Source organism: Athene noctua, unplaced genomic scaffold (assembly GCF_965140245.1).
Source record: "Athene noctua unplaced genomic scaffold, bAthNoc1.hap1.1 HAP1_HAP1_scaffold_50, whole genome shotgun sequence".
In the NCBI taxonomy this organism is placed as follows: domain Eukaryota; kingdom Metazoa; phylum Chordata; class Aves; order Strigiformes; family Strigidae; genus Athene; species Athene noctua.
The window spans coordinates 50312-194490 of NW_027437544.1; the positions used below are offsets into that span (position 1 = coordinate 50312).

General features: G+C 50.2%; 1 protein-coding gene across 1 annotated transcript; it reads right to left on the reverse strand.

Annotated features, from left to right (window-relative positions):
• Positions 1 to 15599: 15599 nt before the first annotated feature.
• Positions 15600 to 112544, reverse strand: LOC141954990 (hydrocephalus-inducing protein homolog). The gene is given in 50 exon segments (XM_074895067.1): positions 15600 to 15745; positions 15966 to 16150; positions 16330 to 16544; positions 16951 to 17154; positions 17631 to 18245; positions 18996 to 19155; positions 20131 to 20272; positions 20751 to 20934; positions 21230 to 21368; positions 21815 to 22040; positions 23168 to 23341; positions 23967 to 24137; positions 24798 to 24835; positions 24837 to 25002; positions 25141 to 25303; positions 25522 to 25761; positions 26846 to 26995; positions 27388 to 27579; positions 27692 to 27819; positions 28645 to 28781; positions 29793 to 29926; positions 30594 to 30724; positions 31233 to 31410; positions 33094 to 33231; positions 34089 to 34298; positions 34985 to 35080; positions 36990 to 37182; positions 38622 to 38935; positions 39780 to 39923; positions 41656 to 41799; positions 43664 to 43919; positions 46045 to 46283; positions 53945 to 54097; positions 56352 to 56516; positions 57017 to 57152; positions 58404 to 58504; positions 59313 to 59548; positions 61502 to 61569; positions 65797 to 66020; positions 67985 to 68103; positions 72529 to 72628; positions 77087 to 77258; positions 79949 to 80150; positions 89183 to 89307; positions 95133 to 95332; positions 100579 to 100713; positions 104694 to 104813; positions 105729 to 105854; positions 107613 to 107744; positions 112407 to 112544. Coding segments are annotated over 50 exon segments (8604 nt in total).
• Positions 112545 to 144179: the final 31635 nt, after the last annotated feature.

The following is a 144179-nucleotide window of genomic DNA, read 5'->3' on the forward strand; positions in this document are numbered from 1 at the left end:
GATCTAATCTAAATCTCCCCTCTCTCAGTTTAAAACCATTACCCTTATCCTATCCCTACCCCCTGACCAAGAGTCCCTCCCCCCTTCCCTGCAGCCCCTTTCAGCCCTGGGAGGCCGCTCTAGGGTCTCCCCGGAGCCTTCTCTTCTCCAGCTGAACCCCCCCTCTCTCAGCCTGTCCTCACAGGGGGGTGCTCCAGCCCCCTGAGCATCTTTGAGGCCTCCTCTGGACCCTCTTGAGCTGCGGGACCCCTTCTGGGGGCCCAGAGCGGGACACAGCACTGCAGGGGGGTCTCGCCAGAGCTGAGCAGGGGAGAGAATCCCCTCCCTTGACCTGCTGGCCACAATTCTCTTGATGCAGCTCAGGACACGGTTGGCTTTCTGGGCTGCAAGTGCACCGTGCTGGCTCATAGTCACTGTCTATGACAAGCTCAGTTTCTTACATGAAATGTGTCTTTAAGTCATTTCATCTTTCTATAGTCATTTCCCCATAAAAAACCTTACTGTCCTTTATAAAGTGCTTTGAATTCTATGGATGAGAAGGACTGTATGAAAAGAGTCAGATTTTAACCACGATTGTTACTATTAACCTAACATGATGATTTGTCAAATTATGAGTTTAATGACACATACTTTTCAAAAGTAAGTAGTGATGCTGGCAGAAAAGCCCTATATACTACTTTCTACAGTTGGTCATATTGACAAAGACAAGGCTTGTTTAATACAGAAATGTTCCTGATAAATTCCGGAACTTCCTGACAGAGCAAAAGCTGTGTATAATCCCTTCATGAGGAGCAGAAGAGCAACCCAGGACGGACTCTACCCAATTTAAAAGCTGATACGATTCAGGGGTCACCCATCACGAGCGTGGAAACACGTCTGACACGTTTTCCCTGCAGGAGCTCCATGAGCACAGACGGCACCAAGAACCTCTTCCACTGCTTTCAGCACGTGGAGAAAGAAACACCCAGATTCGGATAAACCCCATCAGCAGCCCGGCTGTTCAGGAAAAGCCCGGCGGCTAAACTTGATGTCAAGAGAAACAATGGGCTGAGGCAGCCAGAGGGTGAGTGTGGACGTTAAAAACTGCTGCTATGAACCGCTCCGGTGTGAAATCCAGTCGATGGACAGCCTGGGACTGGTTTCATCACGCTGTGCTTGTGCCACGTCGAAGAAAGTAGCTGAGACTTGGTAAAACCAAGGGAGGAGGTGTTGCTGTCACAGTTAAGTTGCTGAATTTGGTAAGATACATGGACCTTCGGTCCCCTTAATACGCGAGCAGAGCAAATTTTTACACTTACTGAATCAAACTGTACACACCACAGTGCTTTATCCCTCGAGCTCAGTTTCTGACTAAGTCATGTTCACCACGAAGTGCAGCCCACTTTTTCATTCACATTTGCAGTGGGATATAGCAAATATGAATTCTGGCCACACTTGGTTGCCCTTTTCATGTCTAAAACCTCACTGAAATGCACAGCATGACTGCAAGGTGTTCTGCTTTTAACAATGTATATTTTGTTGTACGAAAATTGAATCACAGAGGTAGACAACATTTGGGAAAAAAATGGAGTACACGATCAACGCTGTAGAAAAAAATTCAGAAGAGCTGTAAAAGTCAAAAGCGACAACATCTTCCTCTTTCTGGTAAGGATATTTAATTATTAATCCACATAACAAATAAAAATAGTGAATGTTAAAGAGCCTTCTGCTTTGGCAAACTTTAGTTTATACTTGGTTAAAATCCCTATTTCTCACTCCTGTAATATTTCCTTTGAGAGGTTCTCGAGCGACCTCATAACATGCCTGTGAAATACATCACTTCTCTCCCTTACAGATGAGAAAATCAAGCAAAGCGTAATTAATTCATCCTTCTAAAGCTGCAGTCATCCCTAACACAGAGATCAAAGATTCTGGGAGCGAGGGAGCGAAACAGAAGCGATGTTAACCCCGGTCTCCAAATCTCCTGGTGAATCAGGGATAAACCTCCTTGCAGGGTGCTAAGGAACCGATTTGAGATTAATCTCTCAAACACGGCCACCCCTCGCCAGGCTGCAGGCAGAAGGATGTGCCACCAAGACAGACGAGGCGCTGCCGTCCGACGGTGTCACTGGCCCTGCCACTTGCAATCCACTGACAAAATGGGACTGAACTGCTGACCTAAGTCTGCAGAGAGGGAACGGAGATTGTATGGGGCAGAGCTGGGACTGAGAATAAGATCGGATCACAGTGTGAAAAATCTGTTCCTTCCCAATTACTGAGCTTCTCCGATAAGCTGGAGGTTAAAAACAATCCTGCCAAATCACTGATGATTTCATCAAATATACAGAGAACTCGAGGCTGAAGTGTCTATTTTGCTTGACAAGCAAAGCAGACACGCTGAGAGGGAGGGAGTAAAATACATTAATTACAGCCTGAGTGAGAGGGCATCAGAAAACATTCTGATTTTTCAGAAAACCTTCTTTATGATCCCCTAAGTGTATGCAAGGCAGTTAGGGGGAATCTTTGGAATTATGGGGAATCTTTGGCTGGCTTCTCTTGCCAAAAACAACTGGGGGTTGACAAAAAGTCAGCCCTATGGTGGGCCTGCCCCATCAGCACACACACAAACGTTTATTACCCCAAGGAAACAAGTCCCCCGCCCTCAGAAACCTGAAGGATGTGGGTTTAGCAGCCACTACATCCAAAGGCTGTGGTTAGGAACTGTAACCGAGGCATAGCCAAGACACCAACCAAATGCAATAAAATCACAGAGCAGTAAAAATTCAGCTTTGGTCTAGAAAAAAGCCCACCACTATTCTGCATGGTATCACTAACGTTCAAAATAATGTCTGAAGGCTTCACCAGATGCCAGATTTCTTTACCATCACGCACGATGCACAACACTTCCCATCTTAAAAGCCCACACCGACGTGAAGGGATGTTGCCTGCAGGAAATGCGACCAGGGACCCAGCACATTGCCTGCAACGCCAAAAAGCAGCAGTAACACGGGATGGGAACAGCTGGCCCAGGAGCAGCCCTGCAGGAACAGCCTGGGAGCTGCAGGGAATCAGAAGCTGGATGCACACCCTGTCTCATTAAATGACAGCAAAGGTCCCCGGGGCGTCCGAGCCGGAGCAGAGCCTCCGAGGCACGAGCGGCCGCCCCTCCGCTCTGCCCAGCACCGAGGAGGCTGCTGGGCACTCGGCTCCACGGGGGCCAGCTCACGGGCTGATCCACCAGCAACCGAGAAAGTGCGATGGGCACTTAGGAGAAGTTTGGAGCCAACGGAGCCGTCCGGTCTTGGGAGGAGCTGGGGTCTGCATTTCTGCAGCAGAGGACCAAAGCGGCGGAACACAGCACAAAGCCGGGAAGCTGAGGAGCAGCAGCTCTGCTGAACGTCGGCCCTGAGCAAGGTGGGAAACAGCAGATTCCAACAGCAGCAGGGATGCTCCAGGTTAGAGCTCAGAGAAAACTGTCCAGTGTAAAGGCTGATAAAGCGCTGGCAGAGGGTGCTTACAGGAGAGGTGGGGACTTTTTAAGAAGATTGAACAAACACCTTGTAAGAAGAACACGAGCAGATCTGACCCTGCCTGAGGCCAGGAGGCCAGACGAGGCGAGAGCCCACGGCCCCGGCCGAGCCCACGGAGCTGCGCGTGTCAGCCCTGAGCCTCCCCACGGGGCCCTGCAGAGACACTGCACAAGGACAGAGCTCACCCCGCTGCCCTGGGACAGTACGGCAGACACACGCCCAGGAGACCTCCGTGTACAAGGACAAAATTCTACAGCCACTGAACAAATCTTAAAACTGAATGAATTGTTTGTCTCCCTCTCCCTTCAGAATTCCTACACACACACACAGAGTTTTAATATAACTCCAGGAATTTGAAATATGGGTAAAAATATCTTCTCACAGCTATTATCTCCATACTACAGGTTTGACAGTGAACTCTGTACAGTGCCTTAAAAGCCCAGAATAACTTGTCATCAGCTCCATCCACATTTCTCCTCTTATGAGCCTTCCCCACCCTGCTCCTACTTCCTTATTTTCTTTCTTCTGCTTTTTTTTTTTTTTTTTTTCCTACACTATGGAATTATCGCAAAAAGCAAGATGAACAAAGATGATTAGATGAAGGTCACAAGCTGAAGTATGCAAGATTTGGTATCAGCAGAGTTAAATACATCAGGGAGGAATGAGATATATTGACAGCTGAAAGGTTTGTTCATTTGCAAATTTTCTGCTAGATCCACTTTTGAGAAAGTCAGAATGTAATAAACAGTCATTCTCTGCAGGGTTATGGATGAGAAAAAAGAAGAGTTCTAAGTAGTATTGATTTGGGGTGAAGTGGCAGAACGTGACAATCAATAGAGTTTAGTCAGATATAAAATAGGAATCACACCAGTCACGACAGGATTGTTACAGGAGTCAAAATCTGGTATTAGCTGGACCTGTACTGCAGTTTTGTGTTCTTAAATAATTAACCATCAAAACAGGAAGGCAACTTTAGCCGATCTGTATATCCCTAGTAATACAAATAGGTACCAAATACCGGGTACCAGTACTTTAGCTTCTTAGAAAGAACAGTGAGAGTCTAGACAGTCTGAAGTGCAAGTTTACTTAAGTGAAAACAGTCATCTGACAAAGAAACAACAAAACAGTCAGCAGCACAGTCCTTGGAATAGCTTCCTTTGTGGAAGCCCCAGCACTGTGTTCAGATATCTACCATACTTAGCCATGAAAGTACCAAAATACTCCATGTGTTACGTAGGCTATATTGAGTAAAAATAGTAGTAGAAATGTCACCTGAAAGCAGTTTCTAAGATTTTGTGTGATTTAGGAGCCCTGTGACAGAAAGGAAAAAAAAAAGAAAAGAAAAAAAAAAAAAAAAAAAACAAAAGAAAAAGGTGTTAATTGCCAGAATTTGCTTTAAGATAGTCTTGAAAATGCTGCAATATTTTAGGAAATGTTTATTACAGTTGAAAACTTGCTGAGGTTCCACATGCTCACTGAACTGTATCGGCATGCCACTCATCATGTCACGAATCAGACACGCAGCCACTGATACAGTTAACAAACAATCCATACTTCAAAGTGCCCCATGAGCAGGGGCAATTCAAAGGCGGCTGTGGAATTTATGGGCAAGTAGAAAGGCTCACGCTTCCCCCACCGCTAGAACACCACCAGCCCCGCGAACACAGCCGCTCCTGAGGGTGGGGAAGGCCAAGGAAACCCTTTAGATTACCACACAGCAATTTCTTCATCCATTTACCTCGAAGAACATACTACGAGGCGAGTTATGCGTTTTTGAAGGCCCGTCCGCTGTTACAGCACACATTCCTCATTCCCAAACATTCACCTCTCTCCCCGTTGTTTCTGCAATGTTTGCAGCTGAAGGATCAGAAAGCCAATCGGCCTGGTTCATTGTCAGTGCTGGAACAGCAGTGCCGTTCTTTCTTATCCCCACATGTAGGTATTCACTTGGTCTATGATGCTAGCAGCACCTGTCCTCTCATTTCAGGGCAGCATTACAACACGAGGAGAGGCTGCCATCCAACCAGAAACAGAGGGTGCAGTGACAAGACAGCACTAAGCAGACATATCTAAATCACCCCCCCAAACAAGGCCATGCTTATAAGCACAACGCAGGGGCGTCCAGAATCTCTACGCTGTTGCCTGAAATCTCTGCAGCAATTCCTGCAGTAATACGCCCAAAGTTTGCATGCAGAGCCACATAAATTCAGGGGGTTTGGCTTGCAAATGCTTCAGTGGGTACCAGGATGCTGCTGCACTGTTAGTTCAAGATGCTGTGTAGCTCATCGGTCTGCAGGGAGAGGCGCTCGGAAGACCTCGCGATGTACGGGAATAGGGAACCAATCAACATGCCAAAGAAGAATGCTACCAAAACACAGCCATGCTTAAGGTGGATGCCTTTAAGGAGCATATATAAAGCAATTGCGCAGCTAATCAGTTGAACAAGTAGTCAACCCACATATTGGCGTCTGTGCTTTTGTTCCCGCGAAGGTTTTAACCTCCCGCAAGGGTTAGCGGTGATCTGAGCGCCACGTGTCTGTGGATTGGCAGGTAGAAAAAGACAGCTGATGCCTTACCACAACAAATGGTGACCCCGACGTGATGGCAGTGGTGATTTCGGTGTGCGGACCGGTGGCGGTCGGCGGCACACGGCAGGAGGTGACGGAGCTCCACGCAGGACGGGAGACTCCACGGCGCGCCATGGAGGCCACAATCAAGGTACTTAAAACATGGGGAATGCAATATAAGACTTCCATGAAGTCGAGCGCTTTAAGAGCTATGCTACAAAGGTTATTAAAGCTCGGCATTTTGGCCGAGCCGATGGATTGCATGAAGTCAGAGCTCTGGCCTCTGATAAAAGCTGATTTAACAGAGCAGGCAAAATTGGGAAATCCAGAGCACTTGGTGACTTGGGATAAGCAAATGCATTGATGAAAGCCACCCAAGCCGAACAACGTGCATCTAAGGATGCACACAGGGGACTGCAACGCTTCTCAGAGGAGACTACTCAGTCGGAGGAGTCCGCGGGGTCCAGCAGCGGTCGGGGTGCGCAGTATGGAGATGGCAACGGCAGCCCGGGGCCCCCCCGAGCCCCCTGCGCCGCGGAGCGGCCGCCTGCGGCTGAGCCCGCCCCCCCCCTCCTCGCGACAAAAGCAACGAGTTTTTCACAGAGAAGGTGCTGACGCTGTCATGCAGCACAGGCTTTATATGTTCTTAATGGAGTCTTCGTATTTGTAATGTTTGTCATTCTCTGTTGTGTCAGTAAGGAGCGTGGGGGACTTCCTGGTGTGGTTGTGTGATTGTTCTGCGTGTGTGAGACGCAGCCCAGCTGCAGCTGCGGAGTCATCGGTGCTGCTGTCTGTTCGGGCTCAGTGTTCTCAGTGTTACAGGTAAAATACCTCCTCTAGCAGGAGGCAGTCATTCTGTGTTGGTTGTTGTCTTGAATTTAGGTGCGTGCTCTGCGGGGAGAGTGCACCTCTGAACCACCTGCCTAATGGAAATATTCTTGAAAGATCATCTACCACCTGACAGGGGTTGGTTTTTTTACCAGGGGTCGTAGATGCTGGTTATAAAGAGAAAAATCAAAACTATGGTCTGTACCCCTGTGCTCTGTAACAAAACGGTCAAAAATTGTTCAGCTTGTTAATTTTACTGTGGCTCCCCCTACTACTATGCCGAGAAGCCGCGATGACTCGGGATTTGGATCAGCAGGTACCCCTTAAATATTTCTGGACTCAGACAGTGACACAAGGTTGACTTCTGGTAAAATGTACTCTCGTTAAAGCTAAAAAATCTGTCGAGCTGACAGGCATTTTAGATACTGGCGCAGATGTGACCGTAATATCTGTGAGCAGACTGGCTGTTGGCTCCGGTAACTGAAATGCTTTTCAGGGTTGGTGTCATGCTGTAACAATTCAAACAAGGATCTCATTCATGTAAGAGGCCCAGAAAGCTGGGTAGCAAATATTCATCCATTTATATTGGAAACCCCTATTACGTTTTGGGGTTGTGACTGTGTGGCTCAATGGGGAACTCCAACTGGATCAAATTTGTCTTAATCACCACTGCAGCACAACCCACCCTGAAACCCACCCTGAAACTCACCTGGGAAATGGAGTCACCGGTGTGGGTGGGTCAGTGGCCCTTGCCAAGGAAAAAGTCATGCCACCTTAATGACTTAATTCAGGGATGATTAAGTTTCTTATTTTAAAGAAAAGTGGTAAATAGTGACTTTTACATGATCTCCAGCATATTAGTGATACCACACAGGATAAAAATACTTTACAACCATGAATGCCCTCCTCAACAACGATTACCTGAAACTGGCATCTTGTAGTAATTGATCTAAAGGATTGATTTCTTTTATCATTCCCTTGCATCCGAACGATGCACCTACAATTACCTTTTCTATTCCCACTATTGATGTTAGTGAACCTGCAAAACAATACCACTGCATTATTTTACCATAAGACATAAAAGTCCCACCAGGTCCCCCAAGCTGTTACATATCATTATATGGATGACATCCTTACAGCAGCAGTAACACAGGAGATCATGGAAAAGGCTCTGGCTTTAACCAAGCACTCACTATCTCAAATGGTGTTGCAAATAGCGCTTGAAAAGGTACAGATATCATCACCAGGCAGTACCTGGGCTGAAGGATTTGTGAACAGACTATTGTCCTGCAACAGCTTAAACTTAAAACTGATGTTAAGACTTTAAAAAAGATTTACAGAAACTGTTAGGAACCATAAATTGGATACAGCCGTGTGGGCCTAACTCATGATGATCTGCATAGCTTGTTTGATATTTTGTGTAAAGATCCTTCACTGACATCACCCAGAGTACTTACAGAGAAAGCAAAACAAGATCTCCACCGTATAGCTAACGCCATCTCAAACAGACAAGCATCGCAGGTACACTGCATTCCCCCACGGGACAAGCCACCGTAGAAAGAGCACGCCAAACCTTGAAAGCACTTTTGCAAAAACAAAAAGGGAGAGAGATCTTGGCTCCAGGTCAGCCATATGCTCCGCTGTTTCAGTGGGATGAAAAACACATGCCTTTTTTCCACCAGAATGCCAGAGCAAAATCAAAACCAGTTTTCTTTGTCAAGGCATCAGGCTAAAGACATCACTGCAACTTGCCCTGAATACCAGACAGACTCCATCTCCTCAGCAGGGAAGTGGTGTCGACCCTTGGGGACTCACCTCCTCAGAATTATGCCAATCTGATGTCACTCATTCCGCTGCATTTGAAATGTTAAAATATGTACATGTGTCTGCTGATGCCTGTTCTGGAGCACTGTTTGCATCCTGCCATACAGTGGGGGGTCAAGCACCTGACCAGCATTCCCCACTCACCGACCGGTCAGGCCACGGTGGAGCATACATCTAGCAAGCTAAAGCGTCTGTTACAACAACAACAACAACAAAAGGGGGAAGATGCAAGATACCAGATCAACAAGAGGTCCAGAGCAAGTCTCAAGTGTTAACAAAAAACTTAGAAAGTAGTAACTGAGGAGGACCATATCTTTTAATAACCTGGGGAAGAGGTTATGCTTGTGTCTCCACAGGTCTCGTCTCCAATGGTCACCAGCAAGGTGTGTGCAACCACACCTGAGGGTGAGAGGCAGCCAGCACTCAGGATCCAGCTGTGGGTGCTGTGGGTGCCCCTGTGCTGACAGTTTGTGGTCTCTTCGACTGATCATTTAAGCAGAATGTCTGGGTAATGTTTGCTACTGCAGCAGAACAAACTACACTACAGTTGCCAATTCTTTTAAGAGAAGATGCTAACAGTAATTGCAACTCCTTAATGAAATATCTAGGTTTACTAGTCACTAGTGAAAGATGTAGTTTAGATGAAATGCAGTTATTAATAAGGATGAAATGCTGTAAGAATGTGTGTATTCAACTTTCTTTGTTTAGCAATATTAAGAATTAAGAGCTCAAGTGTTTAACCTTATTAGAAACTCCCTTGGTTTCCCCCTGGAGTGCTGGCCAGGCTATGGGTGGAACCCAACGGGAGGATGAAATCAGATGTTCCCGCTCAAAGAAAAGTGCCAGTTATTTTGGCCTGTTGATTTAAAGGCCGGACCTGCTTGCAGCGATGTTGGATGCCTCACCTACGGATGGACCCATCGCATAGAACTTCCAGTTTGTGAGGAAGGGCACTCTGAATTCTCGCTGCACCCAGGGTTCCCCAGCGATTGCAGATCTGAATGTTAGTACTTCTATTAAGTGTGCTATTCCGTACTTTCCTTACTGTTTATTTTGTAGTATTTAGTCATATCTCTTATTTATCAGTACTGAAATTAGCCTACTCTTTTAACTAGTAATTGTAACTGCTGTACTGTTTCAGCCTTCTGTGGAACTATTGTAAGTATGCTGTGTTTTTGAAGTTTGTCTAACCTTTAGTTGATACAGCTCTCAAACAAGTCTTGCAGGTGCCGTTGCAAAAACCGAGAAAGGGGAGATCTGGGAGGCATCGGCCTTACACAGCCTCTGACAAACAGCTAGGCTTTGATGAAGAGCAGGCCTCAGAAGATAGATAAGAAACTGCTGAGCTGTGCCAAGGTGGCAGGGAAAAATCAATCAGGACAGCAGGCATTTTGCCTGGGCTTAGCAACTGCTGCCGACCCATCTCAGACCTGTTTGGTTGGAGTTAGAGCTGAGAGGCTCTCTTCCCCCAGTAGCTGGGAATAGCATGCGAGGTCAGGCCTGGGGATGTATATAGTTTGGTGGACAAAAAGCCGATCTGACACATGGTTGGTATCATCAGACAGTCTGGCTGGGATGGCAAACCCGTGCCTTTAGCCTGGGCTTGTCAAAATACCAACAAGGCCGCCTTTGTTACCACAGTCGCTGTTGTAGCGGACCTCATAGGACGCCTACGCAACATGACCCTTCAACACTTTGGGAAGGAACCTGACACAATACTCATCCCCTGGAAGCAGCAAGTGTGGGACGACATGGTTACACGTTCGGAAGACTTACAACGTGCCATCTTTGACTTTCCAGGGTCCATGACAACTGGAAAGGGTCTACAATGGGTTACACACCTGAAGACACTTCAGCTACAACTTACACTACCTCTAGTCGTGCGCCCTCTTAACGGTACAACATACCTTACAGATGCCTCATCGCAATCACAAACAGCTGCAGTCGTATGGAAAGCTGAAGGACATTGGGAAAAGAGGTTGTGGACTCAGACTAATAAATCAGTACAATGGTTGGAAGCCAAAGCGGTCCAGACGGCACTCCAGCAGGAAACAGAGAATCCAATTAATATTGTTACAGACTCTCTCTATGTTTATAAACTTGTACACAAAATGGTAACCGTAGGATTTGTGCAGACGGAAGTATCGACTTTGCTTTATGACGCTCTACAACAACACGTAGGACAGGCCTTTCTTACACATGTGAACAGTCACCAATCCTTACCTGGTCCGATTATAGAAGGCAATCATAAGGCTGACTGGGCGGCACGGGGTGTATGGTCACTAGATGCTGCAAAGCATTTACACGCCTTTCTACACCTCAGAGCAAAAGCCTTAGCAAAAACATGTCACATTTCTCTGTCACAGGCAAAAAACATAGTGGCACTTTGTCCCTACTGTCAAAAGGGCCCACTGTGGGAAGCAGGGGTCAATCCAAGGGGTATCTCCCCCAATCAGATATGGCAAACTGACATAACAGAATTTGACCTATTAAAACCAAATAAATACCTCATAGTAACCATTCACACCTTGAGTTCTACAATATTAGCCACGATGGCTTGCAAACAAACAGCCAGACACATTATTGCTCATTGGGAGGGCGTCATCGCCTTATTAGGGAAGCCACAAGAGATTAAAACAGATAACGGCCCTTGTTTCATCGCGAGACGTACGAAAGAATGGTGTGCATTATGGGACGTCAAGTTAGTACACGGCCTTCCTTACAGCAGTCAAGAGCAAGCAATAGTGGAACGTGCGCATCGCGCCCTAAAATCCAAACTACAACAGCTTGGGGAGGGGGAAGGTCATAAGGGGACAATACCCATAGACCGGCAACAGACTTTATTGTCCCACGCCCTTTATGCTTTAAATCATTTTGTAGAGGCGACGAGTCCACACCTCCCCTGTGGAAACACTTTATGCCAACCCAGGAGACAAAAAATTATCCTTTGGTTCAGGTCAAGGAACCGGGAGCGATAGAGTGGGAATCAGGCTGGTCACTGAGAGTGTTTGGGCGTGGGTATGCAGCAGTGGAAAAAGATGGTTTAATTAAATGGATACCTGCCCGATGTATAAAACCTGAAATAACCATTTCTTCTTAAAGTTTTTGCAGATTTTCTGTGGCTTTTGGCTACTTGGATCTTCTGCTAGATGAACCATCTCGCCCAGACCCAACATATGGGCAAGCACTACAGAGAAGCATACAGCAGCTGTGGTTAATACAGAGAAAGAATGGAAAAAAAACCCAACACCAAAAAAACCAACACCGAAAAAACCAACACCGAAAAACCCACCCTTGCACATGAAGAAATAGAACAACAAGTCTTCAATTATTACAAATATAGCTATATAGCATGGGGAGGGGGAAGTGTAGGGAGAGGCGCTCGGAAGATCTCACGATGTACAGAAAGAATAGGGAAGTAAAGATCTCGCGATGTACGGGAAGGCATATATAAAGCAATTGTGCAGTTAATAAATCGAACAAGAAGCAACCACCATATTGGCGTCTGTGCTTTTGTTCCCGCGAAGGTCATAATCTCCTGCATGGATTAGCTGTGATCTGAGCGCCACACCTCTGCGGATTGGCAGATAGAAAAAGACAGCTAATACCCCTACCTCAACACAGGACTACTGCAGCTGGAATATTTTTGGATTGCAGAGAGACAAAGCTCCTGCTTAAGGAAAAAGATTAAAAAAAAAAAAAAAGAAAAGAAAAATAAAGGCAGGGTGTCATGGAATGCTGTTTTGACTGAATATCACCTAAGGCCCAAGCCCTCTACTCATGTTGTTGGATAAATGAGATTGTCTTTGTTATTTGATTTCTCTATCTCGATACTGAATTTCACACCTCCTATCTTATTTTATTGAATCTGATGGAGAACCAAAACTTGCTGGCTTTAACTTTGCTGGTATAGCTGCTGCTACGATTTGGGAATAATTTTTTGAGGGGTGATATTAATGCATATTAAAAGACAAACCTGTGCTGGATATTAGATGACTGAACTCCAGTAAGATTTAATTCCCATTTCTACCATTCTGCTACTTCTTATTAAACTTGAAATAGTTCTCAGATTTTATTTTTCTATTGAGTCTACCAACAGGAGAGTACAATCAGTACTATAAAAGTGTGTTCTGGAATGTAAGCATTCAGTTTCTGCCCGAACTACCACGACAGGTGATTTACCATTCCACTGAGAACATTCTTGTCTCACTACAGACAGGGCAGTTTGCAGAAACCGAGGCAGGAACAAGGGAGGCACAATCTTTCGTGGCAATATCCTGGGCTTAATTTAAATTACTTCAGCAGATAATGGTCAGTGCTGGCAGTTTTTTCTCAACTAAGTAATCCGACATCACCTCCGTGAATGGGAGGAGTGGGGCGTAGCCAATGCACAGCAGCCCTTTCATTTACCGAGGTATGACTTTGTTTGCAGAGAATATGCCCTGGGGTGGTGGCAGGAGGGAGGAAGAGGAGCCACTTCTAGGAGCTTGGGTCTTCTGCTTTGATTAGGTCACAGCTACAAATAGATTTAGGACTCAGCCATGCTCAGCATTTTGCTCCTACTCGTACACAATGCTTTTAGAAATAAAAAATTAAAAAATGGAATGTGGAATTAAGGTGGTTGATTTAAATGACAGCAGAAACCAAAAAATTACAGATCTCATAGTCCAGCAGCTCCTTAAAGGAGTCTTAAACATCAAAAAGCAAGAAAAACCCTTGCGGGACAACATCCCACCCAAGAGGAGGAAGATGGTGGAGCAACGGGTGGGAAAACACTCCAAAACCCCGCGGCAGGCGAAGCCGGACAGGCACAGCGTGGCGGCAGGCAGCAGCAGGCAGCAGCAAGCGGAGAGCATCCGATGCCGACCACGTGCCCGGCAAGCGAGCCAGAACCTGAGGGACACCACGGACAGAGTGCCGCCGCCCCCCGACCCCTTCCGACAGGCGGGCAGAGAAGACGTGGAGCCGGATCCCCGCCGCACGCAGCCTGCGCCCGACCGCCCCAGCCCCAGCCCTCTCCCATCTCTCTGTTTCTCACTTCATTAAAGGTTCGATGTGCGTTTCACAGCGCCTCTGCCTGGGCTCATCCCTGCAGCGGGAGGCGGGGGGCCAATGCAGCCCCTGACCCGTGTGTAGATCTGACCCTCCACCGCTTCACCCACTGCATGAGGAACCCCCCATGACTCTGGGTGGAGATGCTGAATCAGAACATCAGTTCCCAGACTCACGGTTAACGAACTAGAAAGAGCTCTCAAAAATCATCTGCTCCCATGGAAGCAGGAAAATTCTTCTTTAGCTTTGAGAGCAGGACAAAACCTTCTGGGACTCGATACGCTCACGCTGCACAAACCCCCTGTTACACCAGTGTTACAAATCTCGACAAATCGAACACCATGTCCCGAGCCATTTCCAACCATTTAAAAACGCTACATCAAATCGCCATAGCTCCTGGGGGATTTTCACTTTCTGGCCTGTTTAGGTGGACACCATCCTTAAATTTTGCCCTGGTTTGAGCCCAGAGGGCAACTGCGCACCACGCAGCCGCTCACTCACCCCTTCCCCGCAGTGCTGGGAAGGAGAAATGAAGCAAAGAGCTCAGGAATGGAGATAATGACAGAGAGGGGTGGCTCGAGCACCCATGAGTCAGGGCAAAAGACAGACTTGTTAGGGGAAGAAAACAGGAATAGCACCTGAATTCAAACACTAACAATGCTTAACAGACACAGTGGGACAGTGAAAAGCGTTATGTTACCACAGTTAAAAACCCCTCGCCCCACCCCCCCTCCCTGGATAACGTCCTTGGCTCCATGCCATGCAGCTGCCGCCACAGCCCGATCAGTTTTTAACTGTTTCAGGAATTCCTGTACCAGTCGCCATGCAGTTGAAGATGACACAGCGATGGTGTTCTTCCTTACGGCCGCCTCGAATAAGGCGCTCCCTGCCCCCTTCCATGTTTCCAGATCAAGAGCAGACCGTGCATCAGCAGGGACCCCATTCCTTTTGCACCAGATAAGCAAAGTGCGCAGGGCTTTCCCCTCGTCAGAGGGAGGTGGCAGCAGAGGGCTCCACGATGGGAGGTGGAGGGGGCACTGCCTGAGGGGCTTTCTGCTCATTCCGTCTTTGTGGAGGAAACAACTCATCTTGTGCTTCCTCATCGGAGTCCTCACACAATCCCCTCGCCCTCAACCGCGTCTACGTTTGGGACGGGCTCCCCCCGCTAGGTCCGTATCTTGACCTCTCGCCACCAGGACCCGGCCCGAGGACACCCCTGGATTATAAGGTGTTTCCCCTGAGCTTGCTTTCTCCGCCTTAAAGTCTTTTAAAGGCTCTTTTAAAAACCTCCAGGTTGTAAGGAGGTTGGTTGCATTCTTATGACCGCGAGAGGCACACTCCAGCAGTTTCTGTCCCAGTTCTTCCCATTTGCTCACACTAAATGCAGTGGCAGTGCCAGCTTCATACCCTTGCGCTTTGATTCACGACAACATTTTTTGGAGCGCTACATCATCCAATTTGACTCCCCTGCGCTGAAGCACCAACTTCCACATTGTCAGAATCATACCCTCCTCCTTAGAGAGGATGGCACCCATCGCTTTGTTCCCAGCCGCTCACCTGGACGGTGTCAAATTCCAAAAGGTTGTCGGGACTGTGCAGCTCTCCCCGCCGCTGCGCTTGGCTGGGCTCCATCTCCGCAGCTCTTCCTGCCGCCGTTATTTATTTCCTCGGTGTTGGGATCACATCGGGGCCACCATTTGTCGTTGAGATGGACACGACAAACACCGAATTGTGCAAAATGGCTCCTTTATTGTTCCAACAAGCCTTTTAATGACTTTATGCAGCGTTTGTGTCCATGTACGACTGGTTTTGGTGGAGACTAACAGTTCACGGCTGGATGCCCTCTTCTCTGTTGCAGCCTCGATGACCTTCCTCTCCTTGCGGTCAGGCAGTTCTGGTCTGGCAGTTCCTTGATCTTCTCAGCTCTTCTCGGGACTTTCACGTCTCTTAAGGGTACGTGGTTATCTGCTCAAAGTCAGTATCAAACTTACATTCTGATCCCTCAGACCAGCCCAGGTCTCCCATAGTACCAGTACTGGTTCCCAGCTCCAAGCACGGGAAGAGACACTGGGCGGCTCAGGCAGCATGCTCTGCCCGAGCCAGAAGGTCGCTGGGGCACAAGGGGCAGCCCTGGCTCTGAGTTCAGGGAGGAGCAGTGTGGGAGGCTCCCATGCCCCAGCCTTACCGTGGGGGTCCTGGCTGATGGTGGGATACAGGCAGGTACCCCTGCAGTGCACCTGGTACTGTCGGTTCGTCCCCAGCACCTCAAAATGCAGCGTCTGATCAAACTGCCCCGGCACCGTGGAGCTGAACTGGACCCTCAGTTCCACCTCGCCGTGGGCAGGCACTATCCACCGGCAGCTGCTCAGCCTGGCAATGAAAGAGGAGGCTTCAGACATTGCTAACGAGCAAACGAGAGAAGGAGGCGGCTCACGGACTCGCCATCCCGTGGAGGCCCCGGCAGAGGGTCCCTGTGGGGCTGGGGACGATGGACCCCGCTGGCAAGATGGATGTGAAGCAGAGGGATCGCCTCCTCCCTCACGGCTCACCTGACGGATCTCCCCGGGGATGGGGCCGTGTCCATGTCGCTTTGGCGTGCCCCGGGGCGCTGCGTGGGTGCTCCCGTGCCCGGCGCCTGGAGACCTCTCCTGCCTGGAGACCTCGCCCGGCTGGAGCTCCGCTTCCTCCTCACAGCCTCCGGCCTGCCCGCGGCTTTCTCCTTCCCCGACTGGCCCCTGCTTGGCGTGACCTGCTCCTCTGACACCTTCACACCGAGGCAGAGAGGAAAGGGAGAGAGGTGAGACCTGCCCTGAGACGCCCCCATCCCAGAGAGAAAGCTGCAGGTTTGTTAACAGACGGGAGAGAGAATAAACCACCAACCACCTCTGCCCATGGATCTGGTCTTCCTTATGGGACTTTGTTTTGCCTACAACACCCCTCCTTGCCCAGGACCCTCTCCTCAAGGGAAGTTGAAGGGTTTAGCTGATTTTTTTTTCCTCTCATCTTACAGAACTGCCCCATGTTTCAAGCAGAGCTGTCTCTTTCAGACAGACAGGAGGGATGCCTGCAGACATGGGGCCCTGTCATGTCTTCACTGCCCTTCCACAGTGATCCTTTTCCATTCCACCCGCCCCCCATGCCCCCACCCAGCCTGGACCCTGCCCTGGCACCTCCACTGCAGGCACATCCAAGAGACTTCTGGTGTTCTTCTTTTCTTCTTCTGCAGTGGCACCTTCAGGCACGACAAAGGCGAAGTGCTCGAGGGCTTCTCCTGCTGCAGGGACCATCCGCTTCTCCGGGTAGCGGATCACGGAGTAGAAAGCCGTAGGTGGAATGGGAGGCCCCGAGGGACCCAGTCCCAAGTCATCCAGGATCTAAAGCGTAAGAGAAAACCCTGTTTATGCTCCCGTCGCCTTCATCCTCACACTCCCTGAAAGACACTGAGCTTTTGGCAATGGTTTTTTTTTATGTAGATGGAGTACAGTGATTTTTTATGCCCAGCAGGGTGGGCAGGCTCCAGAGCAGTGCCAGGACCTACAAGTGGGACCTAGAGAGAAATCTGAGTGACTCGGCTGAAGGAAACAATGACCAGGAGCTGCCCTGCCCTGGGACCATTTTAAGTGATTTCCAGACTGGGAAACTCTCTGAACAGAGAGGATGAGAGCCCCCCGCTCTTCTGCCCGACCTGAGGGATGGCAAGAACTTCCCCAGCCACGTGGCTGCTGTGAAGCCATCGTGGAACATCATCAGTGGCCTGGACAAGGCTCTGTGCTGTTGTCACCTGGCGGGACACAATGCACCAGGGCCCAGACCACGGCAGGCTCAGCATCTGAGCCTCACAGGGCTTTACCTGCTCTGCCGCTGGCAGCTTGCCACTCTCCAGGATCGCCCTCGTCACATCTGCAGAGCTCAGCACCTGGATGTCCAGGCAGGGCACCCCAACGTCCTGGCCTCTGGATGACCCTTCTGCACCTTCCCCTTCCAGCCCAGGTAACTTGGAGTCCTCAAGAGCCTTCAGTTTTTCCAGACGCTCCTTCTCCAGCCTCTCCTGGTGCTCCTTCTCTCTGTCCTTTCGGCTCCTGCAACGGCGCTGGCCTTGGACTTGCTGCTGTACCACCTCCTGGTTCAGAGGGGACAGCAGGATACCCTGAGCCCTGTCCCAGGATGACAAAATATGTGTGACATCCTTCTGCGATGCCTCGTAGATCTTGAACCTCAGGGCCAAGTTCTCGCTGTCGCTCTGCGCCTCGGTTTTAGTTTCTCCCTGTTCCGGGTCCGCAGGTTGTACAACCTCTGCTGAGCAGACATCTGCCAGGGGAGCCTCGCTCTGCTTTTTCTTATCTTCCTTGTCATTTGCAAGAGAGTCCGGGTGCTCCTTTGCAGATCCCTTCCTCTCTCCCCCCTCGGTGACTTTGGACAGGTTGCCAATGGATGCTCTGGTGTTTCTGGTGGATGCGTTCGTATTCTGGGCAGGAGGAGCAGGAAAAAGCGGTGAGCATTTCCAAGCACCAACTCAAATGCTGTAGGACAGCTGCGATCTTTGCAATAGCACCCCATGTCTCATCTGAGGCTTGTGCTAGGTGCTCTACAAATCCCAATTCAGAGCGCAGCTGGTACCCAGTTGAGCTCAACTGAAACTAAACTCCCCAGCGTCAGACTGATGAGGAGTCCTGCAAACCAGCTGAGAAACAGAACAGCTTCCCCGACCCAAACTTAAGACACCTCCTTACTCCTGTGCAGTCCTCCGGGCACGTTTCTGGTGTGCTGAGCATCCATCCCTATGTCTGGCTGACACTTTGGGAAGTCTGGCTGCTAATGAATACCTAGAGGGCCTGGTGGTATCTCCTGCCAGACAGGTAGCAAAAGACACCACATCCCTGGCGGGTCAGGGCTCAGAGGTGTAAGTCACATGCAGAACGGGGAGAAATGCTGGACTAAAATTATCTAGGGCTCGGAGTTATGTGAAGCCATGACTCAAAGGCAGCATGACCCTAGAAGAGCAGCTCTACCCAACAAACCCAGCCAAAAATAGCCCTGGCGAAGCAGCAGCAGGATCAAACACTGGCTGCTGTTTCCCAGCACAGCCCCGTGTGTTACCGACGGCCAGGTGCTCATCCCCAGCACTGCGGGTGGCTGCTGGCTGCGCCAGGAATGGTTCGGCTCAGCAGGAGGGGCCCCAGGGCTTTTACTCATCTCTATAAACACAACCACCCACCTGCCCGACTCCAGGCTGGCTTTTCTTCCTTGCAGCATTATCTTTCCCAGGCTTTCTCTTGGCCCACTTAGATGACTTCTTCAGATCTTCTTCCTCCCTCAAGTGTTCTAGCTCCCACCGGTGCTTTTCCTCAAGCTCTTGAGCCAGCTGCTCCATCTCCCTTCAGCAAGACAAACAAAACATCCCCAAGAGTCACCGCCAGAAATCTGGGCTCGTTGCAATCCCAGCTGGTCCCGCACTTCATTCACTGACCCTGAGGCCAGGCACAACCGTTAGACCAGCTCTGTGGACTTCCCTCAACCTGGGGAGGCTGGGACATCCAAAGTGAGGGAAGGCGGGAGGGGACCTCCAGGGCCAGCCAAATCTAGGCTTTGCTGTCACAAGGTCTAAATTGCATTACTTCTCCAGTAAGGCCCACCTGGACACCTCCAGCAATGCTGCCAAAGACTGGCTGATCCAGGGGAACAAACTTCAGCTGGGGCTGAAAGAAGTGCTGACACACAGGCTCGCTTTAAGCAAGTCCCTCCCCAAGTTTCAGGCAGGAGTTAAGAGAGCCATAAGCTTATCCTGTGTATCCTCCTGAACAGGGCTGCTTTGCGGGATCAGAGCTTCCCCCAGGCTCACCTGCTGCTGCAGCTGAAGCTGAGCCTAGGAGAAACCAGCTTTATGGCTGGTGTCACTCAGTAAAGGAAAACCCTGGGAGCTCAGCAGTGCAAGGGCCTCACCTACACCAGGACTGGGATCTAAACCAAGCCAGCACAGCTGTGCCTCACACCAACCCACACCACAACCCCTCTGGTTTGGAGAAGAAGGGCGATGAAGAAGATGAGAATGAACATCATTAACTAGAGACACCTGTAAGCACAGTGGCAAGGCAAGCACAGAGCCCAGCTCCCTGCAGCCTGTGTCCAAGCCGAAGGGCTCACCACTAAAGCGGAGAGAGGATGTTCTCATCTCACCGGAGGAAGGTGCCTCCTCTGCTGGGAACCAGGGAGGTGGAACTGGCAGTCCTTGTGCTGCTGGTAATTAATGCTTTTGACCTTGGTAACCCCTCTGAGCTCAACCAAGGTCTCCGGAGCAGGGAAACCCTTCGGGGACGCTATCCTGGGGAGGCACCCATAGAAGGCTTACAGACCTCTTCTTCCTCTCACGCTTGACTTGCAGTATACTGTTATCAAACTGAATTTTCTCCTCCTCGGTGAGGGCATCATACTCGTCCTCGTCCATCTCCCAGAGGCGGGCTTTCTCCCTCCTGGCAGCTTCTTCCCGCTCCCGTCCTTCAGCACAGACCAGAGAAGAAACCGTCAGTGCCTGCAAGCAGAGCTTGCTGCTCTGGGTGAGCTGCCAGGATTCACAACTCTGTCCCGACCCAGCCTATCATCCTGCCAGGAGATACTGGCGAGCTCACATCCCCGCTTCAAAATTCAGACAAGCCCCCAAACTACCGCTGCTCAGTGAGTTCCCGTGCCTTGCCTGGCTCACACGCCCCAGCGCCGTGGACGGCTGGCCGGTGGTTAGTTATTGAGCCACAGCAGCTTACACTTGTGCCCAAGCTTTAATGTTAGAGACTGAGGTCAGCCTCAGCATTGCTGTATTTTAAGCAACTGTGAGCTGAGTGCTGGCTACACCGAGGCAGAAGGTGGAAGGATTAATAAAAACCCCTCTTACAAGTTCTGCTGGTAACCCAGATACACACGGGTAAGGTTGAAGGCTTGAGAGAGAACATGTCAGAGTTACGGAGACGAAGAGTCTCACCTTCCTGCTCTTTTGCGGCCATCTCCCTGGCTTTCCAAGAAGCATAATCCTGGAACAGGTTCACAAAATAGATGTAAGGCCGATTTCTGACAGCTTTGAGCAGGCAGAGGAGAGCAGACGCCGTGTTGCATGCAAAGAGGGTCTCCAGGCCATCAAACACCACTCCCTGGTAGCAGTCGCTCAGCTGCAGATAAAGCCAAAAAGGAAGAGAAAGTCAGCTGTCGCACGCATTGGGCTCTCAGCCAGTCACTAAAGCCTGTCGTCAGAGATCACCAGCCATCCCAGTTCCAAGTGCAGCAGCTCAGACAAGCTCTGATCTTCTCCCGCGCTCTGCCAGCTCATGGCATCTGCAGCTTCACCCACGGATCCCTGCACACAGCCCAGGACTCCTCCAAGAGCAGGCACAGCCCTCCTCCTCCTCTCTGAATTGTACCTCGCTGCCTGTCTCTCCCTAGCAAGAACGCCCCCACCCCACGTACCTGCAGCCTGTCAGAGAGGATGGCCACCAGCAGGTCCTCGGGCAGCACGCAGCTCCTAAAGCCCAGCTCTTCTGATGTGCTGCTACCGATGCTCAGCGATCGCTGCGCAGGAAAGCAGGGACGGGGAGAGAGGTGAGAACTTGATGAGCCTTGCAATGTTGAACGCCACCAGAAAAATCAACCGCTTTGGAAACCCCCAAACAATTCCAGCTGCTGAGCTTGGAGCTGGGGTTTCTCACTAGCAGGAGACTAGAACAAAACTGCAGGCCAGCAGCTCCGGGGGAGCACGCTGGAGGGTGCGTGCGTGGCCAGCAGAGACCCAAGCTCGCAAGCCCCCAGCGCAGCATCCCGCAGCTTTGCCCACGGCTGCAGCCACATTAGCCAGGACTGCACTTTGCCAACAAACGGCTGAGATGCCGTAGAGTGTTTCTGCCAGGGTTTCATTCCCAGCCCGAGCCATGCCCAGCCTGCCCAGCTGGCTCTCTGCACTACAGACCCCCGCACCAGGCTCTGGGTGACGCAGAGCCTCCACTGGAAGCGGCCCCTTCACTTCTCAGAGGCAACAGAAAGGTCCCAGGCATCAACCAGTGCAGGCCGTGCTTCACCTGGGAGCCTGTCAGATCCATCAGATGCTGCTTCTGGGATCGGGCTGTGGGGCCATCCCTCTTCTCGCCTGCCGCAGCGCTCACCTGGCCTTGGGAGCTGACGGACTGCCGGCTGACTTTGTCCACAGAGCTGGACCGGCTCGTCTCTAGGCTGCGCTTGGCCTTGGCGTGGAACTGCTCGCCGAGGGACTCATCTGCGTTGTGACCTGCGGAGGGGACAGACGCTCAGTGGGGAGCAAGCAGGCACCTTCCACCCCAACGGACACAGCCCTGCGCCCTGGCAGGGACACGGCCCTCGTCCCCCAGCCTGCCGGGCACTAGCAGCACCCATCTCCAGAAGCAGCTCCTGCCCTGCTTCTCTTTTTAGCATGGTAAAGCACACCACCTGATACTGGATTTTAAAGCCAGAGAGTTTTTAAGGCACAGCTCCGCATCCCTCCTCACAAATGTGCACGCAGGTGACGCCGCACAGTAGCTCTCCTACGGATCAAGCCAAGGCTCCATCCTCCAGGAGCATCATTTCTGTACCTTGCACCCATCCTGCACTCTCACGTGGAGACGGTAACATGCAGCCCTGCCCCAGCTGCATCCCCATCTCCACTGGAGCCAAATCCTCCGCATGGGCTAACCCCACCTGGGGCCCAGACCCTTCTTCCTTCCGCCAGCTCCCAACCCAACCAGATTCAAAGCTGAGCAATGCAAAACTTCCCCCACCAGAACCAGGGTCTGGCCTCACCCTGCAGAGCTCGGGGCACCAACTGCCCAACCAGGTTTTCTAAAAGTCTCTGGTCTCAGGTGCAGAACAGCACCACATGCACGAGCTGTGTGACCTGACAGCGTGTATAGGGAAACCTCTGGAGAAAAGAGTCTCATCTGAAACTCTGGGAGGTTATTCTTCCCTTCCTCTCACGTTTCTGAAGCCACACTCAAAGTCAGTTGTCTAGTGCTTCACGAGCAGCTTCAGAGGGCTTCTTCCTTGTTCAAGTGGGCATCAGTTCTGCCTGATGGCCACGAGGAGTCAGCTGGATTCAGCTTTGAGGAAATGTAAAAAAACCCTGAGAAAAATTCAGGTGTGCTTCACCACTCCTAGGAAAAGGAGTATGTGCTGAGAAGCCCAGAGGCAGTAAAAGTGCCCCTGTCTGAGCCCTTAAAACAGAGATTATTTTCTTTAATAACATGAAATGCTTTATGAAATGGCTTTGCATTTCTGCACGCTGCACCCATGTTCCCTAAGAGACCCAAGGGCTGTCAGACTCCCTCTCTGGAGCAAGCAGAAGCGGACGGTCAGGGTGGGTTTCTGAAGCGCTGCTCTGGGTCCAGCGTGTCTCCTTACCGGCACCCTCTGCCTCCTTGCAGCTCTGCTCGATGGCAGCCCCGATGCACAGCTCCCGGGCGCGCAGCCCTGCCGAGCTGCTCCTGTCCGAGATGGCTTCTGTCACCACGGCGTCGATGGACAAGCAGGCAGCGCCGTAGTATTTGGACAGGGCAACCGCTGCCGCTGTCTTTCCTTGAGAGAGAGGAAGACTGCTTGGTGACACTTGCACGTGAAGCATTTTCAGGGACAGGCTCTAGAAAGTCCCCAGACAGGATTTCAAAGTTTCAAGGACAGTGGGAAATCAAGTGCCCCTTTAGGGGAGACCACGAGGGAGGGAGCTGAGCACGGCTGGAAGCGTTGTCCTCTAGAGCCAGGCGGATCACCTCCACCTCACACCCAGCTGAGCGCTTTGTCCCTCGTGGGGACCTCAACCCTGGGCCAGGACGTTGTTTCGAGCCCGGTCCCGCCACCCCTGCGCTGGCCGGCGCTGCCTCAGGCAACGTCTGGGCCCGGGCTGGGGGTCAGTGTGGGCGAGGGACCGCGCCCATGAGGCAACCTGGGCACTAGGCACCGTGCTCCCACCAAGCAACGGGGACACGGCCACCCTGTGTGGGGGGAGGATAGCCTGGCTCTGTGGACACGGGGTGAGCCACAGCACTTGCCCCAGCTGGTGAAGGCCTGGGACCATTTCATGTACCAGCAGGGCTGTGGCTTACCTCGCTTCGCTTCAAGTGGTCAATCAAGCAGCACGGGCCACCAGGACGTGTCTCTCCTGCTCCCCCCGCCCTCCTTGCAGCCACGGGCTCGGCTCACCTACCTGTCAGGGGTGCCCCATGGACGATGACGACGATCCCTCTGCGGTCTCGGGCCGCGCGCCCCTCTGCAGAGATATCGATGCCAAGGTGGCGGGCGATGGCCCTATGCACAGGGCTGTCGGTCACTTCTCCCGCGGCCGCCCTGCTGCTGGTGACGCTCTGCCCATGCTCTGCTGTGCGGAACCAGATAGAAAAGTCAGCCTCCTGCCTACCTATGACCCTGATCATCCTCCCCATCCCCTCAGATCCTGGGAGAGAAGACTCTGCTGAAACCAACACCACACCGAGGTCTCACCATGCCCCTCCTTTAGGCTTGTGCAGATCAGGGTCTGCCCTAGATGGTGGTCAAGGTGCCTCTTCAGAGTATAGGAAATGGGCTGGCAGAAAGAGGAAAGAACAAGCCTTTGGCAATACCTAACAGGACTGGGCCAAATGTCCCGTCACCTGTCAACGTGGTCCCAGGTCCTGCTGAGTAAGGGGCGGACAGGCAGAACCAGGCATTTTACACTGTCCCAAGGGAGAGGCTCCATTTGCACATTGAGCGACTATCCAAAAGCTGGATGCTTTAGGAATATTACTCCAGGAGATGTAGCTGGGCTCTGAATTCATCATAACACATTTGCAAAGAGCTCCCACCTTTGCCCTTAGGAGGTCACCAAAAGCCATCTCGGCTTGCAGTGTCACGCAGGACAGAGAGCGCGCTGCCCTGCCTAGGAAAGGGAACAGCATCACCCTGATCGCAGCAGCTCCTGGGGCAAAAAGGTGCTCATTTGGCAAAACTGGGGAGAACCTCTCTGGCCTCTCACTTGTCCCTGTCCCGTCTGCAACAATACCCATCCCCTGTCTTTTCTCAACACCTTCCCTCTCCTCTGTGTTCAGATTTAGAGTCCACCTCGTTGGACTGGCTTTCATCAAACACGGAGGAGAAAACGGATGAGCTCTGGGATGAGACAGCGTGAATGATCCCAGCAGAGGACTTTCTTCCTTGATCTGACAGAGACTGGACATCTTCAAAGTTTGCGTGTTACAAGGCACAGACTTTCACGCTGGAATTCCTCCACCAAGCTGGGGAATGGGTGGCTGCTGAAAGCCTGGGCTTCCCGTGGAGAGCTCGGGGTGTGCGGGCTGGACTCCCCGCTGTGTCCACACTCAGGACAGCCAATGCCAAACCCTCACCGTTGTCCTGGCCTGCTGGTTCCCCAGTCTTGGACTCCTCATCCTGCAGCCTCTTCTGCTCCTGATAGTACTCCAGCACCTCTGGGGGCAGCTTCTCACCCGGGGCACGTGGAGGCAGCAATAAGGTGTTACGGCAGTCATAATCTTTAAGCATCTGCAGGGCCTGTGCATGTAGGGAAGAGAAGACATATGCAGGACGTGTTTCTAACAACACGGACTATCCAGGCCCCTCCACAGTCTGCCAGCAGAGCTGGCTAACCCTGAAATGCCACCAGGCTTTGCCCTGGGAACTGTCTCCATCTCCCTGGCACGAACCCGGGAACGCTGGAGCACTGTGAAGCTACGGGAGCGTGCACATGGGGACCAGAGCTTCCCTCTCACCTGCTCCTCAGCAAGGTACTGCTGGTCGAACTCCAGCGAGTAAAACTCGATGGGGAACTCGCATGGGTTCTTCACCACCACCGTCCCCTCTGCTCCACGGCTGTGCGGCAGCAACGGTCCCAGCTCGAGCACTGGGGGGCTGAACTCCAGCCGTGGCTCCAGCCCACTCCCCGAGACCTGCAGCTGGAGGTTCTGGCTGCTCTGGCAAACAGTAATCTTCATCTCACTTCTGTAGGACTTCTGAAAAGAGAGAGGCACAGAAAGCTCCTCCATGAAGTCCCAAGTGACAGGGCCTCAAATTCAACTCTTTCCCCAGGGCAGGGGTGTCACCAGTACCTCTAAGGGGAATGGAAAACAGATGTTTACTTCCAGCAGGGGCTACAGCATCTGCATGCTGGCTCTGAGGAACTGGGATGAATCCTAATGTGAAGTCTAACTGGCTATTTTGGTGTCAGATGAATCTAAAACGCACTATCAGATGTTTTCACCTAGTCACAAGGGAGTGTGATGCTCATGAGAAAGGTCCTCAGGGTTACGTTGCCCAGACACAGTCCTGGCACTGCTGCATCAGGCAAACATCAGCTCGATGAATGAGGCAGGTGAGCTCTCACTGGCTAGAAATAAGGGTCGACTTCTCTGCTCAGTGTTTGGCTCTGGTCAATGCCAGACACAAGATGGTTACACCTCTACAGCAATTAAAACATCCCTGGGACTGTTCCCAGGCACGGAAGCACCTGTGTCCATCCTGTTACCCACTGCCAGTTTCCAAGCCACGGTGGCCACAGGCAAACTGCCTTTGGGAACGCCCCGTCATTGCAGCTGACTCCCAGAGTGCCTGGGAACGCGCAGGCAGGCTGAGCCAGAGCCACAGGGACTGCTGGCAGCAGCCACTCCAGGCGACTGTCCTGCCGTGCCCAGGAAGGTGCCCGGTGGCTGTTTTGCCTGCTGGTACCAGCAGCAGGACTTGCCTAGACTGGCCCTTGCAGGGTTATCCCCTGTGAGCGCGCCAGCTGCTCTGCACCAGGGCGCTGCAGCCTCAAACAGGCGCCTGCAAGGGGGAGACGAGGGCAAACAGGCAGATTTGCCCCCATGCACCAAGAGGCAGCCAGCCCAGCGTGCCCTGATGCTCTCTGAGCAAGCTCCCCAGGGGGATTTCAAAGCCCCTCTCAGAAGAGTGTGCTGCAGGGGACACTGAGGCACAGTGGGTACAGGGCTTGCAGAAAGCTCTCTGTGGAGGCAGACGCCGTCTCCTCCTCCCCGTGCTGGGCTCTCGTTACCACACTGTCCTGCCAGATCTCCTGGGGGTGACACTCGCCCATCTCACCTCTTCGGTGGGCGAAAACCTCACTCGGACGTGGCATCGCTGTCCCGGAGCGAGGGTTCCAGCCGAGGGCAGCGCCTCGAAGACACATGGCTGGGCTTTCGACTTCTGGGGCACCTTCTGATGCAGCCCCGCTGGCCAATGCTTGTCCACCTGAGCCAGAAAACAATTGTGTGAGGTCTCCTCGGTCTGCGAGGACAGACCCTCGGTCCCCGCAGTGCTCTGAGACACCGTCACGGTGCTGAGGGCACCCACAGCCAAACCAGCCGAGGCCACCCCTGGCCTGAACTGGAGGGAAAACACGTCGGCAGGGCAGGCAGATGGGGAGGCACCGTCCTCAGAAGAGGAGGAGCGGGGGAAGGTGGCAGAGAAGTGAAGCACCAGCTAATGCCCAGGTCCAGGTGAGCCAGCCTTGCTCTGTACCTCCAAAGCTTCCTCAGACGAGCCGCAGCCCAAGTGCTCACGCAGCCACAGGGCAGAAAGGGCAAGAGAGGCAAAGACAACCCAACCGAGAAGGTACGTGTTACACATGGTCTGTGCTTTACCTTCTTAACAGGCTCATTTATAGTGATGAGCCAGTTACAGGGGACCTGGACCTGATTGTGGAGCTGGATGGTTTCCTCCTGGCACTGCCCACACTGCAGAGTGGAGAACTCCAGCCTGTCCCTGGAGACGCAGACGGCTGGCATGGCCACGCTGGCACGGAGGCGGACGTGGAACGTGGGGCCTCCTGCTACCTAGGGAAGGACAGAGCATCCAGCTGAGAGCCCCGGTGACATCTGCTGCTGTCCCCGACCTGCCCCGAGAGGTGCACGGGCACAGCGGGGCGAGGAAGCACGCCGCAGGTACCTTGATGGGCAGGAGCACGTCCACCTCTCCCAGCGGCAGGTTGGCACTCTGTGGGTCAAAGCACACTTCAAATGTCTTGCTCTCGCAGCAGGGCAGGTGCTTCACGCGGTCCAGCTCCACACTGAAACCTTGAACAGACGAAAATAAAGCAGCTGAGATACACAATCGACATGAACGTGTCACAAGCACGTTAAGGCCGTATGTCCTGGCTGGCAGCTCTGTGAAGTTCCCCTTTGTACCTGTGGAGAAGACTGCCACTCCTTCTCCCTTGTCACCGCACAAGGAGAAAGGGTTTTCACAGCCAGAATCCAAGACCCACATGGTAAAAAGGAAACATCTCAGTTGAGGAGCTCCAGCCATTCCTTCACTAGGGATCCCAGGGAAGGATGCACAGACCTCTCCAAAGGAGAATTTCCAACTAAGATTCCCCCATGCCATGGTGCTCTCTGAAAAACGATTTAGAGGAGGCACCTGATCACCCTTCAGACACGGCCAGGCACCGTCACGGCCTGTTTCGGAAGCCTGTTTTGATACAACAGAGGACCTCACAGGCTGTCTCCTCACTAAAGGCTGAACAGAAGTGCTATGGCATGATGAACTTTAAACAAAGCACTTCCAAACCACAAAGGGTCCATCTGTTTGCAACACAAGCTCACGGAGTGCCCATCAGACGATGCTCATGGTAGCCAAGAGCAGAAGATGCTGAGAGGTGACCAAGGTGATCAGCCCACCCAGCCCCTGCAGGGAAGCGTTAGGGCAGGCCCAGGCGGGCCGGGTCTCTGAGTGCTGCTGGCCTGGAGAACTCAGGCTCTAAAGCACCAGGCAGCAGGTCCCAAGGAGGAAAAAGTTATACATACAAGCACTCATAAAACCTCCCCATGTCCAGTGGCTTAAGCTAAACTGTCAGAGACAGCTCCTTCGAGCCCACGTGAAGGCTCTCCAGCACTGGTTACCTGTGTCACGCAGGACCTGTCTGTCAGCGCAGAAGGACACAGGGAACTGCCCGGTGTTGGTGATCCTCACGACGTGCGTGGGGGTGTTACCGAGAATCACGTACCCAAAGTCCAGGAGGTACTCGGGCAGCTCAGCTCTGAAAGGAGGAGTAAGGACAATCCTTAAACCACAGCCTGGCTGCATTTCCAAGAGCATGAAAGATGCAAATAAAATATTTCTGGATTCACTGTTGTAAAAACTCAACTCAAGACCATGAAATCCAAGGCCTGACCACCTGGTAATAAGACTTTGGTAAGTCACGAGGAGCATAGGACCTAGGTTTTATCAGCTACCAGTGGGGCCTTAAAATAAAATTAGTTTAAAATGAGTATCATTTATCACAGCTCCTCTGCTACGGGAAGCCACTGTAGGTAAGTCCAGTGGACCTCCACCGGTCTCAGTGAAACTGCTATGCCCCATGTGCAGCCCCAGCCTGAAAGTGCTTCAGGACCTTGTCATGGGATTCGCCTGCACAGGAAATCTTCACTGCTCTGCAACCACATCTGTCCCCAAAGCAGCACGGACAAATGCGGTAATCAACACCTGCAAGATTCATGGGAGGGGCCTTTCCCAGAGCAATCTCACTCGGGAAAGCACATACGTGATCTGTTTTGCAGAGCATCTTCCCGAACTGGAGCCTACCGTGCCCGTGCCTCCTCATGGAGGAGCAGAGGGAAGATACCGAGGTAAGCCCTGCAGTCCCACCAGCATGCGAGCCACCGGATTTGTCAAGGGTGTGTCAGCCTCTGCGGTTCCCTACTCTTTTTGCTCAGTGTGGTCTGTTAGCCGGAACAAAGATTTGAGTTGCCTCTTTCAGATCTGGTCAGCAGGGACGGTGCTGGTGCTCTCTGGAAGGGCCTGATGCTCTGCACTGGCCCCCTCAGCCCTAAGAGCAGGACCCAGCGCCTGTGGGGAGCTGAGCACCTCCAAAGCTCAGGGTGGCTCTGTGGCAGTGAGGACACTCAGCTGCTCACAGGGAGCACGGCAAAGCTACCAGGATCAGACCCTTTCTGGAGTCCCCACTACCCCCAGCTCTCAGGAGCAGGGGTGCACTGCTGGGTGCTACCCTCGGGGCACCTGGAGACAGGGTACGGGAGCCCCTACTAACTTGAGAAGCCTCTGACGAGCGCGCTGGTCAAAGGCAGTGGCCTCTGGGGGACCAGAGGTGAGAGCTTTCTGCTGCTCCAGGGCGTGTTCTTCCATCAGCAGCTGCTCCATCTGCATCTGCAGCCCAGGGTCCAGCTGAGGGAAGGAAAGGCAGCGGCTGGTTAGCAACGGTCCTTCCCAAGGCTCCCCCCTGCTCGTGTTGGAGGGGTGATGGGGTCCTTCTGTCTCGCTGCTCAGTGTCTGTGACACCTCCTGCTCTCTCAGGCAGGGCCTCATCTCAAGGGCAACGAACTCCAGCAACTTCGCCTGCCCAGTCACTGGTACAAAAGCTGATCTGGCCAGACAGACAGACAAGCCAGGAACCTTCCAGAGCTTCAAGTCTTTGCCTGCCCCCAGCCAGTGCCAAAGCAGCTCGGACAAGAGCTCTCTTGTAAAGGGAGTCATGATAAGGCTGCTGTCTCTGAGAGATCAGCACTGGCAGCACAGTCCCAGAGCACAGTCAGGCTGCTGCTATTAAGCTCTGTAAACCTGGCAGGGCTTGGGTTGTGAGCAGCAAATCCCCCAGTGATGACCTACATCCCATCACGAAGTGCCATAAATTTCATCACTTGAGCAGGGTCTTCAGGATCTCTCCCTGGGGCAGCCCCGGGGGCACTGCTGAGCTGTGCAGGATCATGGGCAGGTGTGGGCAGGGAGGTCCCAAGTGCCAGCAGGGCCCCGGGAAGCCTGCTGCGGGCTGCCAGGGACCCAGTGACACCGGGGGAGGGTGGCACGCGTCAAATGGGGCAGCAGCCATTCTCACCACGGCGTCCAAGGGATCTGGGGGTGGCTCCGCAGCCACAGCCGCCCCCAGAACTGCTGCTTCCTCTCTCTGGCCATCTTCCTCCATCTTTTCTATCACCTCCTTGAGGACCTTCTCATATTTTTCATTTCCTGAAGGAAGAAAACATCCACAAATAGAAGCGGGGCACAGAGCCATTCCCCTCAAAGCTGGGAAGCCCCACTCCCCTGACTCTGGCCTCTCCCAGAAACACCCTCCCCAAGCAATGTATGGAAAGTAGATGCTTCTCCTCTATCAACCCTGATGTTCATTCCCACCCATCTTCCTCCCCACATGGGAGCATCTCATCCCCTGCAATGTGCTGCAAATCCAACCCTGACAAAATCCCTGCCAGCCTGTGCTCAGCTTTCCAGAGCATTTCTGTCTAGCCATCACCTTCCCAGGACTCCGACCCGCTGGCAAGCTCTGCAGGATGGTTCCTGGGGCAAAGCCCACACGGGCTCATCTGCCAGAGCTTCAGGAAGCAACCGGGGTGTTGAGTGTTGGTCTGACAGCCCTGAAACCTCCAGGCTTGGTGGAGGCAGTTTGAGCTGCCCTACGGGCATCTGACATGGGGGAGAAACAGGGGCCCCTCCTGGGGAGCAGACAGGCCGTGCTCACCTTTGATGTTCCTGGGCAGGTCCAAGTAGATCCTGGGAAAGCTCCCCTCTCCCTTCAGGGAGATTTCTTCGGGCTCCAGGTGACCCACTTGGATCTGGAAAGTCCTGCGGAAGGCTCCAGGCACTCCTGGCAGGTAGTAGACTTTCAGGACTTGCTCCTTGCCAGGTCCAACGTAACCCTGCAGGGTGTGGGAGAAGAGGGAGGGAATGCACCAGAGAGGGTTTGGTGGAGGGACGGCTCAGACGACAGACATGCCGAGAAGAGAAGGCAGGTTCTCGTACATAACAAAGTATCAGACAGCATCGCCTTCTCGCTTTCACAGAATCACAGAAGCTGAGGTCTCCTACACCAGGTCCTTCGGAGGGCCCGTAGGGATGCATTCCCCCAGGACAGACCCACAGACCACCCCCTGCTCAGCATGAGCACAGCTCTGCCCCTAATGGTGTTTACCCTCTGCTAGCAAGAGCCAGACTGAAGAAATAAAAGCTCTTTTAGCAGCCCCTATACAAAATAAGGGAAGTGCCCACACTCTCAGCATGGCCAGCAGCTCCTGCCACAGCACACCAGCGGTTCCCAGGCTGGTGTTGAAGGGCCTGACCCCTTATAATGATCCCAACCAAACACCTCCTGCCTGTGCGGTTACACCGGGGTGCGTGAGCCTATTCGGACTCATGGTGACCTGCAAACATGCATCTCCGGAAAGGCAGGAGCAGAGACTAGGATGACATCTAGGCAAGGTGTTGCCAGGCAGGGCACCTCCTCTCCGGGCTTCCAGAAAGGCTGCCCCAGCCCCAGGCTAGGCTCACGCCAGCCAGGCTGAGAGCAAATGCAAGCGGACAGCAACACAGCCCTGGGTGACGGGACACAGCCGCAGCTTCCCTCGGCTCGCCCTCTGCACGCTGGGCTGGACCCTCGGCTCCCCGCTCCCCTTCACGCTGCAGGGAGAAGCTGCTGAGCGGGACAGATCCTGCCACTTGGTGCCCTGAGCCCCTGGTGCAGCGCAGAACACAGCTGCAGCGAAAGCCAGCCCTGCCAAGCTGCCAGCGCCGGCGGGGCTGTTACAGCGACCGACTGCGCGGGGCCAAGCAGAGCTGGGTCTTGGGAAGCTGGCAGGAAGAGGGCGTCAGTGTGCCACCCCTTGTAGGAGACAGGCATGAGGAAATGTGAACGCCGTTTGGCTCCCTCTTCCCACTGCAAAAAGGGACTAGACAGGAATGCTGCTCCAGCCCAAAGACAGCCACGCAGGACTGAGAAGTTCGGACGGTGGGATGCTGCAAACTCCTCTCCTCGCTGTTCCAGCCCTGCTCCTGCCTGGCCCCCTCACTGCCCCACAGAGCTCCTGCAGAGCAGCAAAGCTGGGGGAGTGGGGGACCGGCACAGGGGCTGCTACAGTTCTGCCAAAGCAGCTTCATGCCCAAGTGAGAGAGGATTTAAGTCCCGCTCAGTGCTGGCAGGGGCCTGGCAGGGTGTGCTACAGGCAGGGACAAGGGCTAAGCCCTGTCCGATCACACAGCCTGGGCACGGTGACCCCCAGGAGAGCCGGCACAGCGCGGCCCCGGTGCCCGCACAGCCGGAGCGCTCAGCAGTTGGGGTCCCCAGAGCCACCGAAGCGCTGGTGCCTCCGGCCAGTGGCTGCTGTGTGACGGCAGGGTCACCCGCCGGCAAAGGCCGTGAAGGGGGGCCGTTAGGACCGTGCTTGCTGGACCACCCCTGCCCCCCAGCAGCAGCTGCTTACAGCCCTGTCTCTCCCGTCTGCTTTTGTGGGTTGCTTTCTTTTTTTTAATTTTGTGTTTTTCCCCCACAACCCCCTCCTGGGCAGCCTGACCCACAGCCAGGGTCCAGGCGCCACCTCCGTACTCACCGTGCTGGGCAGGACCAGGGGCACGCCGGGCAGGGGGCTCTCTGCGGTCCCCACGCCGGGACTTAGCACCACGTAGTTGAAGCCCATCTTCCCTCTGTTCTGCAGGGTGACCTCTGCTTCGGTGACTTTGTTAAACAGCTGGAGAGAGGACAGAGGAGTGGCAAGATGAAGGCACAGGCCTGATACTGGGAACCTCCTTCTGCATTCACTGGGGTGTGAGCAAATGAACTCAACGCAGGAGAAAAGCAGAGGCAGAGGAGATACGGGTACTTGAGTCTCCCTGGTTAACCTGGGTAAGCCACCGCCACAGGGCACCCCTTAGCCCTACGCAGGAACAGACACTGATGGTGGCACGCAGAGGGGCAATGCCAACCACAGAGATCAGTCATAAGGAAAGCAAAGAGGAGACAAGCTCTCTGCACCTCATGGTGTGTCATCTCACACCCAGCTGGGACAAAGGAGGTGCCATCAAGACACTGCAGAAGAAAAAGCACCTGCAGTGACAGCAAAATGGGAGACAGGGCCAACAGCTGGAAATATCTGTGGGGTTTTTGACCGAAAAGAAGTGGGGATTATTCTAGGACATTCTCTCCAGCTACAGTGACTGGGAAGCTCAAGTTAACTTCCTCCCTGGTTTATTTTGCTGATTAATCAAGAACATTAAAAGAGAGCACCTCCTGGGACCTCAGGCTTTAGGAGCGGATCAGCAGATGGACGTCTTGGGGCACGTCCCTCTGGAGATCACCACTGGGACCCTGCCTGCCCCAGGAGGCGGCGTTAGTTACCTTGAGGAGGAGGAATTCCCAGATGGAGGGGGGCGGACATGGTTATTAAAAAACAGATTGGATGCAGAACATATCACTCCAAGGTTGTACTTCCAAGCCATAGAGCCAACAAAGTAGTTGGGAAGGGGAGAGAGCCCCAGCCCTAGGTGGCAGCAACACGCCGGTGATGGTTTCACGGCAAGGACCTCTGCCAAGAGAAGCGTGCGGTACCTGCAGCCCGCAGTCGATCTCCGTGACGTCTAGGAGGTAGTTGATGAGCGAAGCCTCCCCGCTCAGCGCGATCTCATAGGTCGGGCCTCCTTCCACCCTGCACAGCGCCGTGACGTGGGCGACGATATTTGTGTGGCCAAAGAAGGTGAACATGACCCGCTGGCTCTTGCCTGGCTGCAGCACACCGCAAAGCGGCAGGACATCGAAAACCTGGAGGTAGGCGAGGAGAGATCAAGATGTCAAGCATGGAAATTGATGCAGAAGAGCAGCCACGGCTTGGAGCAAAGTACAGACGTGGCTGGAGGGGGCTCTTCCTCAAACACAGGCAAAATCATCCTAATCTCATCCTGTACCCATTCCACTTACCAGTGGAGGGGCCACGGGGAAAACCTTCTCCCATGCTCCCTCATTAATTAATACACTACATATTAAAAGTAATTTGGGATGTCGCCTGGCAGCAAGAAATTCTCTCCACTGCAGAACTTGCCTTTAAAAGCACCTTTTACTGCCCTAAGCAAAACACCGTATTCAGAGGTGAAAGCTCTCAGAGCTGGGGGGAGGACTCCAGCCCAGCTCATCTGATGTTTTTCACTCTCTCCGATTCGCATGCTGCGCGCTCTCAAGATGCTACAGCAAAAGCTACCACAGAAATTTCCTGTTGACCACTTGATTAGCAACAAGATGAAGAATGCCCTCCATAGCTGCTGCACAGGTCAGCCCTACGACACGTCCTGCGTGGCCTCTCCAGTGACCGGTTGCTTCAGCAGCGCTGTGCGATGGGCTTGGAGGGACGCGAGGCCACTCTGCGAGCAGCATCGAGGGCCACCAGTGGGGAGGGGGGGCTACAGAACTGCTTGCCACACCGGAAACGTGGCACAAGATGGATTCCCACTTACCTCCTCCATTCCCAAGCTGACGGGCTCTGCCGCCACAGACTGCATCAGTCTGTTGATCCCCACCAGGCCCTGTGTCTCCACAGCCCCTTCCAGCTCCTCAGCAGGGGATGGCAGCACCTGCAAAACAAGCACCATGGGCTGCAGCGAGCACCTGGCTGGTCTGGGCGAGAGCACTCTGCTGCAGGCTCCGCCACCTCACCCAGCCAGGAGCAGCTGAGATGGGACCTGGGTGCAAATCAAGTACGGGTATGTCCGTGCCATCCGTTGAGTGGGTCCAAGCCCACCCACAGGTGAGACACGGGCTCCGCCTGCGCTTCCTACGCGCAAGCGTGCATGGGGAAGCTGAGTGCACCCAGCCCTCAGTCCTGGCAGAGACCTCAAGGGCATTTTGCACCCTTGTGCCAGACCAGCTTCGCTCACTCCTGCCCAGGGAACGTGCCCAGAACCCCATGCCTCGACAGGTTAGGTTCTTCAGGACAAAAGCAGGAGCACAGCTGCAAGCGAGAAGTATCAAACCAGGAAAATAAGGGCTTGGCACAAGTATCCCATTTCAGAGAGCGCTTAGGTTTCATCTCGCGCACCCATCAGTGCTGGAGAGCTGAGGATCTCCCCCAGGTCACTCTCTTGAATGACACCTTCCTGAAGAAGGCGGCAGAGATGTTCTTCTGTCTCCCAGCAGCTGAGAGCTGGTGTTTGACCTCAGCGGTGCCATCTTTCAAAAGGAACCTCATCCCCTATTTAATAAGCGAGGGCTTTGTGAGTGCTTTGGAAGTGTGGCAATACCTGCTTCTTCAGTAACGTGAAGAAGGGCTTTGTGCTGGGGCCTTGGCATCAGCAGAATCTGCAAGAATTTTTATGGGACATCTTTACACCTAATCAGAGGCTACATCTCCCCGGTAGATGAAGCTCAGAATCAGAAGATTCAATGCTCTTTCTCTCATCTCCACATTTTCAAGCCTAGCAAAGCTTTGCCAAGTGCCTATTCCAAAGATTCTAACCCGCACCTTTCCTAGGCCTATGGTCTCCCGCCTCCCCAGGGAGGTTATGTGGGTATTGCCTTGACACAGTCACACAAGCAGAAGGGGAAGCTGCAATCCAGGCGTATCCTTTGAAGCCTTTTGGATCCTACTTAGCCACATCTACTGGATTTTCTCTGGTTTGTTTCTGCATACATGGCAACAAAGCAGGAAATAAAGAAGATTCCACGCTTCTATCCAAAAACATTCAGCCACGCCATTCTTTACGTCTACGGGGTATCATTTCTCCTGATCCAGAAAAAATGTGCCCTTATAATGTTAAAATGACCGAAGTTTGGATGTGAGCAGGTGCAACCCCTCTCCTTGACCTTAATGTCAACGCCAGTGCTTTCAGAACTTCCCATGCTTTCTTGCATCCTCTTTTATTGCCCCAGGAGCAGCCTCTGTCCCACACGATGCAGAACAAGGCGCCAGTTCCCACTAGCACGGACATCAAGCTCCAAAGCACCGAGGTTCACCAGGAAGGTCAGCAGACCAAAGGCCATTTTTCATGCCAGGAGGAAGAGACAATGACCTTGAAAAGTCTCATTTTATCAAAGATGGCTCTGTGGCCATCCCTGCGATACTGCAGGTCTCGGGTGAAGGCAGAGACATAAAAACATGCAGCTCCAGCTGGGGGTGAGAAGGTGGTACCTGGAGATCACAGTACTTGGCACAGCTTGATACAGGAAGGAAACTGGAAGCCTTCACATCATGATGCAGATAAAAGGCTCATTTTACAGTGTAAAAACGAGCTAAAAACCCCCAAACTCAGCATAGGTCTGTAGGATCTCAGTGGGCTTCTCCAAGCAAAACTACCCGATTTCTCCCTCCCCAGAAGCCCCATGTCCAGCCGCTGGCCCTGCTGCCCAGCCCACCCTCAGGGCACATGACAGCAGGGCAGCAAAAAGGGGGACTGGCACAAGTACGGCTTTTCAGTGGCAAGATGGGGGAGGCAACGCAAGCGGTAGGTGTACAAGAAAATCTACCTTTGCTTCCAGGGAGTCATCTGCACCTGCTGGCTCTTGGGCAGGATCCCCTGCGGCTCCCAGGGCTTCAGCTGGCTCCTCCACACCTCCATCCCTGCAGCTGCTCCCTGCAGACACCGAGCGCTCTGACCAGGCTCCCTCCTTTTTTGGTGGTTGGGGTTTGGTGAAAAATTTCGGTACCGGAGGGCTGAACCTGGAAAATAACATGACTTTGATTGTGGACCTGCAGTGGGAGGGAGGGAAGCCTGCACGAGCAGCTCCTCGGCAGGATGCGGCCCCCGGCTGGGCACTGCGGGTGTGAATTCAGTAACGGGTCTGAGCCAGCAGCTCCCAAACCAGGATGGAGCAGGTCAGCATACGGGGCTGCCTAGGGATGACGCTGCTGTAGCGGCGGCACAGGCAGCTGGCAACTGGTTGCAAGGAGAAATGGAAGAGGACACGGGTGAAAACCTTGTAGGGAGGTAAAAATCACAGCAGGAAAGGAAGAGACACACAGACTGTGCAAAAAGGTGAGCCTGAGACACAAAGGGGCAGATCCGGAGAGCAACAAGCCAGTGCAGAGCCGCCAGTGCCCTCCTGAAAGCACCCACAGCTGCAGACTGGGCCTCCCCCACCCAGAGGGCCAAGGCGAGAACTTCTGCAGCTCCACCAGGTGCTAACCCGGAATATTTCCCCTGACACCACCCGCAGCTGCAGGTCAGCACAAGCAAGCAGCAACGCCCGAGGCTTTCTCCAAGCACGTAAGGCAGGAGCAGGGATAGAGCCCGGAGCCTGCTGCGCCCTAACCCCGACAGAGCCCAGCGCCGTGCGGGGCACCCACGGAGCCCGGCACGGGACACCCCACACACGCGGGGCAGCGTGGAAAGACCCGCTGAGCAACTCCGGCAGAGACACGGCTGAACAGCCCGTTGATCCCTGAGGAGCGCCGAAGCAGCAGCGATCGGTGCTCCGGGGAAGGGAGCTTGTAAACCACAGCCCAGCGCTGGCTGGCCCTGCTTCCCAGGACGTTCAGACAAGTGCTCCCACCAACGCCTACAGCTGCACCCACAGCTGCAGCAGAACCTGCCCTTTCCCTGTAAGACACTAAATGGCTGTTTGGGGGATGTGATGTGCAGTTCAACAGATGAAAACTCACTGCACCAGTGTGGTGTTCGCCTCAGGCCACAAAGGTCTGAGAAAGCAGCTTTCCAACCCCAGCCTTCCTTCCCAGGGGAACCAGTATGGGGGCTACAGTAAAGCAGCAGCAAGAGACTTGTAGGTTCTTAGTGTAAAATGACAACACATAGGGTTGGCAGGGAAGAAAAATCATATATCTGCTTGTCCCAGTGCCTAGGTATGGGTTTGTAGCTCCAGAAATAAAGCAGGACTCTAGGTTATGGACAATGCAGGAAGTGTTGGTAGCATCTCACAGCCCCAGCTTGGCTGGAGAACGTTGTTTCCTTCCCAGCGTCAAACTGGTGATCACTTATTCCCTGAGCACCTAAGCCCGACCACGGCTGGGAGGTGTTACTCCCCCAGGGAAAGTTGAAAGCAATTTGTCAGATCACAGGCAAACAGCCTTGGTCTTTGCAAAGCACAAACAGGACACGAGGAAGGAGAAGAGCTTCAAGGAGAGAGCAAAGGGGCACATACCTCATCTGGCTCACGCAGCTGTCCATCAGGAAGGACCAGTGGTACTGGACAAGAAGCGGGCTGCAGTTGGTCAGCTCGATGTAACGCACATCTTTGGTGTCATTCAAGATGCAGCCGAAGTCCAGGGCCGTGGGCTGGATACGGAGATTTGGGAAGTAGACTTCTCCCCGAATGGTGACCTGCTCCTCATGAGGATGCTCCAGAAACTGTATCTTTAGAACCTTCTCCACTACCCGGCTACACAAATCCTCTTTATAAGCAGGGTTAAATCTGATGGAGAGAAGAAGTTCCTCCCCTATCTCCAGCTTCATGGGCTGCAAGGAAATGGAGAGTATTAATCACCAGTGTGATGAAGTCCCAAGGTCTGGCAGCACGAAACGTGGAAATGTTCAACGTCTGACCCCAGCATAGGCTTCTCAGTTCATCCTGTGTTTTCTTCACAGTGTGTGCCTGACTGCAAGCCCCACCACGCTCTGTCTGAGACTATCTCAGGCTCATCTCACTGTGCTCTGCATCAATACACGAGGAAAATAAATATTCTGCTGCTGAATTCGGGACCCCCAGGAGCGATGTGCTAAATACACAACTAAATCAGCATTTGGCACACCAGGGCCTTTTGCCCCAGCTCTAGAGGAACTGCTTTGCCCTCCCAGCACAAGCAGCATGGCACTGCAGCCTCGCCCTTGCAGGGGCTAGTCACTGGCACAGCACAGAAGTGGTGGCCGTGCCTACAACGTTTAGCAGAGCCCATGTCCAGCCCCTTCCTCCAACAACAGGGCAGAGGCCAGGCAGCGGCTGGAGGAGCCTCCTCAGCCTTCCTGGAGGCAGGGCTGCCCCTGAGGAAAGCCAGCTGCTCTGGAGGGTGTCTGAGAATGGCTGCTGGAGAGCTCAGTGACTTCCAAGAGACACCGTTATACACGGCTTGCCCAGGCCTAGCTGCCTGCTCCCCTCTCCTCACGTCTTAGAGCCAGGATGTATCTCCCCAGTTCAGATGATATTTCGTTTCCTTCAGCAGCTTGCTTCAAATCTGACTTAGTTCAGGCCAGTCTACTGCTGAGTCTAAAGAATAAACTTCTCTGCTAGAGGACCTCCCAACAGAAACGTACCACCACACCCCCCTCTTCAAACCCCACAGCGGGAGGGCCCACGGCTGCTCACCTGAGCGTCTGCAGAGAGGGGCTGCCGCTCCGCGTCACAGATTAAGAAGGGCTGCTCTAAGGCCAGGACGACGCTGAGTGGCAGGGCCGAGGCGTTTCTTAAAGACAGAGGCTGGTGCTGCAGAGTTAGGACATCACCAGGTTGCTACAGAAACAGGACACAAGGGGAAAAAACAACATGAAGTAGCCACGGAAGTCCTTCCCTTTCTGATGCATTTCAAGTTTTTCAACCCCAGAAGTGCATACACCTCTATTTACTATTTTTGTTAGTTTCTATCCTTCTAGGTGGTTTTTCTCTAAGTATATCAGATCCTTCCATGTTTAGAAACCACAGCATCCCCCGGGGACAGGGAAACACTCTGGCACACAGAGGAGGGAATAGGACCCTGAGAGGAGGCAGCTGCATGAACAAGACCAATAGCAGAAAGTGAACCCAGAGCACTTGTCTCCATTTTCTATCCTCTCGAGAAGAATGGCACAAGATGATTTTCACTCACATAGTCATTTCTTACAACCTTGTCAGCTCTAGTAGCCTCATAAGAGCAGTGATGCTGGTCAGAGGAGAAAAGCGAGCAGGATTTGGCCCATAGCAGAGAGCCTGCAGCAGCCTAAGGTTGGCTTTGAGCATCTACAGGCACATACAGCCAGGAGAAACCTCAACAGTCGGGCTGCAACGGGTGTCCTGCTGCCCCTGCTCCAGTGACAAGCTGTCTGTAGCCTCAAAGCTCGGCTCTGCCTAAGCTATTTCTTCCTGTTTATGCATTGCTCTGGGCTTCCTGCATGGTTTATATAAACTAGACAGTGTTTGGGCAACTTGTTCTGGATGTATTGATATCAAACAGCTGCAGTGTCATAACACTCAATAAATCCGAGCACATGGCATCAAGCAGACCACAGGCAGACATCAGGGATAGCTGAAAAGCTTCTAATTAAACCTGAACTGCCTGCTCACAGGATTTTGTGCTTCTCTGGAAGCCTGGGAACCAGAGGAGAGGCCTGAAAACACAGAAACTAAATAATGAAGTATCTTCTCTTTTTCAGACACCTCAAGGGAGAGGGAAGGTGATGCAGGAGTCAGGATCCAGAGGCTAAGGGGCACCTGCTTTGCGCTGGCGTTATCATCACTGCAGCTGAAGGATGTCTGCGGGTCCTTTGAAGAAGGTGAAGCTTGGGGAATTGCAAAGGGCTACCATCCATGCCAAGAGCAGAGAAGGCAAACAGACAAAATGACAGGTTTTTCTCATCAGCCTGAAGAGCTGACAGGAATCTCAGTTCTTCTCAGCTTCCTTACAGGATCGGTGTTCAGACATCACCGTGCCTCGGAGGATCCCCAGAAGCCTCCCTTCACCCCGAGTACAGGAACTGGTGTCTCTCTAGAAGTAGCCATGATCCCCCTCGGCAGAGCAGCTGTTCTCTCTGTTTTACTTGGGTGAAGTTAAAAACCAGTCCCATCTCTGAAAACACCCTCGCTTACTTTACGAAGCCCCTCAGGAAGGGTGAGGAGGGGGTTTAGCATCGCTCAGCTGCAGCACTCTGCTCGCCCACCTCAGCCCCAGCACACGAGGTGGCTGTGCAAAGCCCACGCTGTTCTCGTGGGTCCCACACATCTCGCCCTGTGCCCTTGGCTCAGCAGCTCAACTCTGTCTCCACATCAAAAAGGCAGAATACAGCTGGTGGGACTGCTCCCGATCCCAGAGGGGCGAAATATTGATCTCAGTGTTAATGGCAAAATCTTGGTCCCGCTCAGCTCAATAGTCAAAGCCCCAGGGACTTGGAGAAGCCATTTAACTTCCTCCTTCGAACACAAGCACACGCCCCACCAGGCTTTCAGTCACCAGCCATGCTCTTCAGTGCCAGGATGAAATCCAGAGACTTACCTTCTCCACCCGGAAAGTGATTTCCCTGGAGGACATTTTCAGGACGGGAGCGATGAACTCGCAGGTGACATCCACTTCCATTATCGGAGCCTTCTCTGCCTTGCTCCCCACGACGGCGTGGCACAGCAGCCGCTCCTTCACCACCTGCACGGAGGAGTCACCCGTCACCCAGCGGGGCCCAGCAGGGCGTCCCCAAAACGCACTGTATTTGCTGCCCACCCAACCACAGACCCTGTTACCGCCATCAAGTTACAGCCACTGGGCTCCTCAACAGCCCCCTTTTCTTTTTATGCTGCATCCCATTTATTCTGCTCTCAAACGTCCGTAATGCCACACCCCACTATCCACAAAAAGCCCTCGTGAGTCATGTGCTGCCTACAATTGTAACAGTCCCTGCCCCAAATTATTACTGGTTTGATTTGTCCCACTGCCAGGCATAATACTTACAGAAAGCTGTAGGGACTTATTAAAAAAAAAATTTTTTAAATGAAACTATATTAAGGGAAACAGGTGACAGAAGGGCCAATGCTAGCAAACCCTCCCTTGGAAGCTTAGAGGACAGGATCCGTGGGAAAAACCCACATAGGCAGACTGCCTTCAGGTAAAGAGGGGGCCACCCATTCCTAGCAGGTACTGTGCCCTCCTAGAGCTGGTTTTAAAAGAAACCTCCCCAGGAAAGAGAGGTCTTGCAGTTTACATGAAAACCCTCTGCTTAAGCTGGATGCTCTTAAGACTTTTTCCTGATTTCTCATGGTTTCAGTTCCCCAAAATCCTCCCTTCATTTCTCACTCTTCCCTCTGCTACAACACCACAACTCCTCCTCAGAGCCTACAGACTCAAAACCATCTGTGCTGCATGTGCGATGCAGGGAGTTGGGCTTCTGACCGACATCAAGAGTATTAAGTTCTCAAGACCCGAGGAAGGTGGAAAGCCCACTCCCAGGGTCTTGGCTTTGACTGCAGGAGCCAGGTAGCCACAGCTCAGCTCACAGATCCTCTTTCAGCTTTCCCGGCAGGACAGCCTCTCCAGCACCCTGATCACTTTATTTCCTTTCTTTTCCCTGCTTCAACAAAACCTTTGGGCTCCGAACTGCACAGGGACAGTCCCATCGCAGTCAACTAGCTGAGTAATCAAGTATTCCTCAAGCTACCTACCAAGGCAGCCCTTTAAAACACCTTTCAAAACACAAGTATCAGCAGGAGCTTGATGCAGATTTATTCCACATTTGCCTAAACATCTGTGCCCAGCAGTCTTGGAGAGAGGGAATGCACACCAGGGTTAGCTGGAAGTTTCTCTGCAGAGTAGGATTTCCCCTGGAAATAAGAGTCCAGGGAGGAGAACACCCCGTGACCCTGCTGAAATCTCCCCCTGAGCTGCCATCCAAGGGTGCTGCGAGACCTGGCTGCCCTTGGGACCCTGGGACTGGCTGAGAGACTGAGGTGAGCCGTTATGGAAATACTGACAAAGTCAAGCTGTCAATTGTAACGATCCCTGCAAACAGTTTCCCACGTGGATGAACATCACCCGATCGCTACAGCTGACACACTGTGTTCATTTTTCTGCTCCAGGACTCAGTGCTAGACGAGCCCTCTGCCCATGCTTGTCTACGGGGGAAAAATGATGCTACTCCCAGACACTCCCTCCCTTCACAGGTGTTTTGTTTTACTCACTGCTTCCCCCAAATACATTACTTTGCACTTTGTTATTTACTTTCTGCCTGTGCTCCTAGTCTAAGCGTAACTTATTTTCTCTGCCCTTCCTTTCTGCCTCAGCACATGACACCTTGTAACCTGCCATTTGCCCCCGAAGGAGCAATATCTCCTTCAGTCCGTGTTTTGGTATCAGCAGGTTGGGTTTACAGTAGCCATGGAAACATGAAAAAGCCTTAGGAACTGACAGTGGCCAGCAAGGAAAGCTGGTGCTGCCATGGTAGCTCGTGCTGTTAGAACAGTTTCTTGAAAGCACTTGCTCCTGATGGGGAAGGCTCAGCCCTCGGGGGGGACCTCACCTGAGGAGTGCTGGAGAAGCATTCCAGCACCATCTCCGTAGTCTTGCCCGGCATCAGCTCCACCCTCAGTGGCTGAACCTTAAACCCAGGGCAGGCAGGTCTGGGGCTCTGGGAGGAACCTTGGCCCTCGGTGGTGCTGACAGCAGGGACACGATGACGCCGGCGAAACGAGCCAGAACCTGCTGTTGACCAGTAGAGCCAACGGGTGCGCCGTCCTTTGTTTGTTACCTTGAAGCGGTAACAGCAGGGATCCAGGCTGGAAGGGAAAAGAGATGGAAAAAGTCATGGGAGCTGCTATCTCCCAGTGGTCACCCGGCTTCAGCACCCTGATGGCGTTACCCGACTGCACACGCAGCAATAAAAGCACCTCCAAAAAGGCTGACCTAGCTCAAAGCTTCAGCAAAAGCCAGACCTTGGTTGCCCCTAAGTTTATCAGCATCCAGCAGCTGCTCTGTTTGCGTACAGCAAGGAAGAGCTGCATGAAGATCATCATCTCAGCTGCTGCAGACAGAGCATCACCAGCCTAGAGACCCTCCGGTGACCTGGGCACCCCCTGCCTCGCTGGCGGGGCCCCTGCCCTGGCACCCCCAGCCCCTTAGGGAGCATCCAACCTCATCACCCCCAACACATCGTCCTTTGCCTGAACAGTGCAGCTGGTGTTGTGGTTTAGGAAGATAATGCACTGTGAGAACACAGGATCAACAGAAGTTTCCCCAAATCAAACATGGCAGCAAGACCAGGTCTGGCTGCTGAGGGGATGGAGCAACGATGAGAGATGAGTAACTAGAGCTAGATATAAACCAAAATGAATACTCAAGGGAAATTGATTTCTTCATGTAAGGAAACACTAACTGCAGGCTCATCTGGAGTAATTATTTTACCCTCTATAAATCTGAGCATGACCAGGACGTGAATTGTTCCTGGAACAGTTACTGGTTTTTTGAAAAGGACAGAATACACGGCTTACAAAATGCATGCCTGCCCCAGGCAGCTAAATGCACAGACCTGAGCCAAGAATAGAACAAACCAGCCGCTGAAACAGACTGTTAAAACATGATGCGTACAAGCTTAGTGTGAAATGGTTTCTGTGGTGGACAGCACAGACGAAAGCTTGGAGAAGCTCTGGGTGGATGCAGAATTTGTGGCTCTGGGAAAGCCCAACTCATCTGAGATGTTACCTGGGTCCCGTCTCAGCTCACCTGGGGCAGCTCTGCAGCCGACAGCAAAGGCAACAACTCCAGAGTCTGCAGAGCAAGACGTGAAGGGGGGCAGAGGACCGTGACACAAACCACACTGACATCGCCCACTCCGTTGGGTAGCCAGTCTGTGGCTGCACAGAGCACAGGACACGCTGGACAAGCACCAACCCCCTGCAATGTCCCTGCGTATGTGGGTGGCTTGTGCATGCATATCTAACCCCCCAAAATCTATCCTAAAGAGTAGGATCAACCTGCTTTTTCTACCCCCAAATTTAGGGATTGGACCGCTGTGGACACTCTGCAGCCAGGGAAAGGAACAGGCACCTCAAAAAGACTGTTCTTCTCATCCTAAGAGGTGTCCAACACAAAGCAGGCAGCACTTTGAAAAGGCTTATTTTTCTCCCATTTACAGGAACAGGCCTGGTCAGATAGAGGCGTTAGGACCAGTGAACCCCCTCCTTTGAGCCAAGCTCTTTAATTAACACCTTCCATTTATCCTGCCAAACTCAGTGGACTTCTCCTCCTCTCCCTTCCAGAGCTGGTCCAGTGCCACCCTCGCCTGCCCGCGCCTCAGGCTCCGCTGCGGCGGTGACGCCGAGGAAAGCCGGTGGGAGAGACGAGGGAAGAGCGACTACGTCTGATGAAGAGCAGCCCGGCAGGGGAGACGGGGAAGGCGAGCAAATGAGGGATGACACGGGGCAAAGGAATTCTGCTGCTCCTCAGGACCGCTGGGCAGAGGGCATACAAAACAGCACCATTAATTTAGTCAAGGACCTGCTAACAAGCTACCACAAAGGCGTTCCGCTGTTGCGAGATGATACTCCACAGGGAAGGGAAAAACAATCAACATGATTGCAAAGGGAAATGTGTTTATACTTGTAATGTAGCATCTTCCACCCAGAGGCTTCCAGGACCTGCTGTTTTCCTCCAAATCTCTTTTTGTTCAAGTGAGGAAATAGATGTATTATAACTAAAGACAAGTCAGTGACAATTTAACAACTGGTTTCCATTTTGGTGGCTTTTGAGGGTATCTAACAACTTTCAAATGGCCACAGAAGGTTTCTAAAGGAAGCCCTGGGGCTTCAGGAAAACAGAGCCAGGACCTTGAGCGCTGAAGAACAACCAGCCTGAAGCAAAACTGCCCCTTGCTGAGCCCACGGCAGAAGCTGAGAGATACCCTACCTGAAGTGGGGTCCCAAGTTGAGCTCCGGCGCAAAGGGTTTGTCAGTGACAATCGTGGTGCCAGTGCCAACAGCCCGGACGGGGATCACGTAGGTGTGGCTGTTCTCGATGAACAGGTTCACCTCGTCCTTGAATTTCTCCGTGTCATCCAAGCTTGCTACGACAGCTACTGACACCTCTGTCTCAGGAGGAATCACTCCTTCACTGGGTTCAATCCTCCAGCACGAGCACTCACGAGCCTGTAAGACAAGCCGAACACTAACTTAGCATGGAAACCACGGACCCTGGGCTCTTGTGGGGTGCAGGAAAAGGACGGACTGAAGATACGAGGATAAAAACCAGAGAGGCTCCATTTCCTTAAATCCAAGCTGGAAACAACAACTATGCAGGAGCTTCTACAACCTGTATTTTACCTTCCTTTAACAGACTCACTTCATTAACCCAGTGTTGCCCAACCCAAGGGATGCTCATCCTCAGGAGGAGGTTATTCTTCCTCCAGTCTCTCTTTCGGAGCACACGCCAAGGGAAGCTACTTCACCTCTCCTGGCTTCCTGACAATGGTGGCTGGGCTGGCATAAAGGCTCAAGGCCAGAGGAAGCCAGGACTGCTCAAATCCCACTGCAGCAGCCACACGGCTGGGGGATACTGCTGAGAGCCTGAAGAGTAACTCTGCAAAACCGGCTGATCAAACCCCTGACACCAACGTCTTCTTTCCCAAGAGTTACTCAGTGCTTCTCAACAGCCCCCGAAGAACTGAAGCACTCGGTTCCCACTGATCACCAGCTGCAGTGAGGTGCCCCAGTGCCTTCTGCTTTGGAAAATTCTATAACTGTTCATAGCAGGGCACTAAAGCAATAAGCAGAAAGCAAACTGGAAGGCACGTGCCCTGTAGGCATGGCCCGAGCTTCCAAGCACTCTCTTCCCTCTGGTTTCTCATGGACCTCCCTCCACAGCTGCGGCAGTGAAGGTGCTGGACCCCAGCCCCTCTAAAACCACGTTCCCAGGGAGCAAGCCTGCAGAGAGGAAACACACACCGTGCTCCCTGGCCAGCGGGAAATGCACAGGGAGGCAGATGTACAGCTTCCAAGTGTCCATCACGGTGGTGGTGGTGCCTGCACCCCACACTTCAGTGCCGTGTTTGGGGTGACAGGCACTACTCACCCAAAACCCTGCAGTATTGTAAGAGAAGAGGTTTCCCCCCGCCTTTTTTATTTTTTAATGGAAAGCAACAGTGTGCTTGGAGGCCTGACACGATCCAAGCAAATGCTCGATCCAGATGAGGTTAGCTCGAGTTCCCATCCATCAGGCTGGCAGCACTCAGCTCTAACAGGACACCAGCCAGCCCAAGGGAGAAGAGTGTCAGAAAACCAAGCAGCACTTTGAAGTCTTGGGAAGCATTTTAAATAACCCCCCAAAGCGACCTCTGCTAGCAAGGGTAAGACTTTCTGCGGCCAGGGAAGCAAAAACTTGCTGACAGGCAGCGTCCCAGCAGCGTGTGTAGGATGCCCCAGCTAGGATAGCTCCTTAGGCTGGCTGTGCCCTGCATGGAGAGCAGGTCGGGTCTGCACGCCTGCGTCCCAGGTGGAGCATGCCAAAGGCATCAACATTATTCCAAGTGCTGGCAAAATCAATCAACTCTGCTCCATTTAATTTGTCCTCTAGAGCTGCAAAAGGAAGTCTTTAAAAAAGCAAGATGAGAATGGGATGAAGGAAGGTTGCTGGCACAGGGTAAACTCTGGGGCCTCACACAGGATCCCACCACCCCTCCTCTGCTGCCCCTGCATCCCGTGCGCAGCCCATCACTAGCCTCAGAGGATCCCCTGCGCTGCCACCAGCCGAGGGCTACCCAGCCAAGGCGTTCACACCAAGCCGGTGGCTGTTAGCTTTTCTTTGCCCTCTGATTCATGGTAGCTCACTGGAAAAGGAGACCTGATAGCTCCACCCCAGAGGTGAACCTGCATGTCTGCTATCTGGCAAAGCTCATTTATCAAAGCTTGGCAACAAGCCAGGCAGTAAATTGTACCCAAGAAACTATGACTGAGGAATAATGACAGGCTGTCTCGATGGAGCCAGACTTTGAATTTCCCAGGGTGAGCCAGGGCCAACAGCCCACTCCAGAGGAGCAGGAATGGCATCGGGTCCTCATTCTTTCCGTTAGCATTTGGTGTGGGTCCAAGGGGCAGCACGGGGCAGCACAGTGCACCACTGAACAGGAGACCTGCCGGGACCAAAAGGCTCTGCCGGGCCAGACTCACTCAGGCTTCCAGGTCAGCTTCTGCCTGCGTGGATCCAGGCTGCGTCCCAGAGACAAGGAATCTCTTGGAGCCACGCTAAAAATTCCCCCCACTTTGAAGACCACGATCTAACTTCTGATAACGTCCCTGCTACTCGCTTATCCTTGAATGCTCCAGAACACAACCCAGCAGCCCTGTGCACTGGATAGACAAAAACAGTGGCTATTTCTGTCCCTGCAGGAGCTTGCACAGAGTCCCTGAGTGCTGGGCAAGGGTGGGGATCAATCACTTACTCAAGAAGCTCAATGCTGAGATCATTAGCTTCTCCCAGGACACATTTCCACTGCGAATAAGAGCTGCCAGAATTTGGATATAAGACACCACTGTGCATCTAAGAGATGGATGGATGGATGGATGGATGGATGGATGGAATGGCATTGATGGCTGGGATGGGATGGATGCCCTAAGGGACGACTGAGGAGCCACCACACTCAGTTCTCTTGAAGCTGCATAAAGCTAGTTAATTAAGTGATCTGGTCATTCTGGCCTTGCACAAGTGAAAGAGGAAGCAGAACTCAGTATTAAAATGCAGCTGTACTTTACCAAGCCACAGCCCTAGCAAGGGAGCATTCACACCTTTGTCAGCCGACCCATCGCTCCTCACGGAGGCTGCACATGAAGGGGAAATAAAACCCCGTCCCACATCAGTTGTGCACAGAGCCTCCTCCCGGGTGTTTCAGCAGTCCTGAGGTGGGGGACCCTGCGTTCTTCATTTCAAAGCTACTCTTTATCCGCACAAACTGCCAGTGGCAGAAGAGAGCCCCAGACGGCCCCGAGCCCCAGCAGGAGGTGGAGGTCAGGGCACGAGGCTGGCTGGATGCTCCCACCAACCACCAGCCGCCTCCTGGCACCTCAGCACCAGCATCTCCTCGGCGAAAGCACGGATGGGGACCACTTTGGTTTAGCCTCTGCCCCAGAGCACCATCAAGGGGATGTTTTATGAAATCAAAAGGCAGAGCCTCTAAAAAAAAAAAGTAGTGTGGCACTCACTGCCACTGACAACAGAGCCTAACTTGTCAAGCTTGGTTCAGCCAATAGCAGACTGCTGAGCGAGCTAACTAAACTTGTCTCCATTTGTGTCCCTGGTCCAGAGCTCACCCCTCCAGATCCCATCTGCGCTTCCTCGCTGGGCTGGGGAGATCAGGGCCACCTGGTTTGATAACCAAACTCCTCCTGCTTTTCCTTTGGGAAAAGCACCCTCCTGAGTCACTCTTGCTTCTCGGAGCATAACTGCCTTGAAGAGTCTACCCTTCTTTAATTCATTTAGCCAACAGGTACAGCATGATACGACAAGTTTAATTTCCCTAGACAAGCAGGATAATAATTTCTTCCATTACTAAAAACAGCAATTCTGAAAGGGCATGAACTCATAGAAGATACCTTACGTGATAAAAACCAAACTGCCCCCTGTGGCCAGGTTTCAGGCACCTTTTCCAAGGTCTCCTCCACACCTCTGCTCCCCTTTCTAAGAGCCACATGCTCTGGACTTAAGCCTGCTGGGCCTAAGCCTGTGCGACACTGGGAGGGACGCAGCCTTCCACCTTCCTCAGGTTTTGGTACAACCTGTCACCAGGGCAAGACTGACGCTCCTGGCCATGACCCCTGCTCATGACTGATGCCGTGTGTTTCCAGGCACAGGTGGCTACAACGAATGGTTCCCTCCAGCTCTGGCAAGACCAAACTGGCTGGAAATCAGCAAATTGGTACTGCTGTATTAGCAAAACATGGCCTTTAAAACCTAAACTAAAAGGTGAGCTTTTGGAGCACCATGAGGCTCTGGTGAGACAGCTCTGGAAAGAGTTAAGCCTGTGCATCTGTTCCCGTGCTGGGCCTGGCTCATCCCCATCCCCCACTTTGCCAGCTGACATTCTGGTATATTTTGTTTTCTGTATCGGGGCGACTGACACTGGCACTGCCTGGCTCTCTGGCCCAGTCGCTGTGCTGGTGGAGGCGACTGACACTGGTTCTGCCTGTTCCCCCGGCCTGGATACTGTACCAGTAACTTCACTCTCAGGTTCTGTAGCCTTTTCTCCCCCCTGAGGGCAGTGGGTGGTATTAAAGAGGACACGGTAGGCATGGGCAAGTCCCCAACACATTGCAGCGATTTGTGTCTCCTGGGTTTTGCCAGTTTGGTAACACACCCTTTCTAAGCACTCCATCAGCTTCTCAGGGCTCTGCATTTGCTCAGGAGTGAAGTTCCGAAGCATTGGGGGTGCCCACCGACTCAGGCCTTCGCCCATCTTTTCCCACACCCCTTGCCACTCACTATCATCTGACCACAGAGCAGGTTTCCAGGCACTGCTATTGTTAGAGAAGCGCCGCATGGCCAAAACAAGACCTGGCAGGCATTCAGAAAGCATTGTGCTGCAATCACACTGCCCTGCAGGCTCCAAGGATAACTGAAACTCTCAAAAACCGAGAGGATCTCTTCCCCTGGCTCACCCACAGAGGGGGTGAGACCCCTAACAAAAGCCCAAACGGCAAACAGGTACTGGCCCGCCCCCCCCCCCCAGCGATACAAACACATTATAAGCAGTCAGGAGCCAGTACAGCAAAATAAGACCCTTTACACATTTTCCACTGATAACAAACACCAGCACTGGGAACACACAGTGGATATAAGGAATAATCCAGCTCCACCACGCAAGCAAGTGGGCCAGCATTGAAAACATTGTCTTATCAAACCGTACAAATACAAACAGAAAAATTGCACCCAACAGATTGCTCTAGCACACTCTGGTCAGGGTCTGTCCCTTTTTTGATTCTTATTTCAACCCTCTTGTGCCCCACGTTGGTGCGCCAAAAAGGCTGTGATGGTTTAGGCCCTGCCGGGACCGGAGACCACGTTGCTGTTGTCACTCCCCCACCCTCGGATACAAGTAGGGCACAAACCCCGGGTTGAGATAAGAAGAAATTTAATACAGCAGTGTAATAAACAATCTGAACAACAACAGTAGCTATGATAACAACAATAAACAGTAATAACAGTAAACAAGACAAAAGATATACAGAGAAATACCGCAATGGTTACAGACAGCCCCGTGCTCCCCGCCACCAAAGCCACAAAGGAAAAAGAATTCCCACGCTCCCGCGCCTGGACCTGAGGTCAGCATGGTATGAATAACCTGGCTGGAGATTCCTTCCCCCTCTCTGCTGGGGAAAACTTAACCCTATCCCACCTGAACCAGGACAGCATCTTATCTTCAAAAGTTCTGCTCACCTTGGAAGAGACCCCATATTCAGGGCCAGTGTTGCCCATATCCTGGAAAGTTAATTCAACACTCATTTCTAAATAGCATTACAGATATCATTTGAAGGGCACAGCACTGTTACCCACAAAAAAAGCATCTTGCCTTGCTCAGATAATGCTCTTTTCTCCCATAGAGCAAGAAGAAATCTTGACTTGACAGGAACAGCAATTTGCAGGTGATGGTTAATACCACCACCAAGGTGGCACCATGGCCATCTGCATTACAGCATTTTCCTTTCCTGTTTCGAACAAGATACTAAACTTATACTTGCCCTGTTGCTGTCCCTTTATTAATCTTGTTCGGTTTGTTGAGCTGCCAGTCAGCGTGCTGTAACATTGCTGATGCAATGCTGCTGTGAAAATTTCAATCACAGCTCCTTCCTTTGATCAGGGACCGTGATCTCTAAGCCCTAACTGCAAACAGCCACGGTTTTGAGATCAGCCATCAAACAGGAGACAGGGAAATCACAGCTCACCGTCCTGCAGCAATCTCCAGGCAGGAAATCAAAGCAGCAGCTTTTCTGTCTTAGAGAACACAAGACTTGGGCTCAGGGGCACAACTGGATGCAGGATGCCCAAGTCACCCACCAGCAAGGCTAAGGGACTGCCTCTGCTCTCAGAGGTACGTGTGCAGTTCACCCTGGCACCTGACTGCATCTCAGATCTTATCTCCAAAATTATTCAGTCCTCTCTTCTTCCCCTCAATAAACGGCCAGGCAGCCTAAGGCAGCAGCAAAGGGCAAAACTTCAACTGAGGCAGCAAAGCAGCACCAAAGGAGGCAGCTGCTGGGGGCAGGGAGCAGCTGGAGCACACCTCGCCTGCCGCAGTGCTGCTCCCCTGGAGCTCAGCATCGGGGGGATGAAGAGTCTGAAGAGCCCTTGCTGAAACGACTGATCGAGCAGGTTCTCAGGACCTGCTCCCTTGAACACCTCCGTGATAGCAGCAGCTGTCCTGAGAAGCCGAGATGCTCACCGTGGGGTAAGTCAAGCCTGTGGGGTCAGCAGGGGGGACTACGGAGCAGCAGAGCCCACCCTTACTGCAGGGCAAGAAACCATCCCTGACCCCCCTGCTATTATTGTTCTATTTATCGATTAGCCACAATATTTGCAGAGATGGCAGCGAAGCAGGATAGGACTCATTGCCCAGCCCCACGCCTTAGGGCCCTGAGGCAATGCAGAGGCAGAGACACCCTGCGAGCCCCCCGGGACACACAGGCTGCCCGGGGAGGGAGGGCAGGCGTGAGGCCGGACAGCAGTGCCGGAGCAGCTCTGCGGGTCAGGGCCTGCTATGAGCACGCAAACCCCGTCCTTCACACACCAGCACCACCCACCCCAGGTGGCTTGCTCTCTGCAGAGATGGAAAGCAGGTTTTCATTGTGGAATCAAAGCAAGCTGCCCTGGGAATCCCCCACTTTGAGGTTACCTTTATCCCCCAAACAGCTGGAAAAGCCGCGTGAGGGAAATTCAGCCCCGTCCTCGGCCCAGGAGGCTGAGCCTGTACTCTCACACACTGCCTGATGCTCCATCCACAACACCCAGTCCACAGTGCCAGGCCTGGGCTAACCAGCCCCAGGAGCCTGACCCACCTGGCACGGAGAAGAACAAACCCCCTCCGAACCCTGCTTTCAAGCCCCTCACAGATCCCCCCTCCAGTGGGGAGCACACCCCACCCGGCCTCAGCGCACGAGCCCGCGCTGGCTGCATCAGCCCTGCTCCCCCTGCCAGGAGCAACCCACCCCCCCTGGGCCGTGCAGCTTCTCACCCTACGCAGCCTCCAGGATTAAAGAGCCTTTCTCTGCAGCCAGTCTCCAGAGGTGCTCTGCAACGCGACGGACTCCACCGTAGGTACACCACCATTACACGTACGTTCTTGTGCAACAACCCAGCTGGTTTGACACCCAGCAGGTGTGAAACTCACCTCACTGCGAGCAGTTTGAGGCCAGACCTCACACCCTAGTCTCTGTCATTACCAGCAGTTCGGCACAAAGCAAATGCAGATCTAACAGGGAAACTGTGTGGAAACCCATGCCCTTTCAGGAGCAAAGGGCCACGGCGTTCTCTTGGTCTCAGAGCTCCAAACACATGAGTCTTAGAGCTAAATACCTTCCACAAAATAAAGGGAGAACTTGCAACACTGATCCAGACTCATTTCTGCTCAAGCATCTACGCAAATTTTCTGTTTTACTCAGGGGTCCCCCAGCTAAAACTGCCCCCAGACCAGGCTCCTCTTGCTGCATTGTGATGGAATACATTGCTTTCTCAATCATCTAGTGATATGCAAATGTTGCATATAATAATTAAGTCACAGGTTGCTCGTCAGTCATTTTTGTTGGAAAATAGCTCCACAGACACTTACCATCGTTGCCCTGAAGGATGCAGGGATGACACTCTGATTGGAGAGGTGGAGAGTTCGGGAGGCATCTTGCAGAACTTGGATACTGCCAAAATTTATTTTGCTTGGATGCACGTAGACAACTGGTCCTTCTCCAGTGCTCACTAGATGGATTTTCTGCTCCAGAAAGCAGGTAGGAAAGATCAAAAAAAAGAAGAGAGAAAGTTTAAAATGATTAAACGGCTCTAAGGGTACTCCTAGACTGGGGGATAATTACGGCTGTTTGAAGTTTTCAGTGTTGTAAAACTGAAACCAAAGGCCTGGAGCCAGTGTGGGACCTGGACTGATCCCATCTGAAAGACACAAGCTCCCTTTATCAGGGGATAAAGAAACCCTGTTTCCCATGCTTGCTTTTTCACACATCCTCCGCACTGGTAACTCTCCTTCCTCTACCTTGTGCCTGCTCCCACTCCTTCTACTGCTCAGTCTTGCCCCAGAGCACCCTCCCTGACTCCTGCTGCTGCACAGCACACTGGGACAGTGGCTTTAGTCCCAAAGCTACGCCTGTGAAAGCCAGCACCAGCCAGAGGCAAAGCAGGCCCTTCAGAGTAGAGATCACACAAGTTAGTTGCTCTGATCTGCACTTACGTCTATTCCTGGTATTATACGGATAATGGGCATTAATTATTAATAATACAAGCAGTATTTTTTCCTTTTGACAGTCTGAGACCCAAAAGTTCTGTTCTTGAAGAACTGTCACAGACTACTGGGGAAGGAATGTGGATCCCTTTGCTAAACCACCTCCTCACATCAGTAAAAACATTCAGGAGGCATTCAGGAGATTTAGCAGCATCATTTCCACTTGTTTCATTAAAAGTTTAAATCCCTGTAACTACTTCCAAAATGTCAGCCTTTCTTTCTGTTACAGAAAGCTTAAGGCTCACAGGAACCCTCTGACATCCTCTTTCATGCTCAGAGATGAGAAGACATTTTAAAACAGCTGCTTCAAAAGTTGATATCCTTTTAAATTAAAGCTTAATTAACTGTATTTGATCTTGATTTCAGCTAGATGAAGCCAGGACACTACAGACAACATTCTCTTGCCTACATTTTGTGGTCATTGCTGCTGTTGTGTATGCCTGACTGTGAACATCAGCCTTCAGGAAGCTTTAGTCCAGGAATGCTTTGCCTCATCCATTTCCAAGCTTGGCAGAAAAAAAAGTGTCTCTGTGCTCCAGGTGCAAGCGGCCTGGAGACTCATGAGTCTTTGGCTGGGGCCCTCAGCAAAGAGCTATGACGGGCGTTTCTCAGACGCGATGGGCCTGACTTTCAGCACGGCCTCTTACACAGCGCTTGCGTTAGCAGGATTCAGGGATGCCCCTGTGTGCTCCTGAACAAAAGGCCTAACGAAGCACCAGAGCTCTTCATCTAATCGCACAGCAGAGTACGAGACCCAGGGGTTGTTCTGGGCTTCAGACTGGCCTTCTTATCCTGTCTGACCTAGCTGTAATTAAATGCTGTGTCAGACACTTAGATTACCACCTGGGATGATACCATCCTTCCTCTTCTCTAGGTGAAGGGGAGTGGCTGCAAGTCTACTTGAGATTACAAGACCTCCTGACCTTGTTAATGGATAGGAACCAGTAAAGTAGGATGCTTAGTTTTAACGTTAACCATCACTTGTGTTTCACTAGCTTTTATTTTTCCTGTATTGTACTGCAATGTATACTATTTCATGTATACTCTTTTCCTAACTACCCTCTGACATCTCACCCACTTGTAAAACATCTTGAAACCTGTAAACCCTTGCCTAGTGGAGACAAAACAGGCCTTGGACAGCCTGGTAAACTCCCTGAGTACATCCCTGATAACAGGGACCTAAGAACGCAAGACAAGCACCTGAGAAGACGCCAGTGTCAGGAAAAGCGACTGGGAGCGGGTTTACACCAACCCCCTCGGAACAAACAGGAGCTGAAGGATGGTGAGGTCACTCCATGACCATGCATGGACATGGGAAACCTCAAGTTCAGCCAGCGGGCAGTGTGAGGAAGACGATGTGGACCACCAGGGGGGAGAAGACCCTCAGTCTATTTTTACAATGCACGCTCATTTACTACGTAAATGAATTCTGTATATTAGTCAGAGAGCTTTGCTAGTAGCTGCGGCACTTGTGGTGGAGCGATCCCCAGCGCTGCCCAGCGCTGCGAATAAAGAATCCCTGCTGAACCGTCATAATTCTGACTGTGAAGCTCTTTGTTTCACAGACATTAGCTGTTGCGTATGCCACAAACCCCTTCTTTCCTTGTCCGCACCAGCATATATTACAAGTTCTTGTTTTCCCGGGAAGGATCCCCGGAGTTAGCAACCCTGCCTGAGGCTTCACACCCCACCAAGAGGAGTCGCACCAAGGCCCACGTCCCCCAGAACTCACCAGAGGGGATCCGTCACTCCCAAACACTGCAACATGAGCAACAGTGTCCTGCTCTCCCGTCACCTGGGCCTCCAGCGTCAACGGGACCTCCAGGGAGCTGCGAGGCTGGACAATCCCCCACGGCACGGGGCTGGAGTACCACACAGAAGCGTCCTCCTTGTGCTTCTGTAAGGGACAGAGTCAAACGCAACACACAGGAGTGACCTTGGGGGAAACTTTGAACTCCTCAACATCTACCACAATGGCAATTCACACACATTTTCAAAAACCCCTAGGAGAAAGCAGAAAAGTACAAAGCAAGATACAAGACTTGTATGGGCTTAGCATCCTCAGAGGGTCCAAAACCTGCTGCACCCACAAACACCCACTCCTGTGCTGGCAGCCTCCTTGCAGAAGCTTTTCACAACCCTCTAAGTTCTCCTGCATGAAAGCACCCCAAAGACTAGAATATAAACTGCTTCCTAAAAAGTTTAAACTGCTTCCTGACGTTTATATTCAGGTAGGTTCCTGTTTAAGTGCTTCCTGAAGTTTATATTCAGGTAGCTTCCTTTTCTCAGCAACCTTTAGGTTTCAATATAAACCAGCAAGGCCTTATCCAAAACCCTTTTTTTCCCTAATAAACCCTTGGTAACGTCTGAGGGCAGGAGGCGGATGCAATGCCAAACCTGAGGAAGAACCCTGTAGCAGCCTGGGAGATCGCCGTCATTCACAAGGGTCAGCATCTGCTGGTAAGGGTATTTTAGAGAGCACCGTCCGAACATCATGACAGGGTTGAGCACTCGCAGCGCAGGAACCACGCATCTAGGCAAAGAGAGGACCAAAAGGGAATTAGAGATACGAGAGAATGTGGAGTTCGTTTACTCCCCAAGTAGCATGAAACAGAGCATAGCACATTTGTCAAATAGACACTTAATACCCCTACAGCGATAAATGGCCTTTAACTGCTTCTGACTCCACCACCGCCTGTAAAGCTGGGGCAAACCCCGGCACTCGGCCTCGCAGAGGCTGCCAGGTGCCCGGGCAGCGCACGGTGCCCTGTGCCAGAGCTCCCTGATCAGCTCTGCCCGCTCTTTGTCCCAGGAGGCTTGCAAGGACCCTCCCAACAGTCCCGGCAAGGCGTGAGCTCTGGGGCAGCCTTCCCCCCGAGTGCTCACCAAGGCTCAAAGGGCACAAGACCCCAGTGTCTCAGTGAGAACGACTGCCTCCTCTCCCACACCGCTGTTGCCCTGCCTGAGAACTCAGCCCTTTGCCCCGCGATGGAGGGCACAACCCACCCCCTGCCTCAGGCAGTGGGGGATCACCCTCTCCCAGCTCCTGCACCCCACGGCGCCGTGCACTCTCTGTCCCCATTTGCACTTGTTTTACAAAACTGCAGCCCAGGCACTGACTGGATGACTCTGCCTGGGAGAGGGAACAGCACAGTGAACTCATCCCTCTTGGAATTAAACCGACACCCACCGCAGCACAACAGGGCTGAATCTGGCGGCAGCAAGAACAACTTTTGGCTTAAGTCTGAGAACATTAATGCTCAAAAGAACCAGAGGGAAGCAGAGAAACCTGAGCTCACCTTCCACATCAAGGACTATTTTCCCCTTCATAAGATCTTGCTTTGAGCTTCCCCTCACCAGTCCTGCCATAAGCCCCTTTCCCCTTCCCATGCGCCTTCGTTAAGTGACCCAGACACCAGCTCTCAGCAGGCTGCTCGCTGCGGCCCAAATGGATGTTGTGTTTTGGCTGCAACCCAGCACAAGTCCGCCACTTGCAGGAAGGAGGAAAGATGGCCCTTTGGAAATTTGTTACACCTCAAGCACCAAAACCCAGGCCAATAATGAATAGAATGACTGTTCCCTTTAGAAAAAGGCTCAGGGCCACGCCTGTCCGTGGAGCGCAGGTGCTGCTTTCAGAACACTGCCCATCTCACATCTAGCTGGGCAGAACTACGTCATTAAGCAACACTTGTCACTGGGAGATGGAGCCAGCAAACCACGTGCAAGGCAGCGTGGTGCTGGATGCACGAGGAGAGACGACGAGCTGCAAGGAAAGCGCCGATACCTGGCTGTGAGGAGCAGCGCCGACACCGCCCTGCCAACACCGCACACGTCCACCACCAGAGCCAGCTCGTAGCTCTGCAGAGTGTTGGAGCACAGGGTGACCTGGTGGAAGAGAAGAGCATCGAACACTTCATCACTCCCAAAAGCCACCGTCCACCTGTGCTGTCCTCTGGTTCTCGTTCCACGGGCAGGAAAGGGAGGATTTTGCCCTAACTCTTCTGCTGGTCCACAGACAGAGCACAGTTGCTGGGAGTAACAAAAGTCTTCTGACATATCTGCGTTGTTAAATACACCTTGCGCTTACCAGGGCACATGTAACCACGATTAGATTAATGCTCTACTCCCCACTGTATTAAAATTAAAGGACTAATTTTTAATCTCAACTACAACAGCATAAATGCAGAGGCAATCTGTTGAATTCAACAGATTCAGCTTTACACTGGGAAGCTGAGGGCAAAATGCAGCCCAGCAGGTGCTGTCAGTTCATGGCTGCCAGAGATTTTTCCGTCCCCACTGGAGATCACAGCAGTGAATACAACTCATTCTGCTCATCAGGAGGGGACAAATAAGACCGGGAAGAAAAGCAAAGTGCTTTATACAATGACATCTCTCTTTTTAACAGCCACCTTCTGTCCTCACCCTTCCTTCGCCCACTTTAAATCAAAGAAACTGCTCCAAGCAGCTCTCAGAAACAGATGAATGGCTTCTGCACTTGACCATATGGGACATGATCTTCAGCTGACCATTCTGGGAACAAAGCAGTGGTCCTCCAGAAAAGCCCCAGAGTAACCCAGCTAACAAAAGCCCAACACCAGTGCAGATATCCCCCCCGCCTTACGCTCAGAGCTAGCGGTGCTAAAGCCCTCCCATCCCTCAGTGGAGCTCCAGCTCCACCCGCTTCTTCCCATACCTGGATATCCAGGAATCCCAGGGGGCGGATGGTCCCTCTGCGGGGCTTTATGCTGAATTCTCTTGGCCTGAGGTGACGGTGGGCTCCCTTTCTCTGGAGTAGGCGAGTGTTTTCTGTGATCTGAGCAAGACTGCTGACACTGGGCTCTCCCAAGCCGTCCCCAGGAATGCGAAGGTTGAAGGTGAGGGGCACCAAGGAGTTGTTGGTGAGGCGACATGACAAGGTGTGAGGAAAGCCTAGGAAAATAACACAAATATGAATTTATGCACCAACTGTCCCGTGATTCCTGATGTGAATAGCCTGTTACGATAAAACCGGGCTTGGAGTTTAGCTCTTTTCAATCTGAAGTACAGCTAACTGAGAAGTTACGCCAGGAATTAATTGTCACTTAAGCTCCCTTTTACGCTGATCGCAGAGATTGCTTCCTTGGAAATGGCCACTCTTGGCGATGCTGAACCCCAGAAGTTTCTCTCTCTCTAGCTGTGAGGAGCTCTCTCGCCTGCCCCCAAACCTGCACCAATTAGTTCTCACTTACAAGTGTCCATCCAGATAGACCATTTATTCTCAAAATTCAATGCCCTGTTGACTCTGGGAACACTCCCACAGTTTTCAGTATATAAAAGCAGGGTATTGTCATCGAGGAGAAGCTGCAGTAAAAGGAGGGAAGGATGAAACTGGGAACAACAGCATGACGCAAAGCACTCTAACGCAGTTTCTCGAGGCAGGACCCTTAAGGCATCTCCTGCCTGGGGCTACCAGACTGAGCACGTGACAACTCATGGCCCCGCACTGGAGGCAAACCTGATGCTTGCTCAGAAATCAGCAGGAGCCATGTTCCACCCCACCTAACAAACGGGACACGGCTTCCACACCGGACACTGCCCCGCACAGGTCGGCATCACTTGAGCTGTGATACTCGCCTTCCCTCATGGAAAAGCAGTGACACAGCCACACCTGGGGGGTGTTCTGCAGAGACAGGACATCAGCCCACAGCCTGCTCTGGCCTGGACATCTGGCTCGGCTGGCCAGCTCTGCGAGAAGGAGACATCTCCCGTGGCCTGCTCACCAAGCGTCGTTTGAATACAGACGGGGAGGAAAACCAACTGCAGCCACAGCGGGGGGGTTCTCCATGTCCAACCACAGTGACCACTGCCCACCTCCAGCAGTTACTCCAGCAGGGAGGCAGGAGGGGCACAAAAAGGACAAACACAGACTTCACAATCCCAAACGAGACCAAAGTCACCAGATGCAGGTCAACAGTCAGCAGCACAATACAATAGCTGCCTTCAGCTGAAAAGCCCTTATTAATGAAATTACATTAGGGAGGATGAATCTCCTGTTACATCTCCGCATTTCTGTCTGGTGTGTTTCTTCTTGTTTTATTCAAAAGGAAATAAAGAAGTAGCAGAGTGGTGATGGAGGGAGGGGAGAAGCAGCTCAGGAAAGGCAATGAGTCTTCTTAAAAAGTCCATGAACAGCATGAAAACACAGAGGCATCCTGGGCACAGAATGATAATGGCCCTTCAATCAATCCACAATGGATTTCACATTTAAACTGTCGATCATCTCAGTCAAAAGCCTTTTGTGAGCCTGAGATGGAGAACCAGAAGCTGCATTTCAACGGGGACGCTCTGGATGCTCAGCCCCAGGCTCTGTCAGCAGAGCTGGGCCTGTGGTGGGGAAGGAGGAGCCCGTGGTCCGAGGACATCAGTGCCTGATTCAGAGCTACTGCTTGGGCATGTTACCTGGTGGGTGACAACGAGGGGCCCTCACAGCGCTAATTAACATCTGGCACTAAAGGTCAGGGGGGTAAATGGTATCCCTGCCTTGCAACAGGAACATTGACCCAGAGCAGCTACAGGCCAGTATGTGCCTTAAACTCCCTTCTGCTGCAGTCCCGTCCCCTGGGCCCTCTGGGACAAGGACTTTCACAGTCATTCTGCTGTCAAGGATTGAGAGGTTGGGGCTGAACAGACTACAAGGACACCAAAAAATACTGACTTTCTATCCCTTTGGTCCTACTGATCTCACGATGGCACAGGACTGCCTCAGCAACCAGCAGCCCTGGCTTTAACACCCTGAAGGCTGCTATGGAGGAGCACAAGTGACAGATGGTCTTATGTTAAAATGCTCCATTTTGGTAATTCCCAGAGCTCTCAACCCGTGGACCAAGCCCAGGGCACACTCACCGAAGGAGACATCACCGAAGTGGAGGGCAGGGACGTCGAAATGAAAAGTCGGTCCGATGACGCAGCCCCTGCAAGGACAAAGACAGGCAGAGGAGATGTTGGCTCGGTTAGAGAGAATGGCAAAGCGCTCAGCTTTCCGTACCGCTCGGGTGGGTAAAAGCTGCTCTCAGAACCACGGTGGGTTTCAAATCAACCTGTCACCCCCGTGCTCAGCACAGCACCCATGTGGACAGCAGGCACCCAAAGCAAAGTGGTCAGCAGCCGACAGCTGCTGCTGAGGCTCAGGGCACCGCGGCAGGGGGTGCCCCCAGGCTGCCGCTGGCCCCAGGAAGGTCCCGGAACAAGCGATGGCTCTGTGCCTCGGTTTCCCCACCCGGCATGTGATGGACAGAGGTGTCCACACAAAAGGGGACTCACTGTAACGAGCCTTCCCAGCCACGGGTTCCCTGCTTTGGTATTTCTTAGCTGGAACTGGTGTTTCCACAGAGTATATGAACACCTTTCTCAGAAGACCTGATGCGCACAATCATTACACATGCAGGACACATGAATCGAGGGGAGCCCCAAACATCCATTGAGAAGAGCAGCAACAGTTCTACGCAGAGGACAGTTCGATCTTGGAGGGAAGTATCAGCTTGTCACCAGTGCACCAGCTGACACACCCAAGGGCACCACCTCGCCCGTCCCTCAACTCAGCAGACAGGCTCCAAACTCCAAAACTCACTCACATCCACTGAAATCCGTACTCGAAGCTGCACAACAAACATTAATTGACTTCATGGTTGATGACAATCAATGCCAGCTCTGCCTCAGTTAAAAATCAAGGGCCACAGTGAACAGTGCCTTCTCATTTTACTCACAGGACTGCCACTGTCATTATCCACAGGTTCTGCACATGAACAGACCCCAGCAGCCCGCGGGAGGGACCTGCGTCCATCCCTGCTGTCCCATTTCCAGCATCCCTTTCCAAACACCAAGGAAACAAGCATCCAGCACCTCCTAAGGTTGGTTTCCATGTAACGAGTAATCACCTATGGTCTTGACACCTTCTGACCGCATAGTCAAAGAGCACTCAAAAACTGACTTTCAGGAGTTTCAATCCAACGCTACTTCTAGATACTTGCAGTTGAATCAGCTCCTAAGAATAAGCCTGGTACCAAACCCCTGCTGATGGCGAAGTTCCCTCTCCAGGGACCTCACATAACCAGACTTGACCTCCCAAGCTCTAACAGCTTACTCCAGACGGAGCAAAGGGAGCAGATATGCTTTCCATCACAGCATTTGCCAGGAGACGATGGAAAAATACCTCCAAACCAGCCACGACTGGGGATGACATAAGGAAACTGCCAAGGATGAGCCTTGCCAGGCGAGTGGGGAAATGACTGCCCCTTCTCCTGAGTGCACCGAATCTGTGCTCTGGGAAGTTAAACTGGAATGACTGCCCAGAAGGCTCAGGCAAGGAGCCAGCCCAGAGCTGGTAACAGTACAGCTTGCAAGAGAAGGGGGGAATAGGCAGTGGTTTTGACAACAACTGTGTTTTACAGTAGCATTAGGTAACGCATGTGTGAAGGGAGATCAGGGTCCTGGCAGAGCAGGAAGAATAACAACACAAGGTGGGAATGGAACTGCTTGAACTCTCATCCCCGTTCCTTCCTTTGCATCCCAGTGTCCCACCAGCCAGCTTTCCTCTGTTCGAAAGAACCAGAAGCTTTTCTCCATGGAGGATGAAATCCAGTGCACAAAACCTTCCGAAGAGGGAGGCTCAGCTGGACCTGGTGGGTGGACATCTCAAGGGCATTTGAAAACAAACAGTTTGGGCTGTGGGGTTGGGGAATGACAGAAGGGCTGGAGAGGGATCCTTGAAAAGCAAGACAGAGCTCAAGGAGGCAGATGCCATCTCAGGGAGGAGAGGACTGCAATGGGAATTGCTGCTGAGAGACAGCTGCATGGGAGCAGGCGGGTGTGTTGGGCTGCCATCAGATGGGCTGCATGGGAGCCACCATCCAGGGAGGAGGAGTACAAGGATGGGGAAGAAATTAATAAAAAAGGACCAGCAATCCTCTTTCACTGAGACAGAAGGTCTACACCGAGCCCAGGGGAGTGCTGGCCAAACAGGGCAGAGAGTGGCCACAGAGAAGGGGAGGGCATGATGGGCACTGAGAGTCAGGGCATCACTGGGCAAAAAAGGACCACTTCATTTGGCTGTGGGGAAGCCAAAACACAACCGTCCCTCTGACAGCTCCTTCCTTCCTTCCCCAGGAGCAAGGCCACTGTGAGGCAGAGGCAGCGGGCGCTGTCCAGGCAGTATCCAAGGGATAAATGCATCCTTACCAGCAAAACCTGCCCTTGCTCAAGGAGAAAGCTGCTCATGCAATAACACCCTGTGACCAGTTTGGGGGAGGAACAGAGGAGAATAAATTATTTGATTGTGAAATGTTCCCTTTTGATTTCCAAAAAAAAGCAGCACTTTCCCTCCAAACACAAAGCCAATGTAATTCTTTCTCTACTGAGCTCAACAGACCTATTCACCACTCTTCTCTTGCAAAGTAATAACCTTTCTGTTCTTTTTTATCCATTTCCCTCATTTTATTGGTAAAGTCGACCGCAGAGTCCTCCCATTGCTTTACTGCCTTCGTCTAGAGCCTCCCAGCAGCGGCAGCCCAGGAGGCTGGTTGCCGAGGAGGCACAGCCAGCCCCACAGCTCCAGGGCTCCCAGCACCAGCTTTCCTGCCTACACCACGTCACCCCACCAGCCCGCGGTTAAAGACCAGCTGGGACAAGTTTGCATGCTGCTGCGGTCCTGACAAGTGAGCTTTGCCTCTCCTATCATCAGCTTTTTTCCCCCTTCTCCCTTTTGCTTGGTGAGGATTATCTCTTGCCCTGGCACCAGCCGCAGAGCTCCCCGTCTGCCCCGTCAGCACTGCTCTGGCTGCAGAGAGGAGGCACCACCACAGCGCTGGCTGCACAAGAGGACAGCCTGTCCCAACCCATGAGCATGAGAGGTGATGCTGAGGCTGCTGCTGCCCATTTGGGATGGATTATTAACAGAGGATTTTAAAAACACTGCCTCTGGCTGCAGCCACCCAGGCTGGCCCATCCCCAAAGCCCTGCTGGCCGTGCTGTGTGTTCAGGGGGGTGGCCCAGACCAGCTACTGCCCAAAGCTGATGCCATCCCGCTGTCTGACGTGGCCCAAGGGGAATGAGCTACCTGTAGGAAGGAGTCACTCCAGCTCCTGGGTACCCGGACTGGGCAGCAGGCATCTCCACACCTTTCCTGTACAGCCTCCAGGCAAACTGTTTTCCAGCACAGGTAGTCACTTAAAGCCCCGGGGCTCTCACACAGACACGTGTTGGAACCTGCTGCTGCCAAATTCTGTGCAAACAGCGTCCTGCAAAGTCACAGAGCCACCCGCCCAAACCATGAAGGCAAAGCTGCTTCCCAGAGGAACCCAAGACTTTGAAAGATAAACGGGCACAGGAGGCATGGTCACAGGTGGCAGCAGCTCGAGGGAGCTGATCCTGCCCCTCTGCTCCACTCTGGTGAGACCCCCCTGCAGGGCTGTGTCCAGCTCTGGGCTCCTCAGCACACGGAAGACATGGACCTGTTGGAGCGGGCCCAGAGGAAGCCACCAGAGGGATCAGAGGGATGGCACGCCTTTCCTGCGAGGACAGGCCCAGAGAGTTGGGGTTGTTCAGCCTGGAGAAGGCTCCGGGGAGACCTTACTGTGGCCTTCCAGTACTTCAGGGGGGCTGGTAAGAAAGATTTTGACTGGGTTTTTAGTAGGGCCTGTCACGATAGGACAAGGGGTAATGGTTTCAAACTTAAAGAGGGAAGATTCAGACTAGATACAAAGGAAAAAATTTTTTACAGTGAGGGTGGTAAGACACTGGCACAGGGTGCCCAGAGCAGTGGTAGATGCCCCATCCCTGGAAACATCCAAGGTCAGCCTGGACGGGGCTCTGAACAACCTGATCGAGATGATGATGTCCCTGCGCATTGCAGAGGCGTTGGACTAAATGATCTTTAAAGGTCCCTTCCAACACAAACTATTCTACAATTCTACGATTTCCTCTCGCAGATAATTACGCTTCATTTGCTGCTGCAACTGCAATGTTCAGACTGGAGTCAAGGTTAAAGAGCCTTGACTCTTAGCGTGAGGATGCTAGGATCCAAGCCAAGACTAAGACCTTAGACAACACCTTTTTTTCTCTGTTTCATCCTAAAATGAGGTAGGTGGGAGATGATTACCCAACAGCTACAGATGCATACACCAAGCTCCTATAACCCTCCTCACCTGATCGTCAAGGTCACAGGCTCAGGGGATCCAGTCACACTGAAGCTGAATTCTTCTGTGAACTTCCCCAGGACGGTGGAACTGAAGGAGATCCGGACGACCTGGAGCCCGTCTGGAGAAATGATGCCCTCCTGGGGGAGGAAGGTGAAGCAGGAGCCCAGAGCTGTAGCTGGAGGGACCAAGTTGAAGGCAGCGTCGATGGCTCCTTTGTTAAACAGGACCACCTGCAGCAGCAAGAAAGCAAAAGGGAAATACATAAGGAATCTTCCTTTCTTACAGAAGGCTGATTTGTTTTCTGATTAACCAATTAACATCTGTAAAATGCAGAAGATGCTGTGTCCTTCTGCTTGGCAGAAGCCAAACAAAATGCAACAGGACAAGCTCTGCCTTTGGGTTTTTCATGCAAAGCAGTGACAGCTTCATAGACACAGTCACTCGGGGTTTATTCCACTGACACAGAGCAGCCCACTTCGACTTGCAGCGCAGAGGAGCCGCTCAGCATCACCAAGCCGATTCAGACCTGTCCCTAAGAGCAACGAAGGGCACTTGCAGCTTTACTAGTGAATCATCACACAGCTGATTCTGCTCCCGACGAGTTCGATCCTGCCGAGGGCACAACACATTGCAGCCAACAAGTTTACTGCATGGAGAAGACACCTCAGGGCAGCACTATCACCAACTTCAGAAGCACTCCCCAGCTCTCCTACGGTATGTCATTTAGGATTCTTATTTTGTCTTTAATGGGAGACTTTCTTAGTCTTTGCTCAGACAGACGTGTCAGGAAAGGATGAGCGTGCGGTGCACAGCAGCTCCGTCTACTCCAAAGAATTTCTCTTTCCTAAACATTCACAGCCACCACCTAAGACTTTACCACTATCAGAATAAACTACAAATTTAAAACTAAGCCGTATTTTGTTGAACACTCGAGAGATCTACTGCCTCAAACAAGTGACATAATCCCGCAGCACTTGTTGAGATTCAGCTCTTCTCACGTTGGGCGAGCAATGCCCACAGCTGCTGCCAGTCACCAACACACCCACCCAAAGCAAAGCAGTAAAGTTTCTGATTGCTGCAGGGTCAAATCCTGCCATTTCCATGGAATTAACTATCTGCTTCGGATTTCTTTTCCCTAAGTTTTGTCCTTGTAAAACCTGGTAGAAAAATTGAGACAGAAGCATTTTTTAATTTTGCAGCTGCTGTTAAAGATATTCACGTATTCAAGCTCTGCAAGGGTAACCTGGAAACTACTCTCTCCTCTCACGTCTTTTACACCTCAGTTACAAATTGCACTCAGGGATCCTCTGCTGAGCTGAGGTTTACCTTCAGTCAGCACAGCACTAGCAGTATCATCTACTCAGTCACATTTTCTCAAGTAATGAAAATAATAAAAAGATAATCAATAAAGTATCACCATTAAAAATGCATAGAGAGCACAATATTTTGGTAAGAAAACACCTTAATGCATCCTTCCCTGCCCAGTCAAGCTTTTGAAAGTATTGCCTCATTTCCTACCTCTTTCAGTTGCCCTATCTCATTTTTTTGCAGAAGACACCATTGGCAGGGGAGGCAAATACGTAGAAAGTTCCTTTGCCTCATCTCCAGAAATGCTTTGCTCTTCATAGAGATGCAGCAAATCTTCATGAAGAGTGGCGAGAGACTGGTCAGCAAGGGGAAGCACCCCCAGTTCCGCGGCCAGACCCAGCTCTGAGCCAGAGGCTGGACAGATTTCCTCCAGCTCCCAGGACCGGCAGCACGCACTGACCCGAAAGCTGGCTGCAATGGCCTGGAGCTCAAACTCAGTACATTTGTTCCAGCTGCTTTTTAACAGCCCGAGTACAAAGGTGCATTGCATCCAGGGCTGAAACAAAAGCCTCTGAATATTTATCTTTTTGTCCCAGTGTTGCTTTCATCTGTCAAGGGGGTATTTTTTCACATGAAGCCTCCCAGCTGATCCCCAAGGAAGGTTGCCAAAAAGCACGGATTAAGACTTCACAAACAGCATAGGCACCTTTCAGATCCCATCAGAAGTATCCAGATTCTGGGAAAGCCCCCAGACTTGACGAGTATGTCAAACAGTCCCTGCTGACAATGACCCGAGTTGCCAGAAATCCCACAGGCCCACGAGGCTCACTGCTGCCCCGGGAGCCATCACGATCCCCCCCAGCCCCTCAGAATCCCGACTACTCACCTCATAGCTGTGGTTTAATCCAACAAACACCTTCCCAATGTCCAGCTGCTCACAGCTGAAGCGGAGCCGAGGCCCTACGCCTTCCCCTGTGATGCGCAGGGGCAGCCTGGTCTCGCGGCCTGCGGAGAGATTTCCACTTCAGTACAGTAATTGCCTCTGCTATCCCGGACTGTCCAGGCTGCCTCAGTGCTCCTCCCTGACTCTGGCCTGGATGGGAACAGCTCTAGGTGCTCCAGGAGGAGACACAGGACTCTTCCCTGCCCTCAGGAGATATGCCTTGGGGCTGGCTTCTAATTTCTAACCAACCCCTCGGGCTGGTTTCTCATTTAGCCATCAGTTAGCGATGCTGAGTTTAAAACACAATCTGAATTTCTTCCCGTGTTCTTAGATGAGCTCTGAAATCCATTCAGTGAAGGCACAAAGCTCATGAAACAGAACTGAAGATCTGCCATCTGTACTGATGCAATCGGAGACAAGAGCACAGGAGCCGACAAGTACGAGCCCAGGCAAGGCGAAGCTCCCTGCTAACGGCGCTGTGCACGTCTGAGAGCTGCCTAGAGCAGGCAGAGCATCCCAGCACTGACACACAGCTCCGTGCCCGGGGCTCCAGGGCTCACCTCCTGCAGCGGCACCTAAATACGACAGGGCTTTGTGATCTCCAGAGAGCAGCACTTGCCTGTGCCCACCGTGATACCGAGAGCTCAGCTTTGTAAAGACACCTTACCTGAGGCATGCTGAACAGGTATGGAAAACCTCACTGCTGAGGTCAGAGAAGCCATGAACATACTGCTGATACACACAGCCCTTGCTGCAAAGGGAACCGAGACGGCAAGGCTTATAGCTAAACTCCAAGATGATCATTTTCTTCCAAAAGAAGATGCTAAGATGACAGGGTGGGATCCTGCAGTCCGAAGGCTGTTCTGAACCACTGCAGCAGCCTCAAGTGCCTGAACCCTGGCTCCAGTTTGGGCTTGGGTCTCCCTGCCATCCCATCCTACTCTGCACAGAAAGCAAGTAGCACAAGGGGAAAAGAAAGGCCCAGAAGTTGTATCTAACCTTCAGTGTAGCTTTTGTGCAGAAATATTCCTCTCTCCTTTTGTGTAATGCTCACCATTCATTAAAAATTAGGGATTGAAGGTTGATTTTTTTTTTTTTTTTTTTAATCTGCTGCATAGTTGTTCCAGAATGTCCAAAACTACTTCCTATTGCAAAGAGCAGCCCAGGTGGGACAACACAGTGACTCGATCACAACTTGAAAAAACTCTCCCTGGGAACAGCCCTTTCAGTGATTGCTGACTTTCTGATCTTGCAACCATGGAATGAGGACCTTTGATAATGTCCAAGCCAGAAAGGAAGAGCGTGGGAGCTTTTGTCGAATTCAACATTTTTTAAGTGGTTCCAGACAAAGCCCAGCTGACAGCAGACGTGACAGGTTGCACAGCTCAGGCATTAATTGGAAGGCTGTGTATTTCTATTTCCCAGACACCATAAGAGAGGCAGTACTGTGTCCTACCTGTCAGAAGATCACTCCACCTTGCATCACATGTGGCTTAATTTTCATTAAAAACTCGAGGTCTAAATAAACAAAGCTCTTAGGTAATGGCAAAGATTTCCAAGTGACAAGCTTTTGTCCATGATCATGCTGAGACACACACTCCCTGGCCACTGCAATCAAAAAATCAGTGGCGGTTCTTCCCCTTCCGCAGTAGGCCCTCACCCTCTCCAGGTGGTCTCTGGAAACCATCCTTTCTTCTACCCCTACGCTGAACTTAAAACTTTAGGAAATCCCAGAAATGTTGCTCTTCCTCCTTCCAGGTGAACCGCAGAGCGGGCTTTTCCCAAAGGAGGAGGAGCAGACTCAACTGCAGGCAGCATTCAGGAGAGCTGAGAGGGAAAAAGAGAGAGTATGTCCTCCTGCTCCCTGGGGCTTCCAGGAGCATCCAGCCTTTGCCCAAGGCCTGGCTACAGCTGGGCTGTGGCCCTGGGACGCTCCCACCGGAACACGTCCCCGAGCACACAGTCAAGGGCATGGAGGGGCTACAGCCTTGTCCTCAGTCCCAAACCCACCCCTGGTGCTGTGGAGCGAGCACTGGGATCTCAGCAGGAATAACGCAGCGGCGGGTCACAGGGTGCACAGGGTGGCGCTGCTGCCTCGCTTCCAAATAAATAGGGGTCTAGGTGGCCCAACAGCACGGGGCTCTGCTGCCAAAGGCCTTAACTTCTGCTGCTTTCTGACACTCAGTTGCTTGCTCACAGACTGTCCCCGTCCCTTGTGACTGGTTTTGAACACGATTCTCATCTGACCACATCAACAGTGTTACATGATGCAGGACAGTTCTGTCACAAGCTAAGGGACTGATCATCACGTGGGATTCTGCTGCTCCCTGCAGGAGTGGCTTAAGAAAGGGTCTTGCAAGGTGTAACCCAGTTCAGTTCTGTGTGCAGACAAACCTAAAACTGAATTTTAGGTGTCTGAGCCCCCACCATGTGCTTCCTTCCAGCACTCAAGAGCCACAGCTTTATTTGCATGAATAACTAAGGAAGTTCATTTTGAGATTCAATATTTGACGAGGGCAAATTTCAAACCACTTCTTAACTGCCAGCTTGGCAAGTTGCACAGTGCTGATTAGTTCTGTAAATCACTGCATGCAGAAGCATCTGCTTGGCAATTCAAGGAGGCACCTGCAAAAAAGTGGAGGCCAGCAAAGCCCCTTTCCAGAGGGGCATGAGATCCAGCTGCACAACTCATGGGGCTGCACTGGGAAAAGCTCCCAAGCGTTCCCAGCAAGGGACACACACCCTCTGCAAACCATCCTCCAAAGGCGTTGTGACTGGCATGCCAGTGCATGAGGAAGGCAGTCACGCTTCTTAGAGGAATCAAGAAGCAAAGGTAACTGACTCTCTAGTTAAAGATCACTGTTCTCTTCTTTAAACTCTCCTTGCACTCAGGGACCTTGACTCTGGGACAGTTTTCACCCCGATAATACAGGGGGTCAGCTCTGGTTTGTAAGGGAGGGGGCTAGGTGCATCATTTCAATGACCTCCTTGAGGTTCTCTTCCAAGGAGCCAGTGGGGGAGTTCAGTTCTCCCAAGGGTCCATCAGGACCTTTTCAAGAGCAGGCTTCTCTTTCTAAACAGATCATTTGCTCATCTCTGTTTCCTGTAACTCTCAGACCAGCTCAAGGGTTGCATGTAAGTAGTCTTCCTATTTCTCTGCAACAAAAACGCTCTCCTGGCACAACCCCTGGAGATGCCTGCAGCAAAATGATGGACACCCCCATCACAAGAGCAAAAATCCCAGAGCCAGAAGCACAGCACTGAGCGAGGAATCCCTCAGGCGCAACTTTTTAAATCGATCCTTTCCTTCCACAGCTCTAGCAGCTGCAGCTGGGAGGCAGGAAGACACTTTGTGAACACAAGCCCTGGGTAATGACTGTAGGGGGCATTTGCCAAGTAAACCCTGCACAATTACAGTATAAATAAAAAGCTGTTTTGTGACATTTGTATCCCCCAGCTTAGGGCAGTAAGTAAAGCGACAAAGCAGCTGGGTTAGTGACTTCAGCACACTGCAGAACAGGCGCCTGGCTGCTGGAGGACCACGGGCCTCATGCCTCTTCCTCTCAGACGGGGAAAAACCATCACGTTCCCTGGATGGAAGCCTGACAGCGCTCTCCCAGTCTTGAAAAACACCTTAAGCAGCACCACGCAGAGACAGAGAGGAAGGATGAGGTGACCCGAACCCCGCAGCCTGCTGCAGGCACTCCCTGCCCCGTGCTAGCACAGCAAGGCCATCACCTCTCCCAGGGCACAGAAGGTGCAGCTCACGTGGGCCAGAGATAACTGCTCCCAGCAAAAGACGCGATGGCACTTCTGTCAGACAGGATGAGCATAAAGCTTGCCTAGCAGACTGCTCGGACTCTGATTTCCAGGGAGGGCGCTCACCCCGCTGAGCACAGCAAGCCCTGCGCAGCGTACCCGGAGGCACCACAGACTCAGAGCCACAAGGTGACAATTCTCACGTGCTGGCCAGAGGTGTCCTTCTGCAGACAGCCCGCGCTCAGCAGGGCTCAGCCACCCAAGGTCTGGCAGTGTCGGGGTAGTGAGAGGGGATCCAGGCTCTGGCAGCACATTTGTAACTCAGCTCCTACCGCCTCAGGAGTCTGATGATGCATCCGTGTAATAAAGACTCCTCCTGGAGGCAAATGGTCTACGGGGACGTGGTGCTCGCCCACTGAAGCTTAGCTCTGGAGCTCTTTGGCCTCTACAGGCACCTGGCAGCAGAGCAAATGCTGGCAAACTCACGGCATGAGAACTTATCCCTTCACTGCCTTGGTTGTTCTGGGATCAGTGATCCAGGCTTGTAGCCACACATCCTGAGGGCTGGCCTTGGACAGGAGACCGCCTGGAAACCGCAGGGGCAGTGGGCACGTGCCAGCACCCTGCTGACCACTGACCCTTCCTACCAACTAGACGAGAACCGAGGGGGCTGCAAGACTACTTGCGCCTCCACGGTGGGGAACAGAAGCAGGAGAAAGGAGCCGTACCTGAGATGTCGCAGTAGACCGTTTGTTGATAGACTCTGGCTTCTCGGGGTCTAAAGATCACGTTAACTTCAGCTGAAGAATTTGGCCAGATATCTCCCTCCTGAAACAGAAGAAGACAGCAAACCACTTAGCTTCAAATGTCACATTTCTTGTTTTCAACCACAGCCCTGTAGCCTTTATGTAGAGCATCAGTGAAGAGCAGGGAACAAGCAACACTTATCAACAAAATTTAGGGGGGTTTGGAAGCAGCTTCAAAAGAACTTTCTAAGTCTCTTACCTTTACTGGCATCTGGTAGAGGCATTTTGTTAAATTAGGGCTATAATGAAGCCACCAAACTGGCTCACGCTCCAGTGAATCCAGTAGGATTTCTCCAGAGATGCCAGCCAGTTTAAGAAAAAGGTCCCTCTCGCCTCCAAACCTTCCCATGTATCTCTGTAGCACTATGGCTACATGACGACTTTTACTCAGGTCAGGAGAGATTTAACAAATCAAAGAGAATTTCCCATTCTTAGTTACAAAGGTGCTGCCTCTTATACCCTTCACCTGTACACGCCCCTAAGTATTTAACGTACTGCGGTGAGTGGGGCACGCAGCACCAAGCAGAACGAGCCCTCCTGCCTGGGGATAGAAGAAGAACAGGCTCCTGCCCGCTGGTGGCTGCTTCTGCCCCGAGCCGTGAGCAGCCAGCCAGCACGCAGGCTCCTCCAGCTGACGGATGATCTGGGAAAGGAGTTGAGAGACAGATGCACCCTGTTTCTCTCTGCGAGGTGCACACGCTCCTGTGTCCCTGAACACAGGCTCAGAGAAGAAGAGATGGGATTTGCTTACAGCTCCACACCTCTTTCAACCAACAGGCTCTTTTCCGTGTCATGCTCTTGCTCAGGGATTTAAGTCTGGGCCATGCTACCAGTGTGTCTGCAGCTCTCTGCTGCTTCCTCGGGGTCTTCTCTCTCTGCTTCTCGCCCAGAGAGTCCTGGCACTGGCGCTCAGTCCCAGGGAGCCTTGTCGCACAGTTTTGGAGGCATGCCTGGGTTCTAAAGGCTCTCACTTCTTGCAAGTGAGACACCACTTACATCCCCTGAACCCCTAGCATTACCAATGTTCCTTGTGTGTTTGTTGACATAAATAGAGGCACCTCTGACAACTGTGATAACACTCGACAAAGGAAGGAAAATATCAGCTTATAGAAGGAGACGAACAGAGTTCTTTTTCTATCAGCAAAGCGAGGCTTTGATTCTGCATGCTGCTGGGTATCCTCGCTGCTTTGTCCAGAAGAGCCTTGAACGGAGTGGAGCCTCTGGCACTCCTGCAGCATAAATATTAAGTAACTATAATACTTCCCATCGAATTAGCCCTTATAGCTCAAAGGACAGCCCCCACAACAATGGAAGAGCTATGACATGGTGAGTTATTGGGCTGCAGCTGCAAAGAATTCCCTAAGGCACAGCCTGCTCAGAGTCAACAGAACAGAGGGAAGAACTGTGAAATAACTCACAGAAAATACTGTGAGTTATTTCTCCTGGGAAATTAAAATGGGCTGTTGAAGAGGTTCCTTGCATTCCTGCGACCCCACAGGGGAAAAAAGAACTGCTGCTTGGAAGGAAATGCTTCATTACCCACCCTTGCAGGCTACTGCTACACGCGTCCGAGCCTCGGGGCACCTCAGGAGCGAGCCCCGTGCCTGGGTGACGTGTTCTCTATAGGAGGGCAGCGGAGTCAGAGCATGGAGAGCCACCGTGGATGGTAACCAGGACAGATGTAAAACTATGCAGTGCTGTGAACATGGTATTGCAACACTTCTGGCTGAAACACTTCTGGCCTCAGACAGGCTGCAACTGGCAGGTGGCATAAAATACAGACGGTGGATGTACGATGGTACAGCACCACCACTCCAGCTGTCCTACCCTGGCTTTGCTACAGCATAAAGCACGGTGATACAGGAGGGGATGGCACACCGGGACTCACAGCTACACAAGTGATCTCTCTGCAAGAGCCCAACCGTAAATACATGGCAGATACTATCTCTCCTCCCTCAGCCCCTAATTAATGAGGATCTGCTAGATCTCCACCAGTCGGAGTCAGAAAAAGCTGGTCTTGAAAAGCCAGGCACCACCAACTGCTGGTCAAATCACCTGCTTTGCTTTGCAGAGGGGGAAGGCAATCCATGGAAGGAAATCACACTCAAAGCAGTCAAAGAAAAAAAAGACAGAGCTGGCAACAGAAGTACTAAAATGACACTCAAAGTGCATCCTCTCAGCTCAGGGCACTTAGGAGAAAGGCAGTGCCACAGCTAACATCTGCCTCTTTCCATAAATAACAGAGCCCACAGGGAACTGTGGGATGGACCACAGCTCCACTGGAGATGGTGCCTTCCGCCAAAAACCAAAGTGCTCTGCAGTAGCTTCTCATGTGGATGGGGACCAGCTTGGTTCCCCAGCTGAGGTGCAGGTTTGCAGCAACAAACACCACTGTCACCTCCTGGCCCAACCTCTAGATCAACAACAGTAGCACCTTCGTAACCTGAACATGTTGTCGACCACCTCCATCAGCCCAGAGTTCACACGTGACACTGAGGAGTCACTACCAGGCAAGGACAGGACAGTGAGGACTTGTCAAGGTCAGTGTAGCAGTAAGTCCTCGTCCTCCCTCTCCTCTGGTTGCCATTTCCAAGGAGTCAGCTCCCACGGGTCTCCATTGGGACTTACAGACAAGCTGGGGCAGGGAGGATGCAGCAAACAGCAAGGACTTTGTCCCTTGGGAGCCACCTGGGCCTCTACCACAGCTGCCCCTGCTGACACATCATGTGTAGATGCAAAAATAAACCAAATTTGAGATGTGCTCAGAAAGTCAGAGCTGCGTATCAGCTTGTTTCCCACAGGCTTGGGCAACTGCTCAGAATGTTCTCATCCACATGGTAATTCCAAAATCACACCTCCTCTTTTCTGTTATTTCCATCAGCGAGTAAACCCTATACAGACTGAAGCGACCTGCTGCAGCTTCTACAGACTGCAGCACCTGAAAATACTGGCAGCTAACGGTCCACTGACATAAGGTCCCATCTCTGGGGGGCCTCTCCAGCAGATTTACATGGCAGTGCACGAAGGGTGTCTGTCCAGGCTAAAAGTTACAGGGCTGTCACCGCAAAGAAGGTTGTGGAAGCCAGCAGCAGTAGAGTTTTAGATTCTACATTTAATAAAAGTAGAAAATGCTTACTACCATTTGATGTAAAGACACCCATATGCCAGGGGGAAAGATAGGCATGAGCAAAAGTGAATGTGAAATTGATTGTTCCATCAATAATGGGATTCATGGAAATCAAAAGGTTGGTAATGCTGGACAAAACAGAAGGGGAGAGACTCATGTGGTAGCCCACTTATAGTCAGTCCTAGAGCAACCTGTGTAACATTCCGTTCAGGAAAGGTTTCCCCTCGAGACTTGAGGCCAGGCTACACTTTATGTCCCTATGTCACTACATGGAGCGCCAGGACTCGGCGCTGTGGGCAGCCAGACTTCTGGACCTCACCTCAAAGCATTCAGGAGCTTAAGAGCAGGTTAAGCTACTTGTAGAGACAGTCTGACTGTAAAGCAGCAGGAGCCCTGCGGCACACTCCAAAATCAGCTCTGACACACCACAGGCTGGTCCTAATGCTCAGCTGATCAGCTCCCTCTCTCTACAACATTCCCACTGCTCTGACACAATCTCTTGGTCACATCATGCTGCTGTCAGCTACAGTGGTGTGAAACTGCCGCTGTGCCAACATTGGTGGCTCTCAGCCTTATATGGGATATAGGAACAACTAAGAAGAGGAGATGATCCCCTTCCTTGAACAAAAAAAAAAAAAAAAAAAAAAAGTTTAAAAGGAAGAAGAGGTTGAGATTATCCTAGGATTTACTCCAAGATGAAAAGGGATTTTACATTGCTCGGACAGTGGGCATTCTTCATCTCAGACCATGCAAATACTCAGAACCAGGGATCTGGCCGATTGCAGGATATGGGGTTTTGCTTGCATAAACAGAAGAGGCAATAAAATGTCTGTACCTATGCGCCATGAAACTCAGGAAGTCCGTTTAAACCTGCCAGCCTTGTGTCCAGGCTCACAGATGACACTGGAAGGGAGATTGAGCCGTGGTATCCATCCAGGTTATATGAAGAGATTGGTATCTCTCTGATCAAACTTGGGTTGAACTTGGCCTCCTTTCCACAGAGGACCATTTCATTCCTCAGGTCAATATGTGAACCGAGAGCGCTCTAATGTCCTTTGTTAATCCCCACACACTATGTGTAAGCTGTGCCCTCACTCATCGTTATCGATGGCTCTCAACAGTGTAAGGACACTTACCAAGCGCCCTTAATTTATAGCCCTTGCAGCAGAGCTCAGCTTTAGGCAGCCTCTCGCTCTGCCAGGAGCCCACAGAGATGCTTTTTCCAACAAGCTCTCGCAGCCTCCCTAGAAACCTGGTGTTATCTCTTGGCCCATCAAGCCAGCTGACACAGGGACCTGCCAAGTGACCTCAGCCAGGGAGGAGAAGGAAGGGAGGTTCTCAGCTATCACTTACCATTGGCTCAAGGCTGAACACATCGTCGGAGAAAAGCATGGAATCTCCTTGCACCTTTGCCCACTGGTTATGGAAGGGGCGGGAGAGAAGGGAAAGGCGTTCTCCAAGAGCAGAGTCCACCCTGCACTCCCTCAGACAACGGTCCATCTTGCCCCCTTTCCGCCTCTGCAGCCTGCAGCCACGGGGAAAGACAAACCAAGCAGATAATTTAATGAGCAACATATTTGCAGAGACTCGTGTGAGCGCAGGGGCAGCAAAGCGCTCGGGGAGGATCAGCAGCAGCTCAGCGAGGGGCTGACCCCAAGCCACGGGGTCCCCCATGGGTCAGATTATCACTTGCTGGCCGCCACCACGGCACGCAGGTTTACTCCACGCTTACAAGCTCAGAAGAGGTTTCTGAAAGCCAGCAGCCCTCGAGAGCCTCCTGGCTCAAATTCTCTGCCACAACTGATGGAGAATCCACCGACCACCCCAACTGGCTTTTCCTACCACAGAGCTGCCTGGGGGAGCCAGATCAGGATGCAGGAGCACCCACTGCAGGGCTTCACTGGCAGGGGGAGACGCAGCTGGGTTTCAGCTGCAGGCCACTGGCATCACTCCTTTTTCCTTCCCCTTTGGACCTGCAGGGGTAAGCAAGCTAAATGTGCTCTCTGTGCCCTATACCACTTCTCACCAGAGGATCCCAGAGCACTGTAAAAGCAAACCAATGAATTCAGGCATTGCATCGCTTCGGTGACACCAATGTCTATATGTGCATGGAAACAGAGGCCCTGAGAGGGGAAGGCACTTTTCCTGGCATCACCCACTAAAGAAGTCTGGACCAGCATCTCTGAATCCAAACCCTTGCGTCTGGCCTTGAACCACCTTATCTTTTTCCTCTTTTTGGCCATCTCTGTAGGGCTATGACGCAGTTCATCTCTCCCTTACTTGGCAGCTGTAGCGGAAATCATTCTAGAGTTTAAAGATCACAACCAAGAGATAAGGGAGCACTGCTACAGAGCAGTTGCTTCCTAGCTGGCATATCGCTGTCCCCTCTGCACACTCCAGTCCCCGGCCATGAAGAACCAGCAGGTGACCACTCTGGGGGGATGAGTGGAAGGCTCCATGTGTAGCAGCAGATCAAGGCAATGTAGTAAAACCAGGATAGCAACCATCACCCAGCTAAATTCAAATACAGTTCCAACGGAAATACGGTCACGGATGTTACTAGCTGTACACAGACAGAGCCTGGGGCAAAGGCTGGCACCAGCACCAAAAGCACTTGCTTTGGCTCGCCCCCCCTGGGGTGCAGTGGGGAATGTTTCTCCACGGCTGACCTACAGCTCTGCGCGTGAGGAGGGCTTCCCGCCTCCGATGAGCAACCCCCAGCTCAGCCTCCATCAGCGGACAATAATTCCACCATTACATCCCAGAAAGTCCTGCAGGAGGGAGACACAGCAAACCCCTGGATACACCACCTAAGGATCCAGGTCTTCTGGGGTCACAGCCCAGAGCAGGGTCCTGCACTGCCTCCTCTCATGGAAAAAGTCCTCTCTGCTCCGAGATCTCTAAGGCTTCTCTGGCAGCAGGACAGTGGCCCTGGAGCTATGACCATCCCTGGGATTGCAAGGAGGAAGAACAGAACGTCCTGGTCAGACTCAGGACATAAACTGGCATGAGATCAAATGTAATTGGAAATGAATCAGGTTGAAGTGAACTGTGGGGAAGCCCGGTTGCTTCTGAGGGGAAAGAGGATCACTCAGGGTCCAATCTGAGACAGGCAGGTGAGGAGAGAGCGGTAAAGGAATGGTCCAGGCAAGTACCCAGAGAAGGCAACGAGGTTTTCTTTCAACACATTCAGCTTGCATGGAAGTCACACACTGTGTAATTAAAAATAGAGAACAGTGGAAAACTAGTTTTGGCCTTCAAGGCATTTCTGACCTAATTATGTTGAACTTTATTGGCTCAGAAGCCTTTAAAAAGTGCTCCAGTTTAAGGCACTTTCCTGATCAGCTGTGAGCTAACTCCTACACACCTACATCCACGCAAGTCTGGAAAGTCCCACAAGGATTCCCTTAATCACCCAAACTTTTAAGTGTCATTGCCAGTTCATCCCCCCGGGCTATAAGTGTGTCTCTGCTGCCTGAAAGGGGAATGTCAAAGCTTCACCACAGACACCCTTGGAAGAACCTGCCCCATCTCTCAGCACCATGAAGACACAGGCTGCTGCAGCCCAAACGCGCTCTGTCCCGTGCTGCCCTGCCTTCCCTGCGGAACCCTTCACCTCCAAATTCTCCCCAGTCTCTGAGGAAGGGTAGAAATACCTCGTTGTGCTGGAAACCGGGACAGTGCAAGGCAATTCAACATCCTACAGCAGGACGGCCTCAACTTGCTGGGCCAACACAGCACCTGACCCTGCACATTCCTGGAGAAGGAGCCTGCCACCTTACCAAAGCTGGAGTGGAAGAAGCTGCAGTGAATATCACAACAGTTATGCTACCTGCAGCTATGTTAAGTGCTGCTACTCAGTGCAGTCCCAGGGAACGAGTGCTGACACTTTCCTCAGCCTCATGGACGCCCCATAACCCAGGGGTCTCTGGATATCAGTGGTTTGGGGCTCCCTAAAATGCAAATTTGCTCTCTGAGGGAATCCAGTCACTGCAATCAACCTTTCCTCCACAAAACGCCATCCTCAGCTGGACTATGGATGGAGCTGGAATGCGAGGCACTGAGCTCCATTACCCTAAAGCCCAGGGACACCTAACCTGATGCCATAGATGGTTTACTTGCCCTAAACCATTCAATGCACCACACCTCTTGAGGCCACATGTTAGTTTTACCCTTGGGCAGTGTATCTTACTGAAATGAATCTTTCAAACGAACCTCAGCCTCTGATGATCCTCCTCTTCCTGAGTTGAAAAAGCCTTCCACTGGAAGTGAACCTTGATTTCACTCCGATTGTGGATGACTACAGATCTGTGGTTTGACAGTGTGAGGTAAGTCTTCTCAACTGTCAGGGAGCTCCTGGCCAGACCGATGTTGACATCTACAGCTGCCCCAGAGAGGCTGGTGTGAATATCTTCACCTGGAAAAAAGCACAGGGGAGTCTTTGCTCATCTCACTTGCTGATGGAAGTACGAGGAACAAAGCAAACCACCAGTAACAAACTCTTACAGCTTTTAGCTGTATTGGCAGTTCCACAGATCAGCACATTCATCACATCCTGACAGCTGCCCGTGTACAGAATGAGGATGGCACCACCGTCAGCACCTTATTTCTGGGTGCATTTGTAGAGATCTATCCCCAAGGTGACAGTATTTACAGTGAGATTTTTCCGATGTGCCCAGGTGGCCTTTGGGTTGCCATCCCACTCGAGTCATAGAGAATTCTGCATCCAAGTCGTTCAGGTGACTCTGAGGAGTCCCACCTCAGTCAGGGCTTGCCCAGCGTTGTGTCTCTCCTGGTCCCTTGTTGCTGACACCCAAAGATGCCTGGGGGCACGCAGGCAGGAAAGGGAGGTTCAGAGGAACAAGTGACAGCCCAGGGCAGGATGGGACACAGAAGAGAGCTTCACTGTGTTGCAGAAGCAGCGCCCTCACTTGCTGTGGGTTTGTGAACACGTGTCAAGAAGAGACTGGTGGGGCACGGCCCACCCCGACCTGCCCATTACAGCCCTGCAAGCCCATTTCCTCAGCCGGGACCCTGCTGCTTATGCCCGAGTCTGCAAGTCTACGCTGCGTCTTCCCAAGCCGTTCAACGACCAGAGCGAGGGCATCTTTGCTTTCCACCTCAGAGCCCGCTGAAGAGGAGAGTGTCCCTGGCTGTGCACATCAACTGACCAACGACTGGGGCCTTGCTGGAGGACCTGCCAGCACGTCACCCTCCCAAACAGACTCCCACCAAAGGCTCCCTCCTTTCCAGAGTTTTCAAACCTTCCTTCTTCCCAGCCAAGTAACTCCTGGCAGTCAACTGAGATCAAACTTCAGTACCGAGCTCACTCTTCCTCTTGCAGGCAAGTGTTTCCCAGGTGAGACTCAAACAGCAAACATCAGACATGCTCTCTAGAAACGGCATTTCTGTGGAGTGGCGCTTAAAGCCTCAGAGCCAGCCCCAACGGACAAGTGCAGCAGCCTGGCCGTAGCCTGGAGAGCATCCCTCTGCAAAGGCAGAGCCTCCTCCTCCCTGCACAGGTCACAGCAAGGCAGCCAGCCAACGGACCTGCCTTTAAAGCGCTACCGTGCAACAACACAGGGAGAGCGCTGGATGTGTGCTGGGTGCACTCCTGAAATCCGAAGCCAGACACAACACAGCAGAATCACATTCATTCCAGGGAAAAAAAAAAAAAAAAAAAAGGAGCCCCCTCTTTTGGGGGGGCACTGGGGATTGACTCACCCTTAAAACACTAGTTCTCCAGAGTCATTCACTCATCTCCACACACAGAGAACCCAGCCTTCATGCCTGTATAGCCTCAATTTCTCCGCTCTTAAGGGAGTATGGAGTGGTAGGGATTTGTGGTCAGAGATGAGAGTTATGCTGCAAGGACAGCAGCAATGTTTACAGTGACTTGACAATCTGCTTTCTATAATGGACAACTTGGCATACAGAAATGACTGATGTTCAGGAGAGTTACAGAGGCGGGTATGCTTTATGAGCACTGCCTCTCCCTCCACTGAATCCTTGGCATATATTGGCAAGCAAAGGAGCCAGGAGCCAAGAAATGGGAGACATGCACAGTGCCTCGAGCTTGGGTTTATGGAAACACGAGCCAGCGCTCTACAACGATCAAGATGACAAACTACTGCAAAATAAACACCATGAAAATTATCATCGTCTCCCTGCCTAAACCCATGGCCACGTGCGTCTCGAAATACTGGGTATAGTTCTGATCTCAAAAAAACAAGCTGAAGCATCTCAAGCTAAATAGAGAAGGACAGAAAGAACAATTTCAAGTATGAAGCAGCTTTTATAAGAAGATTGACTACAACTCCTCATCCTAGAAATCATATGGGCAATAGATGGGAGAGGTTTGTAAAAGCATGGATGGCCTGGGAAATGTGAATAAGGAAAAAATTGTCACTATTTGTCATAAAACAGGAACCTGAGGGCCTGAAATAATGTTATTAGACAGAAATTACACAAAAGTGGCAGTCCTTTTCCAGGGAGTATTCCTTCCTTTGGAACACACTGCCACAGGAGGCTGTAGAGGCTAACAGCTGCAAATCCAGGGAGAAACCGGACAAATTCTTAGAAGATAAAGGCATCAGAAGCTATTCAACAGAGATGAGAATAAAGCCTCCAGCACAGAAAAATGCTAACTCCGGAGCCCGCGAGGGAGAAAGCATGTGCACCGCCTGTTTCTACACAATTTGCTAAACATTCCCTACTGCTGCTCTCGCGGGGAGTTGCTGGGGATGCAGCCACCCTTGCGCTCCTGGCTGCAGGCACCGAGGACTCTTCTGAAGGCTGGAGGGTTTGCCGGAGCACCTTCTACCACCGAGAGCATTTGGCATCGTGCTGAATACAGACACCCACAAATCGCCGGGTCCAGGAGAGTGCGCACAGCTGCCAGCGAGTCAGGAGGAAGCCACGGATCTGTCTGCCAGGCCCATGAGCTGACACGGAGAGCGGACCGGCCAGGGTCGGCCACGGGCGGCTGCAGGCTTCATGTCTTGGGTGTCAAAATCAGATGTGACGTTTCATTTAAGACTCTTGGCTGTTTTTCAATAAACCCCTCTGTACTGTAACAGCGACATAGCACTAGGCATTTCACTTGGCAGGGCAGTGTCCATGGCGTGTGGTTTGGGATGCTTGGCTGCCATGAAAGCGCATCTACTGAATCTAGATGTGTCTGCCCTATCATTATTTACACAACGTGATCTTATTGCAGACTGTCAACTCTCTCATTCTTACATGCTTCTGATACATTTCCTACAGGTGGCAGGACACAGCTTTCACTCTGCAACCTGAACAAAGCAATGCCTGAACTTGAAATTAAACGCTAGACTTTTTACAGAGCAGCAGAACAGATGCTTCGGGTTGTGCACTCCTGAGTGGTGCTCTTTGACACAGCAGAAACACCTCTGTGTTTTACCCCAGCATCCATCCACATGGCTACAGACACAGGTATCAGCACACCACGATAACTTTTCACTATCTTGAAGTGAGAAATCTGTGGGACTCCTGTTGTGCAGGAAAACAGACAAAGAGAGAATTTACAGAAGAGCTAAAGCATCTTTCTGAATTCTTCTAATACTACACAAGCATCCTGGTACAAGAGGGAGTAATTTTCAGAGCAGTACAAACTGAGCTTAAACAGAAAGGATAGATGAGCAAGCCCTTGAACAAGATTTCGAAACAAATTTCAGGTTTGATGAAGAACACATTCCTAGTGTCCAAGAGCTGGTACTTTCCTTCATTGATACTGCTCTAAACATTAGGAAGCTGGTAGCCAGGTCGATTAGACTGAAGAGAAACAAAACAGCACCCTGATGCATTTTGTCTTCACCACGACATATTCTTCCTCTATCCCTGGGTTTCTCTCTGAGATTCGCTCTCTGAATTTGGATTGTAAATCTTTTAGAAGTGAATGACAGTCACATTTGGAATATTTAGGTAGCATGGAAAGCAAGTGTAATTTCATTTGCCCAGTCTGTCAGAAGACAGTGCCTTCCTGCTGCTGCTTTTTCACTGAAAATACAAGCAAGCAATGAAAGGAGAGCTCTTCACTCAAAAGGATGTGACTGTACCCCCATATCGACCTATGAGAAGTAATTCTTCTGCTCCTGCTATCATACCCAGCTGCCTCCACTGCCGGCATATTCTTGTTTTTCAAGCAGCGTGCAGAGGTCTCCGTTACCACTTCACCGCCGGAGAAGCGAGTCACCTCACCAGGCCGAGCGATCTCTGGAAAGCTGGAGAAGTCACCTACAGCCTGATCCAGCCGCCCCACCATGTGCTTTTTGCTGCGTCTCCCACAGAGCTACCACCAGATCAGAGTCAGGAGCGCTCCTCCGAGCTGTTTCGCTCTTGGGAAGCTGAGGGCTTCACCTACAGGATGCGCCGAGTCTCCGCCGGCCTGAGAAAGGCGTCTGTCCGTCCCCACGCCTGTATCTCCAGCCCCAGAGCGAAGCATGGAGCAGCGACAGTCATTTGCAAGTGCTTCTCCGAGGCGGTGTTCAGGAGCTGCCTTCAGACGTCATTAAACCATCACGTTATTTACTCCAGACCTCCTTTATAAACCTCACCACTAAATAACTGCTGCTGGCAACACAGGTGTCTCTAAAGAACCACTCCCAGGCTACAACAAAGCTCAGAGCATCCTCCTCATGACCGTGCCCACAGTTGTTGCTGTAACGGCCAGAGTCCCCAGCGTGGCCCCGGCCTCAGCAAAGCACCCACTGAGCCCACGCAGCACAGTGAAAGCAGAGGGTCTCTACCCCAGAGGCCCTGCAAGGAGCCATAAGACAACAGATGGGGATGAAAAGGGAGGTGGAACGCAGTGACCAGGCAGCAGTGCTCCACAGGACAGGCTGCAGGCTCTTCAGACAGCTCTCCTGCACGCTGAGCCATCTCCCTGCAGTCAGGCTCCCGCCGTGCATCCTTCTGTGACCGAGCACCCACCGCATTCCCCAGCACCCCTCTGCACTGTGCTTAGCAAGAACTGTTTGCCTGGTTCCAGGATGAAATACTCCGGCACAGGAATATCCAGAAGCCAGCACGGAGGCTTTGTCCTGCCCAGCATGAAGGAGCTTTGCAGAATGTTTTGAAAAGGACGATGAAACCGTCAGAGGATGGAAGACCACTGCCGCGTACCCAGGATGCCGCGGGCTATTTTTAATCGTTATTGCTACCACAGTAACGACACGCTGGGGTACTCGACTGGCTGAAACATTGCTTTTGGCCATGGGGAAAATGGTGCAGGAACTTTCATTCTGATTGCCTGGCAAAGACATGCTCAATAGACCACCTAATAAATCAGTCACCCTTCAAGCTGTTCTTCTGCTTCTCAGCAGATGCTGATCGATCCACAAGGAAAGGAGCTAATGAATGTTCAGTTCTGTCCTGAAACACCTCCACCGGTAATGACACTTAGAACACGTCAGTGATTCCCACTGGTGATAAGAGTAGACAAGCTGTGGTCAAGGATGACCTGCAGAGAGATGAAAACCACATTCTTCCAGAAATCTTTCACGTGCTAAAAATGGGGGATGCAGCGTCACGCAGATGTCTGTTTCTGTGCATGCCTGAGGATGAACAAAACAGCCAGAAGGAGATTTCTAACTTCCAAGCCACCCTCCTAGTACATACATCCCAGTCTGTGCTCACGCAGTCAGCTCCATGGGTTGCTGGAGCAGGGGTTTTCTTCAGAGGGGTGTTATGTAGTTGTGGAGCTACAAAGCTGTGCAAAGAAACCTCAAGCAAATGAAGCACAAACTTCATTCCCCTTCATCTACCCTCAAAGTGACAAATCAGCTCTCCTGAAACACAAGGCCCTGGAGAGGGGCCATACTCTGCAAGGAGCAGAACAACCTTACCAATAACAGCATGAGAAAAATTCATTATTACAAGCAGCTCTAGGAAAGGGGAAACAAAGACAGGAAACAGTTGTTACCTATTACCTGTTTTGATAGAAACAAACACTCTGGAGACCAACTAGACTCACCCATCAATCTAAGTGGTTTGAACTATAAGAGCATATAACCAATCGGCTGTATAAAGTATTAGTTACCAACCCTCCGTCTGTTGCAGTGCTGCTACTGTTAGGATGCAAAGTCAACATATAATTGCACAAACTCCTATTTACACCTTTTTTGCCTACAATATACGACTCCCTCCACTCACTTTGAAGCAGATGTACGAGAACATAAAAGTCTGACAGAAACCAGCCATACTGCTGGGAATTCTCACAAGAGAAGGAAAAAAAAGCACAACATGCACTCACCACCTACGACAGGAGGAAAGAAAAATCCCCTTGCAAAGTTTTTTAATGCCTCATAGCCCAAGGAAAATCTAGAGAAGCCTCTTGTACAGCATCAGTCTGGCTTACACCTTAGGATCTAACATGGGAAACAAGATCTTCTTTAAAAACTCACAGAATAATGTCAGTTTCTAACCATCTGCCAGCACTAAACACAAAATAAAAAAGAATTACAGCAGTTAGAGCACTACAGGGAAGCTTTGGATTCAAAAGGGGCTCTTGCTTAGGAAGCGGAAGATTTCCCCACCTCTTAGCACCTCTAAGCAGCTACCGTAAATCTTCCTGGTGTGGAAGGAACGGAGAAGTGCATGAAGATGAACAGCTGCAGACTGGAGTGGCAGTGGCACACAGCGGTGGGCGTCAGAAGCTCACCGTCTGTTGCCATGAATTTAGCTCAACAGTAGCTTAACGCTACTCACAGAAGCACCAGAGCCCCTGTAAACACTGGCACAAGACTAAGATTAAAGCCAGAAACTGGTTTTAGTATTCCCACCCTGGTATCCTGCACAATACAGGGACGAGTCAAGGATGTACCGAGGTAGGGAGTTTGCTCAGGCAAGTACTGAGCCTCCTCCATTCCGGCTGAAGTCAGTTCAAATTGAGAACACTCAGCAACTTGTCTGAGCGATCTCAGGAACAGAAAATGCAGCACAACAAGGGCTAAACCTCAGTTAAACCCTGCTGCCTGTCCACATGCATCAGTGAATTTACAAAGGAGAAAAAAGAGGAAGGAAAAGACTTGGTCTACAGACTAAATCAATAGGATTTTCATTTCATTTTCAAACGAGTTCCTAGAACTCAGTGACTGCAATGCCAGCCTTGCAAGACAGATGACAAGACCCTTGGTCGAAAGGGGGTTCTTAGAGGAAAGAGAGCAGAGCTCTGCAAAGGTGGTTGCTTTCTCCAAAGCCAAACCACAGATGACTATCACAACAAGGCAGTGTTTTCTCAGATGCTTTATCCTCGTGGTAGCTGAGATGTTCAGAGGTGCCGGCACGTCCACGCTACCATTACTTGTTCAGCCTCAAACAGCAATAAACAGCCAGGGCTGGGATTTCATGAGTGTCCTGCATGTGTACAGGGACCACTAACACAGCGCCAAGCCCCTGCATGGGTGGCCTCGTTACCGAAGTAAGCCTGCTCAGCCAAGGAAAAGGATTCAGCATCCCAACACGTTTACGTTCCCAGATGGAGTATGAGCTGGGCTTTTTCACACCCAGACCCATGTACATGGGGGAAATGGAGGAGCTGGGACATGTAAAGCAGTGAAGATCAAATTTTCACTGTAAATCATTATGCTCTTAGCAGCAAAGACATTTTCTTCACACTCACCTGTAAAGTTTGTAGCAACACAATTACCACCACGCGGACAGCCTGTCCAGGGGACAGCACCTGCACTCCTAACCAGGACAGTGTAAAGGAGGCACAATTCTAATCAGCCAAATAGCAGGCAAAGGGAAGAGCTTCGTGTCTCCTTAAGCAATGCTAGGGACAGATCTGAATTAAAATTAAAGCCAGGCAACACGCACCTGATCCTGCATCAGTCACACTAAAACCAGTGGGATTCACTGAGAACTACTGCCACTTGTGAGCAAGTCCATACAGACACACAGTAAGGCAAGGAAAACGCCTCCCAACACCCTACACTGATATTTTGCTCTTAGTGCCTCCGCTTCATAAGAAACAGTCTGTTGGCAGCTCTGAAAGAGCAGCCCAGCTGCTTTTTGTATGCGAGTCGCAGGGAGTCTGACAGCGCAGGACAAAGCAGCCAGGGCTCTCCCCGCCAGGCTGGGTCACACGGTCTGGTGCTCTGCACTACGCCTAAAACAAGCGGCTTTTAAGACCGATTGATTAAATGCTTTGGTTTCACTTCAGCAATTAATCTCAGCAGCCTTTTACTTCTTTGTATGCGGCAAAGTGTGAGAAATAATCCCTTAATTATTCCTTGCTCTCCTTCTCAGTCTGTGGTTTATTAAAAAATAACTGCAGCGCCGTATTGACAGGCAGGAACAAATCCTGCCTTCATCTCCCAGGCAGCTGCACCATGTTACGGGGAGGTTGCCCACCCCAGAGCCAGCAGATAGTTTGGTCCCCGTGGCCTGTCCATGAAAAGCACTTTGGCAAAGATTACCCATGGAGGGATCAGGTGTAAGAACAAGGCTCAGGTTTTCCAAGCAAGCTGTGAAGATCCCGGCCCTGGATTCTTCAATTGCACTTTCCATTTCACATGGTATAAACCCCACCGCCCTGTTAGCCCTCATCCAACCCAGGAAAAGATCTATCCCTCTGAAGTTTATCCTATAGGTTCCCTAAACGCATACAAATGAGGCACCTTTTGTCGTTCTCTGAAATGTCAGTTGTTCTGTCAAGAAAGTGTTACCCAAACCAATGAGCTTCTCTGAGTGAGCATAAATTTTCTGTGAATGTGTCATTGACTGAAAAATATTAAACAAAGCTGTGATAACTCTGAAGGCTGCAAAGAGCATTTGGAAGATATAAGAGAATTTACAGAACTTCTACAAACTCAAGACAATAAAACGCTCATTGCTGGGCTAAAGCATCGCAGTCGCACCTAGGTGAGGACATGACACTTCCCAGGAATGAAGTTCAGGAACAGGGACAAAACAAACCTCTCTTTCAGGCAAGAGAAAATGCACACCAAAGGCGTTCAGGCAACTGAAGAAGTGTCTTGAACAGCATCACGAGATACCTCTGCTGAACCAAGGCAGACAGAAGCCTTTTAACATCACACCTTTTCTTGAGTTTTTCCCACCTACTCTTAAAGTGACACTATTTGTCACTTTTTCCCCGAGGTAAAGGACAGGGGAGGTACACCTGGAGAGAGAATTAAGGTGGCTGCGACATCGGGCAATGATGGTAGGTGACTGTCATGGGGCGTGCTGGGGGGAGAACACCGTGCTGACAGCAGGGATGGACCAGCACACAGCCACACAGGACACACAGAACAGGCTCAGCCTTTGCCCTTTAACTGCTCCCTTCTAAGCACTGAGACGTGCAGAGGTTTTGAAAGAAAAACTTTTAGAAGTAGTTTGCAAAGCAAGTTTAACGTTATTCTGCCTAGAAGGGGCTCTGTTCTGAAGGATGCAGAGAGCGTGCACCACGCAGTGCCCAGCACTTACCTGTGTCATAGTGAACTACCAGGGAACCGGAATGATCCCCGGTCTTCAGCGGGTGAAACTCCACTGTCACTTGCACGGCATCACCAATCCCAAGAGTCCCGATGGAGGGATCCACAGAGAAGGGGCTGCAACGCAGAGAAAGAGACACATCAGGGCTACTGTGGGCGATCCGGGGACTACACTCCTTTTGCAGCCTACTCCACTTCAGCTCATTGGGCAAGCAGGAAGCAAACAAACCACAGCCAGCAGAAAAAACAGAACATAGAGGATCAGAAATGGCGCTACAGACTCTCACTTCTGAAGAGATCCGGCTCTCCGAACATCCTGTGGTGTCAAACGACCTCACCTCCCCCATACTCTGCATCCCCATCTCTGCAGGGAGGCTCAGGAGTCCGACTGCTGGCAGCACAGCCAGAGGATGGGTTCTGAGGAGCACAGAGAGGGTGAGAGCGATCTGCCTGCACAACCTGACACTGACTTCCGCAGGAATCTCTCTTTTCCTGACACCTATAAACTCCACCTCAGGAGATGCAAATGTCAGGGCACTACCTGTCCCAGTGAGACTGCAGCCTAGCAATCACACAGGAGGGAGAATAAGTGTCTTTCTGAAGACCAGAGAATAAATATGATTTAATTTGCAGAATTCAATTTTTTACCTTGAAAACATCCTAGTTTAGCCTAAGAAAGGGTGCATTTCGTCAGCATTACAGTGAAAGCTGCTCTAAGAAAAGGAACAATCAGAAAAAGCTGAATAAGTGCAAACGCGGATTAGAGCGATACAAGGACGTGGAAACAAGACACGGCAGGAGGATCCCTTGTACAGCCTGAACCGTTAAACCCCCGGCTACATGAAGTGCCATTACCAGGAGCACATCAAGGCGGGTTTAACAGGGGTTTTTCTGTGTATTCACAAGCACTGCAATCCGGGACTCGGGGTTGTCATCCAAGCTCGGTAACTGTTTGCTTGGCCCACCAGGCAAGTTCTGTGCAATGCATTGGAAAGAATTATGAAAATGTGTTGGGGTACTTTGGATTTAATATCAGCAATTATGATTTGTCACCAGGTAAACGGCTCTTGGCTGACAGACACAAACCTCAGTGCTTTAATGCAAAGGGACAAGCCAGGTGTAACATGCTTCTGCAGCTGGGCTTCATGGCTCTTCTACAGCCCCACTTAGAAAACAAAAAGTTATTGCTTTTAGTGCTTTGCTGGTGGTCAATTTGTCACCTTAAAAACATGCTCTGGAGAGTTTTACCATCATTAGAGAATGCAACACACACAAAAATACTGAGAACAACTGGAGCCATGCGCAAGCTGAACTTTGTTCATATAAGTAGTGACAGCTGATGAAATTGCTGGAGTTTCTGCTCATTAAGGAGATGTCACTGCAATTAGGGGCCTGACCTGCTCCCATTACAACCACGGGAGCATTGCCACCGAAGCACGGGGCCTGCAATGTTTGTGTGCTGGGCCTGAGACTCTGGAGAGAGGAGGAAAGACAAGGCACCACCAGCCTCAGAACCGGGCTGTTCTACACGGTCCTGCACCCGCACTGATGGTCACTGACAGGACTGCTGCAGGTCTCTGCCAGGGCTTGGGTGAGATCATTGCCTGGTGTGGGAAAGGCAGAGATTTTGGAGTTTCTTTGGTTTTGTTTTTTGTTTTCCTTTCAGAAATGTTGCCAGAACAGAAAAGCTGCCAGTTAAGGGGGATCCTGGGCAACACTTCAGCACTACCTCCCATCCTATCACCTTCCTGCTCCTTCCCCATGTCTACATACTCCTGCCCTCAGATGGATGGGAATAACCCTCCCGAAGATACCTTCATCTTTTCAAATTGTGAAAGGAGGATCCAGCCAAGTTCAGGACTCAGTTCTCAGGGCTGAGAAATGGAGCACAAATCAGATACTGCCTGTCCTACATCCTACCCCACGCCGTACCCCTGAGACAACTCTTCCTGCTGTAGTGGGAGCTCATTACCCCTCACATGGACCTGGTTCTCCAAGACCCAAAGATGCAAGCTCCATGGTTTAACTTAACTCCCCTGAATTTCAGTCACCATCACTAAGCTGTTGTCTGCAGCCTACAGACGAGATGCTAAGGAGACATCCCTGACACACTGTCACAGCCAAATGAAAACCACTGCTGAGAGATGGCACTAGCGGGATAGACATTGGCTTTTTACCCATTAAATGTGAGCTGTTCTTTGGGATAATTTGCATCCTGTTAGATCTACCCTTTTAATGAATCACTACTGCTCCTGAAAGACAGAAAAGATAAGGTTTGGAGGCTTTTTAATAGCTCCTTTTCTTCTGACATGCTTTGTAACTATGTCCATTTGTAGGTTTGCTTTGTTGTACGACATCTAGACTTTCACATGTCCAGATCTCCCAATGGCACCTTGCAGTCCCTTATGCCGCTTGTATAAACATATCTAGCCACACCAACTTAGGAGAGACCTGCCCATCAGTACTTGCCGAGATCTTGCCTGTTATTGCCCTTTAGAAAGAAAGCAACACTAGATTCGTAAGCAATTTCATCATGATATGTTTTGGCATTTACATCTTGCTGACTTTCACCAGGCAACAGCTCCCCATCTTGACAGCTGGGCATCCCGTGATGATACCAAAGGCCAAATACTCCTGACAGAACTGAGAAATACGACTGACAAGTGAATAAAGCTGGCAGTTCTGTGGCCCAGGCCCTCAAACTACCATGCTGCCTGTTCTCCTGAACCACACCTTTGGCACACGCAGTGTGCAAGGAGGCTGCAATATACTTCAAGTGCCGTGGCATGTTTATCTCCTGCAGCCAACCTTTCTTTGGTCTACTGGGGCCTTATAAAGTCATTTGAGTTTGGGAAAATAGATTTCATTACAAGCTACCTCCAAACCCAAGGAAGACAGTAAAATTACTGGTGATTGAATTGCCTCTTCTGTCTACTAAGATCTATTGCAGGGAAAAAAAAAAAAAAAAAGGTAGTTTCATCTTGGCATATATTATTTTATAGTAACGGTATAACAACCAAACTCAAGCAATATATCTTTTCCAGTAAACCCAGTCTGCTACAGTCAAAGCATCCAAGACTCCATCTCTGTGCTAAAAAATCCTGTCAGCATCACGCAAGGTCTGTATTTCCCTCTTTCACTGCACCTAGGCTCAGTTTTCATGTCCTTGGATGGTCTTTGCACGTCCTACGGGAACTCGCCAGTCTCACGCCTCCATGTAGCGTATGGGTACTACAGGGAGGGATACAAGGGGGCTCGAGGCACTGTGCCTCGCAGGATAATTTCCTGAGCCTTCAGAGCTTGGTGGGGACGTTCCTAAATGGATCTTATCTCAGACTGATCCCCTCTAGCCCCATAGCATGGCACAGCACAACGTCAGCAATGTCAGGAGAAGGCAGTGCTGCACTGAGATCTGCTTCCAGACACCCTTTTCAACTCGGATGTACTGGAATGACATTTATCTCTGTGAATGTCATGAAGCAGAAACTGGTTATCCTGCCTTAACAATGAGACAACAGGAAGAGACTTTCTCTATTTATACTATTATTACTTTCTATTACCATGCTATGCAGCTAAGAGCTGGGTATGGACACGCAGAGGGAGGAGAGCACGAAGCCAGACTGCATAACAGGGAGTGCTTTGGTGGTTTTCTCCCTCCATGAAAAGTGATCAAATACGCGGCCATGCTTCTGGTAGAAACCATGGCAAGGGAGAGCTCCAAACGGGAACAGCAGAAGGATGCTGAATTGGCCCCATGGCTTCACTTAAGAGCTCTTCCCTGGAGGGAAATGCACAACAGAAAACATCAAAGCCTTTAATAAATGAGTAACAGGCAGGGAAAGTCATCACGAAGTGACCAGATGCAAGAGCTGAGGGGAAAGGTTAGGACTGGAGATGGGCTGAAAAATGCACTGAAGGTGAAGGCAGACAGGTTATGCTTGATGCCACAGAGAAGGAAATCCAGAGAAAAGCTGCGAGGAAACGTGATAGGAGCAGCACGATGGACTAGGAAATGGTGGCATCTGCAGCTGACTTGTGAATGGGCAAGAGCCTGAATATGCTCAGGCCAGAAAACACAAGTTTAAATTCTTTAGATAGAGAATAAAGGACACAGAGGTCACTTGATGGATCTATAAGCTTAGACAGATCTCTCACTCCCTTCTACTCCACTAATCCTCCTCCTCTCACATGCAAGCATGTATTTTTAAATACTCTTTTAAGAGTATTTAAAAAGAAATCTGAATGAAAGTCAGGGCAACTTAATTAGAATAAAATGCTACTTATATTCAAAGATTTAAATCATCTGTTTGAAATTTCAAAGCAGCTTTCAAAAGTTTATCATGAAATGGAAGAGATGGCAGATGCCCTCAGCTGACAAGGGAAATCATATCAGCTTCCCATCCCTGTACACATGCAGTCCAGTTGTTCAGAATTTTTTTGTGTGCAGCTTGAAATAAAACATTTGCAATGCCTCCCATTTCTTTATTGCAAATCTGGGCGGAAATATTTGCTCAAGCTCAGAAACTCTTAAAATCCGTATCAAGGAGGACTCGACGTGCTGTATCACTCAATAGGAGAGTTGGAGAGTCCATTGCAAAAAGATGATTACTGAGATTTTACTGAGTATTTATTTTGGTGGCAACAGCTAGATCTGGAAATCCCAGAGGAAAACTGTGCAGTGATTTACAAGTTCCTGCCTACGTGTTTCCACAGGGAAAAGAAGCAGCCTCCTTAAATAGCATCCTAGAAGCCTGCTTAAATAGCCTTGCCAGGGTTTGGTGGAAGCTCCTCTTGAACCCTCATGTTTCACAAGAGAAAAGTAAAGACTGGCCTTTTGAGCCCTGTTTTCCTGGAGAAGAAGTTGAAGCAGCTCAGGTGCACCAAGTCAGACCGCTGGTCTTTGCTGCATTCTTGACCTCAGCTCCTACACCAAGACCTCCGGGACCAAGCAACTCACCACGAATTACCAGCCAACTGAACCAGTTTCCCTGCAGCTGCATCACCCTCTCCCATTCAGCCAACTGGGAAACCGGGGGCTGTCTTCTGAGACCAGAAGGAGCAGGACAGGCTGTCCACAACACAACTCATGTCAGGCATTTGATTCGGGACCACCGGAACACCACGTGCTCGCAGCCTCCCAGAGCATGGCTGTCTTTGGCCGACACTGGTATGGAACCACTTCAGAAGGCACTCGGGATCAGGAGGTTGCAAGCTGGATACTTACAGATTCGAGCACTCTCCAGGAAATCTGGGAGAGATAAAGCTCTAGAAGAAAAGGCCCCCAACCCATGCACCAGACACTGGCTGCATCTTTTGCCTGTGCCCTCACTAGCATGCTGCTTTGGGGCTGTGGTGCAGTTTTTAAGCCAGTGTCTGCTCATCTCCACCTAAAAGCTCATTCTACTTAATATTTGGTCTCACAGACCAGACCAAACCTACTGGAAAACAAAGTTCCTGGCCTTTGTCAGGGCCTCAATACCAAGTGCTTTGATCTACGATTTCTAATGGCACTTGCATATAAAGACACAGCTGCTGGTAAATTCGTAAATGTCTCTCACCAGCTCACAGCTTGCCCATCTCTTAACACTGTGTTCGGTCTACAGGAACCGAGCTCCTAGAGCTGTCGCCTGCCACGCAGCACCTTACACAGCCCAAGGGCAGCCAGGTTGCCTTCTGTCATGTGCTCTTTCAGTCTAATGGAATCGGTCTTGCGAGATGCTCTGTTGGAGACACCACTGCAGTACAAAACCTCGCTGCAGCACGCAGAGTTTTATCACAGGTTCCATCATACTTAAAACACTACAAGCAACAGCAAAACCCACATGTCCTGCCCGTTTGCAGCTACAGCCGCAATACAGCAGCTCAGATGCTCTGGTTCCTTGTTGTTACCAACCGTGTTATCATGCAACAGTGTTTTGCACAAAGAAGATGAGCTCCTTTACCTCTCAGTGCTGATGCGGTAGCGAGCCTCCCGGTTACCCACGTTGCGAACCAGCAGAGTTTTCTGGGAGCTGTACTTGACTGGACAGACGGAGAAGTTCAGCTGGTCAGGGAAGTCCAGGATAGCTCGGGCACCTACAGCTCGGATTGGCACAATAAACTTTTCCCTTTCTGTGATGCAGGTGAGCTGGTGGAAATAATCCTGCAGGGAAAGAAACAATCTCAGCACAGTGCATTTTGTACCATCCCACGGCAGAAGAAAAACTGCTGGTTTCTATGACTCTAACAGTAGCATCCAGGAACGTCAAAGGGCTTTTTACCTTAGGGACCTTTCATTCCTGTAGTGTGAACAAGGCTGCTAACTTGCACAGAAGAAACAATCCCATTGATTCACCTGCTTTCACAGCAAGCTGGCAGAACCTGACGAAATTTTCTGATACTTTGATTCATGTGAGGCACCAACATAGAGCAATTTCATGGAAGGGATTACAGCAGTAACAAGAACCCGTGATCATCCCCACCGCAGATGATCAAAGGCTCCACTAAGCACCCACTGTGCCACAGTACTAACTCCAATCCCAGCAACACAGTGACCTCACTGATGCTGGCCAGGGAGGGGATGCTCAGGTGCCTTTTCAAAAGGACTTTGCCACGTGCACGACCAACACTCAGTCTTTGGTGAAATATTTAACAAGCTGGACATGGGAATTGTTTTAATGTCAGGTGAGTTTAGGGTAAGTGTGTAATTCCTACCCTTTCCCAGAGCAATATAGGGACAAGGCTGGGGTCACACACCCTTAAAAAGCTAGCTGATCCATCTCCCAACCGCAGAACTGGCTCAGCTCTACACCCAATCTACTCCTGCAAGATGCCTGACAAGTACTTAAAAGCACTAACAATTCCAGCCCTGCCCTCAGCAGCCTATTCCAGCTCTACACTAGACTTAAAGAGTTCTTCCTGTGCCTAATCTCAGGTACATGAAGGCAAGGCTAAAGCAACAAGGATTTGGCCTCAGAGACAACCATGACCTTGAGAGAGCAAACTGCCTCTCGCCATTCACGCACAGGCACGTTGCGTGCCGAGCCCCCTCTCCAGGGACGCCCTGGGACGCTGCATCCCGTACAAGGCTGGACTCAGCTCTTCAGAGTGCCCTGACCTTCAGCCACGCTCCGTGACCCACCAGAATGGGACCTTGCACCAAGCTGAACAAAGCCTCAGGCCAAACCGGGGGAAAGCCAAGGGAAGAGGGGTGCCAGGCAGAAGCTGGCTGTGCAGGCTGCTGTGAACCCACAGTCCTGTGAGCATCTGCAAGCTGAATAACCCTCCCGTGGGAGGAGATGGGGGCTGCAGATCTCCACTGCAGCACTGCCCTGCCTTACCAGCTCTGCTAGGCATTTACTTACAGTCTACGGGTACAGCTGGAACCAATTCACAGCCTTGTTTTACTTTGCAACTGCAAACCCTTAGACGGTTTCAACCCAGGTTTCTAAACAAACATGCCTGGGTGAGAGAGGGGTTGCATCGCTTCCACACTTTAAAGTTTCTTTTTAGACCCACCAGATTCAGTCTACAGATTTTCATGAAAATACAACTTCATCCTTCATACAACTCCTCTCCCAGTTTCAAGGAAAACACCTGTCACTGTACGATGGTTCCTCTTCTCCTATTCACCTTCGAGAAGCAATAAGTTATAAGCTCTGGCCTGCGAAGTATCACCACTGGCATTTGAATTTCACCCAATGAAATTAAAGAACCGCTTGTGTCTCAGAGGTGTCAGTTCAGGCTCTTTGCAAGCTCAGGTTAACGTTAATTACTGTCACAGTGACAGCAACCTTCACTGCCCAGCACACCAGCAAACGCAGGGGGCGGTTTTGCTGTGAAACCAACCCTAAATACCTCACTGAACCCATTGCATCAGACAACTGCAAAGAAGAGATCCTTGTAGCACGAAGTAACGTAGCAAGTCCCGCAGGGAAAGCTCCCTGCTGAAACCAGGATATCATAAAGGCTGGAAAAGAAGGGCCATTAAGAGAGGAGAGACTGGAGGATGAAGACAGCTTCCCATGAGAAAGGGTGGCCCTTCTCCTGCCTTCCTCAGCCACCAATTCACAGCAGGCTTTGAAATTGGTCACTTGGCTCCAGGTTCATTTTGCACAGGGCCATTTGCCTTGATTTTCTGCCCCTTTCCTCCCCTCAAAAGTCATCTTAGAAGGATACCTGGAATAGCTTCAGTGTGCTACCAAACATCTAACAGCGCCCGACTGAATTCTAATTTCAGTAATGCAATAACTCATCAGCCTGTCATAATTCACATTAACGAGCATTAATTCAGTCTCCACTGAGCAACAGTAGTGAATTTGGCAAACCTTACAGACTGAACGTGTATTGCTTGAATATATTGTATTGCTACAGCAAAAAGAGCGAGAGGACAAAACAGAATAAGCTGTGCTATGTATTCATATGCTTCTTGCTTCCTTCTTCCTTTAAGATAATCTATTAATAAGCCGAAGGACACACACAAAGGTAGGTATTCCTGTCTATTGCCAGTCAGTGCCACGATGCTTTCCAATTAGGCAGAGACTGTCAGACCATAACGCAGCTGAAGCCCTAAACCCGAAATGTGTACGACAGAAGCAGCAAGAGTAACTACCTGGAAACGCTGACCCACAGAAAAATTAGCATTTCTTATTTCTAAGGAGAGTGCCAATAAACAGAGACATGTCAGCTCTTTATTTACCTTCTGACAGTCCCATCCTGTGGCACATTCCCAAATGACTGCAAGACAATAGGAAATTGCTCATTTTTCAAGCAAGCGCTATATGGCACGTGGCATTTCAGCCACTAACAACTCACATGGCCCTTTTATTTAGGGCTTCGCTGCAATTTTACTCCCTTGAATCAGGAGTGACTTTGCTGAAGTCAGACTTACCCCGGGGAAGAACAGATTCAAACCAGCTCCACAGCAGGAGTGCCCAGCCCTGGCAGAGGGGTTTGTACCTGCGTCCCAGCTCACGGGGTTATCCGCCCTCCCTGCAGGTGATGGAGCAGCAGAGGGGCAGAGCCTCTTCAAAGGCAGCGCTCGTCAGCCTTCCACAACTAACACACAGGTGTTCTGCGTGCAAGCCACTGCCAGCCCAACGCAGGCGGCTCTGCAGAACCATTTCCCAAAGCCTCTTTGCTGAGGGGTTTTCAAGGCGCCGTGCACCTCCTGGCTGCGCTGTGGATGCGTTTCTAGCTGAGCTACGGCACTCTGGTGCTTCGCTGGCCCACACTCCATCAAGTATGAGACAAAATGCTCAATTCGTACAAAATTCTGATTCAGCTGTATAAATCCCCACGTGCTCCTCGCTGAGCAGCAGGCATCCCTCTCCCCATGCCCTGCACAACCCCCAGTGCACCAGAAACCACCGGAGTGTCGCTGAAGCTCTGCTGGCAGAGCTCCCTGCTCCATACACTCGCCAGTTCAAGGGCAAGACAAGGGACAAAGTATTGGACATGGGGGTTCTTGAGGGCTCTCTCACCCCACTTGTATTTGTGGTGATGTTCACGTGTTGCTCTGCTGCCTCTCTAAACTCGAAGAGCAGCACTTTGCCCTTCACGGGCACCAATATACCTCTGCCACCCCCCAAAAGTACACTAATTAATATGAATAAATCAGAGTTTGAAGACACCGGTGTACTTTGCAAAGCCTACCTCAATGAGATTAAGCTCTTGTGTCACTTGAGTAGTTTGGAGAACTGCCCTAGGACAACAGAATTTTAACCCTAAATATTAATGATGTGAAATTATTTCTCATCCCTCCAAAGGAACAGATTATTTCACAAGCGTGGGGAGGTAGGGACCACAGGGCATTTTCTCTTCAGTTTTCTATATCCGTGCTGTTTGAGGATAGGACAAAGTGTTAAATTATATCTAAGGAGCAAGTGAAAGATGAAGAAGCAGGTACGCCCAAAGAGATCTTGCACCGCTGGCCCGGTGCAGAAACATCTGCTGGCTCAAAGCTGTCCCCTGGCCTCGTCTCTCCAACAAAGCCATGCGAAGGACAGTGCTAAGAGGTAGCAGGATGGTGGTGAAAGGACTCAGCCTGCCTGTCCTTGTTTCCCTGCAGTGCTTCCTCCCATCCATGCCAGGTATTAAATTCTTCTGCACCAACAAGCCTCCAGATAACAGTATGGACCCTTCACATCACAGCACTGAGAATCAGACCTGCCAGGGCCACAGCACTGACGTGCAAACCTCTAAGCAAAGGCACGGCGTGTTTGGCGTGGAAGAGGTGCCAGCTGACAGAGCAGCCACAGTAACACGCGTGACGGCCACAGCGCAGGCTCTGGGTAACGTGTCTGCCTGCAGCTTGTACCTGCCCGTTTATTCCCCTGTGTGCTCGTTCAGGCAGATGTCTCAAAGCCACCTGCAGCCCAACAGCCTCCTGCCGAGTTAGGGACATCTAGAGCTCAGTGTGCCTGTGCCAGGCTGGCTCCCTGCCACCTGCACAGCGCTCCCTCTGCCCCAGCCTCCCAGCTGCATCGCAGACAGACAAGTGTCCTCAGGGACAGCCCAGCTGCAAGGCTTGAAAACAGAGGGGATGGAAAAGCACCATCTTTGCTCCAGTCCAGGGTGAGGCAGGGAAGTGGCTGCCCGATGGGAAACAGAAAAGCTCTCTGGATCTATTTGTTCCTCTAGTATTTTCCACAATAATTAAACCCCTACTGTTGGGATGAGATGGTCAAACATCAATACCCCACCCTGCCATTTTCCTATAGTTCCACATGCATCTTCCCTCACGAACACTCAAGAAAGCGCAGGGAGGGAAAGCACAGCCCGTCAGTCCCTGCTGCAGCAGCTAACAGCATCCTAACAGACCAGCTGCAGACTGCCCGACCACAGCCTGGAGCAGACCCCACAGCAGGCTGTGGGCTATAACCAGTGCGTAAAATCCGCCATGACTTCAGACAGAATGTTCTGCTGTCTCGCTACCGTGGCCAACACGCAAGGCATTAAGGTGACTCCAGTTTCCACGGGTGGCAGTCCTCCCTCTGATCAGGCTCACTTTAGGTCCTCCAAGTAACAAGTCACTTTTAAACACACCTCTGTATCTACCGTTAGTGGAGCAAACCCATAATCACACAGCAGTGGACAGATACCAGAAACCAACACCTCGGGAGGCCGCCCCACTACAGACGGCACTCTCTTATCTCTCAAACCAGCAGACATGACATTAAATGTTCCATCACTGAAGGACAAAAGTGATCTGAAACATGTAAGAGCCTCCAGCCTATGAGAGCATAATCTTCCCCATGGGGAAGGAGTTTCCCCTGGTTCTAGATCCAGGACAACCCCACTGGAACCAGGACAGTCCTCAAAACCCACAGCAGATGCCCTGTTCTGAATCCAGCCCAGCAGGTTCAGCTTACACTGAAGGCACCGACCTCTCTGGACCTCCAGTCTCACCTCGTTCTCCTCCGGGGTGAACAGGACGCGGAAAGTTGAGCACATGCCAGGTGCTACTTTACAGCACACACCACTGGGGCTGGTCAACTTGAAGTAAGGCGACGGCTCCAAGACAACCTTCACCAGCCGAGGAACCTGCAGGGAAGACAGGAAACTATGATTTTGCCACTCATACGGACACATGAGGAGAAAATACCTGGCCGTGCCCTGGGGACATCCCTCCTTAACCACTTTTCCAAAGCACTTCTAACTCTTAAGGTTGTCACAACCCAGACTGGAAGCCCAGAGAGTCGCAACAGTTCTGTGATCCCCTTGGGTTAAATTAAGGTGAAACGACACCAAGTGACCGGTTAAAATGTTTTACTTGCGGTAGAAAACAATTTAAACTTGGAAAAGGATAATAAGCAATGTGGTGTCTTACAAAGGGAGAGGGAGAGGGAGAGGGAGAGGAATGCGGATCAGCACCCCTGGATCCAGCACTGTCTCAGGTCCGACCGTCTTGGCTGGTGGGTGCAGACACAACAAAGTTTCTGTCCCCTTTTCAGTTCATCTTACCAGCTGGTTAGCACACTTCTGCTTCTGGGGCAGAAATGCTCACCTCTTGTCAGGCCTTGCCACCTCTTCAATGGCGACGGCACGAGGCCGTTAGCAAGGCCAGCATGGTGTCTGGCTGACACAATGGAGCCACACGTACCGGGCTTACACAGTGCGGCCAGTGATGAGCGGCCTTGGTGCTCGAGGGGAAACTTTTGGTTTCACTCAGTTTCCCCCCTCTGAGGTCCACATAAGGCATTTGTCAACACAACTACAAGGGAGTGGGGGGGTGCGGCCTTCCATACACTCCCGCTCCCTCAGGTGACATTCCTTAGACTAATCCAAAGGCCACAGCTGGTCCTGGAGGTTTTCTGTGTCGATGAATGTTTGAGGCATCAATGCCTTCAGTTCCTTACAGAGGAATACACCGGGATGGAATCCATTCTGCCAGGGCACAATAGCATATCAACCAGCCCAAAGAACCTGCGGGCTTCTGCCTGCACACACCCAAGCAGTCACGCCTCTGGAGGGGGATGAAATACCCGAAGGCAAAACAGCACCTGCTATACTGGGGGGAGGAAGAAATTCACTTCTAACATACTGGGTTTGAGTGGGGCAGTCAAGCTGCACTGCTACAGTCACGCAGGCAGACCAGCAAGAGGAGACCACAGACACTGTGGCCTTACTGGGAATAAAAGGAAACCTGGAGAGCAAAAGGAGGAACATAGGAAGACAACGAGACAAGAAACAAGGAGATGGCTTAAGGGAACTTAGAGCGGGCTGTAAAGAAGCAAGGGAGAAGCCAAATACACTACAGGGAAAGGCTGATGCAGAAGAAGAGAGCGGTCAACTTGCCAAAAATGATGGAAAGCCACACAGCCCCCCAGGCTGGGCCTATCAATTATGGCCTTCAGAGGCATTTTCTGCCTTGAGATACGTGACCAGCACTGACTCACGGTGTGGTTTCGTTGTTAAAAGCCACTCTCGGCTCTCTGGAGGCTCTTGCTGCCTGGTGCCTGTAGCCAGGCAGCTGCCAGTGCAGGCAAGGCAGATTTCTGGGCACTCCTCCCCACAGCCAGGAGTCCAGGCAGGTACCCTGCTGCAGGTTTCTGCCCTCTGGGATACCACAAGCACAGACACAGCAAAGAGGTGTTTTCTAACACACTGATGTCAACGCCTGAGCACCAAATCTCGTCTCAGGAAGTCTAAAACAGGCAATTTTGACTGACAAGCAGCTTCACTGATAAATAACCCATGTGAGGCCTGGGCAAAATGGAGGTTCTTTCTTCACCACCCGCTCGAGCCCGATAACCCACGGCCAAGGCAGTCCTGACATCTCCAAACACCCTTTGCTCCCAGCAGTGCCCTGGGACAGCAAGACCCAGGAGAACATTTTACACTGCAGACAAACATTTTGGTCACCAAGACCCTTGGGAGATGAGCTAAGACCTTCAGCAAAAGCCACCGAGAACATCGCTGAGAGTGGTGAGGAGCAGCCTGAAGACAGAAAAGCAATTTTACAACACACAGGGAAGAGCAGTCACTATACAGCAGAGCACTTCTCTATTTGAATGACTACAGAGCCTCTATCTGGAATATACACTTTGCTGTTAGCTGGATTTTTTATGGATCAGACAACCTGAGGCGACCAAGCAGTACAGGTCAGCGTGATTTGGAGGGATCTGTGAAACTGGTGAGAAAACTTCGAGACAGAGTACAGTGTTGCTGGACATCACCAAAAGCCAACAAAATTAGAATATAAGCACCTCTCTTGGGATTATCATCTCTATGTTTGTGTACTTCAATACGCCAAGGATTTCCCTTAAAGCTGATCTTGCTTTTCCACCAGAGCTGTCCAATGGCTGAGGACTTACTAGCTGCAAAACTAATTCCTTTTGGAAAAAATCAACAGCTCACACATTGCCTCCCCTTTACACGGCATACAAATCACAAGGTACAGCTGCACAAGTTTATTATTTTTTACTGGGAATAGCAGAAATGCGGATGCAGATGTTGTTTTCCACTTGAGGAAGCATGAACAGAGCAAACTGACTGTTTGCCTGTTGGCTGGTACTTGGCAACGACAAATATTTTGAAGTGCCTCTGGATAACGGAGCAGCTGAAGCCCAAAAACTTAATGGGAACAAAGCAGAGCCATAGGAACCAAGAGAAACTGAGGCACATTTAAACTAGGAAAGAGGATACCTACAGCAAAGAGTGCCCAGAATCAGTGTGGACCCCATGAAGGGTGTCCCTTGGACAGGGGCACCCACGCTGCTCTTTCCAGTACTCCCAAGCTAAACCAGGCCAGGAACGGGGCAGGACTCTCCAGGAATAACTGACGGACCACCCTGAAACTGTCTTTGCCAAAGGGTCTTCCATTTTCAACCATGTCCCTGTCAAAACCCGTTGCCTCGGAATATACTTTGACTTCTCTTGCTGTTCCCCCACCTGCAACATGCCCTGACAGATTTTTTTGTCCCCTTGTTTGTTTTCACACAAGACCGGTAGATTTGGAGGGGGATTAATTCACGTGCTCTCAAGTACACGTCCATCTGCCCATCCTGCCCTCCTCTCACATACACATCTTCTTCTTCATTACAGAACAGTATCTTTAATTACACCTTTCTTTTTCGGAACTTTCTCTGCTTCCAGCACACTCACTCTTACGTGTCAAGAGAAACCCTTGTGTGTACGATGCTCTCTCCCAGAGCACTTTCCCACTCAGCTCCTTTCCTCTCTCCTGTCTTTTCCCACTAGCTGCTCTTGGAACGTGCCTCATTCAAGCAAACATTTCCCCTGCTGAAATTCAAATTTTCCTCCTTATAGTGCAACAACATGGCTGACATTTTTCAACTTCTCCCTTCTCAACTTTTCTGGGAAATCTCAAAATGATCACAACTTTTTCAAGTAAAGGTGGAGACCTTCAAGAGAATATTACTCTGGATGTGCTGCGGTTCTCCAAAGGGAAAGCAGAGAGCCACGCTGCTAAGAGAAAACTGAGCAGAACTGCATTAAGCTTAGCAGGAGCCTAAAGTGATGCCGAAGGCCTCCCACCGCTTCTGCTAGATCAGTCCGTTTCCCCTGCTGCTTCAAAACACCCTTCCTGGAGTGCTAATGCCACTAACCATAACCTCCTCCAGCACGAAGTGGAGAAGGCTCAAGCCCTGGGCTTTGACAGCGAGCTGCACAGAGGCAGCTGAACAGGCTGCGAGAGGCAGAGGTGCCCTGCCAGAAACCGAGACTAACCAGGGAGCCACCAGCACACGGTGCACACTCGAGAGAAAGCAGGAGAGAAGGTAACAACTGTACAACCCCCAACATCCCCATCAATGCAGGGCTTTCAAGGGGAAGGACGCTGACTAGAAAAGCTCCTTTGCGTTAGATACCACCGATGCGTGGCCAAAATCAGGGGGAGGATTCCCAGCATGGGAAGACTTCCACCGTCTTGCAAAATAAAGGTGGTGAGACATGTTATTCTGGGTGTGCTGTGCTGCAGCAGATAACTTGTTATGCTGTAAACCACAGGAATTACACGGCTCTCCCAGCACAGTGTTAAACCTCTGCATCCCAGCACTTACCTTGTCAGTGTTCCTCAGAATCAGTGGCACTTCATAGACCTCGAAGGGGACGTAGTTCTGAAATACCACCTCTGAAGGAAAAGGCTGAAACAAGCTCTGGTCCAGGTCAACTGCTGAGAACTGGAGAGGCAAGACAGAGCGGTGAGAGGAGGGTCAGCTGCTGGCAGAAAGATTCACGACAGAATCCTACACCGATCTCCAGTGGAGTACAGTCTCTCGGTGAGTACATCCGCACAGCTCACGCTAGGGAAACAGCCCCCCACCTCTGTTCTGAGCTGATCAAAAGTTTCTGGACCACACTAAGCAGGCTCAAGCTAAGAAGCTCTTTTGGCAGGTGTTCCTCCAGGTTTCCTTCTCCAGAAGGCAAGGCAGCGCTTACTGCCAGCAGAGCCCTGTGCTGACGTGGTCACACAGCTCCAGAGCCCTTCCTGAAGAGCCACCAGCACTCATGGAGCAAGCGAAACCCAAGAATTTACAGGAGATATCTGTATATCTGGCAGCCTGCAAAATCTCACACCCTGTAAAGGTCCCACGCATTGTTCCAACCCAAAACATTCATGCACTTGGTTTTGTTAAATCTTTTTACAAAGCAAAACAAGTAATCACTATAGGCCCTCAGCCTTCAAAGGCCAATGCTGCCACCGTCAAAGGAGTCCCATGACCCCAAGCATTTGACAGTGACTACACCAAAGCACGAGGTGGCTATTTCACCAGGAGGATGGAAAATGGGAAGCTCGGGCCCTTGTGGCCTGCCCCTGCCTTCCCCCAGTATCAGCTAAACTCCAGCAAAACCCACCAACTTCAGCAGAGGTTATTTATATTGATTTAGCACAGATCAGGACTTCCAACCTCTCACCAGGGAAAAACGTTCTACCTTTCCCCAGCAGAAGGAACTCCACCACCACCAGCAGTTTGAAAAGACAACAGGCCCTAGGCGCTGAGGTATTCAGATGAGCCAGAGGCACGCCTGTCACAAACACACACCCTCTTCAAATGTCACATCAAACAGCACGGAAAAGGGCAGGAAAAGGCTACCTTGTGATGGGAGGCTTCTCCCATGTCTAGAAGCTGGGTAATCCGGGGCCGCCTCATCTCCCGGGTGCTGGCCAGCCTCTGCTGGGTGGTCAGAGACATCTCCTTCAGGAAGGCAGAGGGAGTCAGCTGAAATGCAAAACACCAGCAGAAAGGATTTACTTTTTTTTCTTTTCTGCAGGAAGGATTTTTGTGTTCAAGTACCACTGATCAATAATTTGTGATCACAGCCACTAGGATAGTCCTGGAAGTCCTGTAAATTACCTGCTGAAATATTTAACATCAGTAAGTTAACGATATAGAGCTGAATACACACGCTCCAAGCAAGTGGCTCTGTCCCTTTAGCATCTCCTTCATGAGGTGATGTGACACGTTCGGGGATTTCTGCTTTTTGGGTATTTGTCCCCTCTTGAGTTTTGCTGGATTGAGCCAGAGACCTTTGAAGAGAGCGGGGAGGAGTTATCAGAAATCCCCTAACTCCACCCTTGCACAGTGCTCACACCAACTCGCAGGTGGAGATGGCACTGCTGGGTGAGTCAGAGGAAAGCAGACGAGCAGTGTTGTGCCAAGACAGAGGTGGAGAGGAATGGGTCCAAGTTTTCGTTATTTCTTTTCCATCAGCACTTGCTTCCTCTCTGTTCTGGCCTCACAGACCCCTCCACAGGAGGATACAGAGATGTCTCCTTGTGTGATGGTTTGACTCTGGCTAAATGCCAGGTATCCACCAAGTCGCTCTATCACTTCCCCCCCCCCCTTCCCTTTGTTTTCTCAACAGGGTAAAGAGGGGAAAGAAGATAAACTAACCCTTGTGGGTGAAACAAAAGCAGTTTTAATATAAGCAAAGCAAAGCAAAAGTCCGCGCGCGGAAGCAAAAGCAAACAGATTTATTCTCTACTTCCCATGAAGAGGTGATGTCGGGCCTTCTCAGGAAGCAGGGCTCCAATACACGTAGTGGTTGCCTCGGAGGACCAAGGGTGACCCCCACCCCCTTCCTCCTTTCTCCCAGCTTTATACTGAGCAGACGTCATATGGTATGGAATATCCCTTTGGTCGGTTTGGGTCAGCTGTCCTGGCTGTGTCCCCTCCCAAGATCTTGCCCACCCCGTCCCACTGGGGAAAATATCAGAAAGAGCCTTGGTGCTGTGTAAGCACTGCTCAGCAGCAGCCACAACACCAGGGTGCTATCAACACCCTGCAGCTCCCAGCATAAACCACAGCACCGTGAGGGCTGCTATAGGGGAAAACTGATTCCAGTTCAGCCAGACCCAATACACCTTGACAGAGCCTCAGCACTGGGTCACCTCCAGTGAAGGGAGCTCCAGCCAGCAAACGGGACAGTTGTGGGTGGCAAGGAGGAATCGCCCTGAATCCCCACTGCTGTTTGCAGGGCTGCATCTGTGCTCCACACAGGACACGGGATGCCATAAAACAACTCTTTTGGAAGCTATTCTATCTGGGACAGCCGTGTCCTCTCAAGACTCCAGGCGGTTTGAGCAGCCCACCACATGCCCAGCAGCCCAGCGGTGTGGCCAGGGCAGCACTGGCAGGTATGCCCCTGTGACAGGAGATGTTACTGCCCACACAGCAAAGAGGAGGGAAGGCAGCACATTTGTGCTTCAGCTGTTCCCGTGCAAGGCCCAGTACATTCCTTTATCTCGGCTCCACTGGCACCTTCAGGCAAGAACCTGGACTTCCCCTGAAGCAACACAGCCCACCCCCCCGCACCATGACAGCCCCCTCCAACAGAAGTACGGCAGCAAAGAGGTGGGGAGTGGTGCCTGGCTCCACAGCGCCCTGACAACGGGAGGGCAAGGCAGAGGAGGGGCAGGGGCAGCTTCCCTAAGGAGCCTTAGCCCAGCTCCTACCCGGCCCCCAGCAGGTACTTACAGGCACACGCCGCTCTGCCTCTCTGACCAGCTTCGGATAACAGCGTACTGCCACCTTTCTCTGGAGTCCATCAGCCATTTTGGGGGATCCCATGGACTGATGAATCTTGCCAGTGGCCACGACTAGGAAAATCTGGAAGGAGTAACAGGGAGACTTTAAAAATCCAGAATCCCATTCACGGCAGACCCAAAGGATACACCTGTGTCTCCAGGCTGTGGCATCCTTCCTAAGTGGAGAACATAAGGCTGCCTCACACTGTTTCGTGATTAGACCATAGGTAAGTGGCAGAGTTAAGATTCATAGAAGTCAAACTCCATAAAAAAACTCCCTGAGCCAAAACAGACTTTAGCTGTGGGTGCAGTCCCAAGAGCCACAACTATTTGTTTTCATGAACTTCAGCTGTCAGCTGACAGTGAGATGCACCAAGGGTCCCTTCCAGGAGCCTGATGGAGAGTCCCCAGCTCCACATACTATCATTTACTGCTGTGGCTCCTGCCTTAAGTCTTTACAGTACCGTTTTCCCCTTGCCAGCATCCGATCTCTGCTATTCTGGCTTGGCAACTTTGCATCTCCCTTTTTATTTACTCTTTTTCTGGCATCCGGACCACAGTTCAAAGAACCGTTTAAGCTGGAAAAGACCTTTAAGATCATCGAGGGCAGCTGTAGACCCAGCACTGCCAAGCCCACCGGTCCTTTCCCTGGATGTACGCAGGAGCTGCTGCTCAGAAAATCACCTACGGGTTTCAAATGCAGGACCGAGGGCCCCTGCCCCGGGCACTCCCCTGCCCCAGGTACCCCCCTCTCGCACAAGGGATGCCCCCAGCCCCGCGGCGTGGGGCAGGGGGTGTCAGTGCCTCCCCGAGCTCCCCCGCAGCCCCGGTCCCTGCTCCGCCAAGCTCCCAAGCCGCCCCGCCCGCAGCTGAGCCACCCGGGCAGCACCGGCACCCAGAGCCACCCTCCGGCTTTTGGCCGTGGAGGGGACGCAGACACCGCCCCGCAGCATCCCTCACCTCTCTCACTCCGCGGGGGCTGTGGGGACACACTCACGGGAGGATCCCCACTGCCAGACTGGCTGGTATCCCCACTGCCAGACTGGCTGATGCCCCCGTTGCCAGGGCAACTGGGCATCACAGCCAGCCCCAACACCACCATGGCAACGGCAGGGATGGGGGGTGGGGGCTGGGGGGGCAGCTCTGTGACATGGGGGCAGAGGGCACAGGGATGCTCAGTGCCCAAAGCCCCCAGTGAGCACAGCCAAGGCCCTGAGACCGCCTCCAGCACACCGCCCGGCTCCAGCACAGCCGCAGCCCCGGGTGCGTCACCCCGGCTCGCAGCAGCGGCTACAGACAGTCCCGGCAGAACCCAAAGGGCTTCTCCCAGCTTGAAGAGAGTGAGCCCACGGGCAGTGTAGGGTTAATGAACTCTGCTGCGGAGAGAGCCACATACCACTGGGGAACACTCAGAGGGGCAAAAGCACCTGCAAAGCCACTCACACACAACCCACAGCAGTGCCAGCACCCCGCTCCACTCCTTAGGGAGGAGCTGCTTCCCTCTCCCCGCTTGCTCCTAACCCGGATCCCAGTTCCACCAGCTCAGCTGCTTTGCTGCCACCTCACAGCTCCCAGCCTGCCCCTAGCCCTGCCACAGGCAAACACCGATGCACAAACCAGCACAACCACCCCTGTCCCTCTCGGGGACGCCGTGTCATAAATTAACCCTGCGAAGCGCAGCCCGACAGGCACAGCACTAACTCCTGACCGGACCCCGGCTCCCCCCACGCCCTCACCCAGCAGCTCCAGCCCCCTGGGCTCTGCTCAGGCAGATGCACTGCACCCCAGTGCCTCTGCCCAGTGCCCTTGTGCAGGGGCTGGCTCGGGGATAAGAGGAGGTCAGGCCTTGCTGAGCTTGGCTCAAATCCCTTGTGTTCATTTCAAGGCCAGAGATGCTTCTGCAACCAGGAAAACAGGACGGCTTGGCTGCCTGGCAAGAGCACAGAGGAAAATGAGCCACGGTCGGGCCACAAACACACACCAGGGCCTGCTGGCACTTCTCACCTTCCCCCCGCTTCCATGACTTTTGGAACCCCATTTACAGGGATGATGAACTAAATCGCTATTAATAGCCAAACTCTCCTTTGTTACTCTTGACATTTTTTTGGTGGGAACAGAAGGAAGATAAACGTCACTCAGCTGCTTCACTTCACGAGAGCAGCTGACCCGACGTGACTTTGTGACGGACCTTACGAAGTGCTCAGAATATTATGAACAGCCTTAAACCCAGGGATCGCTGCTGTGCCCAGTGTTAACAAAATCAGACCACTTTCCTACTTTGCAAACCAACAAAAATCAGAGATAAACACGTACAACATTTAGTAAGCACTACTCTGGACTAGAAATCATTTTCCCTCCCTTTCTGGCTAACTGGATCAAGGAACAGATGGATTTTCCCACTTATCTTCTGGGACGTGAAAGTCCAGCACCCTCAAACACAGCTCTACAATTTTTTACATCCTGACATTGAGTAGAATCACAGATCATATTCCCTCCCGCTTCCTTCTGTTCCACACCACCTATGCAAAGATTAACATTCCCTTCCCCTCGAGTTTGACACACACCCTGCAAGCAAGGCAGTAACCTCACTCCTTTACTCCAGAACAGCTGCAGTGTTGCACATGTCCGAAGGACTGGGCCTTTACAGTTCCAGGAAAGGACAAGGCTGCCAGTTCCTTTTGTGTTTGCAAGAAACCCCAGAGCACAGCCCTGTCCTATGGACACAAGGCCATGCTGCAGCAAGAGCTGGGATTAAAGGCCTTCAGGGCCCGAGGGGGCTTGGCAAAAGCTGTGCTGAGGATGCAGCTGACGTGAGCACTTTGATATGGCCCTAAGGCACCCAAATCCTTTGTGCATGTGTCTGACAGCTTCCCTTAGGACAATAAAACTGAACAGAGCTCTGATGAGACTGTGCTGACAGGGACGGGAAATTAAGAATAAACAGCAAAGTGCTTAAAGGACATGAAGAACAAAGAGGCCAGTTCATGCAGAGGCACAGCTCCAGGCCTGGACAGACCCTGTGCCTCTCACTGCGCCACGTGCCAGAGCTCTCGTTTCAAGGGACCCCACGTCACTCGTGCCGGAGCAGCAGCGCCAGCCTCAGAGCTGTCTGGTACCAACTGATCGCCCTCCAGACTTAAAGGCTGGGGATAGATGGGCACACTCTGCCCTACAATACACTACACCCAGCTGCTCTTGTGGGGTCACAGACTGGGTGTGTCTGAATCTTGCTTCAGTATGCACAATCAATCCTCTGTCTTCTTCCTTCCACAAAGATCAACCATCTCCCTCTGGAGTAGTTGGTTAATTTGCCTTTCTACTACACTTTGCTGGAAGAGGAAGACACGAGATCTGTTACAAGTGAGACTCAGGATGCTGTTGAACAATTTTGTTCAGTTACATCATCTTGCCCTGTTCAGGATTAAGCAGAAAGGTCACGTTTCTTGCCTAGGAATCCCCTGCTTAGCTATAATTACCATATAAACAGCATCTCAAGGGAGCCAGGAAAGGAGGAGAATTTCCAGGATGAATCTCTTGGCCCTCCAGCCCACTGCTAAGTGGCTGAGTGCTTTCTAAATCAAATCTCGCTACCCAGGAAGCCTCACCTGTCACCTTGATATTCCAGACCCTCTGAATTTTATCACTTTGGTACTGTCATCCTGCAATTTATTACAAAAGCTCTGCCATAGTTGAGAGGATGAATAGGAACCCAGTGTTACACCTTCCTGTCATTTAATGAACTTCAGCTGTCAGCTGACAGTGAGATGCACCAAGGGTCCCTTCCAGGAGCCTGATGGAGAGTCCCCAGCTCCACATACTATCATTTACTGCTGTGGCTCCTGCCTTAAGTCATTACAGTACCATTTTCCCCTTCCCAGCATCCGATCTCTGCTATTCTGGCTTGGCAACTTTGCATCTCCCTTTTTATTTACTCTTTTTCTGGCATCCGGACCACAGTTCAAAGAACCGTTTAAGCTGGAAAAGACCTTTAAGATCATCGAGGGCAGCTGTAGACCCAGCACTGCCAAGCCCACCGGTCCTTTCCCTGGATGTACGCAGGAGCTGCTGCTCAGAAAATCACCTACGGGTTTCAAATGCAGGACCGAGGGCCCCTGCCCCGGGCACTCCCCTGCCCCAGGTACCCCCCTCTCGCACAAGGGATGCCCCCAGCCCCGCGGCGTGGGGCAGGGGGTGTCAGTGCCTCCCCGAGCTCCCCCGCAGCCCCGGTCCCTGCTCCGCCAAGCTCCCAAGCCGCCCCGCCCGCAGCTGAGCCACCCGGGCAGCACCGGCACCCAGAGCCACCCTCCGGCTTTTGGCCGTGGAGGGGACGCAGACACCGCCCCGCAGCATCCCTCACCTCTCTCACTCCGCGGGGGCTGTGGGGACACACTCACGGGAGGATCCCCACTGCCAGACTGGCTGGTATCCCCACTGCCAGACTGGCTGATGCCCCCGTTGCCAGGGCAACTGGGCATCACAGCCAGCCCCAACACCACCATGGCAACGGCAGGGATGGGGGGTGGGGGCTGGGGGGGCAGCTCTGTGACATGGGGGCAGAGGGCACAGGGATGCTCAGTGCCCAAAGCCCCCAGTGAGCACAGCCAAGGCCCTGAGACCGCCTCCAGCACACCGCCCGGCTCCAGCACAGCCGCAGCCCCGGGTGCGTCACCCCGGCTCGCAGCAGCGGCTACAGACAGTCCCTCGCTGACCCCGTTCCACTCTCTGACCCACTCCTGGGCCTCACCATGCCTGGAGATGGAAAAGTCCTCAGACAGACCCCTCTCTCATGGAGCTCCCTGCCCAGGTACACGGGTGCAGCTGAGACAGGGAAGTGCAGGAGGACCAAGTCTCCTCCAGGCTCCTTTGCAGTGACCGGCCTCATCGGTTCCAAGAAGACTTTCAAGCCAGCCACAAAATGAAGCATCAGCCATCGCCCCCAGGGAACACCCACGCTTTCAAAAAGAGAGCCCAGAAGCTGAAATTTCACCACTGTGCATGCTCAGGACCATGGAGTCAGAGGAGCTATGGGGTTTATATCGCTGCCCCCTCTCCATTCCTGGGCTGGGACATACCCACCTCTGCTCCCTCAGGGACCCACAAGCCCCTCTTCCCTTGCCAACACTCTCCCTGCCCCATGACCTCCCTCTGCTTTCCTGCACAATGTCCAGCTGTCACCAGTAAGCTCAGCTTGCAGCCATCATTCCCAGCTCACACTTGGCTCTGCTGGCTGCCTGCGTTTCTGACTCCAAGAGGACACATGTGGGGCAGCCCAGGGCGTGGAGAGGGGATCACAAAGCCCCAGCACAGGCACTGCCAGCTTCTGGACACCAGGACCAGAGCCCTGGGGGTGACACAGGCACATCAGAAACATCGGTCCTGGCATCAAGCGCTGCACTCACCAGATCAAACCCACAGAGTAACTGGGCACAGCTGGTGTCTTGCAGGGGGCACGGAGCTGCAGCAAAGGCAAAGACAAAGGCTGCAGTGAGGCCCCAGGGCGAGGAGGGCAGTGCTGGCACAGACACCTTACACCGTCCATGGGAGCGTTCCCTTCCCCCGTTTTAACCCATGAAGGAAGAACTCCAGCGTTCAGCGAAGGGACTGACTGCAACACTCAAAGCCTTTTAGATGCTGTCAAAAGGTTTCCTACCAAATAACTGCAGTGAGATCACTTACCCAGCTGCATCATCATGAAGTCCCAATCATGAACTCCCAAACAGGCAGCTCATAATCCTCTCTAATCCAAGCAGGGTTTGTACTTGTTTTCTTCTGAGAAAGAAGGGAATAAAGTTGGCTCAATGGATACAGAGAAATGATTACTTGCTTTGAGACTTATTTACTTATAGCACAATGCTTAGCAGTTTATTTATTTACTTATAGCAAGTTATAGCATTACTTACAGTATTTTTGAATATTACTAAGAATCTTGCTTGCCCTGAATTTTCCCAAGGACTACTGTGTCCATCAAAACTGTGAAAATCTACCAAGAACCGCTGTGTTCAGCAAAATATTATGGTTTTGTCCTTGGGGAACAGGAGTGCTCTAACTTGTCGGGTCCTGGTAATGAGTAAAGATAGCCAGGTACGGACGACAGAAGTCCCACTGGTTCTCTTAGTTAAGACAGAATGAATAAACCAGCTGGAAAACACTAATTATTCAAGAAAATGGTCAAGAGAATCTGCGCATGCTCCGGGGAAAAGTACAAGGTGAGGAGGACTGTGAGCCTTCCTCCAACAGACCCCCAGAGACGCCCACCAGGAGGCAACGGGCAGGTGCAAAGAGAACATCAGCTGCTGACACCAGCCTCTAGACCTCACCCAGCCTCACTTATGCATACGGATGTTTGTGTTATGTAACCCAATGAATATGGATATCCACACTCCATAAGTTTCAGGTAAAATGTGCTGTTATGGTGCAAGCTTTGTGCAGAAATCCCCTTGCACCCCGGCGGCAGACTGGTGCTTTATAAATCTCTCTGAGTTGTAGAGTCTGTTTCCGCGAATCAGGTCAAACAGAAATTCTGGCGTAAAACTGGGGAATTCGGTGGTCAAACATCGATCTGGAGACCAAGGGCCATTTTGGGGTGAAAAGGGGGGGTTTGGGATTGGGGGAACTCACCCTGCAGCACCCAGGTGAGGGTGGCCCCAGTGATGTGGAGGCACCGTCCCCCACCCCCACGGCGTCCCAGCACTGGTACTGGAGGGGGTCAGGGCTGAGGCTCTCGGGGTACCCCTGGGGCAGCAGCACCTGCAGGGGGAGGACAGGTACCCCTGGGACCCCCAGGAATCTCAGATCCCCCCTGCAACCCCTGCACTTCAGGCTGGGAAACCTAGGAGAAGCAAAGGTATGTAACTACTCAAAGTTTGAACTGAGATTCTTGATCACCTAGAAAGTTGCCTTTAAGAATATTCTGGAGTGCTTTATTCCTTTTTTCTTTTTATACTTTAGAAATACTTTTCGGCATTGCTGGATCGTGCAAAAGCAGAAGCTGAACATGATGAGCATTATTACAACGCTATCACTGTAACAGCGAACTATAACCTTGCCAGAATCTGAGGCGATGTCTGAATTTCATGAAGCAGAAAATCTCTATAAAAACATTTTAAGAGACCATCCCAATTACGCTGATTGTAAGAAACATTTGGTACTTTAGTTTCACAGTCCTCCTTTTAATATCAAAAATTCTTCCCATTTACAGTGTCTTCAGGTCACCTTATATCTGTCTTTGCTTCTTTTCAGAGTAGTTTTGGGGCTTACCTACATGCTATTTCCCTACCTTTTCCTTTTTTGAAGGCCTGCATCATCCTTATAGTCTAATATTCAGCTTTAAGCCTTCTAATTCTTGGTAAATCATACTGTACTCCAAAAATCTAGCAAAATTAGCTTATCTAGACTTGCATGCCTTTGCTTACTTGCGCCCCACCCCTAACAAAGCCTTAGTACCTCAGCCCTCGTGTGCAATCAAGGCCATCCACTTGATACACCCAGGCTTTGCAACCCTGCCTGTGTGGGTGGAAGCAGAGACCCTCTGGGAGAATCATTTTATCTCGGACCTTGGCCCTCCTCCAGGGAAGAAGAGCTGTTGAGGGTGTTAGCACAGCTTCTATGGCACATCCTGGTTTTCTTCCTCATTCTGCTGAGACGGGGAGTCTAAACAATCTTAAACTGATGGTGCAAGGCCTGCACAAAAACAAGGGGAGGCGTATGGGACTGTTCACAAAAGACATACCAGGTGCTGATAATGTTGCCAGGCGACTATCCCCTAGCCCAAAGAGAAGTTTCTTATGGTCCTTGAAGTTGTATGTTCCAGCAACAAATCATCCTAGATTCTAGCACAAACGGGCCTGGCGGTTTGGCCAGGGCCCAGGGAAACAACTGAGACTGTGCAGAACGACAAGGTGAAAAGTTCATCAGCGAGGAAGAGGAGATACTTCATCTATGTGACCCTCGCCCGTAAATCTGCGACCACCGAACAAGGCCAAAGGAGCTCACTGCCCAGGCGCGAGGGGAGGAGACCCGATTGCCATGAGGAGCGAGGGGGGCGGGGTAGACTCCGTGTATGTACAGGCGTTCTATGAACATGCACTGTTCTGTAACACACGAGCCGGACGGGAGCTGCAAACGGTGCGCATGCTGGTGGTGGAGCGATCCCCCATGCGCCCGGCGCTGAATAAACATACCTACTTTATAACTCCAAAAGTTATAGAGTGATTTCTCCGCAAAACATTGCTTTTCCTCTTGCCCTCAAGTAGCTGACCTGTGGTATCTTCTGCAAAGGCAGGGTGGTAGCCCTCGCTCAGCAAGCTGCAGCACACAGCGTGCCCCAGCCTCATCTACAGCCTTTTCCCTGTTTGTTTTCTGCTGTTGCCTGCTGACTGATACTCTTCCTAAAGGCTGTGGAGACGGGAGAGCCGTTTAAAGTGATAAGAGAGAGTTCCTCCATTCTTTGAGGTTTCTCAGTCGTCTTTAAGTTATGAAACTAATGAAAAACATTCATATTACTTTAACTGTCAGAAATCTACGATTTCTGTATCAGCACTGTGGATGGACATTCCTCTTCACAGGGTGTGTCTCACGGTGAATAGGGTATGAATGGTGTCTCGATGTTTGCTGTCCTTGGCACACCAAGAAAAAGACTGCTTTTGAAATTCATGCATGGCCAATATTTTCTTTGTTTGAGATAACTTCAACCTGTTTCCTGATTTTTATTTTCTTTTCCATTTCTATTTTTAGGCTACTTGCGCTTGGGAGCTATGGCTAGGGATAAAGGGAATTTTTATGAGGCTTCTGAGTGGTTTAAAGAAGTACTTTGGATAAATCTGGTTTGTAACCCTTTAAGTGTTTACAGTTAAAACACTTGAAATACTACCTTCAAATTTTGTTTTCCTTTTGTTACGTTTTGATTTTGTTCATATAAACTAGGGGAAGAAGAAAAAAACTACTGCAATCTGCTGTCTGTGTGTTTTGTTGTTCTTTTCTAAAATTCTAGTTAAGAAAACAGCATTTTATTCTTGAAAAAGTAACCTTGCAAGGGAAAATAATACTTTTGCAAATTGCATTTTTATTTAGGACCATCCAGATGCTTGGTCTCTCATTGGCAATCTTCATCTGGCTAAACAAGAATGGAGTCCAGTACAGAAGGAATTTGAAAGGATATTGAAACAGCCCTCCACACAAAATGATACTTACGCCATGCTGGCTCTTGGCAACATCTGGTTCCAGACGCTACATCAACCCGCAAGGGACAGAGAAAAGGTAATGGGCGTCTGTCTGTCCTGTGTGTGTTTTATTTATTTAACTTTTGCAGGCTCTTAGCTACTCAGAGCCTTTCCTTGATGCCTGTTTGGCATCTTGTAGGCTGTCAAACTTCTGGGTAGATCTTTTAATACCCCATTATAGACATGAGGGATCAACTGAGGTACTTCATTCTGCGGGAGAAGCGTCATCAAGACGGTGCATTAGAGATCTACACACAAGTACTCAGAAGTGATCCAACGAATGTGTATGCTGCTGATGGCATACGTGAATATTAGACTAATTTTCCTTCAGAGGTGATGATATTCTTATGTTTCATGCTTTAGTACAGAATTGTTTTTGCAGGGCCTGAATGCTATGTAGTGGAGCACAGGAAAAAATGGCTTTCATGTGCAACTTATGCCACTTAGTTTTTAATGGGGAACCTCATTCCGTCAATATTTTGTTTTCTTTGGTAAGAGTACATAGTACATGAACCTGGAAGCTTACACTGTAAATATTACTCTCCCCTTAGGAGCTGTCTTGGCACATAAAGGATATTTCTGTGAAGCTCATGAAGTTTTTGCCCAAGTGAGAGAGGCAACAGCAGATACCAGTGACGTGTGGCTGAATTTGGCACAGATCTACGTAGAACAGAAACAGTGCTGTGCAGATGGTAACATCTCTAAATTGAACTAAATAATATGTTGGGTTAGATGACTTCTGGGTGTTTCTCTGCTGTCATAGCAGCTGTGAAAGTTTCTGAATAATATTTTAACGAGTTAGGTCTGTTTCTAGCATGCTGTTAGCTGTCAAGTCTCGATTTAAAACCAAACTGCCAAATGTGGGTAAGGGGTAACAAAGCAACTACCATTCGTACACTTTTTTTTTTTTTTTTTTTTTGTTAGCAGAGTTAAAACATAACTGGGTTAGAATTTTGGTCTCAGAATTAATTTTCAGTGAGAGAGGTTTCAGTCAGCATAGTTAACTGTATGTGATTTACATTCAGATGTTACTGAAGAAAGTAAATGCAATTTGTTGCTGGGATTTTTTTTAATAGCAACAGTTCCTATTTTTGATCTTGCAAATGACTGCATAAGTAATAATCGGAGCTGTCTGAAAAGATGACTGGGCCATGATTTCTTTCACCAAAGTTAGTATCACAAGGTAATTCATGTTGGAAGAAATTGGTTGAGGTCATCTAGTTCAACCTGCTCAAGCAAACTAACTTCCAAGTATCAACCTATTCTAACTAGGTTCCCTCAATTAGTTGATGAAAGGCATACAAGTAAGCTGAAACAAAAGCGTACGCTGAACAGGACAGAAGCTAAGAACAAAATGCTTTCACTGAGAGTGGGTCCACACTGAGGCTCAGAAATACTTTTATCAAAGGAATCTTGAAGCTTTTTGTGATGGTCATAAGGAGAGATACGGGGCCTTTCTTGTCTGATCAAGACCTCAGTAGTCCCTGTCCTCCAGTGAACTCCTGTTAAAAAGCTTTGGTCACACAATCACATTTATTCTGTTGTGTTTGAATTACAGTGGGAAGCTGGGTATCATTTTCACCTTTTGATTTGTCAGAAAAACGTTGTACTCATTTGCCTGTATATTTAACTACAGCTGTTAGTAGAAATGTGTTTATTTCCTGCGGTGTTTTATCGATCCCTGGGCTGTGCTATGCAGTCAGCACAAGCCACAGTCTGAGACACATGGCACTGGACTCAAAGGGAGATGAACTGAATAGTCTAGCTTACTACAGCCACAACAGTTATTCTACTGTACTCTATCACAAAGCATACCCACCCAAGGCAGACATAAGCTAAATACAAAAACTTTGACTCTAAAGATGAGTGAAAATTGGGCGCTCACAACAGTGTGATCCAAGAGTAGTGGATCCAAGCATTACAGTTAGGGCAGTTCCTGTACTGAGCTGGAAATAAAAATGACTTTGTATTTCTTACTATTTTGGAGGTTTAGAAAGGGTGAATGATTCCTCGAGAAAAGAGTATGTCAAACAAAAGGTGCTTGTTACTGAAAAGGATACAAGTTTCGTAACTGAAGCTTTGATTCTAGACCCACAAAACCTATAGTAACGAGTCTTCCTTTACACTCCAGAACAACTAGATAGCCCTTGGCATGCCAAGTTATTCAGCTAGGTGGACGAAACAAGTATGTTGCTGAGTTATCTGAAAGGTGTGGATTTTTTTTTAATTAATTGCATCAGATACATGGAATTACTACATTAAATAGGTTTCAATTTATAAAATATCTTGTATGAATAAATAGATTTCATACCATCCAGCGGAGAATAATTGAGCGCACTTAAAAGAAGTCATGTTTGTTGGACTTACTTTGCAAGTACCACCTATTGTAACGATTCTATTCTATTTTAAGACCTAGAGAGCCTCCTGGACTGCTGTCAGTTTCCAGGAATACCAGGTACTGTTGGGATTCTAGAGAGCTTTCTGAGAGAGAATGGCCATGTGAGCAATCCTGCGTGAGAACAAGACCGATAAGAGCCTCAGCCGAGCAAGAATGCGATAAGGACGTAACCCTGAATGAGGGGGGAGAAACTCGACGAGACAAACAACCCCCGGCAGGGGTTGGGACGGAAGAGGAGGTTCCACAAGGCAGGCAGCCTGGCAAGGCTGATGGGGCACTTTTTATCCAATCATAAGAAGGTTTAAAGCGCGGGCTAAGTTACCTGTCCAATCTCGAGGACTTGTACTGCATGTTACTCACGTGTGCGGGAGAACGTTATAAAAGGGCTTTCTGAGTTGTAATAAACGGGCATTGCTTGATCCCATTGGGCGTGTGCGTGCTCAGCTCTCCCGCAAGTGGCGTCCCTGGGTGGGGGCCTCAAGATTGGCACAAAGTCTTCACTGAGGAGGACTCGTCGGAGTGCAGTCTGAGGGGGAGAAAGCCGGTCGACATATCCAGACACTGCCCCGGTGTCTGAAGGTGAGAAGCAGCACACTCTAACTTTAAAAGGGAGAGATAGAGGGAGAGATTGAAGATAACAGACCCGCGAAAGGCGGCGGCCGGGGAGCAATGGGGCTACCTTGCCAAGGACGAACAGGCAGTGGTGAAACTCCTCCAGTGTGTCCTCTCTATGAGGGGGAAGATATTCACTCTGGAAGGTTTAAGGTGGAGCCTAGAAAAGGGACTTGTATCTACTCGGGAATCTACAGGGAAACAGCTTTGGGATTCAATCAGTGATGGAGGAAGATCAGCAAAAGCAGTGAGCAGCTACAGCACCCTCTGGAAACAAATCCGAGAGACTTTAGGGATCGCAGCGGCATCTCATTCTGACAATCCGCCCCCGATGCCTGCGCCCCTAGCGGCTCCCGTCGCGTTAGCTCAGGAAAAAACCTGTTTACTTTGCCAGTCACGCCGCCGGGTCCGCGGCGGGCAGCGGGGGCTGAACCGAGAGCTGCGCGGCCAGAGCTGAGCACACCTGAAGGGCACCTGATGCCGTCAGAAGGGGAATGAGGCGGCATCGGAGGAGTCCGCGGGGTCTGGCAGTGGTCGGGGTGCGCAGTATGGAGTTGGTGGCGGCGGCCCGGGGCTCCCCCGAGCCCCCCTGCCGCGGAGTGACCGCCTGCGGCCCAGCCCGGCACCGCGCACTCGGCCCCCCCGCCCCCGACTAAAGCGGCAGTTTTTCCACAGAGAAGGTGCTGACGCCGTCATGCAGCAACGGCTTTAAATATTCTTAATGATGTTCTCAAGATTGTAGTACTTGTCATTTTATGTGTGTCAGTAATAAGTGTCAGGGGCCTCTTGGTGTGGTTGTGTAATTGTTCCGTGTGTGTGAGACGCGACCCAGCTGCAGAGAGTCATCGGTGCTGCTGTCTGTTCGGGCTCAGTGTTCTCAGTGTTCCAGGTGAAATACCTCCTCTAGCAGGAGGCAGTCATTCCGTGTTAACTGTTGTCTTGAATTCAGGTGCGTGCTCTGCGGGGAGAGTGCACCTCTGAACCACCTGCCTGACGGAAATATTGTCAAAAGTTCATCTACAATCTTACATGGGTTGTAGATGCTGGTTATGAAGAGGAAAATGAGAATTATGGGCTGAACCCCTGTGTTCTGTAACAAAAGGGTCAAAAATTGTTCAGCTTGCTTACTTTACTGCAATTCCCCCTAATAGTATGCCGAAAAGCCGCAATTACTCAGGATTTGGATCAGCAGCTATTCCTTAAATATTTTGGGCTCAGAAAGTGACACGATTGACTACTAGTAAAATGTACTCTCACTAAAGCTAAAGCATCTGTTAGAACAACAAAAAAGGGGAGATGCACAGTATCAATCTACACCTCACGAAAGGCTAAATAAGGCATTATATGTCATGAACCTTATAAACATTCCTCTGTCTCACAGGTGCCACCAATATTGTGTCATTTCTCATCAGATACCAGATCAACAAGAAGTCCAAAGCAAAGCTCAAGTGGTAACAAAAAAGTAGAAAGGGGTAACTGGGAAGGACCATTTCCTTTAATAACCTGGGGAAGAGGTCACAGGTCACAGTCCCTGGTGATTACTGACAAGGTGTGTGCAACCACACCTGAGGGTGAGAGGCAGCCAGCACTCAGGATCCAGCTGTGGGTGCTGTGGGTGCCCCTGTACCAACTGTTTGCAATCTCTTCGACTGATAATTTAAGCAGAATGTCTGGGTAATGTTTGCTACAGAACAAACACTACAGTTGCCAATTCTTTTAAGAGAAAATGCTAACAGTAATTGCAACTCCATAATGAGATATATAGGCTTACTAGTCACTAGTGAAAGATGTAGTTTAGATGAAATGCAGTTATTAATAAGGATGAAATGCTGTAAGAATGTGTGTATTCAACTTTCTTTGTTTAGCAATATTAAGAACTCAGGTGTTTAACCTTATTAGAAACTCCCTTGGTTTCCCCCTGGAGTGGTGGCCAGGCTCCAGGTGGAACCCAACAGGAGGATGAAATCAGATGTTTCCGCTCAAAGAAAGTTGCCAGTTATTTTGGCCAGTTGGTTTAGAGGCTGGACCTGCTTGCAGCGATGTTGGATGCCTCACCTACGGATGGACGTATCATGTAGGGCTTCCAGTTTGTGAGGAAGGGCACTCTGAATTCTCGCTGCATTCGGGGTTCCCTAGCAATTGCGGATCTGAATGTTAGTACACCTAATAATTAAGTGTGCTACTCTGTATTTTCCTTACTGTTTATTTTTTGTAGTATTTAGTCATAACCCTTAATTATGGGTAGTGAAATTAGCCTACTCTTTTTAACTAGTAATTGTAACTGCTATATTCTTTTAGCCTTCTGTGGAATTATTCTAAGTACGCTATGTTTTGAAGTTTGTCTAAGCCCTGATGGATACAGCTCTCAAACAAGCCTTGCAGGTGCCACCACAAAACCAAGAAAGGGGATATCTGGGAGGCATCGGCCTTATACAACTCTGACACATGGCTGGTATAATCAGACAGTCTAGCTAGGATGGCAAAATATGACTCCTTCAGCAGTACCAGTAAATGACACTTGGTTTTGTAGTGATGCTTACACAATGAGTTTACATCTTGAAGTAGGAAGAGTATTTAATAATGATTCGGCTAAAAGGTTACCAATTACTAGATGGTTAAACGGTTTGGTTTTATATGGAATCACAGTTTTGTCATTGTAATCTTTTAATGATGTTAAGCTCTGTGTGGAAGTGTTTTGTGAAAACGATGGACTGAACAATAAAAGGGGTCTGGATCGCTCAAAAACAAACAGAGGGATGCGTGGTGTTGGAGAACGGCTTGCAGAGAGCAAGGCCATGGGTCTGTGCAGGAGCTGACTGCAGCCATCTGAGGTAAACAAAGGAAAAAACTCAGGGTACAGTTACACTAACAAGGACTGTTATGTTAACAAAGACAGAAACTGAGGTACACCATGGCCTTGATGGTAAAAAAACAACCTTGGGAAAGAAAGCAAGTTAGAAGGAGGATGTTGTGACATACCTGAAATGCCACAAAGCGTTGGGATATTATAATGTAACCTTTTCCGTGTATCCAATAGATTAGCGAGTAGTATGCATGATTATTGTAGAGTGCTTATATAAGTGTGATTTCTTTCAATAAAGTTGAAGCTTGCTCTATCATTCACACTGAATCGGCTGCTTGCTTCCTCCGCAAGTGGCGCACCGAACACGGAACCCGGGAAGCGGCGGACGGACTCGGAGCAGGAAGGCGACAAGATCGCTGAGAAAGAGCAGCGGATGCGTGCCATCTCCAAAGCGCCAGGATCGTAAGACCGACATCGGAGCAGCTGATCCAAATTATTGCTTCAGGAGATATTGCCACCCGAGAAGGGCTACCCCGGAAAGGCCGCAGTGCGATAACCAGGAAAGGCCACAAGGAATTACAGGAATAAGGCTGAATTTGGGGAAACCTAGGAAAAGCCAGCACTGGTTGGTAGCTACTTGATCGGATATTAAAGAAGGTCGTCAAGCTACACGATTCAGGACAGGAAATTAAGGAAATTTGCCCAGGCAGGAATATTACACGTGAGGTAGCCCAAAAACTTTTTGCTTTTTAGAAAAGCGAGGAATGGGTCTGATAAAAGACTTAGCTGCGCTGATTAGTCTAGGCAAGGCTAAGGGACACTTTAAAGAGCCAAATTTATTGTTTAAAGAAGCAGAATGCTGTGATAATCTTTTAGACCCTGACACTGTAAATCCTGAAAAAGAATCTGTCCTCTGTCCTCCCTTAACTGAGGATGATCCGTAGGTAAAAGTGAGGCGAAAAAACCTTGGCACAACGGAATATGGACATGGCAAGAAAGATTCTTACTCCTGTGAGCTATGAGCTGGGTCATCAGCCACATTGGGAAAAAAGGCATTTTTCTGTTATTAAAGATTTAGAGAAAAGCATTAATAAGAACAGGCTGCAAAAACTCAGACTACAACGGGAGGCGATGGCTCAGGGATATCGACTGGCCCCATAAAAATTGGCTAACACTTTTAAGAGAAAAACAGCATTCACTCCGGCACAGCACTCTACCTGGAAAACCGACCGTGTGGATCTCCATGCTTAACATTCGGAGCTGGCGGCGGCGGCCCGCAGCCTCCCTGACCCCCCCGCGGAGCGGCCGCCTGCGGCTGAGCCCGGCACTGCGCGCTCGGCACCCCCCGCCAAAAGCGGCAGGGGGATGCGGCACAGGCTTAGTGTTCTTAACGGAGTCCTCGTGTTGGTGATATCTGTCACTTTATGTTGTGTCAGTATTAACTGTCAGGAGCTCCTTTGTGTAGTTGTGTGATTGTGTGTGTGTGTGATTGTGTGTGTGCGTGTGTGATTGTGTGTGTGTGTGAGCCATGGCCGCTGCGGAGTTCTCCGCCCAGGGAAGCGGCCAGCCAGGAACTGCAGGGTCCTAGTGCCCGCCCGCTGGGGCATCAGTGTGGCAGTTGGTTTGGGCTCAGTGTTCTCAGAGTTACAGGTGAAATACCTCCTCTAACGGGAGGCAGTCATTCTGTGTTGATTGTTGTCTTGAATTTAGGTGCGTGCTCTGCGGGGAGAGTGCACCTCTGAACCATCTGCCTAATGAAAATATTGTCAAAAGGTCATCTGCAACCTGACAGGGGTTGTTTGTTTTACCAGGGGTCGTAGATGCTGATTATGAAGAGAAAAATCAAAATTATGGTCTGTACTTGTTAATTTTACTGTGGCTCCCCCTAATAGTATACCAAGAAGCCGCAGTTACTCAGGATTTGGATCAGCAGGTACCCCTTAAATATTTTTTGGACTTAGATGTGACACAAGGTTAACTTCTGGTAAAATGTACTCTCGTTAAAACTAAAAAATCTGTCGAGCTGACAGACATTTTAGATACTGGTGCAGATGTGACCATAATATCTGTGAGCAGACTGGCTGTTAGCTCCGGTAACTGAAATGCTTTTCAGGGTTGGTGTCATGCTGTAACGATTTAAAGCAAGGATCTCATTCACATGTAAGGGGCCCAGAAAGCTGGGTAGCAAATATTCATCCATTTATACTGGAAACCCCTATTGCATTTTGGGGTCATGACTGTATGACTCAATGGGGAACTCAAATTGGATTAAATTTGTCTTAATCACCACTGTAGCACAACCCACCCTGAAACCCACGCTGACACTCACCTTGTGAACCGAATCACCTGTGTGTATTGTCCTGCAACAACTTAAAACTGTTATTAAGACTTTAAAAGATTTACAGACACTGTTAGGAACCATAAATTGCTTACAGCCGTCGTGGGCCTAACTCATGATGATCTGCATAGCTTATTTGATATTTTGTGAAAAGATCCTTCACTGACATCACCCAGAGTACTTACAGAGAGAGCAAAACAAGATCTTCACCGCATAGCTAACAAGCATCACAAGTACACTGCATTCCCCCACAGGACAAGCCATTGTAGAAAGAGCACAAGTGCTTTTGCAAAAACAAAAAGGGGGGAGAGATCTTGGCTCCAGGTCAGCCATATGCTCTGCTGTTTCAGTGGGATGAAAAACACATGCCTTTTTTCCACCAGAATGCCAGGGCAATACAAAACCAATTTTCTTTAAAACTTGCCCTGAATACCAGACAGACTCCATCTCTTCAAACCTTTTAAACATCTCCCCTGTGTTACAGGTGTCACCAATATTGTGTCGTTTTTCATCACAAATACCAGATCAACAAGAAGTCCAAAGTAAAGCTCAAGTGAACAAAAACCTAGAAAGGGGTAACTGGGAAGGACCATTTCCTTTAATAACCTGGGGAAGAGGTTATGCTTGTGTCTCCACAGGTCTCGTCTCCAATGGTCACCAGCAAGGTGTGTGCAACCACAGCTGAGGGTGAGAGGCAGCCAGCACTCAGGATCCAGCTGTGGGTGCTGTGGGTGCCCCTGTGCCGACAGTTTGTGGTCTCTTCGACTGGTCATTCAAGCAGAATGTCTGGGTAATGTTTGCTACTGCAGCAGAACAAACTACACTACAGTTGCCAATTCTTTTAAGAGAAAATGCTAACAGTAATTGCAACTCCTTAATGAAATATCTAGGCTTACAAGTCACTAGTGAAAGATGTAGTTTAGATAAAATGTAGTTAATAATAAGGATGAAATGCTGTAAGAATGTGTGTATTCAACTAACTTTGTTTAGCAACATTAAGAATTAAGAGCTCAAGTATTTAATCTTATTTAGAAACTCCCTTGGTTTCCCCCCTGGAGTGCTGGCCAGGCTCTGGGTGGAACCCAACAGGAGGATGAAATCAGATGTTCCCGCTCAAAGAAAACTGCCAGTTATTTTGGCCTGTTGATTTAGAGGCCGGACCTGCTTGCAGCGATGTTGGATGCCTCACCTACGGATGGACCCATCGCATAGAACTTCCAGTTTGTGAGGAAGGGCACTCTGAATTCTCACTGCATTCGGGGTTCCCCAGCGATTGCGGATCTGAATGTTAGTACCGTATTTTCCTTACTGTTTATTTTGTAGTATTTAGTCATATCCCTTGCATGTGGATAGTATGGGATGCTTTGTACTTCATAGGGTACCTTTGACAATTTATTGCAGTGACTAGGAATAGTATTATTGATTGTAGTAATTATTAAAATAGCATATAGTTGTATAATGGGAAATATTAGTAAATTTATGCTTGTGCAGCCTGCACAAAAAGAAGAAGGGGGAATTGTTGGAGAATGGCTTGCAGAACAAGGCCATGGGTCTGTGCAGGAGCTGACTGCAGCCATCTGAGGTAAACAAAGGAAAAACCCAGGGTACAGTTATGCTAACAAAGGACTGTTATGTTAACAAAGGGAGAAACTGAGGTACAGAACGGCCTTGATTATGATGGTAAACAGCTTTGGGAAGGAAATAGGCCAGAAGGAGGATGTTGTGACATACCTGAAATGCCACAAGGGGCTGGGATATTATAATGTAACCTTTTAGAGGTATCCAATAGATTTATGATTAGTGTGTATAATTATAGTTAGTGCTTATATAAGGTGTGATTTCTTTCAATAGAATTGAAGCTTGCTCTATCATTCACATTGAATTGACTGCTTGCTTCCTCCGCCCACCGCAGCAGGCGGCATCGGCAGCATGGCCACTGTGCCAGGCTTCCAAGAGAAAATCCTGCTGCCCTGCGATAGCAGCAGTGCATCAGACAGATCTGTGGTGTGAGACACACAGCTATGGACAGAACGGTCCTAACACTGCCAGCTTGCAAAACGCTGTGCAAGGATCACATGCTGGGTTTTATCAGATAATAAATAACTGCGGAAGAGCCCACACTGACAAACATTGAGTTTTACCCATCCAGTTTACCGGCAAACTGGGAGAGGGAGTTTATACAGGTGTAATCTACACCTCTAATTCTTTTGCCAGCTCCGCAGATGGACCAGATGATACCAAAGGGATCTTTCCTCCTTCCCTTTGCCAATATAATTATGTCCGTCCAAGAACTTCTACCAACACAGCTCTCTTCATTCATGATGTGGGAGGTTGTTTTGGTTTTTAGCATATTTCTAGCTGACAGCTAATCTACAAAACATTTTAAGCCCAGACCAAATCACAACATTTGCTAGAGATAAGGAACACCACACTTGCTTCATATTATTCAACTGTATTTACATTAGCCCCCAAGCAGAACTACTTTATGTGCATCTGCTCCTTAAATTTGCTAATGGTCCCCTCTCATTGGTGAAACCTGGGTGCAATCAAGTTTGCAGCAGTTCAAAGCGGGAGACGATTCTTATAAAGTTTGCAATAAACAGGCAGAACCAACACAAAGAGGAAGATGCAAGAAACCAGCCTCCTTGTCCATGACACTGACCATTTACACCAGTGTGGGTTAAATGCCTTTCCTCTGCAGCGACAGGAATCATTGCTCCATGTGCAAAGCATGGAAGAATGAGGACTTCAGGGTTTACTTGCAAAGTAAATGCTACAAAGTGAAGACAGTTTGTAGAAGTTCTGTAGGAATATATTCTATTAAACCAAAAATGAATTTAAAATTAGGGTGATGTAGGACCACAAACATGGAAAAATAGCTTTATCTTTGTACTTATCTTCACATGATGAAGAATTCATCACACCTTTACCACCTGGAGTTTTCCAGAAGCTTACAGTCTGATATTATCTGCACTGTTTTAACTGATGCCCAGGTTTCTCAAACTGTGAACTCCCCTGTGGCATCACAAATGAGGTATGCTGAAGTTCACATTTTTTCTGTTTCCTAAAATCACAAAATGACACAAAAGGACATTCTTACTGGAAACCGATTGCTCTCTTCACTACTAGTTTTTTAAAAAAATATAGGTCTGCTATTTCTACAGCACATGTAGTCACACAGGATACAACACAGTATCAAAGCAAACTGGAAATAAACACAGATCATAGTGTATGATTACAAATGACCCATCACTGACGTAAATCAACAGCTACCTGGCACTACAGAAACCTCAGGAGATACAGTAAATTCTTGCAACGTATTCACCCTAAACAAGATTATTCTTCATCTTACTGATGGTGGAAAGACCATGCAAAACCAAACAGGACTGCGGAAAACGTCAATTTTCCCCCCATCTTTCCTTCCCTATGAAAGACCCTGGGATGCATTCTTCTGTGCCTCGGCCATTGATGTAAACTGTGTTTCAGCTGTTGTAAAGCAACTGAGTTTTTGAATGAAAATACTGAAGAACTGATTCAGTCTGAACTGGTTTGTCTGAGCTATGATGTTAGTGATATCCTAGTTTTAGGTATTGAAAAAAATTAATGAGACAGGTTCCAGAATCAAGAGCTTCTTTAAACATAAATAGAACAAGGAGGGGGAGGGTTTTTTACTTGTCTTTCAATATTTTAAGAGTTCTGGACTACTTAATAGTTTAGCATATTAACAGGTAAATGAAATTGTGGAATAAAAGAGCTAGAAAACGGTCTTCCCCATTTAAATGAAATCCACGAAGGAGAGACAAAAGAAACACGTATTTCAAAAGCTCTCAGATAACATATGAGGGTGAGCAATGTCTATCTGATGAAAAAAACCTGCTAATCATCCAGACAAATTACCTAATGATTGAGGGAAGAAGAGGTAATATGAAGACTGGTTTTTGAGTTAAGTCAGTAAGCAAACAAAAAGACCCCATACACATTTACATAGAGGACCTATAGCATGACTGATTTACTCCATTTGTATTCACCAGCACGCTATTATCGAGCCAGATTTTGCCTGTTTGAGGAGAACATACTACAGCAGACCATGTCCACCCATATTTGAGCATAATTTAACTAACAAAATTCCTCTGAGATGTATAGAGAGTTTAATACATGACCATCTCATTGTCCCTGTTGCCTTGGATACAAGAACTGCTCTAAATCAATTTAATAATTAAGGATTTGATCTTGGAAGATTCTGTGCATTCTGGCTTCCATCCAGCAAAGCACTTATCCACCTGCGTACCTTTAATCACTCAAATGGTTTCAATAAAGTGGGACTACTTACATCCTTAAAGTTAAATGACATGCTGAAGTCTTGCTGGATGACAGCCAGAGCAATCAACACCTTGCAAGAACAAACCCCAAGCAAGAACGGTCATTACAAAAGGGAGGATGTGGTACATTTTGTTGTTAAGTTTTTGTAACAGAAAAAAAGGTGCATAAAGTGTTTACTACTTAATTTCCTGCAGATTTTTATCTGATTAGGAACTTTAATACATGATTATATATTTAATGCATAAAATCAAGTTATTTCAGGGTCCAACAGCATACGGCGTGAATAATCTAACCTGAGCACATATCTGATTGCCACAGGACCCTCAAAAAGGGTAAGGCATTAACAGGAACAGACACTGGCTGGGTTCTGCGGAGTCAATCTGTGGTCTTCAGCTTCACTGTGTCTTAAGGACTGCTGAGATTACCAACAAAGTTTATAAATGGAAAGTTCTGACTCTGACTGCAGAATTTAATATGAAGCAGGACCTTTCTCTCATCCATCCCCTTGTCTGCAGATTGTTTGACCCCATCCCTTACAGTGGAAGCTAAACATAATGCACACAAACAAGCCATTGTTATCAACATAGAAGTCCCCAAGGTCGAGTTTACATATGGGGCTTTTTTACTAAACAGAATTAAAGTGTAAACTTGGCAATGAGGCAAGAAAAAAATCAAATCTCAGTAGGAGAGGACTATTACTAGAAGCTCTTACATCTCTCTGGAGAAGAGCAAGCAGGTTAGGTTCTCCTGTGTTCATGCTACCCCTTTTCCTTGAACCCAGAGCTGACGTTCCCTTCCCAGCAGAAGTGCCTTACTCTGCGCAGGGCCCTCCACAGGTACAAAAGGAGTGAGTAACCAGCTGGAGGAGCTTGGGGCAGCACTGGGAATGAAACTCAGGGGTGCCAGCTGCTGAGTTTTCCAGTACGAACACTGTCTCTCCACCCTTCACAAGCAACAGGCCTGGATTCCCACCTAGGGTGGAGTATTAGGCTATGAAGGGGGGGTGTTAAGAGCCCTGGGGTTTCTCCCCAGCTGAGCTGGACACAGGCTAAAAGCAGAGCCAAGTGGAAGAAGGAATTAGGGTTTCATGACGTTTGCCACACCAGCATGGCAAATCCCCATACCATACTGTGTGCTCATGGCCAAGGGAGGAATATCCACTGCCCAGCCTCCTGCCTCTCCTCTTCCCCACTCCGTTAAATCACCGTTGAATTGGCCAGACAAGCTTTCTGGGTCTAATTCTTCTCTGTCTTGAACCATGTAATTGACTACCTGAAAGGGTTACTGACCTTTTTGAGAGCATTTAAAATCAAGAGACACAAGTGAAAAGGCTCTCCAACTCTCAGTGCAAAAATCCAAGCCTGGGTGGTACAGACCAGAGAGTCCGACATACAGCCCTTACCTGTACAAGAGGGATAACAGCGCTTTCCTGGCACGGAGAAATGCCGAGAGTATTTGGAACGTGATCCAAGATCCCAGCAGGTACACACGTTTAAAAAAGGTATTTATAGACAAAGAGACAACCATATTTCCTCTCCCTTTTAATCTCAGTCAAATCAGGTTTCAAACAGAGTTCTCTTACTCTGTCCTTCTGTTTCTTGTACTTTAACTCCAATGTTCTCTGCAGAGCATGGAAAACCCTGGCATATGGGAAAAACCAAGAAGATGTAAAGGTATGAAGTAGCCCATCTAGCTTCTCCCCGCCCTCATCATCTTCCATCCAAACTAAATAAAGCCAAGAGAATAACATCTATAGACAAATTAAACTCAATAGGTTGAAGCTGCTCACAAGGGAGTGATCACAGTCTAAACAAACAAATCCTTTCCAACACTCTCGAGGACCATTAGCAAAAGGTCACTTTCAGGTTTCACCAGTCTCTCTTCAGCTGTTTAATTGCAACACACCGAAATACCACTGCCCACTCGAAGAATTTTAGACAGAAGAAACCGGAATTACTAACTAATTTACAGGTGGGGGATAGGGATGTTCAAAATTGGTGCCCGAAGTCAGAGGAGGAATCACCAGACCCTGCTCATCGCTAGAGAGGATATGGCCTGAACACTCAACCCTGCTGACCCCTCAGCCCTCCCCAAGACCAGGTGAGGTTAACTGAGAAAGTCTGAGTCGTCTTTGTGAGGTGTCTGAACACCTTTTAAACGCCCAGCCTCCCTCATCCACATCGCACAAGTTCAGCTATTCTCTCTTCTCAGGAAAAGGCCTTAACTTGCCTCTCTGACTTTCCCCGACGCATTTTCCTCTCCTCCAGTGGGGTGCCAGGGCAGACATCCCTCCTCTCAGCAGCTGCCAGCCACGCTGTCACAGCTCCCCAGCTCAGACGGGAGCCAGCTTGTGCCCACGGAGAGGGGACAGCCCCAGCTTGTGCCCACGGAGAGGGGACAGCCCCAGCTCACGGCTGCTGACATGCCTGTGCAAGCACTCCCTCCTGCACCCGCTTCATCCCCAAGAACCAGCCACACTTGCCCTGCTTTTTATAAGCAGGCACAAATCTCCCCAGAGCAACAGGAGCCTAGCAACAGGCTTTATGTACGCAAATAGTTCAAAAAAATACATAACATGGCAAGGGGGTGGAGGAGGAGGGGGAAATTTGACATTGACGAGGCTGCATGGAGAAACTTTACAGTTTCTATCCTGTTCTCAGTCTCCTGCAATGCTAGTTTATCACTTCTCAGAGCTGAGGAATCTTCTTTAACCTTTTCATTACTTCATTTTGCACAATATCAAGAGAAAGAAAAGGGATAGCTGCCAGCAAGTACAACTATGCAGAGCACCAGCTGTCCTGCAAGCACCTGACTTTCTTCATTAATGACTGATATATTCAGGTAGTAGCAAACAACAAGATTTTTGCCTTTCGCCAACAATATGGATATTTAATATAGCAGGAAGTTTTGCCTGTTTATGAGCACCTATAGGAAGAAGAACATGGTAGAACAGCTGGTATGGGGGGAAAGAATTCATGATTTAATTACCTTGGTTTATTAATTTGATTATCAGTATTTTCAAAATGAGGGGCCAACGACAGTGAATGGATGAGGGTGGGGGAAGGAAAACAGGAAAATGGTAGTTTAAACCGTTCATATGATGGCTTCCCCTTGAAAACACACGCATCCGAGCCAAGAGTGACAAACGCATCAGAGATTTCTACCAGTTATTACCTGGCCTGCGAGCTGCTACTAAAGAAAAGCCATGCTGTGAGGATTAATGCACTGGGACAAGGAAGGAATTAAGTAACTGACTTGGCTTTTACTTTAAAAGACTAAAGACCACTGCAGCCACAAGACCTGACACACCATTAAACAGCTGCCATCTGGAAAAGACATTCTGACTGATGAAACTGGGCAAGGGAGAGCCTCAGGATAAAGTAGTAGTAAAGAATCATGTGTTTAAGCAGAAGACATTTTTCAACAGACAACTATTTCCTGTTTAATAAAAGTCTGGGTCTGTCGTTCTTGTGCACTGCAGAGAGAAGTCTTGTGTGAGGCTATATTCTTCCCAACTAACCTTTTGCTAAAACAAAAAAGCTGAATTTGATACTACCAGGAGGTACAGCCTCTATTCATACAAACCAACATGGACAAGACTGCAAGGTTTGGCCCTTTTTCCCCTGCCACGGCCCCCTTGATAACTAAGCATCTCCTGCTGCCAAAGAAACCAAACCAAAGCACAGTTTAAGCTTCAGCGCAGTATGCATAGACAAACAAGTTTTCCCTGCCACAACCAATGATCTCCCTGTGTCACTGTACTGCGGTGAGACTGGGACTGATTCCCTCCTTGGTAAGACAGTGTAAAGTCAAAATAACTTCCCAGAAATCAGAATTAACTTCCATCCTGTTTAAACGGGTGTAAGAATCCTTCACTTCTGCTTGCCCTGCTCGGAAAGGGAAACAGTGTTTGAGGACAGCATAGCACAACTGCAGATAGGCAAATTCATCAGGATAATCCTCTCCGAGCACAGCGAGTGTGCGTACTTCTCTGTCGAGGCAAGGGGATGATCAGATGCCTCAGACCTTGTAAGAATCCGTAAAGAATTAAGGTTTTCCTTTGTTGTTGTTGGGTTTGTGGAGGTTTTTTTAAACAGAAGGAGATGCTTAAGGCAATACAAGTAGCAGCAACCTGCTGTACGTGACTGGATGCTGCAATGCCACGTAAACAAAGCATTCACAACTCCACACTCACCTGCTCTGTGAATGAATCACGTCATTGTACCGTGCTCACCATATTGCCAAGGAGACCTGAGACATCTTGGTTACTTCCACCTCTGGTCACATTGATAATAACCAACAGGACCGGCTTGCCTGAGACAAGAGGCGGTCACTGGGGAGGGAGAAGTAACAAGCAAAAATGAGTCAAATACGCTCCTGTTACAAAGACACCTGAATATCCCGTTATTGCTGCACGACAGAAAGAGCATGATGCTGCCCACGATACTTCATGGAGGTAAGGGTAGCAGGTGGTTCATTAATGCAAATGGTCCCCAGGGAGACTGATCTATTTGGTTATTACATATTATCCCCTGTAACCCCTCAAACCAAAGTTTTAAGAACAGTTTTATATCCTTTATATATCTATGCAGAGTGAACAAATCAAAAGTATTCTACACAGGAGTAAATCCTCCTCATACTCTACTTCCTAAGGTTAAAATGACTGAAGCATCCAATTCCTTCTACTGCAAGCAACGGCTATTCTGAGTGCATTTTAAATCCCTATTCAGAACCTCTTCCTTTCCTCCTCCACAAAACCCGGGTAAAACAACCCCTTTTGGCATGCAGGAACCCACATTTCATTTCAGTCCAGGAACTAAGGACTTTGGAGACTGGAGGGGAAAAAATGGCTAAAGGGCTCAACCTCAGTGTTCACTGTTTCCCTAGTTGTCAGGTGCAACCACGATGAGAGACCACTGAGATTCAACTGGCTCATCTGGAAAATCAGGGGATGAAGAAAAATATTCATACCTCAAGACAACACAGCTACTCTGAGTGCTATGACCTGGAGTTTCCTCAACAGTGGCTTCTGCACAGAAAAAAAACCACCATGCCCTCGTATCAATGAAGGTTTGGTTTTGCTCCAGAATACCAGGACACCATAGCATTAGGACTTGCACATAGCAGCATAAAAGAGACTGAAGCAACAAAGATCTTGCTCTCACTGCTTCCAGACAAAGCGGTGCTACAACAGCCCTGTTACAATCACATCTACTTCTGACACAACTGGATTTGCCACAGCATTGTCTGTAACCATCAGCAGAAATGTCAGATTTGGGCTTGTTCTCCTAGACTCCAGAAGCAAGTCAAGGTGGAAGACTTCGGGCTTGTTAGTTTTCAATAACGACAGCAAGCAATGACATGCCTGTGGAAGAGGCATGAATTAATTGAGGTTGGAAGGGACTCCTGGAGGTCATTTGGTTAAGCAGTTTCAGTATCTCCTTTCACCTTGCAGAGTTGGACCAATTTTGATGTTAGATCCAACTTCATATTTCGATAAAGTTGGTCATGAACTTGCCCAGAGGAGTTCTGAATACCTGCAGTGATGGACATACCACAACTTCTGTAGGCCCTGGTTCTAGTGTTTGACCTCCCTCACAGTTAAAGAGTTTCTTACAACCCAATTGGCATTTTCCATGTTGCAGCTTCTGTCCGTTGCCTCTCGTGATCGCCGTGCAGCTCCAAGAGGAGCTTGGCTCTGTCTTCTCTGTAACCTCTCGTTAGGTAGTTGAAATCAGCTGTCAGACCCCACCTGAGCTTTCTGCTCTTTAGACTAAGCAAACCCAGCTCCCAGAGCCTCTTCTCATGTCCCGTGCACCCCTGCCCCCATCATTGCGGTGGCTCGACTCACTCCAGTGCGTCAATAGTTTTCTGGTACTGAGGAGTCCAAGGCTGGACACGTTGCTACAAATATGGCCTCAGAAGTGCTGGAGAGAGGTGTGTAAACACTTCCTTCATGCCTGCTGGCTACACGCTTGATAACATCATCACCCAACAAGTGGTTAGTGCTGTTGCACGAAGAGCAAGCAGGGAAAACATCAGACTGTGGCCTGGCTTGAGGGATGCTCAGCCCAGGCTTGAGAAAATCTTGTGATCAAACCCACAGCGTAATTTGGAGAACTTTTACACTGGAGACATGTCATAATGTTTCCCCCAACAAGGTTTTACAAAAATAACAGAATCTTCCATTCCGAAAACACAGCCTCCCGACTGCTCCAAAAAGCACAGCTGTAGCTGCCTTGACATGGCCAAGTGAGTAGCTAGCAGAGAGTGCTGAAAGAAAGCATTAAGGAGGAGGGAAGAGTTTATGTTTTTCAAAATAGGTAATGCACGCGGGAAAGAAAACCTTATTCCACCTGTGCCCAGCTGTCTCACTATATGGACCATCTCGGTTCTGGTCATCTCTGGCTCTGCCTGCCTGCATGCTGTGGGCGGGCGAGGTGTTAAAAGCGTGGGGTGAGCCTGTCCTCTCACAGCTCTACCGTGTTGCTACAAAATTTCTGAAGTCCAGATCTACTCAGATTTTACTTGTATTCCTGTGGAAGTTAGTCATGGGTTATTCTTTTACACAGAAGTGGAAGAAAACGCTTACTCGTTGTACCTTTTCTCTTCAGAAATCTTGGTAGAACTACTGGGGGATGTTTTAAAAGAAAGCAAGTTTCTAAAGAGTTTTTGTTGCAAAGCAACTTTTTTAACCTGTATGCAAATTTTCACATTCTACACTCATCTTCTCTCCTGTTTTCCCCTTCACATTCCTTTCTTCTCCCCAGCACCTCCAGAAACAACTATAGCATGTCAAAAGTTAGCCAAAAAACCCTTGGCTACTGTAGTCAAAACACATTTATAGAACGATCAGTACTGTAAAATCATTCAATTTTTTCTGCTACACTATCATCTCTCACATAGTTATAGAAGCACTATTTCTTGTGATTAAAACAAATCAGGAGATGTGGGCTCCCTTTTGAAATTCAGAAGTTTAAATCCCATACAAAAGTTGGCTTAGCTAGTTCCTGTACCTTGTAATGCAAGTAAGAAGAGAAAAAATAAAGAATTAAGGACAGAAATGTACGTTTTACATGAGCACTTCATTTTATGTGAGAACAGCTTAAAGAAACAAAGTTCACAGATGTCATTTCATCAATGACAAAGATACGCTCACAATGTACAAACTACACACACACACACAGAGGGGGGTGTTCCTAATAATTTCTGTATTCGGAGGCTTTTGATCAGTGCCATCATTTTTCCTGTGTTACTGATGTAATTTAAGGTATTGAGAACCACCTCCTGGTAATTCTGGCACACATCACCTACCAAAGACTGACAGAAATCTGTACAACACAGAACAAGTCTGTCATCCCAACCAAAGTCAAATCACGTGTGAGAACCTACTGCTGGTGCTCTCAAGCATGAGCCCCAGATTTTTCTAGCACTTCTGCCCCACTGAATGCAATGAAACAATTCCTGAGAACAGGTTACTTCAGTGCAGGGTTTCTCTCCTCCTTTGATGCCTCTACTCCCTGTCCCTGTAGGAGGCGGCCTGTCAGTCTACAGAGCAGAGAGGAGGAAGGCAGCCTGCAGACTGCCCAGCCGACACAATGCCATTACATTCCTGTATCAAGACAGAGCAGACAGAGCCAGCAGTGGCTTTTATGTGCCATGAGGTGCCACCAGTAAGGACCTGTAATTTCACACTTGAAGCGTGAATTGTTTAATTATTGCTTAATAGTTCCCCCAAGTCTACTAATAAGTCTCCTGTTTTAAGCAGTTAGGGAAGGTTATCAAGCAAACCAAGAAAAAATAATACCAAAGCAAAAGGGACAAGCCTACGGAAGATTTCTTCCTAGGTCCTTCCATTACGGCGCTTCTCGGTCAATGGCACAAATATCTGAAGAAGTTACCGAAGGGTACCGAGAGATCACATAACCATTTATGCACTGCACATTTTACTTACGGAATTGTCTTGCATTTTTCACAGCAGAGAAGTTTACAAGGTCCCCTATTAATTGCAGACCAAATGATTTTTGTCCCTGAACGTTTTGGATTCCCTCATCCACATCTTGATATACCACAGAATTTTTGGTTTTTTGTTTGTCCAGGCCCTGGGGTTATGTTCACCATGGATACTTACTTTCCTAACTACAGAAGATCTCCTCATCCATACAGATACATAACCACTGTGGTGTACTGTAGCAATGAGTTCTCTACCATAGCTATTCACAATGGCAAAATAAACTTTTCACAACTGTCAGGTAGGTTACAATACATTAGATTGCAAGAACATTGCACAGTGTTTAGTTACAGGTCACTCGGAGAGGATTTGGTCTGTAAAGCCCACGGCAGGAGTCTACTTCTTCCAAAACCCCAAGCTCCGTAGCACCGTAAAGCGTAAAGCAACAACTGGGAATCTAAAACTCCGGCACGTACATACATGCACACTGCTCCGGTGGGTATGTTAACCTCTGAAAATGCTGGCAGCCTTCTGACGAGACATCACCAGGACATTCTCTGAAGAGTATTTCCAGTCATTATTGATTCTCTTTTAATTAATTTAAACACTACAGTTCAATGTTTATGATCCCACTGACTTTAGCAGGTTTAGGGATAATGTTCAACATCCCACAAATGCTACCAGTTCGCACTGCATGTGGTATGACAGGACGCTGTCAGTCTGGATAAGAAAGAGGTGTACCTGAAGCTAAGAAAAATACACCTCTGTGATCCTGTTACCCTGACAGAAGGAAGAGCGGCAGCGCAGCTGTGGTGACACGGCTCCAGCGCAGGTTGGTGCCATTTAGCAGGGAGCCCAGAGAGCTGCCCCATGGACAACAGCACCGGCTCAGAGCTCCCTTCTCACACAGTGATGGATACACAGCCACCATTAACAACAGCATGAAGACACCCTGTTTGGTGAGGCCACACCTGGAGTATTGTGTCCAGTTTTGGGCACCTCAATATGAGAGAAATCTTGAGGGGCTGGAACGAGCGCAGAGGAGGGCAACGAAGCTGGTGAAGGGCCTGGAGAATAAATCCTGCGAGGAGCGACTGAAGGAGCTGGGACTGTTTACTTTGAGGAGGAGAAGGCTGAGGGCAGACCTCAGCACTCTCTGCAACTCCCTGAAAGGACACTGTACAGAGGCTGGTGCTGGTCCCTTCTCACTGGTCATGAGCCATAGAACAAGAGGGAATGGCTTTCAACTGCAACAGGGAGGTTTACACTGGACGTTTGGAGAACAGGTTTCCCAGAAAGAGTGCTCAGACAGTGGAAGAGGCTGCCCAGGGCAGGGCTGGAGTCACCATCCCTGGAGGGGTTGAAGGGTCGTTCCGACGAGACGCTGGGGGCTGTGGTGCAGGGGAGAACTTTGCACCATAGTGCGGCTGAGGGTTGGACTCGATGACCCCAAGGGGTTTTTTCAACCTGAATGATTCTGTGATTCTGTGAAGACAGAGTTTCTCCCAAAAAGCCACGTCCTTAGATCTGCGAGCATCAGTGCCAAGGGCTGCAGGGCCCTTCTGGTCCCCTCTGCAGCCGCGCTCAAGTATCTGGATCCTCAATGGTTCTGAGGTCTCAGAACAGGCCGAGACCAAAACTCGCTGCCGTGGGGGCGGCTGTGTCCAGAGCCCCTGAGCACACCGCGGTGGGGCCACCGCTGCTGGGCCTGTCCGAGCTGCGCGGGGGACAGGCGGCTGTTTCCAAAGAGACAGGTTGCTCCGTTTGACATTTCTGACGTGCTCAGCGAGGTGAAGGGAGACTTGTATCACGTCTCACATAGAATGTTCTGTCTGAGTCAAAGAATGACCCCAGCAACTCAGTTCACCAGAGGATGCTCATGGTTGAAAATGAATCCTTCGCCCTCAGAATTGTCATCTCCTGGAATAACAGATAGTGATAGCAAGTATATTGAAAATGCAAGAGTCTCCAGCTGGTAGCTCAGGATGGGTGATCTTTGCAGGTTGAGCTGTTGCCGTGGAAGTAAAACAGCAGCAGAGAATGTTTTATTAGAGAGTTTGTTCTGCTACACCTGGAGTTATTGGGCTGATAAGTAACACAGCAACAATAGCAACATTTTTAAGTGTTGCATACATTAAGTTGAGTGTATATATAAAGCTGCATATTTACAGAGCTGCATGGGGTATTACTGAAGTATTCTATGAAATATAGTAAATATTTCTGTGTAGACTTTTCTGAAATAAAAATACACAAAGAAATCATTGCAGAGTGATGCCACAGAAACAGGTAAGCCACTGAGAAGATGCGCTGCAGGATCTGACAGAGAAGAGGAAAAATATCACCAAAAAAAAAAAAAAATCAAATGTCACAAAGTTTCATTAGAATGGAAAACAACGCACAACTTCAGTCTAAATTTCCGTTATATTTGTTTCCTAAGGAGTGTTTGTACACAACAATTCTGCAGCAGGGTGCCATTCTCTGGTCCACCTGCAATTAAGCCAGTTGTTTCCACATGGAGCAACTCTCTTAGAAATGAAAACATTCCAGAAAAGCAGAGGGTCTAACAAGCAACTAGGAACTTGCTTTAATAAACACTGAATCTAAGCATTAACTCCTTTAACAACAGAGCAAAGGAATACCCCGCTATTATTCATTACTAGACTGGAGTGATATGGTACTTTTCCCATTTTGATTTTTTGTTAAAGTCTTACTGAGAACTTGTTTACTCCAGGAAATAACAGATATAATTATACTCCTAAAATTATGTAAAACATTTCTCAGTAATGGGTAAGCATACTCAAGAAGGGTAAGCTTTATCCATGCTCGCTTAGTTTGCTTCTAAGACAATTCACTGCAGAAAACTCAGCCACTGCTTTATAATTATTAATCCTTCCAAAGGTAAAGCCTCTTCTGTTTGCTTTTATAACACACGATTATTTTTACAAATTAACCTGTTAACAATTTTGAATGACTGTCCCCTGCTGATGCAGGACACACATGCAGTACAGCATGCACAGTTGCCTACATCTGCTAGACAAATTCAGGTATCCCTGCTCAGATCCACGTGTGCCTGCTGGGCCAGCTAAATCTTGAATTCAGGACTGGAGCCAAATCAAATGGTTTGACCCCATTTACAACGTTGCCTAATCCAGTTTTCTATCAACAGGCATCTTGCATGCATGCAGTCAAGAAAAAAGGAAAGAGGAAAAGCAGCCTGACTTTACAAACGCATAGCTACCGATTTTCCAAAGCTACAAGGGCCCCGCATGGGCCGGGTCACTCCTCTCTGCGGACGTCCATTTCTTACGCTCTTCTCTTTGCGCCGGCCGGCGCTGGGGAAAGGCCACAGAGCACCGTGGGCCATCTCCTGCCCGACGGCCACGGCTCCCACATCCCCGAAATGCCGTGAGGGTGCGCAGCCACCCTAGAGAGCGGGGGCATGGATCTGGGATGGGGCCTCGGCGGGAGACAAGACAACAACGGCCCGAGGTCGGTTCCACCAACACCTCGGCGGGTTTCCCCGCAGGCAGGAGGCACAGACCCCTTCCTAGCACGGGAAGGGATGTCTGCGCCCAGTCGTTTCATCTGGGGGAGAGGAAAGCTGGCTCGTGTGCATCTGCAGAACTAGCTCTGTCAGTGCTAATGGAAAAATATATAATGAATATGTTGTTAATCAAACCTTTTGGATCTTTAGAAGTATGTAATGGGAAACGCACTACCACGGAACAGCCAGGGGTCTCAATCACCTATAGAAGGCCCCAAAAAACCTACATGTGCTGCTGGTAGAGTTGCTTTTATCTTTTGCATCTTCTTTTATTTTTTTCTTTCCTCTCACATTTGAAGCAACAGAAGCTCACACCTGCACTGGGTAGCACAGACCGGCCAAGAGCAGAGACACAGCAGACCAGTGATAGCAACCTGCCTGTGCAGCACCCTCCACCATAAGCCACAAACAGGAATAGGGAGCAACAACAATAGTGCCACTGCAGTAGCGCAGAAATATGAATTCTAATGCAATTATTTTTCAGGATGAGAAGAAATAACCCTAAACACTTGCTACAAATTTTTAATGGAAGAAAGTACATGCTGCAAAGCACAGCGCCATCACTAAGTGGTCTAGTTAAGAAAAATGCCTCACATCTGTACAGTTGCTCGATAACTGTCCTCAGAGGGGTTTTGTCCCCTTCTCAGAAACACAAGCTTCCAGTTACTCACAAATACAAAGTACTGATCTGAGTGAACCACAGTAATTCCCAAATACTTTCCCCAGGGAAAATGATACCGAGTAAGGAAGCTGCAGGTAATTTCCACAAATTACCAAGAAAGTTCCATCCTCCCTTTTGCTCATCACACCCAGCCACCTCGTAAGGGAGGAGTGGCTTACCTGGGGCAGAGTAGCAAGGCTGTGCTTTTATTTTCTGACATGAACAAAACCGGCTTAGAGATGTAAACCCCTCCAATATCACCAACACAAGAACACCCCATCCTTCTCTTTCTCACACACTCTTGAGAAGCCTGTTGCAGAGACAAACCACTGCAGACTAGTGATGCCTCAGCTTCTCAAGGAGGAAGACGAGTTGCAGCAGTCTTGCCAACCACACCACTCGGCACATGCCTCCTAACAGCTCTTCAGACACCCCAGCAGAATTCCTACTTCTCATTTCTGACACAGCCATCCACAAAAGTCACCTCTGACTCCACTCATACATACACCATAACTTCTCTCACACGACTTGGGTCCAAAGAAGTGACTGCAGAAGCCGGGACCTTAAGCACCGTGAGAAGAGGCTGAGTAGGGCATAAGTACACACCACGATTTCCATGTTCCATTTCAAATTTACAACAAATCCACAAGCAGAGATCTCTATTGTATTCAGTCCTTCCTTCCCCCTCCATCCAAGTTACAACAGCCGTCTGCTCTGATGTTCAGATGCTGGAAGTCTTTACTCCTGTGTTCCTAGAATAGAGGTCCAACTCATCTGAGGAAAATCGATTCTTCACTTCAAATAAATGCAACTGTAAAGACTCATAGCGGCTTAGAATCTCCCCGAGTCAAACACACACTTGTGAGAGAAAATGGGAACATGCACCGAAGAGCCATTTTAAAGAAATTTATAGGTAATTATTTGATAGAGAATGAACAGAACTTTGTTTCCAAGATTACAACACGGCTGTATATAGAGTCTGACAGCAGTGGATACTGTAAATTAGATGTGTTACACACCACCTTACAGTAGTTAAATGAAGTCCATCAAGAGTGCCAGCTTTCCCATCAGCAGAAATACATGGTATGACCCTTGCAGTGGACGTGGTCAGGTCAGTAAGAGTTTTGTATGCTTAGAGCTTGTGCTCGCTTCTTCATAGATTAGGGTGGCTTTATATCAACAGCACTACTAGAGAACGAGAACATGACTTCAGGATAAAAACGCCTATTAATGAAAGTGCCACAATATCTGTATCACCTGCAGCTGTGATGCTTCCTTGTGGCTAACTCCACACCAGGTGTAACAGGCTTCAGTGAAGTCTTCCAGCCCCAAACTGGAACAGAAGAGACACACCAGCCTGCAGCTGTAGGGAAACACAGATATACATGACAAGAGACAGCTATCTGTCAAGCCGGCACCTGCCTGACCTAGGAACCTGCATGCAAAAACTCCTTTCACTTGGGTTTCTTGGCTGCCCTTGTGTGGTCTGTAACTGGCCGCTGTGCCCTGAGCAGCCTCTGCCCCAGACAACACTGTGGCTTGGAGCAGGCCATTTCACAGATCAGATGAGGCTTGCTGTGAGGTCAGTGACAGGCGCAGTTTATCTGGGTATGAGAAAAACCCCACAGCCAGGCAACAGACCCCTGAAGGGGAATTACTTAAAACAGAGGCAGTGGCACGAACTCAGCCTCCTGCAAATGTACGAGATGGAATCCACAGAGATATCTGGGCTGTGGTTATGAGCATCAGTAGAATCCTCAGAAATATCCTGGTTCATCTGGTTTTGTATCTTCATGACTTCAATACACTTCATAGTCAAATATTTTGAGCCACGATCAATCACTACTTCAGAAAGACACACAAATGACTTTCAAAAGGATTCATTTCCCCTGTATCCTCCTAGGAGTATCAGGGTAGTACCAAGTTGTTGAGTTAGAGGCTCCTGATGTAGATTGGTCTGTAGTAAACACACAGACATTGTTTCTTGATGACAGCGGCAATGGCAGGGAAGACTCTCTGAGCCTGAGAGGCGAATTCAGTATGACGTTAGCTGAAGGACAATTGCAACCACCACCCTACCCCGAAAAGCCACCCCAACGAGCCAAAGCCCAAAGGAAATCATTTTCTAGCATCTTAACGTGCCGACATGCCCAGCACAGGATCGGGCTGCGCGAGAGGCCCAGCTCAAGGGAAAGACACCCGCCTTGGTGTCTGCAGAGCTGCTTCTCTCACAGATTCTCGCTCCTCTCTCCGGCTGCTGCCGCCCAGCAGTTTTCCCCCCTTCTCAAATAGGTCATCCCAGAGGCGCTCCCACCGGCGCTGATGGGCTCAGCCCTGGCCGGCAGCGGGTCCATCCTGGAGCTGCCTGCCATTGCCTCTGCCGGACACCGGGGAAGCTTCTGGCCCCTTCTCACAGAAGCCGCCCCTGTAGCCCCTCCGCTATCAAAACCACGTCACGCAAACACCATACGCAGTTAATTCTTCCTGACCGTACCTTCTTCTGTGCCTCCTTCAGGCACAGCTGTCCAGCTACAAAGAGCCCCTGTGTGGAAAGCTCTCGGCAGGGTTAACACATCCTGCCCGTGCCTGCTGCTGCTGCCCACTGACAGTTCATCGTTCGTGCCCATCACCTGCTTTCCCAAATTTTGCTTCTATGCTATGAACCACTAGTC